The 122,655-nt window shown below is 42.1% G+C and overlaps 8 protein-coding genes across 13 annotated transcripts; 5 read left to right on the plus strand and 3 right to left on the minus strand.

The window, feature by feature from the left end:
- Positions 1–366: 366 nt before the first annotated feature.
- On the plus strand, positions 367–14,937 carry LOC115133601 (activated CDC42 kinase 1-like). The gene is given in 16 exon segments (XM_029667012.2): positions 367–674; positions 5,847–6,031; positions 6,404–6,474; positions 6,575–6,760; positions 7,011–7,163; positions 7,439–7,569; positions 8,312–8,458; positions 8,635–8,761; positions 9,000–9,146; positions 9,379–9,473; positions 9,884–10,123; positions 12,776–12,849; positions 13,043–13,202; positions 13,204–13,555; positions 13,650–13,745; positions 13,942–14,937. Coding segments are annotated over 15 exon segments (2,346 nt in total). The 5' UTR covers positions 367–674; positions 5,847–5,868; the 3' UTR covers positions 14,146–14,937.
- Positions 14,938–17,031: 2,094 nt separating this feature from the next.
- LOC115133609 (phospholipid scramblase 2-like) lies at positions 17,032–31,469 on the minus strand. Its single transcript, XM_029667027.2, has 8 exons — positions 31,316–31,469; positions 26,145–26,221; positions 23,701–24,059; positions 23,510–23,552; positions 23,164–23,384; positions 20,754–20,915; positions 20,385–20,546; positions 17,032–20,228 (listed from the first exon to the last, which is right to left on the minus strand). The coding sequence occupies exons 2-8, from the start codon at positions 26,155–26,157 to the stop codon at positions 20,169–20,171; spliced, it is 1,020 nt and encodes a 339-aa protein (XP_029522887.1). The 5' UTR covers positions 26,158–26,221; positions 31,316–31,469; the 3' UTR covers positions 17,032–20,168.
- Positions 31,470–51,783: 20,314 nt separating this feature from the next.
- Positions 51,784–57,153, minus strand: LOC115133612 (PHD finger protein 23B-like). 2 transcript variants are annotated; one of them, XM_029667034.1, is made up of 5 exons: positions 56,588–57,153; positions 55,406–55,437; positions 55,182–55,274; positions 54,371–55,004; positions 51,784–53,770 (listed from the first exon to the last, which is right to left on the minus strand). In XM_029667034.1, the coding sequence occupies exons 1-5, from the start codon at positions 56,613–56,615 to the stop codon at positions 53,577–53,579; spliced, it is 981 nt and encodes a 326-aa protein (XP_029522894.1). In that variant the 5' UTR covers positions 56,616–57,153; the 3' UTR covers positions 51,784–53,576. The 2 variants fall into 2 exon arrangements, with proteins under 2 accessions (XP_029522894.1, XP_029522895.1); XM_029667035.2 differs by lacking the exons at positions 55,406–55,437; positions 56,588–57,153 and having other exon boundaries at positions 55,134–55,218.
- Positions 57,154–57,792: 639 nt separating this feature from the next.
- elp5 (elongator acetyltransferase complex subunit 5) lies at positions 57,793–60,070 on the plus strand. The gene is made up of 8 exons (XM_029667036.2): positions 57,793–58,139; positions 58,237–58,297; positions 58,397–58,477; positions 58,587–58,798; positions 58,988–59,163; positions 59,263–59,358; positions 59,450–59,550; positions 59,646–60,070. Exons 1-8 carry the CDS (start codon positions 58,085–58,087, stop codon positions 59,752–59,754), a joined length of 891 nt encoding a protein of 296 aa, XP_029522896.1. The 5' UTR covers positions 57,793–58,084; the 3' UTR covers positions 59,755–60,070.
- An 8,124-nt stretch (positions 60,071–68,194) lies between these two features.
- LOC115133614 (CTD nuclear envelope phosphatase 1A) lies at positions 68,195–85,063 on the plus strand. Its single transcript, XM_029667037.2, has 8 exons — positions 68,195–68,922; positions 72,525–72,591; positions 74,470–74,588; positions 74,721–74,792; positions 78,408–78,524; positions 78,668–78,779; positions 83,604–83,688; positions 83,805–85,063. The coding sequence occupies exons 1-8, from the start codon at positions 68,818–68,820 to the stop codon at positions 83,863–83,865; spliced, it is 738 nt and encodes a 245-aa protein (XP_029522897.1). The 5' UTR covers positions 68,195–68,817; the 3' UTR covers positions 83,866–85,063.
- Positions 85,064–86,206: 1,143 nt separating this feature from the next.
- LOC115133616 (gamma-aminobutyric acid receptor-associated protein) lies at positions 86,207–94,122 on the plus strand. Its single transcript, XM_065021924.1, has 4 exons — positions 86,207–86,457; positions 92,442–92,520; positions 92,620–92,738; positions 93,295–94,122. The coding sequence occupies exons 1-4, from the start codon at positions 86,368–86,370 to the stop codon at positions 93,373–93,375; spliced, it is 369 nt and encodes a 122-aa protein (XP_064877996.1). The 5' UTR covers positions 86,207–86,367; the 3' UTR covers positions 93,376–94,122.
- A 6,851-nt stretch (positions 94,123–100,973) lies between these two features.
- On the plus strand, positions 100,974–108,090 carry LOC115133608 (G protein pathway suppressor 2-like). 4 transcript variants are annotated; one of them, XM_029667023.1, is made up of 10 exons: positions 100,977–101,172; positions 101,453–101,570; positions 101,804–101,913; positions 102,013–102,125; positions 102,346–102,425; positions 102,665–102,744; positions 104,638–104,842; positions 104,988–105,145; positions 106,946–107,041; positions 107,380–108,090. In XM_029667023.1, the coding sequence occupies exons 2-10, from the start codon at positions 101,477–101,479 to the stop codon at positions 107,470–107,472; spliced, it is 1,029 nt and encodes a 342-aa protein (XP_029522883.1). In that variant the 5' UTR covers positions 100,977–101,172; positions 101,453–101,476; the 3' UTR covers positions 107,473–108,090. The 4 variants fall into 4 exon arrangements, with proteins under 4 accessions (XP_029522886.1, XP_029522883.1, XP_029522884.1 ...); XM_029667024.1 differs by having other exon boundaries at positions 100,979–101,172; positions 104,668–104,842; XM_029667026.2 differs by lacking the exon at positions 107,380–108,090 and having other exon boundaries at positions 100,974–101,172; positions 104,638–104,849; positions 106,946–107,034.
- Positions 108,091–109,839: 1,749 nt separating this feature from the next.
- Positions 109,840–118,585, minus strand: LOC115133615 (eukaryotic translation initiation factor 5A-1). Of its 2 annotated transcripts, none has more exons than XM_029667039.2 (6): positions 118,400–118,585; positions 116,079–116,248; positions 115,680–115,784; positions 114,735–114,866; positions 111,478–111,550; positions 109,840–110,010 (listed from the first exon to the last, which is right to left on the minus strand). In XM_029667039.2, exons 2-5 carry the CDS (start codon positions 116,244–116,246, stop codon positions 111,488–111,490), a joined length of 468 nt encoding a protein of 155 aa, XP_029522899.1. In that variant the 5' UTR covers positions 116,247–116,248; positions 118,400–118,585; the 3' UTR covers positions 109,840–110,010; positions 111,478–111,487. The 2 variants fall into 2 exon arrangements, with proteins under 2 accessions (XP_029522899.1, XP_029522898.1); XM_029667038.2 differs by having other exon boundaries at positions 118,219–118,583.
- Between the last annotated feature and the right edge of the window lie 4,070 nt (positions 118,586–122,655).

Raw genomic sequence — 122,655 nt, forward strand, 5'->3', positions numbered from 1 at the left:
GTCACCTGCTTTTCAACTTTATCTTTAGAATTGACAATGTCCACATTCAGGGCCCTTTGTCCACACATGAAAATATAAATAAAAGGGAGGTTGAATCACTAACGTTTTAGGCAAAGGAGGACACAGGATACAACATACAGGATATAACATATTTATCTTAATTTATAATTGATGCATAATGCGCATTCAAGTTGTTCAAAAGAGCCATGAGAATATATGATAATTACGCAAATGCCTATATAATTGTAGTAGTTTTGGTGTGATTGCGCAACATTATTATGTGTAATATATTATTGTAAAAGAAAAAAAGTGATGTGTAGGCGGATGGCTGGGCAAGTGTAGCACAGGTGGACGTTGAAAAGGGGTGGAGTGAAAATATGAGGAAGAGGCAGAGAGAGCACTGTGGACAGGTAGAGCGAAACACACCAGTTTAAGTGAGGATTCTCAGATATTTTGCGATGAAATAAAACAACCGACAACACTAAGAAAATAAAAATAATGATTATTTGTTGACGAAATGAAGAAAAACAGTATGGCATGTGATGTGGATTATCTCTAGGTATACTGATCATATTTGGAATCAGTTAATTTGTTGTTGTCGCGCATAACCGAAAGCTGGGTTCATAAATAAGCAAGATCGTGGCACCAGTAGACTTTCGGTCATTTTGTTGACGGTAAGTATTTAGCACTCATCTTTGTTGAACTAGCCTTTGGCATCAATTTACCCCACCAGTCAATACAGTATATTGACAGTATTTCTTCTGAAAGGCTAAACAATGGCGTCCCACAACTAACGTTACAGTTAGTGGCGTTCAGTAATTCATAGGCCTACACCTTGATTTACTATCAACTCCAGGGTAACAAATGTTGCAGAGTTACTTTTAACTCTGTTGAGAAAAATGGCAATGACATTTTAATAGGCAAGAATGAATCAAGCATGTGATTTAGAGAAACGCATTTGTCTGTAAAATCCAATGCATGCCTTATAACGAACCAGATAAATCAAAGCATATTTTCACATTTTTGTTCTAAACTATTTTTTCGAAAGTCCTCATGGATGATAATTTTAATGCTGACCATACACCAGCAAACTCAACTGAGGATTAACACAGTTTGACAATGGCTGCGTTTCCCAAACCAAAGGGTGCATGTTTTGGTTTTTGCCCTAGACCTACAGAGCTGGTTGAAATAGTCAACTCAGCATTAAGATTTGATTAATTGAATCCGCTGTATAATGCTAGGGCAAAAACTAAAACTTGCACCCTTTGGGGTCCCCAGGACTGAGTTTGGAAAATACTTATTTAACAAGGGTCATAGGCAAATAGTTATGTCACTGCTAAGAGAGGTTAGTGTGTATCCGGGATTGTGTATATATATCTATATATATTTCTTTCTCTCTGAAATAATTACTCAACTTCCAGGCTACTTCATTGGGATTGCATGAAGGCACTCCCAGAGATTGCTTGAAGGCACTCCCTTTGTTGACTGATGTAGATTGGGGACAGTTCTGGTTGTTATGAATCAGACCGAGTCAGTCAGGCCATGCATTCTGTTAAAAGAGCCCTTCTCTATGAGGAGATGTTATCGGGAAGCTTTGTCAAACTCTCTCTTTGTTAGAATCCCAGCTCATCAGGGATCATGTGTCCAGTAGGTTTTTCAGACTCCAGTTATCAAATCAAAGTTTATTGGTAGCGTACACAGATTTGCAGGTTTTATGGCAGGTGCAGCGAAATGCTTATGTTACTGGTTACCCCATTAGTTTGTCTTTAATTGATCGAGTGCACTCACCCAATCAGCACCAAAAGACGTAGCCTCAATTGTAAACAAAGCCTCCCAAATGCTTCATGGACAGAGCAAATAGGCCCAAACAACCCTATAGCTACCTCCCTCTTATAACATTCATTATCCATCTGAATAACCTCAAAGCAATGGCATGCATGAGAAATGACCCGTGATTGGTTGCTCGCATGTTTTTACTGCAGACTTGGCACAGGATTGTGACTTTCATTAAATAGTTGGGTGTGGGTTTGGGAGTTGTCCTTGGGAATCTCTTTTGACAGGAATAGTGCTTGTCCGGGCTAGCCCCTTCTTGCGTCTGTCTGCATCAATGTGTTTCTGTCGGTCTTTCTGTGGAAATACAAAATGGATATGGCCATCATCTGTTAACCAAGCTACAGTCTGCACCCACATCAGGTACCCATCATCAGCTATGACATAGACATACACACATGTTATATCTGATATGTCAGACAGTTGATGTGAGAACTGGTTTGGGTTTCCCAGAATAGTTGACACAAGAATGTAGGCCTCTGATTCACACCCTTCTCTGTGATTGTTTTATAGCGGCAATTCCCTGACGCGGAAGTCCACACGCAGACAAGGACATGAAATGACGTGTGTAGTTAGACAGACGTTAAGTAGTTGTTGGAAATTACAGCTTGGCGTCACAGGTTGCGCCTCTTTGTGAATTGCAAAATTTGAGTTCAAGACAGAGAGAAGAACATGCACCTCCAGTAGTCTCTGAGCAACAGACGTGTGGGCTTGCTTGCTTTGAGATTGCAAAAAAAATACTATTTCAAAGTTGATGTAGGAGCTGGACAAAAATACGTCACTTGATTTAAGAACCGAAGGATGGGCACCAATGTTGCGGTATGATTAGCTTTATATGTGGTAGCAGTAAACAGTGAGCAAATGTATTTTGAAACTAAGTGAATAACACCCACTGGCGTATTCTATTAGCACCCAATTGCTTATTCTTATTCTAACACACTTTCATCTCTTTGTTTCCTGTCCCACCCTCTCTTCCCATCCTCCATTGGTTAATTCTTCTCCTCAATTGTCGCCTTTCCCCTCTGTTTCTGTAACTGGTTCTTTGTCCATGTGAACAGGGGTGATAGGATTTCCCCCAACAAATGTGATATAAAAAACTTGATTCAGCTGACACTGACTTTGGTGCCAGGTAAAAAAAAATGTTGCTCATTAGGGTTGTTTTATGGTGTTGATTTGATACAAAACAAAAGTCTGTTAAATGTTTAGCTGGTACTGAAAGCTGTCACACTCGGCTCCCTCTTGTGTTAGACAGCACATTAACTCAGGACTTTTATTGATGAATTCTTGTTATGGGTGTCCATAGCGACCAGAAGAGGCCGGTATGTGAACTTTGAACATAATTACGGTAAAACAGGCTGGCTCGTTATTGAATTGAGTCTCAGAAAAGGTTACAGCTCTTTGACTTTCTCTGATGTTCCTACACTGAACAAAATCTGTGAATTCCCAATTCAATTATGCATAATATTCCAATGGTGAAGCTGCTGGGAATTAGCAACAAGGCAGTGTTTACGCTGTATCTTGGAATTGGCTTGAAATGCATCCTCCCTTAACTCCCTTCAGGTGATCACTGACTGGACTGGGGAAAGCTATACCCTTGCGTACTTACCTACCCATTCTAGTTAGATCAGAAACGACTTTGACAAAGGAAGGATATATTGTTCTACTAATGGAACCGGACCATTCTGATACATTATTTGGAACTCCATTAGCTTTTTCAGAAGCAGCAGCTACTCTTCCTGGTGTCTGCACAAAACACAAGTAACAAAACACTGATGCACCCTTAAGGGCAAGGTGTGCTGCTCTGTTTTGAGCCAGCTGCAGTTTTGCTAGGTCTTACTTTGCTGCACTTCACCATATTGCCGGACATGTAGAGTGTGGAATCATCCACATACATAGTCATTCTAGCTTTGTCTAAGACCAGTAGCAAATCATTTGTACAAACAGATAAGAGTAACGGCCCAAGGCAACTGCCCTAAGGGACACCGCAATGTACATATCTGATGTTAGAGAAGCTTCCATTGAAGAACAGATAAGGTCTCTCTGGGTTCTATTGGATAAATGACTCTCCAACCATGTGATGGCAGGTGATGTAAAGCCATAGCAAGTGACAATGTATGATCAATAACATCAAAGACTGCACTAAAATATAACAATACAGCTCAACTATCATCTTATTATTAGTGATGCATCGATATTACATTTTGGCCGATAACGATATTTTCCTTGCTAAAATAAATATAATGATAACCGATATTGAAAATATTTGCGGCCTTTTAAGCATTCTAGTACCTTCCAATAGTTAGACCACTGCGTCCATGTGTGTGTTAAGGCATTGCATCTCAGTGCAAGAGGTTCGAATCCAGGCTGTATCACACCCGGCCGTGATTGGGAGTCCCATAGGGCAGCGCACAATTGGCCCAGCCTCGTCCGGGCTGTCATTGTAAATTAGAATTTGTACTTAACTGACTTGCCTAGTTAAATAAAGGTTACACACACCACACTGACCAAAAAGTTATTTTGTTCAAAATAAAAGTCTGGCATAATTCTATTTGTATTCATTTGCATCACTGTCAATGACATACTTTTAATTTGAAGGCAACCCGCAAATTCCACTATTGTGCCTAATCCTTATTGTCTAGTTCACAACACATAACCCGGCCCATTCGAGCCTCACTAAATCAAATCAAAGTTTATTTGTCACGTGCGCAGAATACAACAGGAATACAACCTTACAGTGAAATGCTTACTTACAGGCTCTAACCAATAGTGCAAAATGATGAAGATGGCTGGCTGCTTATAACGTTAGCTTTGGACCACAGGGTTAAGTAGCTGGCTAGCTATTTATTTGAATGAACTGAAGTTCAATAGGTGAACAACAAGTGGCAACCTATCTAATACTTACTCACAAGGATTCCTAAATCATTGCTAAGAATATTCTACAATGTAGGAAAAATAAAGAAATAAAGAAAAACCCTTGGATGAGTGGGTGTTATAAAACTTTTGATAGTGTATGTACATGAGATATCATCAGTAAATTAGCTAAAATTCTGAACATGTTTTCACTTCGTCAATATGTGGTATTGTGTGTAGATGGGTGAGAATCTAAAATTAATTGAATGTGGAATAAGTCAAGGGGTATGAATACTTTCTGAAGGCACTCTAATATGGTAAAATGTAATAAATACATTGTTTATCAGGTCTGTGGGATGTTAGGCTGAAGCTACTGACCCTGAAGCTTGGCTCTCTCATTCCTCCCAGACTTTAGGGAGGGAGGGTGGACAATGAGCTTGTGTCCCCACGCTCTCTGGTAGCTTTCATAGCTAGGATGAGTTATTTCCACCTCTGGCGCACAGCTCTAGGGAAGTCCTCGTTGAGGAAGATGTCGGTTCCTCTCAATTTCTTAGCTCTCTCCAGAACAGCCGTCTTGTTCTTGAACCTTAGGAACTTGACGACTTTCCGCCTGGGTCTGTCACCTGGGCTGGTTACAGGTGTTCCAGACCTGTGGGTGCGGCTCCACCTCCATCCTCCTATGATCCATCTGCAGTTTTTCGTGATCATTCTCCTCAGAATCCATCCATGTCTCATGATTAACACACAGAGCTGATGTCATCTCGAGAGGACTTCGTTTTTTTCCATCTTGCGGAATGTCTCTTTCAGGACACTCGCCTCTCCCTGGGAGAACTGCAAACTGTTCTGAAGGTCCTGGACCTCTGGTCAGATCGTCCATTCTTTTGTTAGTTGAGTTAACTAGTATTTGGAAAAAGTTATTGAAGCTAGTTTCTTGTTGCTGTAACAATTGCTTGTAGATATATTTTTGTTGATTTGAAAGGTCTCGCACCTGTGATCGCGAAATACTGTCCACTCCATTACTCCAACCTTTAACTTTGGGTAGCATGATGGTAGCAATATAGGCTAATTCCGGTACTCCACGGAATTCCAGCCAGCACCACTGACAAGGCCGAAGGAAACAGCACCTTTACATGACTCTTCCTCTCCATCCTCTTTGACCCCACTAGTGCTGTGGTGCCCTGTAGGGTCATGCTGATGGACCAGGACACTCAGTGGCTGTACCACCTCCTGGCCGAGGTCCAGTTGGAGAGGTTCTACCTGCGTGTCCGGGACGGCCTCAACATCACCCGCATAGAGCACTTCAACTATGTCAAGGAGTCTGACCTCGAGCAGATCGGCATTAGCAAACCAGGTCAGTGCTCGACGCAGTTGCCTCCAAATTATTTGTATCAGAGTTTTGCTGTTTTGACCAGATGGTATACAGTTACGGATTAAAGTTACTTTTCGTAGCAATTTAGGCAGCAGGTTAGGATAATTAACGCAGCAGGTTAGGGGAATTGGGTTAAGGTTAGGAAAAGGGTTAGTATTAGCTAAAATACAAAAATTCTAAGTAACATGAACTTTATTATTATAATTTTTTACCATAGCAGTATACCATCTAGCCACAAGCAAACTATCCTCCATGTTGGCACTACCAGTAGATTAGTGGGTTACGGTAGAATTGAGTTGTAAGTGCTGTTGATCTAGTTTGTTTTATGATCTATGGTTATTTGTTGACATGTAGGACAGAGAAGATTATGGGATGCTGTGAAACGGTACAAGATCACCATGAGACCAAAGTCATGGATCACCAAGGTAAGACATGTACACCACCTCCCACAATGTATTTCTTTGATGATCGTTAATTGTAAAACATTTTATAATTTTTTTAATATATTTTTTTTCTTTCTCCCAGGTCTTCAGTGGCCGTGGTCCGGAGGGCGGTGACCAATGGGGCAGTATGGGGCAGGGCCAGGAGACAGGAGGGCGGGCACTCACCTGTCTGATTCAGGACCGTGAACTATCTCTAGGGGAGAAGCTGGGCATGGGCTCCTTCGGTGTGGTGAAGAGGGGAGAGTGGCAGACCCCCACTGGGAGAGTGGTGAGTGTTTCTAGTGGGACACTATTTCCCTTATTTTACTCACCAAGTCCAATGTTATGAATGTAGATATGCAGCAGTACTAGTGAAAAGCCAGAGCTAGGTTGCCTGTTTGGAAGACACACAGGGCAAGATATCTTAAAGATCAATAGAAATTGCATTACAGTATATTCCCGATCAATAGAAATTGCATTATAATCTATTCCAAATGTTACTAACTCATCCATCCTTCTCCTTTCTGTTGCCGTGACAGCTGCCAGTTGCGGTGAAGACTCTGAGGAGTAGCCTGTCCAGACAGACGGACACGCTGACAGACTTCCTCCAGGAGGTGACCACCATGCAGTCTCTAGACCACCCCAACATCATCCGCCTCTACGGAGTAGTGCTCACACAGCCCCTGAAGATGGTGAGACTGCCATATTCTTTCCAACCTCTGAAAGATGGAGTATAAAACATATTTATTATTTCTCATATTTCTACATTGAAATCCTGTTGCCTTTAATTCCTGGGCCCAATAGGCTAATATTCTAATCGGAAGATTGGTTATTCAAATACAGCCATTCAAATTCAAAGAAACTTTCAGTGGTCATTCAGATGTTATGTTTTTCAAAGAATTCACTTAGGGAATTTGATGGGGGAAAGTAAAATCCTCAGAGCAAAACCGTATTATCTTTCCCCCAGGTGACAGAGGTGGCATGTCTGGGATCCCTGTATGACACGCTGCGCTCTCGTCAGTACGAGTACCCCCTGGCACGCCTCTGGCTCTTCGCCACCCAGATAGCAGCAGGAATGGAGTACCTGGAGGGTCGCAGGTGAGACACAAAACAGTCCCACTCTACAGACTACAACCACAGATAGACCAATGAGACCGATATTTCACTGGATCTATAAATGTGAAGCATTCGCTTGGTGTTTCCACTCACTACCAAATATGGTAGTGAGAGGAAGCCTAGTGGCGGGCAGTGGAAGAAGATGGAACGAGAGATTTTGGCCGACATTCTGTTAATACATTTGATCCCAATACCGTTTTCTGTTCCCAAAACTAGAATCGGTTACAAACAGTGTGGACTAAGTTTTGTAGACTTTACCCTTTGTCAAAGTTGTAAAAAATAGCGTTGTTTTATAAGGAATGCAAAGGCAAATTGAGTTATTGCACACGCACACTTCAGAGTAGGCATTCCCTAATGGAAATATGCAAATGTTTGCTAGAATTCTGCAATAGGATCTCGCTAGCTTGCGCTTGGCTCTGCCCAACTCCTTACTTGTTCTGCCCACTATGACTCGTTTGTTCCCATTTGGAATGACGGGCTGTGGTCTATCTTGGTTTAGTTATAAAAATCTTTGCTACAACCACATATGCCATTTTAACCACTAACTTTACTGTAACTCTCACCGTAACCCTAAATGTAAACAATTCCTCTGACCAACGTAATACATTTCCTGAAAGCCAATCAAATTTGACCAGAGGCGGATGAAGACACTTCTTACCAATGAAAACCCAGTATCATTTGTGGTTTTGGCTGGTAAAGTGTGCCTGTCTTATATCTCCTCCAGGTTCATTCACAGGGATCTGGCTGCCCGGAACGTTCTCCTGGCATCCAGGGAGATGGTGAAGATCGGGGACTTTGGGCTGATGAGGGTCCTGAGTCAGGAGAAGGACCACTACATGATGACAGCCCACAGACGCATCCCCTTTGCCTGGTGAGCTGAGGAGGAAACATCAAGGAGTGTGTGGGGGGAAATGTTATTTGCAAGTCATTGATTGTTTAGCAGTGTAACCTAATGGAAGCCGATGTGGAGATATCACTACTGTGGAATTTTCTTTGCTGGATGATTGTCAGTTTGTAGTAATTCCATCTCTCTCTTGCGCCCTCCAGGTGTGCCCCAGAGAGTCTGCGTTTGGGCTCCTTCACCCATTCCTCTGATGTGTGGATGTTTGGGGTCCTCCTCTGGGAGATGTTCACCTATTGTGACGAGCCTTGGCTGGGGTTATCTGGCAGACAGGTATGTGTAGAAAAAGTTTTGAAATTGAGTATGGAGACCGTTTTGTGCACTTTTAAGATAAACCATGACTCACAACGACTCAAGGCTCCAAGCATCTATACGACTTCTGAAATATTATTTTCATTATTTTAGCAAAAAAAAAAGTTCAGTATTGTGTGTGTGACCACAAAAATTGCAATATAGAGATATTGAATATGTCTTTGTCATTAAACGTTCCTCTCTTCTTTTCTCTCCTCAGATCCTGTGGAGGGTGGAGAGGGAGGGAGAGCGTATGGAGAGACCCCCTGACTGTCCTCAGGAACTCTACTCTGTGATGAGAAAGTGTTGGGCCTGCACCCCATCCGACCGACCCACCTTCTCCCAGCTCACCACTCTGGTGGCAGAGGTAACAGACTATACATTTCTATGTACATTTGTTATGCACTGTATACAGTTACATTATACTCACCAAAACGTGCACCCGGGGGGGCAGGACTGAGTTTGGTGATCTCTGCTCTAATCCAGTTGTTCCTTAACATGTTTACTTTTTTAAGCATGTCAGCAGTGACAAGAATACAGGCCATTTTCACTTTGAGACGTGCTTAAATCGTTTTCCCTTCCTCCCTCTATCTATCTAGGCTCAGCCTATAGAGGTGCGTGCTGTGAGGGACTTTGCGGAACCTAGGAAACTCACTCTGCTATCCAACGACCTAGTGACCGTCATAGACCATGGGTGAGTGAGGGATAGGAAGAAAGAGAACATTTATGGACACGAAAGATGTAATAATTTGTTAAACCTGCTCCTTCAAAGAACTCCATTCATGAACCGCATTCCAACCCTGATTTGATGGTTAACCCTAATCCTCACATTCTTGCCCCCTTGTGGTAATTCTTGAGAGGGGGGGTATTATCAAATTCTTTATCACGAAAATCTTACAATTACTCCACGCTCTGTCTGCTTTTCTTAACTTGGCTAACACTACATTATGCAGAGTCTTATGTAAAAGTGTCAAGAGGGTTGTTAAGGACTTATAAGCAGTTTATATTTTTAGTTAAGTCTATAAGTCAGTATAAACGGTTATAAATCACTGGTTGAAATTGTACAATGGTCACTGGTTTCTTAATGTGATTCTTCCCCTGTAGTCTGGAGCTGTGTGAGTGGAAGGGTCAGAACCAGAGGACCCTGACGGTGGGCTGGTTCCCCCCGAGCCTGGCTGCCCCCAGCAGCACTCCTGCTCCTCCCGCTGCCCCTGGTCCTCCCGCTGCCCCTGGTCCTCCTGCCTCCAGCCTCATCTCTCCCCCTCTGAAGGGCAGTCTGCAGCACACAGGGCATGGAGACACCCACCCCGACCGTAGCTGGGGCACCCCGGAGCGCCTCGATGAGTCAGTCAAGTTTTAATTAGGTTTCCATAAGGCTTGGATAATGTTTTGCTGCTGGGACTTAATCATGCTGTATGCTAACCTTGGTTCCTGCATTCAACAGCGCTGTTTTCTTGCAATATTTGACAATGATGAGTTGGTTAAGTTAGAAACTGCCTGCAGGAGGGTCTTAGCTGGAGGAATTAACCACCTTCCACTTAGTATTCAGCACTTTTCTTTTGTAAACATTCCACCATGAGGTAGTGTAACAACCTACTCAACCCATGGCTATATGATAAATGTAGTATGACTTTGAACCTTTGAGTATACATCCCATGACCAATGTTCCCTTTAAATGTTTTCATCACTGAAGAAATTTCAGGTCTGCTGAGCGCAAACTGTCGGCCTAACAGAGACTTTTGGGGAAAAAAGCATGCAGGGCTTGACATTAACCTTTCTAGGGCAAGCATTCCGCTAGCGGAACCCCTCCACAACATTCCGCTGAAAAGGCAGTGCGCGAAATTCCAAAATATTTTATTGAAACATGTAACTTTCACACATTAACAAGTCCAATACAGCAAATGAAAGATAAACATCTTGTTAATCTACCCATCGTGTCCGATTTAAAAAATGCTTTACAGCGAAAGCACAACATATGATTATGTTAGGTCATAGCCAAGTCAAAAAAACACAGCAATTTTTCCAGCCAAAGAGTGGAGTCACAAAAAGTTGAAATATAGATCAAATGAATTACTAACCTTTGATCTTCATCAGATGACACTCATAGGACATCATGTTACACAATACATGTATGTTTTGTTCCAAAAATCTCAGTTTACATTGGCGCGTTACGTGCAGTAATGTTTTGATTCCAAAACATCCGGTGATTTTGCAGAAATACTCATAATAAACATTGATAAAAGATACAAGTGTTATTCACAGAATTAAAGATAGACTTCTCCTTAATGCAACCGCTGTGTCAGATTTCAATAAAACTTTACAGAAAAAGCATAATCTGAGAACAGCGCTCAGAACCCAAAACAGCCAGGGGAATATCCGCCATTTTGGAGTCAACAGAAGTTAGAAATTATACCATAAATATTCACTTACCTTTGATGATCTTCATCAGAAGGCACTCCCAAGAATCCCAGTTCGACAATAAATGACTGATTTGACTGTTCCATAAAGTCCATCATTTATGTCTAAATAGCCATTTGTTGTTAGCGTGTTCAGCCCAGTAATCCATCTTTATGAGGCGCAGACAAAAACTCGAAAAGTTCCGTTACAGTCCTTTAGAAACATGTCAAACGATGTATGGAATCAATCTTTAGGATGTTTTTAACATAAAACATCAATGTTCCACCCGGAAAATTCCTTTGTCTGAAGAAAAGTACTGGAACGAGAGGTAACTCTGTCGGGAGCGCGCGTCATGAGACCAAGGCACTCTGCCAGACCACTGACTCAAAGAGGTCTCATGAGCCCCTCCTTTATAGTAGAATCCTCATTCAAGTTTCTAAAGATGGATGACATCTAGTGGAAGCCCTAGGAAGTGCAACTTTATCCATATCTCAATATGTATTCGGTAGGCCAACCTTTGAAAAACTACAAACCTCAGATGTCTCACTTCCTGGTTGGATTTTTCTCAGGTTTTCGCCTGCCATATGAGTTCTGTTATACTCACAGACATCATTCAAACAGTTTTAGAAACTTCAGAGTGTTTTCTATCCAATACCAATAATAATATGCATATATTAGCATCTGGGACAGAGTAGGAGGCAGTTCACTCTGGGCACGCTATTCATTCAAAAGTGAAAATGCTGCCCCCTATCCCAAAAGAGTTAACCTGTTTATCCACTTGTCCTTCAGACAAAGAGGTGACTGAAAATGTTGTTTGATGCAAGAATCCACTTTAAAATTGCATCATTATTCCCATACAATTATGCTACCCCCTGCATATTGGCAACTTATTCAAGCCAGTCTCAAAATACAACACTGCCGCTTTAAGACAAAAAAAGCTCTTTACTTGACTCACTTTTCAAAGTTTTGTGCTCTTGTAGGAAGCAATCACTCCCCTATTGCTGACTACACATCATCTATAACTGGGCTAATAACTCACTAACTAGCAAAGGATATTAACAAAATGTACACACGTGGCTTCATGCAGCTCACGCTTTGATCTCAAAACAAGCGCATCTACTCACGACCGCTCATGCGCTAAACACAATCCAGTTCAAAGTGAATGGCACAGATCCATATATGGCAATTGTCTATTTGCATATAGGCCTACTGCAGCTCTGATTCGTTATGGCGCGCCGGTCTGTAGAATGTGGGCCTGAGTCGTGCATGTCAATGCAATATAATCCTACTCAGATGCGTTCTGCCGACAACAACATCTATTGCATAGTTAGTTTTGCATAGTTTGTTTTGGTATGTTGCATTGAAAGTGGCTAATATTGCATTGATTCGATCACAATTGCCACAGTAAAGGGAAATGTTGATAGTGTTAACTAATGGGGAAACTCTAGAAAGTTGAATCTCATGCTTCTCTGTGCGGGCTGATATTTCTTCTGCACAGCAGTCCCGGGGGAGCTGCGGCCCGCACTCAGCTTAGAGGCTGTGACCAGTGTGTGTTTGGAGAGTGTGTTTACCTGTGTTTTGTTATCTGACGTTTTTCAGGAGCGTAAACTGGAGGAGCGGCCCAGCAAACAGAGATCGCGAGGAAGAGGGCTCCAACTTACAGAAAATGTCAGGTAACGATGTCAAGCAGAGCTCTTTGATCAACATATGGCTGATACGAACATGTTATCCATGTTCTACTAGCATTGAGAGCAACGGGTCGGAAGTTCGATACCAACTAGGGATAACCACCCCCCAACATGCTGTATACTGTACATCTTTGGTACACAATAAATATGTTTAATATAACTATCCTTTTGTCCCCAGGTATGACCAGGAGTCTGGAGTCTGTCCTGAGCGATCCCCAGAGCTGGACTCAGACAGTAGTAGGGGTCAGGGTGGACCCCCGTCGTGGACCCGTTCCCGCCATGGGGGCCCACAGCGTGGGGATGCAGCAGGACATCCGTAGGTTCAGCGAGGCCAGCATCAACCCCGGCTCGCCCACCCCCACCCAACCCCAAAAACTTCAAGATCCCCCAGGTGGTGATCCGAGATCAGAGGTCTACTGCAAATCCAGCCCCAGGCACCTCATGGCCTCCACAGCCTCCAACACATCCACAGCAGCAGATGCTACAGCCAGCCCAGCCTCAGCCCCAACCACTGCAGATCATGGGAGGAAGCAATCTGGGCAAGATGGCCCACATGGCACGGTCAACACCAACACTGGATAACTATGGGGACAAGGAGAGAGATCAAGAAAAGGAGAGGGTGGTGAGGGAACGAGAGAGGGAGAGGTACCCGCCTCAAGTGCAACACACCAGGGAAGCCGTCATAGCACAGGTATGGAATTGATGTAGGGTCTTTAGTTCTTGAGGTGTTAGACAGTTCAGGCTCTTTAATTAGTCTAACTTACTATGGTATTCTGATTGGTCAGGTCATGGAGGCGGTGCATGGAGTAACCAATGAGGAGGTTCGTAATGCACTTCGCCGCAATGAATGGAACCCTGTTAGGGCCCAGCAACAACTCAAGGTAAGACAGAATTTCTCTTATAATTCTTATGTAATAATTCCAAAATAATGCATATTTTATTAACATATACATAAAATGTATTCTCCATTGACCAACATAGTTAACTAAGAATACTACAATTAAGTATTTGGATCAGTGTTTATCTAATTAATACTAAATATGATGCCCCAACCTCACTTCTCTCCTTCTCTCTCAGATGGAGCAGCTGTACTCTCTGAGCCTGTGTTCTCGTGACGACTGCGTCATGATCCTGTCCCGCTACCAGTGGAATCTACAGCTGGCCAGTCGCTACCTGATCAGAATGGTACGGGAGGACAGGACTGGAGGAGGAGAGAGGAAGAGGAAGGATGGAGAGAGAGGGACACCCCCTGTTGCCATGGCGAGACGAGGAGGAGTATGAGAGGTGGAGGGATACTGGAAACAACAGACAATAAAGCTTTACAACATTTAAGAGGAACTGACAAGGAATTTTAGGAATTAAATGGATGGGAGGAGGATAAAAAAGGAATTGAATATATATGGAGAGAACCATAAAGACGTTACAGTCCTTAAATACTATTTTATCCTTTTTTTTACAGTTCTGTTAAACATTTTTTTGTGACGAACTGCCACATCCTCTCTGTTCTCAAAAATAGTTGTATCATGATGAATTTGTATATATTGTATTAGCATTGATTATATTTGTTGAATAAATTGTTGATACAAAATGTGTATGAGCTAGTGGTGTACATGTGGCTCATGCCCCTCAATTTTACAAATCATTAGAGCTGGGATGTTGTAGAATCAAGAGAATATACAGTGTGATGTAATTTCCTTTCACAGGAAGTGTTGGGCATTTCTCACTGCCTTGACTTCCTAATTGACCTCTGGTTGCGAGCTTCCCATTATGCTGTCTATAAAACTAGAGCAGGAGGAGGTTACATGGGGCTGGAGAATCCAGCACTACTATGGAGGGAGATGGCCTTATGTTAAACTGTACTTCAGCATGCTTCCAGCAAGGGGGGGGGGGGAGTAATGAGAACACCTCCCTTATGTTGTGAACCTGCCTTACTCCTTTCAGGCCCCCCTGGCACTTTGCCACTATTTTGTGTTTGAGGTTTGAACCGTCAACCTGGTGACCAGGATCTCTTTAAAATCAAGCACGACTCTGTGTAAATTGAGATTGACAATCACAATAAACGAATTGATCATGCTTTGAAACCACAAGACAATTTCCCATTGAGCCGAAATATGCAGCATTTAACCGTGAACGCAGGAACATAAATAAAATACCCTTTTTTTTTCTCAGCCTAAAATATAGACAACTGCACATGTATGAACCGTTGTATTTAATATTAGAACTTGGGGTGTCACGTTCACAAAGATGAATGCCTACACAAAGTGTTTGAACCCAGGTCTGTTTGTGATCGGGGCATCTGTCTCATGTATTCCTAGTGTCATTTATTTGTTCATGGGGTGAGTATGAAGTTGGCTCTATGCCAGGGTTAGGCAACCCTGGTCCTGGAGTGCTGCAGCAGTTCATGTTTTTGTTTTAACTGACATGGAAGACCAGGTGTGTTGAATTTAGGCAATCACTGAACTGATCAATTAGCTCAGTGTGGTGCCTACTGTACATGTAATTATGACAATTCTGCTGTACCTGCAGCACTCCAGGAACAAGGTTTCCTACCCTGCTTGGTATACAATTTGGGGAAAGTTTTTTTGTATTAGGTCAAACAATTATTCTTTGTGGTAAATAGAGCAGTTTGGGATCTTTCGTTCAGTGTGACCTGTAGTTTTACACTAGTGCCGAGATTCAATATGTTAAGTTCTGTGCATTGCAGCTTTTATGGTGGATTGAGATGCAGCCCATACAACAACAAAAACATCTCTAGCTTTAAAGGCAATTGCCGACTGAGCCAACATATGCAGTGTTTACCGGTAATCGGATTATCCTTTCAAAACCGCAATGTCTATAACCTACGATTGGATTGAATCCCGGCCTAGGTTTTGTGAGTGCCAGAGAGAGCTAGGCCACTGAGGGTGGGGTGGAGAGCAGTGTTTATGAAGCCCTGTTAAATAAATGACATGTGTTACTAATTGGAAAAATGTATACTGCCTTACAGGCTTTTCTTCTCTCTTTCACCAGTCTCCACCCAACATTTTTTAAAGTCATGGGTCCAATTCCATTATTCCCCTAGTCTCCTTCCCTAGCTCCTACCCTTTCCTTAAAAAAAGGTTATGGGTTTAAACCTTGCCGTTGCTTTATTCTACGTTGCTATCTAATTATTTTTGATGTTTTTGCACAATTTTTACATCTGTGTTTGGTGCAGTATTTCGGAAGTAAAATATGCAACGTGTTGTCTTAAAGTCGGAGCTGCTGGGCAGGTCTGTCTCGCTGTCTATGCTACTGGATAGAGAGCAATCACCACAGCTGTTCACCCCGTGTTAGTGGGAAATTAACATCATCAAATCAAATTCCAACCCATTTACCTGTTGTGATGCACAGATGTTCCAAACTCAGTTTTAGACGAGACTGACTTTATGACCAAAATAATTATATTTACACTTTGTAGTCAATTTTGGCACTAGAATAACCTGATTCATATGGATGCTGTTTTCAAAGGTATTCCTTGCTTCTTAAAGGCAGTCACTCTTTAAAGTAATCCATTTAGTTCTATGTGTCAATTTTAAAGCTACAACCAATGTGCAACTTGTATGAAGAAGGCACTGGCTGGCTCATGGCTTGTCTCCCTGCCTTTCCCTGCCTTTCCTGGGGTTTCCCCCATGCAATTCCAAAACAGTAATGAGCAGTGGTTATTGGGGAACCCCATTAGTCTTCCAACCCCCGCAAAGTCAACACAACCACACTCAAGTGCCGAGCCTGGGATCTAACCCACATCAGGATTCAGAGGCAAGCTCCTTATACCTGTGCCACTTATTCCTTCACACATTTCTTCCTGGTCAGAAGCAGAACACACAACTTCCTTGATGAAAGGTCAAACACCAGAGCCAGGCTTTTGTTGACAAATACTGTCTAAGCGCTGTCAACAATGCTGAGATGGCATTCAAGGTTTAATGCTGTAGATGTCGACTCTGGAAACTACCTCTAAATGTCAAGTGAGCTCCTACCCGGTTGGGATTGAATCCCACCCCAACTTTGAAATTAACTGAGGTTGGACAAATATTGCATGTCCTTTCCTCCTGTTCTCTAAAAAACAACACGAGAATCAGAGGCTTCAAGGAGAGCAAAATATTTCCTGCTCATGGTTCCAGAAGGTGAGGACAGGACAACAAAAAAACAAGGAAAGGCTGAGGTGTAGGTTTAATTAGTTGCAGTATAGTGTAAATCCTCCGGGTGGAGATTGGTAACCTATCTCCCAATCACATTAGTTTCTGCCTCAGCACAAGATTGGTTTTCTTTAAAAAAAAACATAACATTTGGAAAAGTTTCCCAGGAAAATGTTCAGAAACAAAAATGGTACAAAACATCTCCACTTGCCCCAAAGTATTTAAATGTTTGACATATTTGCCTAATGCACTATCCACAAACAATGCAGCCTCTAGACATCCGGGTTGCCTCCAACGATTTTCAAATGTTCACCTCAACACGTCTGTACGTAAAACGCCAATTTGACATAGAACTACATCACTTCATATTTCACTACCCTATCCACTTGAATAAAATACAAAATAATAGCTAGCAAGTTGGAGATCAGAGGTTATTTTTAATGATTGCATTTTACAATCATTACAACGTAGAAAATGCATTGGAAACACATCCATTGGCTATTTCCTTGATAGGGGTCATGCTTACACACAAACAGAACATTAAGCTATCGCATACAGAGCACAGTAATGGCAATAATACAATCTCACATTTGATAAAGTATAGCCTATATTAAATTGAAACACAGCAATATGACACTATTTCAATGCTTCCTGATAGTGGCTTTGGAGAAGTCATCGACAGATACTTTGTCTGTCCAAAATGGCTCCCTACTAGTGAAGACAGTTGGGATGTGAAAAGGCACTTTTGTGAACCACAGCCACACCCCATTGAGGGACGATATATCCATTTAGACCATAGAGACTGATAGAGGACTCTTCTTTGTATCTGTCCCATTCTGGCATCTGTGAGCGCATGGGCATCTCCATTAAAGAGCTACTGAACACATCGATTAGCACGTTTTTTTTCTGTTGCTCATTAGAAAAATGTGATTTCAGTCTTGGAGGTGTGTTTCCTGACCAAAAGTATTCAGTATTTCGCAAGTAAAATATGTGACGTGTCGTCTTACTTTAAGTCAGAGCTGCTGGACAGGTCTGTCTCGCTGTCTATGCTTATTGGATACAGAGCAATCAATGAAGCGGTTCACCCCATGTTAGTGGGCAAATGGACATCATCAAATCCCAACATTAATTTACCCGTTGTTCCAAACTCAGTTTTAGACGAGACTGACTTTATGACCAAAATAATCCTATTTACACTTTGTAGTCAATTTTGGCACTAGAATAACTTACTCATATGGATGCTGTTTTCAAAGGTATTCCTTGCTTCTTAAAAGGCAGTCACTCTTTAAAGCAGTCAAATGTCTCTGTCTACTCGTTCTATGAGTTGGTAAACAAACTGAAAGGGTACTGCAACCTGGAATGTGTTTAAACAGGCATAAAGCAAATATTTGCAATTTACTGTCACCTGCAGCTGTGGAATGTTTTCTCACGAGTATAATTAACTGGCTGATCCCTCCTGATGACCCAGATGGAATTATGTGATCCTTCCTTAACCCATAGGAAGTCCCACCCCGTTAACTACTTCAACTGGTGAAAGTCAATGGCACTGCACATGCTAAAACAGGCTTTGGGGCACAAGAGTCCTCTATCCATCTCTATGGTAACTTGAGACACACCAAGAAGTGAAATAAAGGTTAAAGACTTAACGCTTTGTTCCAATGCTTTGTTCCAAGGACGACTGCTCTTCGCAACATTTGCGCCATAGTTCCACTGATCTATACTCCTCACAATCACATGGTAACGTGCCAATGTCCATACTAGCATGCTACTTATAATGAGTTAATGTATTGGCCATGCATTCTAAGTAGTATGCAAGTGGACATTGAAACAGACATTCAAATCTGTTAAACAACCATTAAGGATCTATGCCGCGTGAGTACAGTATACTTCCCAACACAATTGGTAAGGCATCATCTCACTAATATAATAGCATGGTTACACAAGAGAGTAAAGTGTTTCCCTGACTCTTATTTTCCAGGCTGTCAAGAGGCTAACCGCCTGACCTCAATGTTCAGTAATGTTCTCTCCCACCCACTATTTCCTTCTAACTACCCACAGCTCTTTTTCCGGTTTCCCCCTCTCACCACGCCCTCTTCCTTTCAGTTTCTACTGGCACAGATTTCATCTCTAGAGACGAAAAAGGAGTGACAGTCTCCATAGCAACAGAAAAGACCATGCACACTGCAAACAATGCACAAATTCAGGGAGACAAGCCAAGAGAAAAGAGGCAGGGAAAGAGTAGCCTCGTTGACCCCTACTGCATGTGCTATAGCCAACTCTTCTGTGTGGCATGACAACATAGTTACACATACTGTACGAGACAAGGCTAGAGAAAGAGCACTTTAGAATACATGAACATATCTGCAACCATCTCATTTTCCTACACATTTAGCACAAACATTCCTAGTCAAAATGAGCCTTCTCCCACTACTGGTAGTGTCCCAGTTTTCACCATAGCGCATAAGTATACTTTGTATGGTTATGTGCATGATCGTCTTACAAAATATGATACAGGAGCTAATAACACCATAGCTGGTATAGTTACTATAGTATTGTACAAATTCTACAATCTGTTTAGAAGTACTAGACTAAATCATGAAATTACCTAGATCACTACACTATGGCTGGTTCAAGTTTAGAAAGATGGACATGTATTAACATATACATTTGGTTTATGAATGACATGTTGTATGCTAAATATATCAATGCAAAACAGAAATCGCAAAATGTAGAGTCTAATATTTCTACTTAAACATTATGGTATTCAGGTGGTTGCCGTGGTTATCACCAAAAAAATATGGAATGTAGATTTAAGCATGTCAATTTAGATTGATATAAAACGGGTACTTTTCCATCTATACTGTACTGAAACCCACACATACAGATAAGAAAGAAAAAAAACTTCCTGATTCTTATATTTGGACGGAGAGAAACAGTCCAGAAAGGCAATTTTGGCGCAAAGGAAAGCTTATCGTCAGATAAGGTCTCATGCTGTTTCACACAAAGAGTTCTGGGACTGGCATGGAATGGCAGCTTCCTTTAAGCTTTGGAGTAAGGAAGGAGTTTCATCCGGAATCTGAAAAAAAGTAGGTTTCGAACAGGAACTGAAAAACTGAGTGCATTGAATCAAGCGCTCGGTCTTTCCCTCCTTTTTCACGAGAAGACTGTGTTGCGCTGGTTCATGTCGCCAACCTTCTCGAAGAACATGAAATCCTATGAAGCGAAATAGAGGAAAGAAAATGTCAACAAAATTTCCTCCAACAACTGCACATCTTATTAGCTCAGTGATAGGCCTAACTCATCAAGTTCTGTGATTAGAAAAATCTACATTTGAATCAAATAGATCTTTATTTAAACAGGTGGACTCACAATGAGGAAGCAGGCGCCCATGAGCACGGCCTTCATCTTGACGTCCATGTCCAGGGGGAACTGGATGCCAAAGTTGTCTGTGTCAGTGAAGACCTCCTTTAGCAGGCCACTCCACTGCTTACTGATGCGGCCGATGGGCTTGCCTCCATCTTTCCCCGTCAGCTAAAGGATTAGATGGGTGTAGACTTTAATACAATACTCATTTTTCCACCTTGCCTGATAAGCAACAATCTTTTCTGGTCTACAAGAGATGTCCAGGTGGATTTATAGTTGGTGGAGAAAAATAGTCAACCCGATGGAAGCTTAACTCCCAAGTGCCTCCATTGGATGACATGAAGTGGTTTAACCCCCGGGTTTATGACCCCTCACCTCAAAGTTGACATCCCCGCAGCAGTTGCAGGCGAAGCAGGGTCCCTCCAGCTTCATCACGGTCTCCTTGTTGGCACCCTTGATGGAGAACTTGGGCACACAGGGGTTCCAGTCCTGGGACACATAGCCTATGGTAGTGCCAGGCGGGGCTTGGACCTCGAGCTGAGGGACACACGCATCGAAAACTAAAGATATTTGAACGTGCTTAAAAATATTTTATAAAAAACAAAAATCAGGCTTCGGTCCTTACATTGTGGCTTGAAATAGCAGGTGCTTTGGTTACTGTAAAGCTTGCGTCGACATGAAATATGGCACTGATTTGAGAAGTGCATTGGTGTATTCTATTGGCTTAGCAACCATTGCAAAGACAAAGGTACCATGCTTCACATGGTAACAGGCTATGTCTCCATAGATGCTGAATTATAGTGTGAAATTGCAGTCAGAAGGGACGTTGACATCTCATGGGAATGTACTGTAGTTAGCGTGGCAGCAATGGGATTCAACAGAGAGCTTAAAAGATGAAGTGATGGCACCAGATCAAGACAGTCAGAGGGTTTGGACTGACAAAGGACCATTCAGTGTCATTCGTGAGTCTTTACAAAGCACAGGGACTGGGGAGACGTTAGGACAATCCAAAATGGCTTCCAGTCCAATAGTTTGCATGCTTTTATTACCACTTTTTTTTTAGCAAAGTTGTATGTACAATGCTAACCTGAAGGTAAATAAACCAATATATTAAGAATCAGCAAGGGATCAAATACTTTTTTCCCCTCACTGTGTGTGTGTATATATATATATATATATATAGTGAGGGAAAAAAGTATTTGATCCCTTGCTGATTTAGTACGTTTGCCCACTGACAAAGAAATGATCAGTCTATAATTTTAATGGTAGGTTTATTTGAAAAGTGAGAGATAGAATAACAGCAAAAAAAAATAATAATAATGTCAAAAATGTTATAAATTGATTTGGATTTTAATGAGGGAAATAAGTATTTGACCCCGGCTCAATCAGAAAGATTTCTGGCTCCCAGGTGTCTTTTGTACAGGTAACGAGCTGAGATTAGGAGCACACTCTTAAAGGGAGTGCTCCTAATCTCAGTTTGTTACCTGTATAATAGACACCTGTCCAGAGAAGCAATCAAATCAGATTCCAAACTCTCCACCATGGCCAAGACCAAAGAGCTCTCCAAGGATATCAGGGACAAGATTGTAGACCTACACAAGGCTGGAATGGGCTACAAGACCATCGCCAAGCAGCTTGGTGAGAAGGTGATAACCGTTGGTGAGATTATTCGCAAATGGAAGAAACACAAAAGAACTGTCAATCTCCCTCAGCCTGGGGCTCCATGCAAGATCTCACCTCGTGGAGTTGCAATGATCATGAGAACGGTGAGGAATCAGCCCAGAACTACACAGGAGGATCTTGTCAATGATCTCAAGGCAGCTGGGACCATAGTCACCAAGAAAACAATTGGTAACACGCTACCCCGTGAAGGACTGAAATCCTGCAGCGCCCGCAAGGTCCCCCGGCTCAAGAAAGCACATACACATGCCCGTCTGAAGTTCACCAATGAACATCTGAATGATTCAGAGGACAACTGGGGAAAGTGTTGTGGTCAAATCAGACAAATGGAGCTCTTTGGCATCAACTCACCGTGTTTGGAGGAGGAGGAATGCTGCTTATGACCAAGAACACCATCAAACATGGAGGTGGAAACATTATGCTTTGGGGGTGTTTTTCTGCTAAGGGAACAGGACATCTTCACCGTATCAAAGGGACGATGGGCAGGGCCATGTACCGTCAAATCTTGGGTGAGAACCTTCCCTCAGCCAAGGCATAAAAGGAGTGGCTCAAGAAGAAGCACATTAAGGTCCTGGAGTGGCCTAGCCAGTCTCCAGACCTTAATCCCGTAAATCTATGGAGGGAGATGAAGGTTAGAGTTGCCAAACGTCAGCCTCGAAACCTTAATGACTTGGAGAAGATCTGCAAAAAGGAGTGGGACAAAATCCCTCCTGCGATGTGTGCAAACCTGGTGGCCAACTACAAGAAAAGTCTGATCTCTGAATGCCAACAAGGGTTTTGCCACCAAGTACTAAGTCATGTTTTGCAGAGGGGTCAAATACTTATTTCCCTAATTAAAATGCAAATCAATTTATAACATTTTTGACATGTGTTTTTCTGGATTATTTTGTTGTTATTCTGTCTCACATTGTTCAAATAAACCTACCATTAAAATTACAGACGTATTATTTCTTTGTCAGTGGGCAAACGTACAAAATCAGCAAGGGATCAAATACTTTTTCCCCTCACTGTGTGTGTGTATATAGAATTTATCTCCCTCATGGTTGGGGTCCTGTTAATATAGTCAAAGTAATGAAATGTGTCAGTGTTCAGCACGCCAACATACCTCCTGCAGGCAGCAGGGGCACCAGCAAGAGGCACAGCGGAAGGGTCGTATGAGGCGGATGACCTCACGGTCCATGTTGTCCTTGATCTTCATGTCGAAGCTGCGCAGGGCACCGCAGCAGTTGCGCGTGCAGCAGTCGTTCTTCTCTTTGGCCTTGTAGATCTTCTGACCCAGGCTGTTCTTGATCTCGTACTGGTTGTTGGTCTCAAAGCCGATGAACGCTGAGGAGAGGAAAACAGAGAGAGAAGAGGGGAGGGGGATGGTGAGAGAGGCAAGTTTAAAATGACCACAGTTTATCACCTTTCGTCCTGATCTCTCTATACTAAGAGAAGACTAGCAAGCTCACCTTCCAGCAACTCCACTTTTTGGTGTATAAGGATCTGGTCAATCTGAAACATGGAAAACACAGAGCGATAGATATGGAAAGAGAGAATGGAAGAAAACAAACCCCAGCATGTACACTGTGACAACAGATGATGTTGGTGAAATCAGTGGATTTGACAACCTGTTATGTCACTCCTCCCCAGCCTAACCTACCTGTGTTAGGTATTCCAGACCAGGTGGAACGCCGACTGGCACAACTCCTGCAGGGGCTGGGGAGATGGCTGCATGAGGCCCTGAGTTAGGAGCACCGTATTCGGGCCCGGGACCACCATAGCCTGGGCTAGGACTCATCTGAGGTGCACCATATTCAGGCATGGGCATAGGACCTGGGCCCTGGCCTACTGGTCCAGGCTGGTACATAACTGGGTGGCCTGGCTGGGGTTGTTGGTGGTTGTAGCCCATATGGAAGCCAACCGGTGGTGGAGCTTGGTTAGGGTCACCATACCCCACCTGAGGAACAGGGTAAGGGGCCATGGAGTAACTTCCAGGACCTTGGTTAGGGGATGGGTAACCTATAGGAGGAAATACAAATATTTTCATGTTGACAATATATTCATGTAAATAAAAAGCTAAACATGAATGTGGAGTTATAGACGCAAGTATGTGGGGTGTGAGAACTGGTGGCTCATGAAGTGTATTGGAGATTCTACATAAAATAAATTACTCTTTTGCTTAACAAAAGTGGGCCGTATTGTTAGACACAAAATGAATTCCCAACACCACACCCGTTTCAATGGAAACTGCAAGGAACAAAAGTATTGTATCCAGCAAACTCAGTCGCCACATGATTATCCCAATAATCGTCACACACAGTTCACATCAACATAGTCAGCCTTTTATACGCCAAGCTCTGGTTTCAAATTCTTATCTCGAATACTTTGAAATAACATTATACAAATCCTGGGGGGGGGGGGGGGGGTATTGCACTATGGTGCAACAGGAAAATTAGGGATTTGTTGCCAAGAATCAGTAGTAGGCCTGCTCTCCTCCTGCTCAGAATCTAATTCCAGTAAAAGCATCTCTAGCACTGCTTACTATTCTCATCAGGTAGTGGCTGGACTGCTATACAGACAAGACATTCAGTATGGCTACAGGAAAATAACACATTCAAATCTGTCTGACTGCAATGGTGGGAAGTAAAACTGTAATCATAAATATAACCCATGCAAAAAGAGTGTTAAAAACACCATCAAAAACAGTCCTGTCGGAGCAAGCTTTCAGCCACCATGTCGGTCAGATAAAACCGGTTTCTGGTTTGTAAAGTTAAGAAAAACAGTTGCTTGTTAAGGTGTATAACTAATGTACTAAAGTAGTTTGTTTATAATATCTAGAAGACATGTTTGACAGTTACGAGAACACTTCCAGCCCATCAGTGGTTTCATAAATAAATACACACCACGTCTGTGTTGACACCTCAGTGAACCAAAATCCATGTGTCTATGGGTTGGTGTGAACTGCTGCCCACACCCACCCAGACACACAGTGGAAGGAGGTGTATTTGTTTTTATATTCCTCTCTCAACACAACTTTTGTATTACCTCAAGGTTCATATACACTATACTGTCATTAGAGCATTAGATGTAAAAATCGAATTGAAATCTGACTGGGCATGTTTAAAGCAGACAAGCTTATTTCCTTATTTACGATCAAACTCAACACACATAAGTTAACCTCAGTTCCCAGGCCAAAAATGTATGTCTGTTAGCAGGCCAGTACCCTGACTCAACAGTGGTTAAACAAGTTATTGAGGGATGGTCAGGGTAGAGACAAACAAAGGCTCCTAACATGAGTCCCTAATGTATTTTGCTAGTCATTTGACTGGTAAATGGCAGAACGCAGCCAGTCAGACAGTAATGGAGTGTCTTGTTTCCTGGCTGCAACCTGGTAGGAGAAGCCCTCTTAAAAAGTAGTGCCTGTGACAAACATCTCCTTTTATAGGAAGACATTTGGGGGTTGTATGAATCACAGTGCAGGTGTCATTTTACATTGAATTGGCCTTTTTTAATGCGATGTGAGCAGAGCAACCCACTGAATAGTATACCAATCACTACCTCCAAGGAAGGAAAACAGACCAAGTTAACTAGCTTTTTACTGAGAAATTTCCCCCAGATTACAGACACACCTACAACAAGAATGGGAAGGTCCAAGGCATAGATGTTAGCACGTTTTCCTTTTGTAAACAACCCAATGGAAAAATACAAAATGGGAATATTTTTGGGGCATGCAAAGAACATTAGTCATTACGTATTTAAAATGTATCAACATTTTAATTTATTAGAGACATGTGTGTGTGTGTGTGTGTGTGTGGGGGGGGATTATTTGAAAGTGTGACCCATTTCAAACATCCTCGCTATTTGAACACTTTTGGGGAGGATAAGGTTTCAGTGGCGGGCTCGAGGAATGTGGAGTAGGTGAAGTTATCCATTTATTCAGGAGACAACCAAACAAAAGTCACTCACGAGTTAGTGGTGGCGAACAGAATCACATTAACATTATGAACACATGCAAAAAGATATGCAAAGACGCAATTTATGAGGACATCGCAACAACCCAGTATAATATCGAAAGCAACAGAGACGTAGAGAAGAAAACATTACCTGGGGCTGACATGATGACTTAGTTACTGGACGCAAAGGGGAAAGCAGGCAGACTTTGTTGTCCACTACCGGGATCGCTATGAGACAAAGAGAAAATGAGGGGGGTGAATGACAGTAAACATGTCCACCGTTCTAGACAATCTATTCACAACAAGGCCGCTATTAAAAAAAGGGAACTTTCTCCTCTAATATTCTCGAACATAAAATCCTAAAACATACACAAGTGAATTTGCCACTCTATGTTCAAAAAGCAAGTGGTTGGGCAACATGGTTGATGATACACAGTACACACACACTAAGTCTTTCTTTGAGGCTTCAAGGTGTATAGGGGATATCAGCAGAGGCTGGTGGGAGGAGCAATAAGAGGACGGACTCATTGTAATGGCTGGAATGATATCAAACATGGAAACCACATTTGACTATGTTCCATTTATTCCATTCCAGCCATTGGAATGAGCCTGTCCTCCTATTGCTCCTCCCATCAAGCCTCCACTGGAGGATAGGTGTGATGAGTCAGAGATCAACCATTTTCTACTGTGCATTTTTCGATCGGGTTCAAGTCTGGGCCACTCAAGGACACAGAGCTTTGTCCCGAAGCCACTCCTGCGTTCTCTTGGCTGTGTGCTTAGGGTTGTTGTCCTGTTTGAAGGTGAACTGTCTGGAACAGGTTTTCATTAAGGATCTGTACTTCACTCCATTCATCTTTCCCCTCGATCCTGACTATACTCCCAGTCCCTGCCGCTGAAAAAACATCCCCACAGCATGATGCTGCCATCACCATGCTTCACCGTAGGTATGGTGCCAGGTTTCCTCATGATGTGACACTTGGCATTCAGGCCAGAGTTCAATCTTGATTTCATCAGACCAGAGAATCTTGTTTCTCAGGTCAGTGTCCTTTAGGTGCTATTTGGCAAACTCCAAGCGGGCTGTCATGTATATTTTACCGAGGAGTGGCTCCCGTGGGCAACTATCATAAAGGCTTGATTGGTGGAGTGCTGCAGAGATGGTTGTCCTTCTGGAAGGTTCTCAAATCTCCCCAGAGAAACTCTAAAGCTGTGGCAGAGTGCCCATCGGGTTCTTGGTCACCTCCCTGACAAAGGCCCTTCTCCCCTGATTGCTCAGTTCGGCCAGCTGTGGGAAGTGAGTCTTGGTGGTTCCAAACTTCTTCCATTTAAGAATGGAGGCCACTGTTCTTGGGTAGCCTTCCCCAAATCTGTGCCTCGACCTAATCCTGTCTCAGAGCTCTACGGACAATTCCGTCGACCTCATGGCTTGATTTTAGCTCTGACATGCACTGTCAACTGTGGGACCTTATATAGAGAGGTGTGTGCCTTTCCAAATCATGTCCAATCAATTAAATTTACCACTGGTGGACTCCAATCAAGTTGTAGAAACTTCAAGGATGATCAATGGAAACAGGACGCACCGGAGCTCAATTGAGTCTCATAGCAAAGGGTCTGAATACTGTTTTCACTTTCTCATTATGGGGTATTGTTTGTAGATTGAGGGGAAAAAATGTAATTTAATCAATTTTAGAGTAAGGCTTTAACATAAAATGTGAAAAAAACGAAGGGGTCTGGATACTTTCTGAATGCAAAAACGTGGTAGATTTGGAAAGGCGACATGTGGGAGATGAGGAAATGATCAGAAGATAGGATATACGATTCAGAACACACAAGCTCAAGCACACACTAACATTTACTTTCTATTTTGAAAGTCATCTTTCATTGACAAGCTATAAGTGAATTATTGATGACTAGCGCTGGAAACGCATCAGATGGCTTCCACAACATGTGAACAGTATCAGGAAAAAAATGGGATTGATAGACCTAACAACTAGAAATGGGCAGATGTTTTAGTAAGTGGTGTCAGGTGAGGTCACGGGACATTTCCAAGTCTCCCAAAACCTCTCCAAAGTGGCATATGTCTGTAAATTAGACAATCCCAGTGCTATTACATATTTGCAATCCCTGGTTTAAATAATGCAAAAACAAAGTGTTGGAGAAAAAAGTAAAAGTGCAATATGTGCCATGTAATAAAGCTAACGCTTAAGTTCCTTGCTCAGAACATGAGAACATATGAAAGCTGGTGGTTCCTTTTAACATGAGTCTTCAATATTCCCAGGTAAGAAGTTTTAAGTTGTAGTTATTATAGGACTATTTCTCTCTATACCATTTGTATTTCATATACCTTTGACTATTGGATGTTCTAATAGGTACTTTAGTATTGCCAGCCTAATCTCGGGAGTTGATAGTGCTGTTTGAATGAATGCTTACGAGCCTGCTGCTGCCTACCACGGCTCAGTCAGACTACTCTATCAAATCATAGACTTAATTATAATAACACATAAATACGAGCCTTAGGTCATTAATATGGTCAAATCCGGAAACTATCATTTCAAAAACAAAACATTAATTCATTCAGTGAAATACGGAACCGTATTTTATCTAACGGGTGGCATCCATAAGTCTAAATATTGCACAACCTTCAATGTTATGTCATAATTCTGGCAAATTAGTTCGCAACAAGCCAGGCGGCCCAAACTGCTGCATATACCCTGGCTCTACTTGCACATAACTCAAGAGAAGTGACACAATTTCCCTAGTTAAAAGACATTCATGTTAGCATTTACTAAATATGCAGGTTTAAAAATATATACTTGTGCATTGATTTTAAGAAAGGCATTGATGTTTATGGTTAGGTACACATTAGTGCAACGACAGTGCTTTTTTCGCGAATGCGCTTGTTAAATCACCTTATTGGCGAAGTAGGCTGTGATTCAATGATAAATGAACAGGCACCGCATTGATTATATGCAACGCAGGACAAGCTAGTTAACCTAGTAATATCATCAACCATGTGTTGTTAGTGATTGTTAAAATGGATAGTTTTTTTATAAGATACGTTTAATGCTAGCTAGCACCTTACCTTGGCTCCTTGCTGCACTCGCATAACAGGTAGACAACCTGCCACGCAGTCTCCTCGTGGAGTGCAGTGTAATCGGTGTCCAAAAATGCCGATTACCGATTGTTATGAAAACTTGAAATGGCCCTAATTAAAATCGGTCACCCTCTATTACATAGGTATTCCTCTTGTCCAGATGGGCAGACAGGTGATATAGAGCGTAAGCAGGCAACATCATATTTTTGATGCACAAAGACAATCTATGCTGCCATTAAGTCATGCATCAGATATCATTGGCAATAGGCTAGACTTGTTCATATGTAACTCCCCCATGTAGCTATAGCGCAAAGACCGACCGGATCTAAGCTTACCTTGTAAAATGTTAGCTGAAAACGTTGTGTAAAATAAACATTTTGACTCCGGGGGCTGATTATCAATAATGGTCGGTCACAGGCAGACAAATAAGATATACTCATGATCGGTGGAGTCCCGACTTTCAGTGTATATCAACATATTCCGTGTTTATTTTGTTTGTGCGTCACAACGGTAAACAGAATGTAGGTAGCAGCAATCTTGAAATGAGGTCATCGGCTTGGCCTGGCCTTATAAAGTCGTTTGCCCATATATGGTAGTAAGTCATACCAAAGATTTGAAGGCACAAATCAATAGCCAACCATGCTTTTGCAGATGGGGGCTACCGTTCTCAGCCCAGACTGAATTGAATGAACATAAATCATTTAAAAAACATGGGGACTTGACATTTAAGAGGTTTAAATTACCACGTTTGCTGTGCTAAACTATATAGATATGAATATTGGCCTGTTGGAAACTACAACTAGATTGCACAGTTCCGGCTTGGTCTGAGGTGTGTTCAGTTCACTAGAACGTTTGCTACGTTGCGGAAAAGTTTGTACTGACCGACACGTTGTTTCCCCAAAACGGTTCTTGAACAGACTTGAGGTATATTTGCTCCCGTTCGGTGGAAGTGGCAAGGTGTGGATTGAAGCAATGAGTGACGAGCATAAAAGCAAAGTGGCCATGCTGACAACGTTCCCCCAGGGGGCTGTATCTCTTTTAAATTCCTCTGTGATGGAAGTGGCATAGATTTACATTAAAATATATTCATTGGCAATATTAACATCAAAGAAATGTAATAATAAACAGATTAGGAATATTGTTTGTGATACAATTCGCTCAGCAAGATTATTTTGGTCAAATATCTTGGTGATATACAATGCGGGAAAGCATGGAAAATTGCTAACAAATATTGTATCAGTAACAAAGTAAAGGAAGTTTAATTTAATGTTACATATAATTTATCATGTGAAACATGTTTTGGAAAGATTCAAGCTGAATAACTGATTTCTGTGGAATGGAGGAGGAGACCACTTTGCCTTTATTTATAGTAGAATGTTTTGGATTGACATAGAGAATTGTTACAAAAAAATAGAACCGGTTGTACTACAATGGTTTTGATGATTTATTTCAGAAATTAACATAGCATATTTAATTCAACTGCTAATAATACTAGGTCAATTTCATATTCACAAATGCAAATGGTCTAATTCAAAACCTAACTTTTCACTTTATAAATGAAATGAGTAAACAATGGCACCACTAACTAAAAAGAAAAACAAAGGCAATTAAAACTTGTATAAGTAATGAATATGATTTGTTTGTTTAGGATTCCTGGCAATGTAAATAGTTTGTATGCATGTGACTATACCTCTTTTGCTTTTAGATATTTAGTTTATATATAAAAAAATATAAAATTTTTAAAAGAGCGTTCCCCAATCCCTCCCCGTTGTTCAACTGGTTATTCAGTACAGCATCGTTTCCTTGAACATTCCACAATGTAAAAACGTACTGAATCCACCCCTGATTTTTCGCTAGACAAACTGCGCAATGTGCGTATTGAGCTCACAGAAAAAAAGTATTAAATGGGATTCAAGTAGTTGAACAGACGTTGGTCAATAAGTTGTTTTTAAAACTGAAATATTAACCGACATTTTGATAAATCGCTCAGCACTACTTTCGATGGAACTTTGTGCTATTGTTGCTGCAAATGTTGATTGTTAGTATTGCTAATATGAACACTGTACAATGGGCTATATTTTCCATTGTTCAATACCTCCAGAAACACTGAAGAAAAGGTTGTAGCCTAATGTTTTCAATCATGTTGAACACCAAACACATTTTCTAACCTTTGTGGTCCGTTGTCTTTACATTAGTGAAAGTAAGGGAGGGAGATGGCAGGAATGTCTTACCTTTCAGATGACCAAAAAGTCGATGTTTGGTGGTTCTTGGCCCGAAAAACTGAGGACAATTAGAATAGTAGGAAAATTCCTACTTGCTTGCCAGTCTTGTTTGCTATCAGCTACATTCGTCTTCTTTTCGATACCCCGCCCCTTTAGGTGCTGCCACAAGACCCATAATTGAAAGGAGGCAACGTTTTGTGGTATTTCTTTCTGCAACGTTCGAGAACATTTTCGTACTAAACTTTTGTATTATTACTATTATTGCAATTCCATATTTTTTTTAATGAAAAATGCAAATATTTAATTAAAATGTAGACATCCTTCTTAAAAAAAATGTAACAAAACATCATAAACAGATAAACACATACAGGATTTTTACGTTCAAAGAAATTTGAAAAGCTTAAGAGTATCAATTGATTTCAATACCTTCTTATTCTTAGAGTATTCAATGTGGCAAATAAATTATTTAAGTATAATTTAGCATAGCCCTGGTTTGCGGAAAAGGGGGAGGAAAACATAGGCTAATGCTGCGTTCATAACCAAGTGGGAAGGTAATTAAGCTTTTTACCACATATGACTGAGAAAAATCCACTTCAATGTCCCTCAACTGGTAATTATAATATTGGGAAACGTGTCTATCATAACTGAGCTCCAACCTCTTGCTTCCCTAGCATCCACATGCTGCCCTTTGACGCACCTACTAATGAAATGACCTCGATAGCAGCATTTTCTGCAGTTAAATGCAACAAAACATTGTTTTTTTTAAAGCTATCTATTTATATGATTTTTGAGAGCTAATTTGTTTACAAACATGATATCTTTACTTTTAGTTCATTATTGACGTAGCTCGTGGGTCATTAGCCAATCAGCATTTCTCAACAAGTTCAAAACGCTGAATGCATCCAATTGGTTTTGCGACTTCACAACTGGTAATTACCACCTTCCCACTTGGTTATGAACGCAGCATAATACTTGTTAGAAACGACCCTGTAAACGGCCCGACAATTTTCAGTAGACAAGAACATTTGTAAGGCGCACATACATCTAGGTAACGAGCACTGTAAAGTGAAACATTGCAGCGACGCTCTTCGATTGCGGCTACAATGTAGTGTAGTGAGGCGGTATCTGCTGAAGAGAATATACAGTATTTTCTCGTGCCTTATCATAATAATAATAAGAGGTTACTTTTTACAATTAACACTGATTCCTTCAGAATCCTCTCAAAGTTAGGTCGACGTGTAGGGGGTTACATTTCGACAGGTTTTCAAGTTTTTCATCAACTGACTACGTCATTAACATTTTCTCAACTTTGACAAAAAAGCAACATCCACAAGAGGGCGATGTCGACTCAATTATGGGATAATAAATATTCTACTGATCAGTTGAATAGAATTAGCCTGTAGGTCTATTTGTCCCCCCAAGTTTTCTGTAGAATTTTCATTGTTGGACATAAAAAAAAACTGTAAAACCACCAGGAAATCAACTCCAAGTGATTTTAATTGAGGAAATCTGGGCGGCAGGTAGCCTAGTGATTAAGAGTGCTGGACCAGTAACCACTGGGCCAGTAACTGAACGCTTGCTGGTTTGAATCTCTGAGCCGACTAGGTGAAAAATCAGTCTGTGCTCTTGAGTAAGGCACTTAACCCTAATTGTTCATGTAAGTTGCTCTGGATAAGAACATCTGCTGAGTGACTAAAATGTATTTTCACGCATAATAGAGAGACACGTGATCATATGAAAATGTGGGCAAGGTCAATTTTCAGTCTACAAATGATTTGAAATGATGTTCTGGCCCTCGACCATCCGCTCAAGAAGAAATGGTCCCGCGGCTGAATCTAGTTGATGATCCCTGCTATAGGCTATTATCCTTGTGGATAGAACATGTTATCAAATCAAATACATGTTTATTTTGTCACACACTCCAAATACAACAGGTGTAGTAGACCTTACCGTGAAATACTTACTTACAAGCCCTTAACCAACAATGCTGTTTTAAGAAAATAGAATTAAGAAAAGATTTACTAAATGAACAAAAGTACTAACTAAAGTAACACAATAAAATAACAATAATGAGGCTATATACAGGGGGTACCGATACTGAGTCAATGTGCAGGGGTACAGGTTAGTTGAGGTCATTTGTACATGTAGATAGGGGTAAAGTTACTATCCATAGATAATCAAACAGCTGGAGGCAGGGCTTTCTCCTATTGAGCTCCATTTTTATGGAATGGTCTGCCTGTCCATGTGAGAGACGCAGACTCAGTCTCGACCTTTAAGTCTTTATTGGAGACTCATCTCTTCAGTTGTTCCCATGATTGAGTGTAGTCTGGCCCAGGGGTGTGAAGGTGAACGAAAAGGCACTGGAGCAACGAACCACCCTTGCTGTCTCCCCTCTCTTTACCGGGATTCTTTGCCTCTAACCCGTTTACGGGGGCTGAGTCACTGGCTTACTGGTGCTCTTCCATGCCGTCTCTAGGAGGGGTGCGTCACTTGAGTGGGTTGAGTCAATGACGTGATCTTTCTGTCCGGGTTTGGTGCAACCCTCGGGTTTGTGCCGTGGGGGAGATCTTTGTGGGCTATACTTGTCTCAGGGTAGTAAGTTGGTGGTTTGAAGATATCCATCTAGTGCTGTGGGGGCTGTGCTCTGGCAAAGTGGGTGGGGTTATATCCTGCCTGGTTGACCCTGTCTGGGGGTATCGTCGGACGGGGCCACAATGTCTCCCGACCCCTCCTGTCTCAGCCTCCAGTATTTATGCTGCAATAGTTTATGTGTTGGGGGGCTAGGATCAGTCTGTTATGTCTGGAGTATTTCTCCTGTGTTATCTGGTGTCCTGTGTGAATTTAAGTATACTCCATCTAATTCTCTCCCTCTCCCTCTCCCTCTCCCTCTCCCTCTCCCTCCCCTCCCAGAGGACCTGAGCCCTGATACCATGCCTCAGGACTACCTGGCCTAATGACTACTTGCTGTCCCCAGTCCACCTGGTGGTGCTGCTGCTCCACTTTCACTGTTCTGCCTGCGGCTATGGAACCCTGACCTGTTCATCCGACGTGCTACCTTGTCCCAGACCTGCTGTTTTCGACTCTCTCTCTCTACCGCACCTGCTGTCTCTAACTCTGAATGCTCGGCTATGAAAAGCTAACTGTCATTTACTCTTGAGGTGCTGACCTGTTGCACCCTCTACAACCACAGTTATTATCTGACCCTAGTGGTCATCTATGAACGTTTGAACATCTTGGCCATGTACTGTTATAATCTCAACTCGCACAGCCAGAAGAGGACTGGCAACCCCTCAGAGCCTGGTTCCTCTCTAGGTTTCTTCCTAGGTTCCTGCCTTTCTAGGAAGTTTTTCCTAGCTACCATGCTTCTACATCTGCATTGCTTGCTGTTTTGAGGATTTAGGCTGGGTTTCTGCATAGCACTTCGTGACATCGGCTGATGTAAAAAGGGCTTTATAAATACATTTGATTGATTGATAATAAACAGTGAGTAGCAACAGTGTAAGAGGGGACAAAGGGGTGGGGTGGCATGTTAATGCAAATAGTCCGGGTAGCCATTTGATTAATTGTTCAGCAGTTTTATGGTTTGGGGTAGAAGCTATTAAGGAGCCTTTTGGACATAGACTTGGTGCTCCGGTACTGCTTGCTGTGGGGTAGCAGAGAGAACAGTCTATGACGTGGGTGACTGGAGTCTTTGACAATTTTTTGGGCCTTCCTCTGACACCGCCTAGTATATAGGTCCTGGAAGTCAGGAAGCTTGGCACCAGTGATGTACTGGGCTGTACACACTACCTTCTGTAGCGCCTTACGGTCGGATGCCGAGCAGTTGCCATACCGGACAGTCATTGACCATTTTTAGGGTCTTCTTCTGACACCGCCTGGTATGGAGGTCCTGGATGGCAGGAAGTCTTGTTCATCCTTGGGAGCAATTTCCAAAAGCCTGAAGGTACCACGTTCATCTGTACAAACAATAGTGCGCAAGTATAAACACCATGCGACCACGCAGCCGTCATACCGCTCAGGAAGGAGACGCGTTCTGTCTCCTAGAGATGAAAGTACTTTGGTGCGAAAAGTGCAAATCAATCCCAGAACAACAGCAAAGGACCTTGTGAAGATTCTGGAGGAAACAGGTACAAAAGTATCTATATCCACAGTAAAACGAGTCCTATATCGACATAGCCTGAAAGGCCGCTCAGCAAGGAAGAAGCCACTGCTCCAAACTAGCCATAAAAAAATCCAGACTATGGTTTGCAACTGCACATGGAGACAAAGATTGTGTACTTTTTGGAGAAAAGTCCTATGGTCTGATGAAACAAAAATAGAACTGTTTGGCCATAATGACCATCGTTATGTTCAGGGGAAAAAGGGGAATGCTTGCAAGCCGAAGAACACCATCCCAAACGTAAAGCAAGGGGGTGGCAGCAGCATGTTGTGGGGGTGTTTTGCAGCAAGAGGGACGGGTGCCCTTATGTGGATATATTGAAGCAACATCTCAAGACATCAGTCAGGAAAGTTAAAGCTTGGACGCAAATAGGTCTTCCAAATGGACAATGACCCCAAGCATACTTCCAAAGTTGTGCCAAAATGGCTTAAGGACAAGTCACGGTATTAGAGTGGCCATCCCAAAGCCCTGACCTCAATCCCATAGAAAATTTGTGGGCAGAACTGAAAAAGCGAGTGTGAGCAAGGAGGCCTACAAACCTGACTCAGTTACACCAGCTCTGTCAGGAAGAATGGGCCAAAATTCACCCAACTTATTATGGGAATCTTGTGGAAGGCTACCCAAAACATTTGACCCAAGTTAAACCATTTAAAGGCAATGCTACCACATTAGAATTGAGTGTATGTAAACTTCTGACCCACTGGGAATGTGATGAAAGAAATAAAAGCTGAAATAAGTCATTCTCTCTACTATTATTCTGACATTTCACATTCTTAAAATAAAGTGGTGATCCTAACTGACCTAAGACAGGGAATTTTTACTTTGATTAAATGTCAGGAATTGTGAAAAACTGAGTTTAAATGTATTTGGCTAAGATGTATGTAAACTTCCGACGTCAACTGTATTTAATCATCAGCCCCAATGGTGCATTATGTCATTCCACAAAGGCTGATTTTACACAAAGCAACCTGCACGCAATTTTTTAAAGTTAACTGAATTTTGAGGGGAAACGGTCAACAGGTTACAAATGACAGTGAGAGATTAAAAAACATGTAAAAACATTCACACCACATGGCATGTATGCAGCCTGATACTGTAGTTGACCTATGACCTATAGTAATATTGGTATCCTGTCAACTGTTCATCAATTTCTTAATCAGTGCTATTGAGATCAGAGACATACACACTCTGTGATTCATAGGCACAATTGCCATGGGGGATGGGGGGACATGTCCACCTTAATATTCAGAACATTCACACCCCTTGACTTTTTCCAAATTTTGTTTTGTCACAGCCTGAATTTAAAATGTATTAAATTGAGATGTTGTGTCACTGGCCTACGCACAATACCCCATCATATAAAGTGAAATTAGTTTTTTTGCAATTTTTTACATATTAATTCAAACTGAAATGTCTTGAGTCAATAAGTAGTCAATGCCTTTGTTACGGCAAGCCTAAATACGTTCAAGAGTACATCTTTGCTTAACAAGTCACATAATGAGTTGCATGGACTCACCGGGTGTGCAATAACATTGGTTAACAGGATTTTTTTAATGACTACCTCATCTCTGTACCCACACAACAGTTATCTGTAAGGTCCCATAGCTGAGCATTGAATTTCAAACACAGATTCCACTAAAAAGACCAGGGAGGTGCCGGTACAGCGTCAATGTGCTGGGGCACCTGTTAGTCAAGGTAATTGAGGTAATATGTACATGTAGGTAGAGTTAAAGTGACTATGCATAGATAATACACAGAGAGTAGATCATTAACAGAGAGTAGCAGCAGTGTAAAAAAGGGGTCTGGGTAGTCCTTTGATTAGCTGTTGAGTAGTCTTATGGCTTGGAGATAGAAGCTATTAAGAAGCCATTTGGGGGGGACAAAATGGCGCCATAGAGAGAACACTCTGTTTCAGCGAGCTCCCGTGGCATTCGTAAATGTATATTCTTACATTAATCTCCTAGCTTGAAAAAGTGGTAGAATTGGCTAAATAAGATATCCTACAATGAGTCTTGACAGCTATTTCTCAAAAATCTCTGACAACATGCCCAACAGAACTACTAAGAACTCGACCAAAACCACCACCCCTGGAGATGTGCAGGAGGAGCTCGCTAACGTTAGCGAAGCTAACACCATTGCAGATCCAGGGACAATGGACCTGGTGATTCAAAAGATGACTGATAACATTACTAAAGTGATCAATGTTAAGATAAGAACGGTCTTGAAAGCAATAGCAGGCCATTCAGCTGAACTGCAGAGAGTTGTCAAATGTGTTGATGAGGCAGAAGGAAGAATTGCTACAGTGGAAACTTCAACTACATCTATGGACACCAAGATAAAAGCACTTGAGAAACAGGTGCACGAAATGGCGGAGCACATTGACGACTTGGATAATCGAGGACGCAGATGCAATATTCGTGTTGTGGGACTCCCGGTAAATTCTGAAGGGACACGTTCAGTAAAAAAATTTGAGGAATGGATCCCTGGCTACCTACAAATGGACACTAAGGCTGGTCGTGTGAAGCTGGACAGAGCCCATCGCTCTGAAGCACCGATACCCGGTCCCAACCAGCGCCCACAGCCAGTGGTTATAAAGTTCCACAACTTCACCAACAAGCAGCGCGTCATGGACGCGGCTAGAAACATCGGCTCTGACGGTAGTCAATGTAAAGGTCCAAAGGTCTCATTCTTCAATGACTATTCCACAGCGGTTGTACGAAGACGCAAAGCGTTTGATGAGGCGAAGGCTCGACTCAAGAGAATGAAGACGGACTACGCACTGCTGTACCCTGCCACATTGAAGATTATGGTCAACGGATCGACTAAAAAACTCTACACACTTGAAGAGGGTGGTGCGTTTATTGACTCTCTCAGGTAAATAACTTTAAGCTGCACCTCCGCAGCATTGGATAACCTTTTTATTTTTAGTTGAATCTGATCATGAAACAGTGGTGTGAGTTCTCACGTGCCCCTGTTCAGTAATATTCGTATCTTTATTATTTTTCTTGCTAAAGTAACTGCCACTATAGCCCAGGCTGAGATTTGTGTGAATCTATATTGATGCCCAGGCTTGGTTTTAGGTAGAAGAGCCTCAATCTCCTTCTATTGATTTTCATTTCCATATATATAAAGGATGAGGCTATTGAGTGGCAATGCGGACTTAAGAGTCTACATTGGAAAGTTGAAATCCCCTGCATGTTAGCTAGTGGGAAAAAACCCTTTTGGATCTTTACATGTTTAATTTTTGGGTTTAGTATAGTTCGAGTTCAGGGTTCATATCGTTTGTTTATGCTCAGTGAGATAGAAGAGAGTTAGAAGAGAGTACCAGTCTGGATATTGAATGGTCAAGGCACAATGGCAGGTAACAGACTGCGTGTATGTACATGGAACATTAGAGGGAGCCATAACCCCATTAAAAGGAAGAAGGTACTGTCTTTTTTGAAAAAAGACAATATAGATATCGCCCTGTTGCAAGAAACTCGTTTGGATGATAAGGAGCATCTGAAATTACAACAAGGGGGGTTTGGTCAAGTGTTTTTCTCATCATTTACATCCAGAGGTAGAGGTGTAGCAATTCTTGTGAAAAATAACTTACCACTTAAGGTCTTGAATTGTGTGAAAGATACATTTGGTCGCTTTGTTATAATTCATGGTACTTTACAAGGGCAGAACATTTCCATAATGAATATTTACTTCCCCCCTGATCACCCCCCTGATTTCCTCACTAAGGTATTTCTAGACTTTTCAGAATTAAACTCAGACACTGCAGTGGTTGGAGGAGATTTTAATTGTTTGTTGAACCCCCTTATTGATAAGTTTCCCAGCAGTATAGCTTCACTCTCTCCTCAAGCTAAGTCACTTAAAGCTATTTGTGATGATCTGGGGGTATGCTGATGTTTGGAGAACTTTTCATCCCTCCAACAGAGAGTTCACTTTTTTCTCTGCACCTCATGGATGTCAGACTAGAATAGATTCATTTTTATGCTCAGGATTTCTTTGCAGTCTGTTTTATCCGCTAGGATGGGAAGCATAGTCATATCTGATCATGCGGAGGTGATCCTGGACATAAAACTCAACAGGGCATTCAATCGGTCAAGATGTTGGAGGTTGAATTCAACCATTCTTAAAGACCATACATTCACATCATATTTTATTACAGAGTTTAAAGCATTTTAATCTATTGACTCTCAATCAACAGATAACCCCTCGCTCCTTTGGGAGACCTGTAAAGCGTATGCCAGGGGTCTGATTATGTCATACACAGCCACTAAGAGACGGAAAAAGCGTGAAAAGCAAAAAATGTTAGAGGGTGAATTAGGAACTAAAGAGAAGGACTACGTTAAAACTCCCACTCCTGCCCTACTAAAGGAAATATCAGTCCTTAGATCAATGTTGGACTCTCTCCTAACACAGGACGCTGAAAAGAAAATGAGATTTGTCAAGCAAAAGCTATATGAACATGGCGATAAGCCAGGAAAGTACTTGGCATACCTAGCTAAAAAAGAGAAATGACTCTCAGTCAATTGCCACTATTACTGATTCTGATGGCAATCAATTATATGAAAATAAATGTATAAATGACTCATTTAAGAAATTTTATGCAAACCTTTATGCCTCAGAACTGCCAAATGATTCACCCAAATTAATGGAGAACTTATTTTCTAAGATTGAGCTCCCTACTATCTCCGAAGAACAGAGGTCTCTCCTTAATGCCCCTATTACCGAGGAAGAGATAATGTTCGCAATTAAGAATTTGCAAAATGGTAAGGCCCCAGGACCAGACGGGTTTTGTAGTGAGTTCTATAAAGAGTTCCATGGCCTGATCCTTGAGCCATTGCGTGATATGTTTAACCACTCATCTTCAAATGACCAGCTCCCTCAAACGCTGAGAGAAGCCAACATTCACTTATTCTCAAAAAGGGGAAATGTCCAGTGTCTTGTTCCTCCTACAGACAAATTTCCCTTCGGAATGTGTATAGAAAATGGCTTTCTAAAATTTTTGCCACAAGATTAGAGGACTCACTGCCACTAATTGTGAAAGGAGACCAAACTGGCTTCATTAAGGGCCGTAAGTCATGCAACAATGTCAGGCGGCTTCTTAATGTAATTCAAGCCTACCAACAAAGTGCTACGGATGGTCTTGTGCTCTCCCTAGATGCTGAGAAAGCATTTGATCGTGTGGAGTGGTCTTACCTATTCTTTGCTCTAAATCAATTTGGTCTGGGGACAACTTTATAAAATGGGTGAAATTTGTATATGATGATCCTCAGGCTGCTGTTCTTACTAATGGGCTAAGGTCAAAAAGCTTCTCTATATACAGAGGTATCAGACAGGGATGTCCTTTGTCCCCTCTCCTCTTTGCACTCGTTATGGAACCACTGGCCGAGGCCATCAGGGTAACGCCTGCTATACAGGGGCTGCTCATTGGTGATGTTCACCACAAAATAAGCTTGTATGCTGATAATGTCCTGATATTCATCTCTAGTCCCGAGACTTCAATTACATCTCTTATTAATATTATTGAATTATTCAGCGAATTCTCAGGATTAACTTAACTAAATCAAAGGCTATGCCACTTGGTAACCTTCACTCTGTACCTAATAACTCTCCCCCCTTCCCTTTTAAATGGTCTCCCTCAGGTTTTATGTATCTGGGTATATTTGTAACTCCTAAATTCCAGCAAATGTACAAAGCCAATTTTGTTCCCTTGTTTGATACAATAAGACAGGCTCTGGAGCGCTGGAACTCTCTCCCGATTTCTTGGTTGGGTAGAATATCCCTCTTGAAAATGAACATTTTACCTAGACTACTTTACCCAATCCAGATAATCCCAGTATTACTCTCCAATAAGGTAATAAAGGATGTAAATGGATGGCTAAGTTCCTTTATGTGGAGTAAACGCAAGCCAAGGCTTAAGATGGCAATATTGCAGCTACCAAGTTCTATGGGTGGCTTGGATCTGCCCAATATCAGGTTCTATCAGTGGTGTGCCCACCTATGTTATATTTCTGACTGGATCACAAACGATGACTCCTCTGTTTGGTTAGACATTGAGACTTCTTTTTCATAATACCCCTTACAGAATATTTTATTTTTCAGAAGTTTCAAGTCTTTAGAAGATCACTGCAATAATCCCATTACACTTAACACACTCAAAGTATGGAGGTCAGTTCAACGCTTCCTGGGAAGGTCCAAACTAACCTCTTACCCCAATTCTTAACAACCCAGATTTTGGTCCAGGATTGCTGGATGCTGGCTTTCATTTTTGGCTTAATAAGGGCATACGCAGACTAAATGTCTTATTTGCTGATAAGATTTTATTGTCATTTGAGCAGATGGTCGACTCCCAAAGCAGGACTTTTTCCGCTTCCTACAAGTAACACATTATATTCTGAAGAGCACCACCTTAATTGGTAACCCTGATATGCCTGTCATTGAAAGAATGCTTTTTTCCCCCACAAAGGAAAATGTCTGTAAGTCTGTTTTATGATTCTTTAAGGTCCTTTTCTGCTGTCAACACACAGAGGGTGAAACAAGTGTGGGAGAAAGAATTGTCTGTTACTATTGACAAAGAGATGTGGGAGGACATTTGGAAATATGCAAAAACAATATCTATCTGTAATCGTACGAGAGCAATCCAATTACAGTTTTTTTCGATTGCTAAACGACAGTGGACACAACTGGAGTCACATGTGCAAAACTCTAACTACAGTCTGCACAGCAGCAGTTCATGTGGATCAAACTCTAGTTCGTTTTTCATTGCTTGAACACAGTTTTCAAAACTCTACACACCATGACTTTAACCACAACCTGCACAACACTGTGGATTTACAGCACTTTGTTCAAATGCTAACACACTGCTGTCAAAACTGTGAACAACATTCAAAACGGAATAGATTTCAGCCTTGTGTCTTTCAAACACTGCTGATTGCAATTTCAGCTGAAAGGCTAAGCAGGTGTCTTGTTTTAGACTTGTTAGTGAACACACACACATATTACAGTATATATAGGTAGAGCTCAGAAAGACTCATTTTGGAAATGGAACAAGGAAGATGGGTTCGTGGAGGGAGAAGGGTGGCAGGGAGAGGGCGGATGCGTGGAGGAAGACAAAGAAGACAAAGAGCTGTTATTTCAGATGAAATAAGGGCTACACTTATAGACCATGTCGTGAACCATGGTCTCTCATTGAGAGAGGCAGGGTTGAGGGTGCAACCCAATCTGCAAAGATCCACAGTGGCATCTGTAATGCGAATAAATCATGTGAAAGAATGTCACTCTTTTCTTTGAAGAAAATATTACTTTGTATGAAGTCACTGAAATTGTTCAAACTGTAAAGATGAAAAGTTAGTATTTTCTGTATTGGTGTTTGATGCTAGTGTTTTTACTCTCAGTGTGTTCTGAGTGACAGTGTGTGTTAACTCAGTGAGGGTTGTGCATAGTGTTTGGCTGCACTGAGCGTGTTTTGAGCCATGTGTTAAGAGTTGTGTTGCTTGGAATGAGTTTTGCAGGTGATGTGAACTGTTTAGCTCAGGTGACTGTTGGTAGTGCAGACTGTAGTTAGAGTTTTGCACATGTGACTCCAGTTGTGCCCACTGTCGTTTAGCAATCGAAAAAAACTGTAAGAATAACACACAGATTGCATATATCCCCAAATCGCAGACATGCTTTTAGCCCCACTTCCTCTTCTCCTCAGTGTCTTAGATGCAAAACTGATACAGGCACCCTAACACATTGTTTATGGTCATGTACCAAAATACAAAGATACTGGTCTGGTGTTCTGCAAGAAATTGAAAATATCAGAGGAAAAACATCCTTTTACAGTGGATTAGTGATAAGGTTCCTTCTATTAAAGATTGGCATAAGATACTATTTGAATGGGTGCCTCTGGAATATCTGACATGTACATTGCATTCTAAAACAGATCAGTTCTACAAAGTATGGGAACCTTATCTAAATTACCTATAACCTGAGGTATCAGCTATTATGCTGCAAGGATTCTCTTAGAATGGTGGTGATCTATGTATTTCAGAATTACACTGTACGTTCCATGTGTGGAACCTAACTTCTCGGTTTAAACTGAGCTTTTTTGTTTAATTTCTGTTTGTAAATTTGTTGAAAATGTATGTATTGAGAGACGCAATGGTGGGTATGGGGTGAGAGAAGTGCCGAGCGGGAAGAGGAAAATGGTGTATGTGTATGTGTATGTGTGTGTGTGTGTGTGTGTGTGTGTGTGTGTGTGTGTGTGTGTGTGTGTGTGTGTGTGTGTGTGTGTGTGTGTGTATGTATGTATGTATATACACTGCTCAAAAAAATAAAGGCAACACTAAAATAACACATCCTAGATCTGAATGAATTAAATATTCTTATTAAATACTTTTTTCTTTACATAGTTGAATGTACTGCAAACAAAATCACACAAAAATTATCAATGGAAATCTAATTTATCAACCCATGGAGGTCTGGATTTGGAGTCACACTCAAAATTAAAGTGGAAAACCACACTACAGGCTGATTCAACTTTGATGTAAGTCAAAATGAGGCCCAGTAGTGTGTGTGGCCTCCACATGCCTGTATGACCTCCCTACAACGCCTGGGCATGCTCCTGATGAGGTGGCGGATGGTCTCCTGAGGGATCTCCTCCCAGACCTGGACTAAAGCATCTGCCAACTCCTGGACATTCTGTGGTGCAACGTGGCGTTGGTGGATGGAGCGAGACATGATGTCCCAGATGTGCTCAATTGGATTCAGGTCTGAGGAACGTGCGGGCCAGTCCATAGTATCAATGCCTTCCTCTTGCAGGAACTGCTGACACACTCCAGCCACATGAGGTCAAGCATTGTCTTATATTAGGAGGAACCCAGGGCCAACCGCACCAGCATATGGTCTCACAAGGGGTCTGAGGATCTCATCTCGGTACCTAATGGCAGTCAGGCTACCTCTGGCGAGCACATGGAGGGCTGTGCGGCCCCCCAAAGAAATGCCACCCCACACCATGACTGACCCACCGCCAAACCGGTCATGCTGGAGGATGTTGCAGGCAGCAGAATGTTCTCCACGGCATCTCCAGACTCTGTTACGTCTGTCACATGTGCTCAGTGTGAACCTGCTTTCATCTGTGAAGAGCACAAGGCGCCAGTGGCGAATTTGCCAATCTTGGTATTCTCTGGCAAATGCCAAACGTCCTGCACGGTGTTGGGCTGTAAGCACAAACCCCACCAGTAGACGTCGGGCCCTCATACCTACCACCCTCATGGAGTCTGTTTCTGACCGTTTGAGCAGACACATGCACATTTGTGGCCTGCTGGAGGTCATTTTGCAGGGCTCTGGCAGTGCTCCTCCTTGCACAAAGGCGGAGGTAGCGGTCCTGCTGCTGGGTTGTTGCCCTCCTACGGCCTCCTCCACGTCTCCTGATGTACTGGCCTGTCTCCTGGTAGTGCCTCCATGCTCTGGACACTACGCTGACAGACACAGCAAACCTTCTTGCCACAGCTCGCATTGATGTGCCATCCTGGATGAGCTGCACTACCTGAGGCACTTTGTGTGGGTTGTAGACTCCATCTCATGCTACCACTAGAGTGAAAGCACCGCCAGCATTCAAAAGTGACCAAAACATCAGCCAGGAAGCATAGGAACTGAGAAGGGGTCTGTGGTCACCACCTGCAGAACCACTCCTTTATTGGGGGTGTCTTGCTAATTGCCTATAATTTCCACCTGTTGTCTATTCCATTTGCACAACAGCATGTGAAATTTATTGTCAATCAGTGTTGCTTCCTAAGTGGACAGTTTGATTTCACAGAAGTGTGATTGACTTGGAGTTACATTGTGTTGTTTAAGTGTTCCCTTTATTTTTTTGAGCAGTGTATATACGCAGGTATGTGTAAGTGAGTGCTGTTTTTTGTTGTTGCTTTGTCTCTGTTGTTGTATCTCTTAATATGGGTGAAAATTGTGAAATTCCAATAAAAATACTGTTACAAAAATAAGCCATTTGGACATAGACTTGGCGCTCCGGTACCGCTTGCCGTGCGGAGAGAACCGTCTATTACTAGGGTGGCTGGAGTCTTTGACTATTTTTAGGGCCTTCTTCTGATACTGCCTGGTATAGAGGTCCTGGGTGGCAGGAAGCTTGGCCCCAGTGATGTACTGGACCGTACACACTACCCTCTGTAGTGCCTTGCGATCGGAGGCCGAGCAGTTGCCATTCCAGGCTTTGATGTAACCAGTCAGGATGCTCTCGATGGTGCAGCTGTAGAACCTTTTGAGAATCTGAGGACCCATGACAAATCTTTTCAGTCTCCTGAGGCTTTGTCGTGCCCTCTTCACGACTGTCCAAGTTACACTTTGGATGATGTATCAATACACCCAGTCACTACAAAGATACAGACGTCCTTCATAACTCAGTTGCCGGAAAGAAAGGAAACCGCTCAGGGATTTCACCATGAGGCCAATGTTGACTTTAAAACAGTTACAGAGTTTAATGGCTGTGATAGGAGAAAGCTAAGGATGAATCAAGAACATTGTAGTTACTCCACAATATTAGCCAAAATGACAGAGTGAAAAGAAAGAAGAAAGTAAAGAAGAAAAATATTCCAAAACATGCATCCTGTTTGCAATAAGGCACTAAAGTAAAACTGAAATAAATGTGGCAAATAAATTAACTTCATGTCCTGAATACAAAGCATTACGTTTGGAGAAAATCCAACACAACACATCACTGAGTACCACTCATATTTTCAAGCATGGTGGTGGCTGCATCATGTTATGGTATGCTTGTCATCTGCAACGACTAGGGAGTTTTTTAGGATAAAAAGAAACAGAATAGAGCTAAGCACAGGCAAAGTCCTAGAGGAAGATTCAGTTTGCATTCCAACAGACACTGGGAGACAAATTACCTTTCAGCAGGACAATAACCTAAAACACAAGGGCAAATATACACTGGAGTTGCTTACCAAGACGACATTGAACGTTCCTGATGAGTGGCCTAGTTACAGTTTTGATTTAAATAGGCTTGAAAATCTTAGAAATAAAAATAATAATGTGCAAATATTGTACAATCCAGGTATGCAAAGCTCTTAGAGACTTACCCAGAAGAGACTTACCCTTCAAGTTCCTTGGTGTCCACATTATCAACAAACTATCATGGTCCAAACACATCAAGACAGTTGTGAAGAGGGCACGACAATGCCCATTTCCCCTCAGGAGACTGAAAAGATTTGCCATTGGTCCTCAGATCATCAAAAGTTCTACAGCTGCACCATCGAGAGCATCCTGACTGGCTGCGTCAGCGCCTGGTATGGCAACTGCATTGTTGGTTAAGTGCTTGTAAGTAAGCATTTCACAGTAAGGTCTACACCTTTTGTATTCGGCGCATGTGACAAATATGATTTGATTTGATTGATTTGAAAGACTCACAGCTGTAATCGCTGCCAAAGGTGATTCTAACATGTATTGACACATGTAAATGAGATGTTTCTATATTTCGTTTTCAATAAATTTGCAAAAATGGCTACATTTTCACTTTGTCATTATGGGGTATTGTGTGTAGATTGGTAAAATGTTTTTATATTTAATCAATTTAATCAACAACAAAATGTTGAATAAGTGAAGGGGTATGAATACTTAAGGCACTGTAGAAATATATATATATACACATATATATATTTATTTTGGGGGGGTTGGGGTCCCCGTGGATGTTGGGGTGTCACTCACTGATCTGTTTCACCTGTCCTTGTGATTGTCTCCACCCCCTCCAGGTGTCGCTCATTTCCCCCGGTGTATTTATCCCTGTGTTTCCTGTCTCTCTGTGCCAGTTCGTCTTGTATGTTCAAGTCAACCAGCGTGTTTTTCCGTGTTCCTGCTTTTTCTATTCTATTTTTGCTAGTCCTCCCAGTTTTGACCCTTGCCTGTTTCTGGACTCTGTACCTGCCTGCCTGACCATTCTGCCTGCCTTGACCTCGAGCCTGCCCGCCACTCTGTACCTCCTGGACTCTGAACTGGTTTTGACCTTTTGCCTGTCCATGACCATTCTGTTGCCTACCCCTTTTGGTTAATAATAAATATCAAAGACTCAAACCATCTGCCTACCGTGTCCACATCTGGGTCTCGCCTTGTGCCCTTATACAGGGGCCCCCAGATAGTTTATGAACACGTCATAAGCAATGTCAAAATGCATGAAATTAGCTTCAATGGTTGACATTGGGCATGAAAAACAGTCCATCACCTCCTCTTTCTCAATTTTCAAATAGAAATGGGGTGTGCCTTTGGTGATTCATTGATGTGTCATTCCGGTCATGGTGTAGCTAGTTTGTTAGCTAAGCTAAGCTGAATGTGGCTAGCCAGTAACTCCTCCAGTATGTGTTGACTCATATCATATTCATCCATTTGTTTTGTTTTAAGCATGAAATGACTTGGTATGATCGTGTATTGATCAATTATACAGTTTAAACCGTCAACCTTTAAAGTAACTGTGCAATGTTTCCAGATATCTATGAAATACTACCTATAATTAATTACAATATATATGAAATAGTTTTCTTTACAAATGTGTTTATTAAGCATGTTAAAAAGCAGCTTTTCTGTGTTGGAAGGGTGTGGGTGTACCCCAACAACAGAATGGTGTGGCCTTATACCAGTCATTAAAACTATTCATGTGAGTAGACCGCTGATTAGCCAGCTCATCCTCCTCAGGAGGATTACATCATCCTCTATTTGGAAATAGCAATGATTTTTGTTTAGGATGAATCAACAACATTATTAACAGAATATTCACTTTTAAAAGTGAGACTTTCACTGGACAATTACTTTCAAACTCTCAGCTTCATGTCGAAATGTGAAGGGTAGCAGGAAAATTAATGTAAACTGCAACATTTTCTCTTATCCTCATTGAAAATGTTGAAAAAATAGTATGAGATGAGCTATAAAACAGAAACAAAAAAATCTGTGACCCATGGCAAAATGTGTAGAAAATAGAAATGCATGAAATTAGCTTTAAAGCGGCAACATTTTCTCTGACTCATGACAAAATGTGTGGAATAGCATTACAAAACTGCATTTTTTTCTCTCTGCCCTAAGGCAAAATGTCTTGAAATGCAGGAAGTTAACTGTTATCACAAAAATAAATCTGTTTGGAGGGTGGCCTTCCACTTATTCTTCCACTTATACTGTTTTCAAAATACCCATTCAGATACTCCTCAAAATACCTGTCCATATACCCCTCAAAATACTCCTCAAGAGAGGCATAATAAGTAATGTCAAACTGAGTAGAATTGCAGGAAATACATTATTAAAAGTTTTTTTAAATTCAGGGGGAAGACTCCTAAACCACAATTTCACATTGTGATTTATCAGCTCTTGTTCTAAATTTTGCACACACCATCATCCCGGATACTTATAGGGCAGCCGGGTGTGGGGAAGCAGGGGGGCGTCATGCTGGCCACACACACACATACTTACAGTTAAACACACACACAATCACACACATTTGGGTGGAGGAGTCTAGAATGAGTCGACCGCACACGCACACACAAACACACACTGGTAATGACCAGCGGTACCACGAGTTGTGTCTCCATAGCTCTGTGATAATTAAGGTAATCAGTGCTGCCTATCTAGTCTCTGCCCCTGTTGACAGACTCCCGGGCGGGCCTAGCAGGGCCACATTCAGCCCCGTCAGTTGATTTTTTTGCATGGAGATCTATCAGCATGGCTCTACGTTAGGTTATTTGTAGTGGTCCCGAAATAGAAATAATTAAGACATGGGCGGGAAAAGAGGAAAAGTGAAAACGTGTCAGACCACGCATACACTCCATGCAAGGCCCTTAGACCCCCTCCTCCATCTCCTTCTGTCCTTCCCTCCCTCCTTCACTGTCTTCCCTTTGTTTCATACTCCTCTGTGTGTATGGACAGAGTGTGTGGGTGGTTGGAGGTCGCAATCCAATGCTGAAATTAGGCGAGACGAGGTAGTCAGGTTTTCCAGTTGGCCACACACACAGCATAGACATCCATCTGATCTGATGCTATCACTCACTGTGCCTGTCTGTCTGTCTGTCCGTCTGTCTTCTCAAAGTACTGACCAGGTGATGGCTTATGTGTAAGTCTAAGATGGAGAAATCTACAAGTGATTGATAGTTCTCGATGATTCATGTCCCTCAGAACACTATTATCATATAGTATCCTATAGTAAAGATAACACAGGAAAACCCAATAGCCTACAGCTGTTCAGAGTACTGTATTATGTCAAGATGAAGATGTCCTTTCTAATGTCTTCCCTATGTGAAATATAAGATATGCAGATAAGGATATAAAGAAAACATGACATCTTTACCAATCTTATCTCGATAAGCACAAACAGATGAAAACCAGTCTGAACCAGTTGGAACTAGTGTAAACAATGAACTGTAGCATCCCATCCCCAATGATGGCCTAATCATTACCTCATCTTTCTTCCTTAGTCCAGAGGAAGGTGGAGGGTGGAAGTGGTGGAGTGGTGTGTGTGCGTGCGTGTGTATGAGTGTGTGCATGCGTGTGTGTACATATGCGTGCATGTTGGTGCGCGTATGTGCAATTATCTAAAGTCCTGAACCGCCTAAAAGCTTTGACCCCAAGTTCAGCCATGGCGAGGCCGGGCATGAGATATATGAGATATAATTGTCACGTCTGAAGTCCCATAGTCTCCCACACACCCCCCTTCATCCTACTCCAATATAAACCCACCCCAACCACATGCCTACAAATACCCTTAACACCAGCAGTCTGCAGAGAAGTCAGAAGCCAACAATCCAGAGGAACTAAATCATTTGCACCAACTAACTTCACAGAACAGATAAGTCTTAAGGTGAGTACATCTTTGATTGCACTCTTTCGTTGACATTGTGGAAAATCTTTACATGCGTTTTTTTCACGAGAACGTTTTTGTGTGGTATCAGAATTTGAGCTACTTCAGTATATTTGTATTGTGTTACCTATTTCGCAACACATCAAGTCAACAAAAGAATGATGATCATCATCTAATAAACTGATGAATGTCTAAAATATAATATTTTCTGTCTGCCATACAGATGCTTTACTCAAGGTGTGTGTTAGCTGTCCTGGGACTTTACCTGATGTTGGGAGACTTGTCTGCCTTCCTGCTGCCTGATATGCTGAGACAGAAACGGGTAAGGAAGTTACACATGCTCAGTGGATTTTCTTAAACAGTTTAAACATGGATAGTGGCAAAAATATCCTTCATCTTGGAAACACCATGATGCCATTCTTGTATTGCTTTCATAGATAGATGCTCTTTTGTGTGACTGGTGCATCTACTTCAATGAAAATAACAAGGTTTCAAATAAATACAGATTGGTCATTTTATACAAACTGCATTGTCATATGCTGCTTGTCTGAAAATAACCCCCCCCCCCCCATGTCCACAGGACGTCAATTGGCTGGACCAAGAGTTCTTCCCACACCTGTCTGAGGTCTCTAACCTCGCCAACCTTTCGCCACCCGGAGACGCTGGTGAGATGACCCGGGATTGGGAAGAAAGTAGTTTCCAGTCTGCCACCTTCCTCGCCCCTCTGGAACGCATATCCACCTCCGGGGAACGCATCTCTGTCCATCATCACAACCACCACCGTCGCAAACCCAAGGACAAGAGGTGAGAGACTGGAGCAGTGGGCGATGATGTAACAACGTTGAGACAAGGAGTATCCGCTGATGTAATATAGTAACGTTGTAGCGCTATATTAGTGCTGTGTACTTGCATCACTTTAGCTCCCAAAGAAACAAGTCCAGTCTGAGTTATGTAAGATCTTTCTCTTCCTGTCACTCCAGGAGGAAGGCAACAGTTCCTCTGGATTCTATTGGAAGCGGCCTTATGTCCAACCAGCGTAGCAGAAAGGTGAGAGCACAGAACAAGGAGGGATAGCCTGACCATCTGTTTATTAGGATGTTTGTCCAGAATGTGAACCAGCTAATGTGTATCTGTTTGTCTTGCAGGATGAACCAGAAGGCTGAATGAAGGAGCAACAATAACAGCTTCCAACCCCTTCAGTCTCATCCAATATTAACTTTACTGTCTTACAGTCAATCCAAATCCAATTAGTTGATTGTTTTGTAAAGATGCACTCCCACAAATATGTTATAACTATTTATTTATATTTAAGATGCTGTACTAGTGTACTAACCTGCTTAGATGTTTGGGACTCATCCCCCTCTAGTGGTTCTGTAAGTATGTACAATGACAAACACATCATGTGTGCCTAACTTCAATAAAATGCATTCCTTACAATATATTAATCTACTTTGCATATATTGGAAAGATAAGATACAACACAGGTGCTCCCCCAAAAAAGAAACATTTTTATTTTTCAAGCTACAGTTAAAGAAAAACAATATCAGATGCCGAAAATATAGCATTTGCTTGGCTCTTTTCCCCTCTCTTTTCACTTTCACATATGTACAGTCATCGAAGAACAGGGTATATACAGAAAATCGAAGGGAAAGATGGTGGTGAGAGTGCATTTGCTTTTTGGGGACTAAACATGACTCTCCCACCAACAAAAACAGGTAAAACCTACCAACATAAACTGCCACGAGTCCACGACTCCGATATCAACTGATTTTTCTGTACACTACAAACAGTCAACTTTGTTTTTCGAATGAGAAGATCATGAGTGGAAGAGATTTGTATGCTATTCTGATTAGGGAGCAATGTCAACCAGCATTTTCTGAAAAGTTAACCAAAAAACAATAACATGAAAAAAACAAAAAAACGTTTTACAACCATTCATGCAAAAAGATGTTAGAGCCACTTCGACAAGGTAAACTTTCCCACCACGACAGTTCACAACAATGACATATTTCCAAACCAGAAGTATCTTGATGAAAAACAACATACACACAAAATGTAAATAAAAACAAAACAAGCATTATAGATTGAATTTGAAGGCTGTAGCCATGTCAAACCGTAACCAAAAGGGCAGTCATAGGACGCCATTGTCATGCTGAGGGAACTCAAAGTTATGAAGCTGTGCTATAGCAGATGTCTGTTGACAAAAAACAGAAAGGGCAAATAAATCAATAAATACTTCTGGATATGGGCTGCATCAAAAACACTTTACAGCACAGCCCTCAGTTTGAGTTACAGTCTCTTCGCAGTTGCTGAAACTAAAGAAATTAACTTTCCAATGAAAAATAACACCTCAAAGGGGTGTTTGGTTTGGGCTCGCCTTTTAAAACGTGCACTCTCGTCGCACCAACTGTCTTTGCATATGTCAATGGAATAGATTCAACATTTCAGATTTCATCTGGTATTTGTTAGACTCTGAAAACATCCAATGAGAGACATCTCATAGGGGCTTAACACTCAGTGATAAGGTACTGAGTGTTATATTAGACAAAGAAATTCATAAACAATCGCAAATCGAAAGCTTACACGAGAAAAAAGTAGCTACAAAAACAATCAAATAAAACGAGAGCTGCCCTTCTAACACTAAAAAGAGAAACTTAAGGACAAAAATAATCAGGAGTATCAGTTTTCTTTTCAGAGAAAGAAGGGGGTTGTGCCTGTGTCATGGTGTAGCAGTCGCATTGCATTGATTACTGGTTGCAGAGGGTCTCACAATAGTTAATGTACCATTATAAAATACTAGCTTTTTTCCTTGAACGTTGACAGACAGAAAAGTTGTCCATCAATGTCCTAAATAAATAATTCTCTATAACTTGTCATGCACCTTATGCTATGACCTTAACATGAAAACCAGGAGATGGATATCTGTTTGGGAGTCTAACATTCCAATGAAAAAATCTCAATTTAGTAAGAATACTGAGCAAGAGAAGCATATCTATTTGTATGTTACAGATAATAAAGAGATCTCCCCCCAATGTCTTCCTGTTTTAGCCCAGTTTTCACAAAGGCAGAAAGTGACAAAGAACCTACATGAATAAGTGAGGATAGTGATTGTCAAAAAATAACACCAAGAAAACTAACGATACAGTTGCTGTCCAGGTGAGGATTAACAATCAGCTGCAGGCATCGCAGAAAAGAACATGGATGTTGTAGTGGAACACAGAAAATAGGGTAGATTGAAAAGGGATATAGGAGGGATATAGTCCCTCCCACCCCCTCTCTCTTTAGGGATCTTTCTTTTGCCCCGACCGTCGAGTGTCCCTGCACTTGTGGCAGTAAAAGATGTCAGGGACGTTGGACTTCTTGATCTTGGCGCACGACAGATGGACCCACACGCCGCACTGGTTGCACTCGATCATGGGTCGACCTGCAAACGGCTTGCCGCAGTAACAGGTGATTAAGTCCCAAGAGTCGTCACCTGTGTGAGGAAGGAGGGAGAGAAAAAAAAGAGGTAAGAGGGGGCATATCATAGTGGGACAAGTAGCATTGGGTTCAGTGGGCACCTAACAGGGGCAAATGTTTTCAAAGAGAAGAGGAACTTCAACTGTTGTTTTTGTTGAGGTTTTATTTTATGGGCTCCGAATTACTTATTTACTTAGAAACTACATGAACAGAGTAATTACATAGTTATTATCCATTCATTATTTATTGGTTACATGATGACTCAAGCTCCAGAAAGTACCAATCGTTACCAAGTTGTTTCTCATTAAATACAATGTTTCCCCTGACGTGATTCCTTATTCTACATGACAGAGGCATGCTTGTTCAACATTACATTTTTTTTTTTTATCTGAAGCACAAAACATTGTGTCCTGCTGAACACACCCCAGGTATGAGCCTCTGGTTTAGAACTCACGGAACAGACTAGTGCATTAACATTGATTAATTACATGCCAAGCATATTACCAGCCATCACTGCAGCCATAGACTGACACTGAAGTGATGCATCTTGTGTGAGGAGATTACTGCACTCGCGTTTACAACTTGTCAACGGCGTGGTCAGTATGAAATGACTTACCCGACTCCACCATGATGTCCTCATCAGCGATCCAGGTCTCGCCTTCACTCGAGCTCATTTCTGCCTCCCGGTTGGACTCCTCCACCTGAATCTTAGCCAGCCCCTGCATTCCTGGTGAGGAGACCCCGTGCCCTGTCAGGTCATCTCGGACCAGGCGCTCCCCGGGATGGGCATGGCCCGTCTCAGAGTCTGTCTCACTTTGGGTGGCCGAGCTCTTAAGCTTTTTGAGGGCTTTGGCCTGTTTAGGGTTTTTGCTGCGCTTGATACGGGCCCTCTTCTCCCCGCCGCTACTCCCGCTTTCACCCCCGCCGCCAATGGCAGAACCCATCGACAACTTTTTTAGCTTTTTGTCCTTCTTGCGCTCTGCCTTGCTGCCTGCCTGGCTGTCGTACAGGGAGTCTTTCAGGCGCATCTTGTCCAGCAGGGAGCTGTCGGAGTGCATCCGGCGCATACTCTTGCCCTTGTTGGCGCGGGCCTTGCGGACAAACGTGTGGATGGTGTGCAGATCGTTGCCGCCGTCTCCCCAGCTGGCCCCCAAGGAGCTAGCGCCGCCTCCTTCACCACCACCCCCGCTTTCCCCTGACGCCCCTGAGCTGTGCGGGGAGCTGGAGGACGCTGGCGACCATGGACCTTCCTACACAGCCACAGGTGTAGCAGAAGAAAAATAAAGAAAACAGTACAGGACCAACAATAATTGATGCATAGGGTCATAAATGTTTAAAAATGTGGTAAGTTCTCAAACCCTATTAAAAGACACACACACCATCAATAATGGGGTAACTTGATGTCCTGGTGTGCCTAGTTATCCTACCTCTTTAGGATTGGGGATATAGCCTGCATATGCCAAGACAAAGTTGCAGAACTTGTTAAAGTCTTCTACGGTCCTCTTTCTCCTCTCTGGAGGCTAAAGAGATCAAAACAATGGCATTCACACAAATTAGCGAAGCTAATTAGTCATGCATACAACACCCAAAAAATTGTGAACAGGATCAGAAGGGGGGATTAAAGTAAACGTCACATCAGAAGTCCATTTACCAGAGTATCCGTTTTGCACTTCAATAACGAATCTGTGGGAGAAAACAATATTACTATACTATAATCTGTTCAACTTGTAAACAAAGTCATTACGTATAAAAACAAATACTTCATTATCTCCACTAATCCATCGGCAGTCAAGTATTGTTAGCTGCTAGCTTGCTGTTTGTCTATTTTTGTTCGGCCTTGCGATGTATCTATTCTAGAGAATATAACGATAACTAGCTAACATTAGCAATGAAGCATGCAATGAAACAACAACCAGGCAATGATTCAAAACGCCAAGTCTGCAACCTAACGTAGCAGAGGGGCATTTCTATTCTAAAAGTAGCAAACTAGCTAAGTTGATGTCTAGCCTCGTGCTGCAACGTCAGTCAACAAGGATAACGTATTGCCTTTTTAGCTAGCCTAGCGTTTAGTTGTCTAAAAATGTGAATACCTTCTCTGCTCACAAACTAGCCAACTACCGCCAACAACGTTGTCGTGGTAGTTTCTACCAACGGGTGACGCAAAGTGAATACGGTTTATGTTATCCACGGTTGGCTATGTTGGCTAACAGTAGCTCGTTAACAAACGTGAAACATGCATTGTGAGCCAACATTAGCTCACGGCTGCGATGGCGTGGAAGCCTCCCGAATTTTGAACATGGCTAGGTAGCTAACAGCATTTGGCTAACTAGTTACAGTAGCTTGTTAACCAACGAGCACTGTTTGCTAGCTAACGTTAGCTATTCAAGACATGTTAACGTTAGCTTGCTGGCAAAGCAACAGACATTATGGCTCCATTTGCTTAGCACAAACTTCTAGTTAGCTAGCCAGCGGTTAACATACCATTAGCTACCAATGGCATGGTTAGTTAACAAACATGTGCTAACTAGGTACAGTAGTATATATATATATATAGTTATCGTTACTGCATAAAAAAGATAACTATGTGTATATAACTATGCAAGCTAATTGACGTTCTCGACTGTTAGTAGAGATGTAACAAACTTCGCTAACTAGTAAACTGCCAGGTAATGTTAACGTTGGATAGCGTTAGTTCGCTAGCCAACTAGCATGGCGATTGAACAACCAACAGTTGCTTCACTGAAGGAGGATTTTTAACAAAACCGAGAATGTCTGCCAACTAGCAATGAACTCAATATCAATGTACTATGTGAACTGACACTTTTAAACGTACCTTGGTGTTCAGACATTATTTCAAGCATTGTCGCCTCAGCAACAAGGCCCGTGATGGTAGCTACCAGGTAGCTAACAGCGTCTGTGCTTTTCTCCTGACTTGACTACTGACTGTGCGGGAGAAGCCCTAGCCAAGAACGGAGTAGTCAACACCACTCTTCGAAGACAAGCGAATTTATTTGAGTTTTTTGGCTGGTTTTCTGGATAGCTTAGCCGGCAATGTACCGGGCTAACCAACAAAAAAATGCAACAATAATTCCGATTAGCCCGATTAACAAGATAGCTAGCTAGCTAATTGCTAATTTCTTCGTCACAGCAGCTATTGCATACATAATCCTGGCAATAAAACTACTTTAGTTAACTAACGAGCTAAGTCACCGGAGAAAAACTGCAGCAGGTGCATCCATTGTATAGGACAAAAGCATTCAGGTAACATATTTTTTAGATGAAGTTGACGTTGTTCCATAACACGAGCAACAATCGACAAGAGTTTAACTAAATATACGTCTACTCCGTCTAGCCCCTTGCGCGCCTCCTCGAGCCATCAGCGATGTCAACTGATTGCAGAAGCCCCTTGTGGTTGCCACAACGCAGTGACAGCTCTGCGCTTTGCTGGGTAGTGTAGTTTAATGTGTGTATATTCTTCTTAATGAGGACGGACGATAAATCCCTAAAACTACTCTACCCATGTGCCATTGCACCTACCTGAGGTTTATTTGTATCTAACTCAGTGGTCTGTAAAGCAAACATGTAAAAATGGTTTATTGCACCAAATACAACCACCACACTATCCAATGTCAGTAAGACCACAGTGTCGTTTCACTAAGATTGTAATGCCTGTTCTCCGAGCATTATCTGCAAGAAAATGTGGTCAAATAGAATTCTAAACTTTTGACAGTTAACAATGACCCTTACTGAATCAATTTCAATGTCAGAAAACATGCGCAAAGAAAAACAAATTGTCTGCATCTACCATAAGAACCTTCATTAGGCCCCTGCAGGGACCATCAGAGGGGTATATATAAAGTAGTATCAACGAGTTAACTTAGATACGTATTTTTGGTTGTTGAGTCAGTTAGACTATGCGCATTTCAAGGTTATCTTTCAGGCAGGCTTGTATAAATCATGTAAGAATCAAGTTTAATTTACTACATTAATGATGTCATGACCAAAATATAGACAAGAACGGCATCATGCTCAGGCGCAAGCGCGAAGGGGGATACAAACCGGATGCTTATGGAGCATTGAATTTTCCCTGGCACGAGCTGCGTGACTTGTACATGGAATACAATCGTACAACTTCATTATTCTCCTAAACGCAAATTTCGGTGCTCCATCTATGTCCAACTGACAAACGCTTGTCATGAGAATTGTCGTCAGATTTGTAGGGCAGCATCAATATTTGAAGGCGGATGAAGAGGAATCACACGTAATAACCGACACTCTTGCTACAACGTTAGCTAACTACCTGGGCAGCTAGGAAGCCTGTAACGTTAATATGTTGTTGGAAGTTTTGCAAGGAACAGAAGCGGGAGGATTCATTTTGATACAAGGTAAATATACTTGCTGATGGTAAACTCGTCATTGTTTTCAGGAACACAGACATTATCTAACTGACTTACTTTTTTTGCCTTTGCGTTACTTTGACAGATTCTGTGAATTACTGTGGTCGACACCTCCTGAAAAGCTGCATCAATACAGCACTTAAACGGTAAATAACTTCGCCGTGACATGAACGTTTCCGCTGTTATCTAGTTCGTATTCATTTAGTTTGTGTGCGCTAATGTCATACCAATATATTGTGTTTCAGGGAAGAAGTGGTCCATGTATTGGGGTTTGAAGTTAGTCAAGAGGAACTCAATGATGGACTGGACAAAACATCTGCACAGAGGTGACTATAAACAAATAAGAAACTCCCTTTAGATGGGAGTCAACACAACAAGCAGATTTCTTGAGATCAAGCGTTAACTTGCTCATGTTTTCCCCGACTTTGAATATAGGCTGCACTTTCACAATGCCTACTCTGACCCTCTCGGCTGGACCGGTAATTCACCGTTTACGGTCCACCAGTTTACCCTAGAGGACATCGGCACTCTTCTCAAACAAACACCTCAGGCCAAAGCAGTGACACTTGTCATTGACTCTCTGTCATGGATTTTGAGGCATCACGACCCTGCTGCTATCTGCCAGAAACTTCAGGCTCTCAAAAAAGGTTTGTCATGGTATTTATAAACACTGTCTTTCTGACTTGACCAGCTCTGTTTTTATTTCAGCGCTGCAGAAAGAGGTTAGCTAAGTTTCTCCAATTGCATCTATATTTGATGCCATGTTGTACATTGAAGTCAGTGAAATTGTTAGGCTCCGGTTCAGTTCAGGCTCCACTTTATTCACTCGTCTTTAGGTGGAGTTGTGAGAGCTGTAATTGGTCTGCTGCACTCAGACCTGCATCAGCGAGGCACTGTGGGAAGCATATGCCACTTGGCTACCTCAGTCATCACTGTGGCCCCAGGGACCAGAGGACTAGGGGCCTTCGCCAAAATAACAAGACGCACCAAGTCGGGCAAGCTTATGCAAGATGTAAGAGCAGTGGAGCATGGAGTGCTGCTGGTTTGAATTGAAGAATTTAACTGTCTTAGCCATTTTCTGCTGATTGAAGTGCTGTGTGTCTGTTAACAGGAGGAGATATTCAGCATCAATGAGGACCTGACAGTTACAATACAGAGCAAACGCAGTCATCCTGGAAGCACACCGATGAATACAGACGAATCTGAGGTAGCACACCTGTATTGATTCCTGACATGCACAATGTGAGAATGATAAGGAAAAAGTCAATGGTATTGTATTATTCTCTTGTTTTCCCCAGGTGGATCCGACAGCCAACCTGACCTTTAACCTGCGCCTGTCTGATACACAGAGAGAGGCCAAAGAAAAACTGCCGCTTCCCTTCGTCTTCAGTAAAGAGAAGTGAGATTTTGTTTTCTGCCATGCCTTTTCTATCCATGCTGTCTTGCTACTGTCTGATGTGTTTTATCGAACTCTCCCCATTTGTCTTCTTCCAGGAAGTCAGCACTTCTGCACCCGGGCACCGGTTCAGGACGGATCCTTTACGAGCCTGATGCCAATGATGATTATGACCAGGAGGATCCTGATGACGACCTTGATGTCTAGAGGACAGGCTACTAGCCATGTAGGGCACAGCTCCTTGCAGTTAATGCCACTTTTGGACAATAATAGCCTGGGTTCCTGCCTGAGATATTTATTTTACTTTCCCAGGGGAGATTTAAATGAAAGTTTAACAAAATACCAGGCTTACCGAATGCCAGTTTTTGCAGTGGAGGAAGTTTATTAGGGTGGAGTCTGTAAGTATAGGAGATATATTGCTTGTTACAACAATCAATTCAGGAAAATTTCAGCGGAGGACAGAATGACGCTGAGATCAGATGCCTACAGCAGGTCTCTGTTTAAATAAAGGCTACTGTTTGCAGTTTGTCTGTATATTTTCTAACAATTTAGTTATTCTTTTGTAATGAAAATCCCTATACTATCACATTTGTATTGTCTCAAATTGACACCTTTTTTTACAGAATGCTTACAGTTTCTACTGCAAACCACTGGTGTGTGAGCTTGAGTCTGTGGCCCTATTGTTTGGTTTTACGCATGTCTAGTCAGACCCAACACATTAGCCACATGAACTCACATAGACTTATGAATAATGATGAAATAGTTCCTGTAGTTTGTTGCTACTTTTAGGCCTTTAAAGGAGCAACTGAGTACTTGTGATGGCCCTCAACGATGCAAGTGTATACCAACTTAATAATGGTCAATAAAAGCTTGGCCCTAGTCTACTCTAAAAACAATCAACAACATCACTGGCATGGAATAGTCAGCAATGAATATACATGAATACAACTTGAATAGCTTGGCTGGACTTCTACGTCATCATCAGAGTTCAGTGTGTCAAATCGGAGGACATGCTGTCCGGTCCTCTGGCAGTCTCTATGGGGGTGCCACTGGGTTTAATTCTCGGGCCGACTCTTCTCTGTATATATCAATGATGTTGCTCTTGCTGCGGGTGATTCCCTGATCCACCTCTACGCAGACGACACCATTCTGTATACTTCCGGCCCGTCCTTGGACACTGCTATCTAACCTCCAAACGAGCTTCAATGCCATACAACACTCCTTCTGTGGCCTCCAACTGCTCTTAAATGCAAGTAAAACCAAATGCATACTTTTCAACCGTTCGCTGCCTGCACCCGCACTCCCGACTAGTATCACCACCCTGGATGGTTCCGACCTAGAATATGTGGACATCTATAAGTATCTAGGTGTCTGGCTAGACTGTAAACTCTCCTTCCAGACTCATATTAAACATCTCCAATCTAGAATCGCTTTCAACAAAGCCTCTTTCACTCATGCCGCCAAACCCTAGTAAAACTGACTATCCTACCGATTGGCGACTTCATCTACAAAATAGCTTCCAATACTCTACTCAGCAAACTGGATGCAGTTTATCATAGTGCCATCCGTTTTGTTACTAAAGCACCTTATACCACCCACCACTGCGACCTGTATGTTCTAGTCGGCTGGCCCTCGCTACATATTCGTCGCCAGACCCACTGGCTCCAGGTCATCTACAAGTCCATGCTAGGTAAAGCTCCGCCTTATCTCAGTTCACTGGTCACGATGGCAACACCCACCCGTAGCACACGCTCCAGCAGGTTTATCTCACTGATCATCCCTAAAGCCAACACCTCATTTGGCTGCCTTTCGTTCCAGTTCTCTGCTGCCTGTGACTGGAACGAATTGCAAAAATCGCTGAAGTTGGAGACTTTTATCTCCCTCACCAACTTCAAACATCTGCTATCTGAGCAGCTAACCGATCGCTGCAGCTGTACATAGTCTATCGGTAAATAGCCCACCCAATTTTACCTACCTCATCCCCATACTGTTTATATTTATTTACTTTTCTGCTCTTTTGCACCTATATCTATACCTGTACATGACCATCTGATCATTTATCACTCCAGTGTTAATCGGCTAAATTGTAATTATTCGCCTACCTCCTCATGCCTTTTGCACACAATGTATATAGACTCTCTTTTTTTTCTACTGTGTTATTGACTTGTTAATTGTTTACTCCATGTGTAACTCTGTGTTGTCTGTTCACACTGCTATGCTTTATCTTGGCCAGGTCGCAGTTGCAAATGAGAACGTGTTCTCAACTAGCCTACCTGGTTAAATAAAGGTGAAATAAAAAATGCTGACAATATTAAACAACACAATGCTTATTGGAGTGGCAGGTAGCCTAGTGGTTAGAGCGTTGGGCCAGTAATGCAAAGGTTGCTGGATTGAATCCCCGAGCTGCCAAAGTAAACATTTATCGTTCTGCCCCTGAACAAGGCAGTTAACCCAGTAGGGTGTCATTGTAAATAAGAATTTGTTCTAAACTGACTTGCCAAGTCAAATAAAGGTAAAATAAAAAAAGATTATCTGTGTATTTCACCATGTTTATTCAGGGTAATAATTGCAGGTGAATAGTGGGGAACTGCCACTGAGAATAAGGCAGGACAAACTTGCATTAGTGTACTGGGTGAGGTTGAAAGGGAGTTCAGAAGGACATGCAGTGGTCACTGCAACTGGGGAATGCTGGGAGCAAGGTATGGGTAAGCAGAGGGTGTACAGGTGGACAATCGGCCAGAAGGTGGTAGAATTATGGACTGGGAGAGAGATAGGGTGACAATTGTGTTGGGGAACATTCCTCTGTGGCTGCTTCCAAAACCAAGTGTAGATGTGGTTATGAATGGGGTGAGGATGTGAGACGGTGTGTGGAGAGATATATAGATAATCGGTTTTAAAAAGTTTTACGGATATTTATTGCTTCAAAGGATCCAGTCAGTGGGAGGGTGGGGGGCAGGGGTGTATGTCCCAGATTTCAATGTTAGTGTATGTAAGCGGTTAACTGATTATGTGTCAGTGTATGCGGCCGAGTTTATGGCCTTGACTTTAGGTTTGAGATGGGTGGAGGAGGTGAAACCACTTAAGACAGGCAGGTTGGATATGGGAGACTTGTTTGCTTAGCATTTGATATGTTAGTGGAGATGATGTTGCTGTTAATGGGATTGGAGAGGATGGGAGTGGTGGTAAGCTTTTGCTGGGTTCCCGCCCATGTGGGTGTGAAGGGTAATGAGAAGACCGATGTGGTGCCTAAGAGTGTTGCGAGGAGAGGGGGTAGATATTCAGGTCCCACTGGGCCGCCGGGAAGTCCTTAATCCAGGCAAAAAGGCTTGATCTTTGGTAAAGGGAGTGGGATGTTAGTAGTAAAGGAAGAAGTGGGGAGTATTGGATACAGGACAGAGGAAGTTGTGTAGAGTAGACTACGGTTTGGGCAACCAGGTTTGAATGCCACGTTGTGGATAATAGGGAGACATGAAACCAATCTGTGTGATGACTGTTTAGTGGAGGAAACGGTGGAGCATGTGTTGATATTTTGTGAACTGTATGACGTAGACAGGGAGAGATTGTGTGAAAGGGTTAGAGAGGCTGGACGGGTTGGGGTTTGCATGGTGTAGTGGGGGGAGGGAAGTGGTGTCTAAGGTTCTATTTCACTTTCCTAAGTGGAACAGGACTAATGAGGAAAATTTAATGTAGGTAGGCTGTAACACGCCACATACTCCAGTACAGTAGGTGGCGGTGTTTGCACCTTAAAAGTTGTGATCCACCAACTCAACCCAATCACACATAACCAAAACACATTTTTAGAATCCAGAGAGACACATAAAGTATATTACGCTATAGACAAGTTACATTTTGAAAAATACTGGACACACTTTTTTGATAATTTGGTCTTTATATATTTTGGGATGTTATATAATATTGTAAATCAATTTTAAAAATATTGAAACTTTTTTTATCCCATGAACTTGTTTTATGAATGAATTTTTTTCCCAATAAAATCAAGAAATTCAAAATCCAATCAAATTGTATTGGTCACATACCAATATTTAGCAGATGTCATTGCGGGTGTAACGAAATGCTTGTGTTCCTAGCTCCAACAGTGCAGTAGTATCTAACAATTCATAACAATACACACAAATCTAAAATAATGTATTTAAGAAATAAAGAAATATTAGATTGCGCAATGTTGGCGTGACATTGACTAAAATACAGTAGAATAGAATACAGTATATACAGTTGAAGTCAGAAGTCATTTAAAACTCGTTTTTCAACCATCCACAAATTTATTGTTAACAAACTATAGTTTTGGCAAGTTGGTTAGGACATCCATTTTGTGCATGACACAAGTCATTTTTCCAACAATTGTTTACAGACAGATTATTTCACTTATAATTTACTGTCTCGCTATTCCATTGGATCAGAAGCTAACATACACTAAGTTGACTGTGCCTTTAAACAGCTTGGAAAATTCCAGAAAATGATGTCATGGCTTTAGAAGCTTCTGATAGACTAATTGACATGATTTGAGTCAATTGGAGGTGTACCTGTGGATGTATTTCAAGGCCTACCTTCAAACTCAGTGCCTCTTTGCTTGACATCATGGGAAAATCAAAAGAAATCAAAATATTGTACACCTCGACACATCTGGTTCATTCTTGGGAGCAATTTCCAAATGCCTGAAGGTACCACGTTCATCTGTACAAACAATAGTACGCAAGTATAAACACCATGCGACCACGCAGCCGTCATACCGCTCAAGAAGGAAATGCGTTCTGTCTCCTAGAGATGAACGTACTTTGGTGCGAAAAGTGCAAATCAATCCCAGAACAACAGCAAAGGATCTTGTGACGATGCTGGAGGAAACAGGTACAAAAGTATCTATTTCCACAGTAAAACGAGTCCTACATCGACAAACCTGAAAGACCGCTCAGCAAGGAAGAAGCCACTGCTCCAAAACCGCCATAGAAAAGCCAGACTACGATTTGCAACTGCACATGGGTACAAAGATCATACTTTTTGGAGAAATGTCCTCTGATCTGATGAAACAAAAATAGAACTGTTTGGCCATAATGACCATCGTTATGTTTGGAGGAAAAAGAGAGAGGCTTGCAAGCCGAAGAACACCATCCCAACCATGAAGCACGGGAGTGGCAGCATCATGTTGTGGGGGTGCTTTTCTGCAGGAGGGACTGGTGCACTTCACAAAATAGACAGCATCATGAGGATGGAAAATCAGTCAGGAAGTTAAACCTTGGTCGCAAATGGGTCTTCCAAATGGACAATGACCCCAAGCATACTTCCAAAGTTGTAGCAAAATGTCTTAAGGGCAACAAAGTCAAGGTATTAGAGTGGCCATCACAAAGCCCTGACCTCAATCCCATAGAACATTTGTGGGCAGAACTGAAAAAGCTTATGCGAGCAAGGAGGCCTACACACCTGACTCAGTTACACCAGCCCTGTCAGGAGGAATAGGCCAAAATTCACCCAACTTATTGTGGGAAGCTTGTGGAAGGCTATCCAAAACGTTTGATCCAAGTTAAACAATTTAAAGGCAACGCTACCAAATACTAATTGAGTGTATGTAAACTTCTGACCCACTGGGAATGTGATGAAAGAAATAAAAGCTGAAATAAATCTCTCTACTATTATTCTGACATTTCACATTCTTAAAATCAATACAATTTCAATCAAATATATTTATAAAGCCCTTACATCAGCTGATCTCACAAAGTGCTGTACAGAAACCCAGCCTAAAACTCCAAACAGCAAGCAATGCAGGTGTAGAAGCACGGTGGCTAGGAAAAACTCCCTAGAAAGGCCAGAACCTATTAAGAAACCTAGAGAGGAACCAGGCTATGAGGGGTGGCCAGTCCTCTTCTGGCTGTGCCGGGTGGTGATTGTAACAGGGCATGGCCAAGATGTTCAAATGTTCATAGATGACCAGCAGGGTCAGATAAAAATAACCACAGTGGTTTTCGAGGGTGCAACAGGTCAGCACCTCAGGAGTAAATGTCAGTTGGCTTTTCATAGCAGATCATTCATCTCTACCACTGCTGTCTCTAGAGAGTTGAAAACAGCAGGTCTGGGACAGGTAGCACGTCCGGTGAACAGGTCAGGGTTCCATAGCTGCAGGCAGAACAGTGGAAACTGGAGCAGCAGGACGGCCAGGTGGACTGAGGACAGCAAAGAGTCATCAGGCCAGGTAGTCCTGAGGCGCGGTCCTAGGGCTCACGTCCTCCGAAAGAAAGAAAGAAAGAGAGAGAGAGAATTAGATGGAGCATACTTAAATTCACACAGGACACCGGATAAGACAGGAGAAATACTCCAGATATAACAGACTGACCCTTGCCCCCCGACAAATAAACTACTGCAGCATAAATACTGGAGGCTGAGACAGGAGGGGTCGGGAGACACTGTGGCCCCATCCGACGATACCCCCGGACAGGGCCAAATAGGCAGGACATAACCCCACCCACTTTGCCAAAGCACAGCCCCCACACCACTAGAGGGATATCTTCAACCACCAATTTACCATCCTGAGACAAGGCCGAGTATAGCCCACAAAGATCTCCGCCACGGCACAACCCAAGGGGGGGTGATCCTAACTGACCTAAGACAGAGAATTTTTACTTGGATTAAATGTCAGGAATTGTGAAAAACTGAGTTTAAATGTATTTGGCTAAGGTGTATGTAAACTTCAACTGTATATACAGTACCAGTCAAACGTTTGGACACACCTACTCATTCATTTACATTACATTTAAGTCATTTAGCAGACGCTCTTATCCAGAGCGACTTACAAATTGGTGCTTTCACCTTATGACATCCAGTGGAACAGCCACTTTACAATAGTGCATCTAGGTCTTTTAAGGGGGAGAAGGATTACTTTATCCTATCCTAGGTATACACATTCTGTACATTGCAGAATAATAGTGAAGACATCAAAACTATGAAATGGCGCATATGGAATCATGTAGTAACCAAAAAAGGGTTAAACAAATCAAAATATATTTTAGATTTTAGATTCTTCATAGCAGCCACCCTTTGCCATGATAACAGCCTTGCACACTCTTGGCATTCTCACAATCAGCTTCACCTGCAATGCTTTTCCAACAGCCTTGAAGTAGTTCCCACATATGCTGAGCACTCGTCGGCTGCTTTTCCTTCACTCTGCAGTCCAACTCATCCCAAACCATCTCAATTGGGTTGAGGTCAGGTAATTGTGTAGGCCAGGTCATCTGATGCAGCACCATCACTCTCCTTCTTGGTCAAATAGCCCTTACACAGCCTGTAAGAGCTTTATATGTCCATACTTGTACAAAACATTTCACTATGTAAACAATCACAATATAAATGCTCTAGAATTACATTTTCCAATTCACAAAAGCTACATTAATTACATATTTAGAAATACTATTACAAGGTTAATATCGGTGAAGGATCATGTAAGTCAGCGAAGTCTCTTGATAATTTAGCAAAAATGTGTGTGGATTAGTTCTCCCACACTGCCATTTCATATCAAATGAAGATGCCCACCGAAAATTTGCAGCAGCGGTAAACTTGCTGTTAATAATTTCTCGGACTAAATCGTCGTTACATTTCTTATTTAATATATTGATGCCATTCATTTATACACTATCACTGTAATTTAGTGCATGTAATGAAAAGCTTGATCGATCTATCAGTTAAGTAACGATTCAATTGGGAATAGCTTTCATTAAGATGTCATATTCCTTACACAACATAACAAAGTTAGATTTGGCTAAACATTCATTGTAAGTATAAAGATTACCTTTGTAATGTATAAGCTGATTAACCACGAAGATGTTATTGGAAAACCAATTGTGAATTTTTTATTTTATTTTTATATTTAATATCACTATTATTGTAAATAAAACATTTGTGTGGAGAGAAGTTGTGCTTGTATAACAAGGACCAGCACATTACAGGTTGTTTATGAAATTTGACTAATTTAACAGGAAGTTTACCCACAGAATTAGGGCATTGGAGTAAAAAATGAAGCCCCACAATATTCTGGAAAATAAAATGTGGTATTATATTCAAAAGACTAAGGTTTTTGAGATACCTTTTAACCCAGTTCACTTTTGTAGTCTGGTTAAACAGCGTAAAATCTAAAACATTAAGACCACCGTCACATATCTTGTTGGAAATTACATCCTTCCTGATCTTGTCTGGCTTATTTTTCCCAATATTATTGAATATTAATTGGTCGAGAGTGGTACACATAGATTTACGAATCTCTTAATTAAGATGTAAAAATATAAAAAGCTCGAGATAAACCCTCCGCCTTTGACAACAGAACTCTAACCTGAAGAGAAATCTCTCGTCAACTATGATATTTTTTTATTTTTTATATATATATATATTCAATTAAGCGATGTACATTAATTTCTTTCATTTCGTTAGTATTTCGTGTAATTTTGACACCTAAGTAGGTTACTACATCTTTGACAGCAATTTCACAAATTTCACATTTTACAATATTCAATACCAAATCTTACACTTGAGATTATTGCTCTACTGTATGTATAGCTACTGGAACCTGATTTTAATTACTTAAAAATGTACTGCTCGTTCACTTTTTGTTTGTCTGCTTTCCACGGGGACGTGCTGCGCGCAACCGTCAGTTTCGAATCGGTTTGAGAATACTTTTCTCCCCGCGGAAGTGACGGCAAGGCGGCTCGCAGTTCGATTCCGGATTTGCTATAGACTGCAAGCAGTTTTCATGTTGACGTTTGTTTGTTTTCCATCATTATTTTTCTTTAGATACCACGGAGCAAATACGCGCACGAATTACTGCTTTCAAATTGCAATGGCCTAAAGTTTTTAGTTATTTTAGTCAAGGGTTCAATCAAGGTGGTGGTCAGCCTACCGAGCGAGCTAGCTACTAGCTTGTCAGCGAGACGAGCTGCGTGGTATATTCTGACCGTAGCTAGCCAGATTGGCATTGGATACCAGTCATCGTGCTAGAGTAACTAGCTACTTCTGTTTTAGCTATTGTTTTTATAACACAATTATTCTGCTACACAATGCCAATGCATTCCAATCGATGAGAGTTGTGCAGCAAGCGTGCAGAGGCTCTCACACGTTTGCTTGGTCTAGTTTGGTTGATTTGGTTCGTTTTGGAGAGGTTGTAGCGAAAGTATACCGATTCGACTCTTCGAAGCCTAGGCCGAACCAAATTGGTCAACTTTGTTGAGAGGGCTGGCTTGTATAGTCCCTTCAATATCTTGTTCCTGTGTGGTCGCCGACATGCTGAAGACCCGACAGTGTCTATTTGGCATCCGCACTTTCCTAGGTGTAACGTCCAGAATATGGGGCTTCTTCTTGTACATTCTCAGGAAGCACCTACGCACGGTAAGCATTACCACAGATAGAACAAGGGTTAGGTATAAAACATCTTTGACATTATTATTGTCGAGTTGTTAAACCAACTCACTCCTCGATTCTCACGTTATTTTTGCTATGTCTGGAGAGTGTGTCCAATGATTTATACACTGAACAAAAATAAACCCAACATGTAACAATTTCAAAGATTTTACTGTTCATACGGAAATCGGTCAATTTAAACAAATGCATTAGGTCATAATCTATGGATTTCACGACTGGGAATACATTTGAGTCTTGGTCACATACCTTTTAAAAAAGTTAGGGGAGTGGATCAGAAAACCAGTCTGTTTCTGGTGTGACCACCATATGCATCATGACATCTCCTTTGGATAGAGTTCATCAGGCTGTTGATTGTGGAATGTTGTCCCACTCCTCTTTAATGGTTGTGCGAAGTTGCTGGATATTGGCCGGTGCTGGAACACTGTCATACAACTCGATCCAGAGCATCCCAAATATGCTCAATGAGTGACATTTTGGTGAGTATGCAGGCTATGGAAGAACTGGGACATTTTCAACTTCCAGGAATGATGTACAAGCATGGGGCTTGGCATTATGCTGAAACATGAGGTGATGGCAAAGGATGAATGGCTTGACAATGGGCCTCAGAATCTGGTCACGGTATCTCTATGCATTAAAATTACAATAAATTGCTAAAATGCAGTTGTATTCGTGGTACATAGCTTGTGCCTGCCCATACCATAACCCCACTGCCACCATGGGGCACTCTGTTCACAACGTTGACGGTAGCAAACCGCTCGCCCACACAGCACCACACACGCTGTCTGCCATCTGACCGGTACAGTTGAAACGGGGATTAGTCCGTGAAGTGCACACTTCTCCAACTAGTGGCCATCCAAGGTGAGCATTTGCCCACTGAAGTCGATTACAACCCCAAACTGCATTCAGATCAAGACCCTGGTGAGGATGACGAGCATACAGATGAGCTTCCCTGAGATGGTTTCTGACAGTTTGTGCAAAATTTCTTAGGCTTTATAAGCCCACCGTTTCATCAGCTGTTTGGGTGGTTGTTCTCAGACGATCCCGCAGGTGAAGAAGCTGGATGTGGAGGTCCTGGGCTGGCGTGGTTACACGTTGTCTGCGGTTGTGAGGCCAGTTGGACGTATTGCCAAATTCTCTAAAACAATGTTGGAGGCTGCTTATGGTAGTGAAATTAACCTTATATTCTCTGGCAACAGCTCTGGTGGACATTCCTGCAGTCAGCATGCTCCCTTAAAACTTGAGACATCTGTGGCGTTGTGTGACAAAACTGCACATTTTAGTGGCCTTTTATTGTCCCCAGCACAAGGTGTGCCTGTGTAATGATCATGCTGTTTAATCAGCTTCTTGATATGCCACACCTGTCAGTTGGATGGATTGTCTTGGCAAAGGAGAAATGTACACTAACAGGGATGTAAACAAATTTGTGCACAACATTTTAGAGAAGCTTTTTGTGCATGTGAAACATTTCTGGGATCTTTGATTTCAGCTCATGAAACATGGGACCAACCCATTACATGTTGCGTTTTATATTTATATCATGCGTCATTGGATGCGTGTCTGTCTCAGACTCACACAACTTGCATATTCAAATGTCTTGGTTATAGCTGTCATAACCCTGTCACAAACCCAAAGCACAATCAATCTAAAATTAGAACCAATCATCTCACCAAGAGCACAAGCCTTATCAGAGCCATAGTCAGAATAGAATTTGCTGGAAATGTGCTTCCGGTGGGGCTGTAGGAACCATTGATATAAACAGACAGAACCTATGCTATGGACTCACACTAACCCATCTGATTCTGACATTTGTTAATTGAATGCAGCTGCTCATATGTTTGTGGGTAAACTTTTTGTAGCCCACTACTGTAGTGTGATGTGAGTGTTAAGGTGACAAAGAAAGGAACTTGTTCGACAGAAGTCTTTGATATATGGACTTGACCCAGAAGACTCTGGTCACCTACTGGTTCACTGATGCTCCTAATATAAACTTGACATTTTTGAGGTGTTCAAGGCTCCACCTGTTCAAGTAATGCACAGTCGGGTCGGGTGATGCATATTGTTTGTTTATTATATACTGTCTCTAGGCTGTAAACTGAATGCCGCGGTATCAAATTATTTAGTTTCCGACTTAGTTTTGCAGCGAGGGAGGGGGAGGTGTTACGTCTAAGCATGGTGTAATATTAGTTCCAGTTTATTTAGCTTTTGGGTTAACAGAGGGTAGTCCACATTAGGGCCAAAGGGTGAGGGATTACTGAGCCACAAAGACTACCCTGCTACTGTTCACTCTCTCACACACACACACACACACGGTTTAGTCAAGCTCCAGTGTTTACGGCTTGTACTGTATTACCTAAAGGTGATACATTGTCACTGACCAGAAAGCCTCAGGGCCTAGTCGGTGGGTTGCAGACGCAGTGTTTGGATCGAGATACTCTATGATGTGTGGGGTTGATGTAACACATCATGTAACACATAGTGGGAAATAATTTATTCCACAATGTAGCAACCTGTTACTCCCCTGAACGAGTGGTTTAATGTTAATTCTCTGGAGTATGATATTACAGGTACGACGGTGGTTTTCCCACTCCCAATGACCAAGGTGACGACGGGCCTAGGTGTCTGGCTGAAGCAGGTTGCACATTCATACAATAGAGAGCCTGGTATGCTGTAGCCATGTAGGTCTAGACCAGGGCTCTCCGACCCTGTTCCTGGAGAGATACCCTTCCGTAGGTTTTTGCTCCAGGTTGGAGGGCTGGAGAATGTTTCCTGGGTTAAGTGGGTGGCATACAGACAACACCCCAGGGGGTACAGAAAGTGGGGCTGTGGGTTCCCCCCATGGCTTCCACCAGCTGCTCATGAACAGGCTATCCCTAGGCCTGGTCAGCCGTGCCATGCCCCACAGGGCATGAAACGGGCCTGGCAGGGAAGTGCTGTCGAATGGTTTCGGACAGAACAAGTTTTTTTCCGGCCCCAGTCAGTCACCCTGCGGGTCTCCCTTTTCCACTTGGTCCCCTATTCTAGTGACAGCCGAGGACAGCTGGGGGAGCTAAATATAGCCCTTATGGAAAACAGGGCCCTGGGGCCACTGAGTCTGAAAACTGTCAAAGAAGCAAGGAGGGAACCATGAATGAATGGAGTGAAGAAAATGGGTGTGAATAATCTGATATTGCTCCCTCTCGTCACATCCTTTCCAACAGGTGTCTCATCTGCACTGACGGGTGTAAGCAGATTCCCAGTAGGCCTCAATACTACATAGTGCTGACAAGTAAATGCAGCAGGTGGAACCACAACTTTTCAAATGCACACAAGGATAGCAGCATAGGAAGCAGTCAATGGAATGACGAGGGCTTTTACTGTAAAGTGGAGTTTGATGCGTTACATCCTCTTGTAATAGTTATCTATAGCTTGGATTGTTTTGACATTTTTAGTCCTGTAACATGGCCAATACCACAGTAACCAAACGTCCTCTTCTGTTCTGTTTTCAATTCTTGAATTTTATGCTCACAGATGGACTCTGTCATTGGCTGAGTTTACTATGTTTAATCTCTTTCGGTCTGTCTTTCTTTCAGGTTATCCAGTACCAGACAGTGCGGTATGACACTTTACCCCTGTCCCCTATCTCCAGAAACAGACTCAGTGAGTATATAGTCCACTTGTCTAAATTTAGTTAAGTCATTGTTCAGTAATGCCTGTAAACCGATCTGCAAAGAAAGAGCTGTAACTTTTTCAGCTATTTTTGTATAAAAAAAATATTGACAAACAAGCAAAGTGAGAAAATATTATCACAAATACAGAACACACACATAAACAAAAATGAAAAATCAACTGGTACAATCTGTACAAGGAAGCTAGTACAACAAAGTGATGGGCATCTAATGGTATACATATTCAAAGACAACCTACTGTATGTGCATGAAACACGGGTGCTCTCTGGGCACTAGGAGGTCCAAATACTACTGTTTTAAGAGCTTGTCTCAATAAAGGAAAACGGGGGACTGTGCCTTCACAAATGTGGGTTCGTGGTCCTGTAAATCCATTGTTAATTTCAGTTCTTAGGCTGAAGAGTATGAACGCACCCCAGTCTTTTCAAATGGCTTTTCCGTAGGACAGCCCTGCTCAACTGTCTTATCCTGTGGTGCCTGGAGAAGTGGGTTTACTCAAATTTTGCTAAAGGAAAATCCGAAGTGGGGCTGCCGGGGGGGAAAAGCCGTTGACAAGCTCTGCTTTCCCATAGTTTATACAATTGGATGTTCTATGTTCACAACAATGCTTAACTCTCATCCAGAGACCATTTTTTTAGGTCCAGGGAAAAACATTTCAAATATAATTTTGGGAGGGTGTAGTTGCCCTTTCATTTAATTGCTCACCTAGCAAGAGACCGTTTTGCTAGCGGTGTTTCTGTACAATGTAGCTAGCCCTACAATTTAGGCTACAGGTGATGGCAGAGTTTGCAAAACAAATGCCCTCCCGATTGATACAAAGACCTACTTTGCAGTCAACATTTAATTGGGAAGGTTTTTTGGGAAATCCTTTTGAATTGAAATTTGAACTGCCATGATGACCGAATTACACATCGCAAAGATTCAACTAAGATTTAGGACCAAACTTATTGAATAACTGGTTTGCATACCCATTGTTGCCTACATTAGCATTTACTGGTAGATAAAATAGATTGAAACGTCTTTCCTAGCCTTCCGGCTACCGATGTCGTTAAATTCTGTGAGCTGCTCAATGAGAACCAGTTGAGAGCTACATGCTCTTGCTGCCTGATATTCTGCTGAAACTAGATGTGTGCTGCGGACATGTGGATATATTTCACGTGCTTTGCGATTGTGTAGGATACTTTGTGCATGATTTCTCTTTTGCGCTATATAATTGATACGGCGTATATACTTGCACTATACTATTGTGATACACATCAGTGGGGAGTAATGTGTGTGTGTGTGTGTGTATACGCAATGCCCACTGAAAAATATATATATATACCTATACCTGCATATATAGCCTCCCAATACACCACTGAACTTATCACATATATCGGATACCTTCTGTTGAAGCGTGTGTTCACAAAACAAATATGTGAGCGCATTGGCGCAAACAAACCATTTTGTCACTTGTGTAAGATGGTAAAATCATCGCTATTACTGTTATGTTATTTTATGGTCTTATAGATTAGACCTAGCATGGTGTGTGTATTAACTAAGCCATGTTCAAGCTAGAGCGGCCCATAGTGCACACAAGCCTCTCTGCTGTTTCCGTAGTGCCAGGCAGCTTGATGTACAGTACGCCCCCCCGGACAGGACACTAGTCTCTCACAGGGACTTGCCCCCCAATCTGCTTTATGCTGAGTGCCAAGCAGAGTGGCATCGGGGTCCTATTTGTTTTTTTGTCTTTGGTATGATTCGACCAGGGAGTGAACCCTCAATCTCGGGGAGGACAATCTAACCACAAGGCTAAGTTGGTGAGGTATATATTATTGAACAGGTAATAAGCAAGTGTGTGTTTGGTATTCAGATGCAGTAAAGAGGAAGATTCTGGTGCTGGATCTAGATGAGACGCTGATCCACTCTCACCACGATGGGGTCCTCAGACCCACAGTGAGACCCGGCACACCACCAGACTTCATCCTCAAGGTAAACGCATGCGTGTAGAGAATTGGGGGGGTAGCCAAACCTGGACCCTCTGGTCCAGAGGCAAGCATGCTGCGCGTACACCCATCTGATCCAAGATGATATTACTCCTAGTCTGTTTCCTCTCTCTTGCAGGTAGTCATTGACAAGCACCCTGTCAGATTCTTTGTACATAAAAGGCCGCACGTCGACTTCTTTTTAGAAGTGGTGAGTAAAAGTTAGCAGTTTTTGTCCTTCGTCAACTATGAGTTCTATTTTGTACGTCAGTAGCTAGGTTCCCATCCAATTGGCGACTGATTTTCATGTGAAGAGTCTAAAATCCTCAAAGAAATTATGCACGTTTTCCCACCAGTAGTGTTTCCACCAAATTGACTTGTAGCTGATAAAAAAAATATATATATATATATTCGGTACCTGAAAACTTAATGTTCAATGTGTTTACATCGCATTTTCAACTTGAGTGATAGTTTTGTCACAAACTGTTGCATTAAATAGCAAATGTGCCTACTCTGATGTTGACACGTGGCCAACAGCTGGCCGATACAGTGAGGGTAGACTAGTGATGAGGTTATGGCTAAATCAGTCATACATCGATCACCATGTCACCTGAATCAGACCCTCAATATTTTATTGAAAAGGAGCATCAAGATCACCATGCACTTTCACCGCCCTGTGAAGTTTATCTTAATTTATTTTATATATAGCCTAATAAACTGCATGGTTTCCAGAGTCGTAGTGGGAGGACCACACATGTCATCGCGTGACTTGATATGATAGTTTTATAGTAATACTAATTATTTGTGTGTCCCTTACTGGAAATGTCTCAACAAACAGCACAGCATCACCAATTGGTGCATAAATGTGGATACAGTTTGTAAATTCTCCGGGGGAGGGGCATCGAGCAGTTATTTATTCAGTTGATTTATACTGGTGGGAATGAATTATTTCTGGGCTCTGTTGGTTTTGTAAAGATGGACTCCGTGTCGGCGGCCTGATGGTAGGAGCTGGTACTCCTGGTTGAGTGGGTGTGTCAGGTTGGTGGCGTCTTGCCCTCACCACTCCAAGAACAGCGCTTTCATTTTCTTGAGATGAATTTAATTTACAGCTTTACTACTATTTTGTGTAGTGGGTTTTTATTTGCGATATACCAGGCTTTGAAACCGAGAGTGATGTCTGAGCAAAGGATTTGTAGAATATGGTTTGTTATTCTTTTGACCTAATTTATTTAGGGTGCGTTTGTAAATTCACCTTGGCTATCAACTCCGATTTCAGAACACTCATTTGAGTAATGCAGAGCGCAGAATAACTGATGAATTTACGAACACGTAATATGAATATGACCGGAGTCAGTGAACGTCGGCAAAAAAATATATATATTGTTGTCATTGGCACAGTTAGTCGCCAACGCTCTAGATAACATGAATACAGCCTAACCAGCTCTGCTAGCGTGAGTAAAATGGTCAGTTGAGGGGTTCTATTAATTGTGTCTGGAAGTAGCTAGCTAACTTTAGCCAGTTAGCTTGGGTTCTGACTGTGAGGTCAGAACGCTCAGATCAACCCTACTCCTCGGCCAGAGCGTCCAGTATGCGCTCTGAATGGTCCGAGAGCGAAACGCTCTGAATTTACAAATGGCCTGAACGCACTCTGGCACTCAAGTACATTTCCAAACACCCTTATTTTCCTCATGAAATAGTGTGTTGGCATTCCAGGAGAGTTTTGAGTCAATTATAGTTCAAAGATATTTGTATTGCTCAACTGACACTATTTGTTCTGAGTCAATGTGGATGGGCCCGCAGTCATCTTTTATAGTTCTAAAGTCATTTCCTTGGGGGGTTTCACATTAAGAATGTTTTCCTTGCACCATTGGGTGGAGTGTGCTATTTCTGTTCTGTAGTCATCCTCGGACCCCTTAATTAGACCAACGATTGCTGTATCTTCTGCGTACTTTACTGTTGCACATTCTGATGTTATTAGGGTGCGATCATTGGTGTAGAGCAGGGGTGGGGAATTTGGGCCACAAATAAACGGTGGGGGGGGCACAGTGGCTCGTGGGTCTGAGAATTTAAAAAAATATATATATTGTCTGCGTCCCTAAAAAGGGGGGCATACAGGCCACCAGTTGCCCATCGCTGGTGTAGAGGGTGAACAGAACCGGTGAAAGGACACTGCCCTGGGGTACCCATATATTGGTGGTTAGTGGGTCTGATGTATTCACATTGAACTTCACTGTTATGACACAACTGGTGAAAATACCGGATCCAGTTGATTAGGGGCAAGTATTAAATTTTTTTTTTTTTAACCAGTATATCAAGGTGTAATAAGTAGAAGGCAGATGAAAAATCGACAGTTCTGGCATTTATCTGGGTGCATGTAGATTTTATGGAGAAGGAAGAGCAGTGCATCCTTATCTCTGGCCTGGTTTACATGCAAACTGGAATGGGTCCAGTAGGCTCTCCGTGTGCTGGAGAATGTGTCCCAGGACAATGCTCTCCAAGCATTTGATTATCACCAAGGTCAAGGAGATGAGACTATAGTCATTCAGGGATTTGGGATTATTCATTTTAGGTTGGTTGCCGTTTTCCAGAAAAAAGGATTCTGTGTATGTCACTTGCCATTTACACTCCCTGATAATCCGCACGCTTAGACCATCAAAGCCTGTTGTTTTCCGAAGATTGAGTTTAGAGGGGACGTCATTTTCAGCGACGATTATGGGACTGTCATTCGGGAGGGTTAAGTCATTTACAGGAAGCCTGTCTGTTGTTTAAAATCTAGGTTCATTGGCTAGGTTGTTGTCATTTGTTTAAGATATTTCCATGCCTCCCTTGCTTTGTTATTTTCAAGCGTGTTTTCCATTTTGAGTTTGTAATCCAACTTATTATTTTTTATATATTTGAATGTCTCTCTGTATGGATTTCATCAGTTGTCCTTCGCACACATTGCTTTTCACTTTTGGTCAATTAACTGTTTTAGTTACTTAGTTATCCAGGGTTTTGCATTTTGGATAAATGTTTAGTGGTCTTTACTAGAATTACAGAGTTAATGCAACAATGTAGCTATGTAGTCAGTAATAGTTCAGTCCTTTAATGTTTTTGTTCGTGTCACAGAATTTCTTCCAAATGGTAGTCAAAGCAGCCTTTCAACATGTCCATATTTGTTTCGGACCAATCCTTCACATACCTTTTTATACAAGGTTCCTCAGATTACATGTTCTGTTTGTAGCTAGGTGAGAGCAAAATGGAATTGCGATCTGAGTCCCCAAGTGGTGCTGTATGCTTTTATAGCCATGCTTTGTACTTAAATAACAGATCTCGTGTTTTTCGATTGCGTGTGGCAGGTTACATATTGTTAATAATTTGGGAGGGTTTTGTTTAAGGTACAGCCGTTTTAATATCATTGCAGATGAGTTGTTTGGGTGCCTCTGGTGCTACGTTCTCAATCTCCTGATGAGATCATGGATTATGTCAGCAGCCTTGTCGTAGTTGGCTTTGGTGTGTGTGTGTACATTTTTGAACAGTAAGGCATTTCCAGCGCCATTTCTCGTACAATTCATTTTACCAACACAAAGATCCCACCATGTAGAAGGAAGAAATGATCTGTCTGCATTTAAAAATTGTACCAAAACTTCCTTTTTCCATCACAGCTGTTGTGATGATAAAAATACGTTTTTAGTTATACAAGATGACTAACTTGCATAACTGTGGATGGAAATGTGGTTATTGTCAATGATGTTTACCTCTGTTCTGCTTGGCCAGTTCTTTGACTGTAAATGATGGCGTGAGCCTTACATGTATCCCTGGATGTGTGTGTCACCCCTGTCTCCAGGTCAGCCAGTGGTATGAGTTGGTAGTGTTCACAGCCAGTATGGAGATCTACGGCTCGGCAGTGGCAGACAAGCTGGACAACAACCGGAACATCCTGAAACGCAGATACTACAGACAGGTATCACTCTCCCCTTTTCATATGAACACAACTGATTTATGTCCATCCATAGTGACCTAATGTACTCTCTATGGAGATAGAATCGATCAATCGTGTATTTGCAATCTGCTTACATCCTGTGTGTATTTTCCCTGTGTCTGCAGCATTGTACGTTGGATCTAGGTAGCTATATTAAAGACCTGTCAGTAGTACACGACGACCTGTCTAGTATCGTCATCCTGGACAACTCGCCTGGAGCTTACCGGAGCCATCCAGGTGAGATGACACACACACTCATATGGCGGTCCTGTATGGCTCAGTTTGTAGAGCATGGCGTTTGCAACACCAGGATTGTGTGTTTGATTCCCAGGGCCACCCATAGATAAAATGTATGGATGCATGACTAAGTCTCTTTTAGATAAAATCAAATCCAAGTTTATTTGTCACGTGCGCCGAATACAACAGGTGTTTCACCTTACAGTGAAATGCTTACTTACAGGCTCTAACCAATGGTGTGAAAAAAAAAAGGTGTTTGTGTGTGTGTAGGTAAGTAAAGAAATAAAACAATAGTAAAAAGAAATTTGAAAAAAGAGTAGCAAGGCTATATACAGACACCTGTTAGTCAAGCTTATTGAGGTAGTATGTACATGTAGGTATCGTTAAAGTGACTATGCATATATGATGAACAGAGAGTAGCTGAAGCGTAAAAAGAGGGGTTGGCGGGTGGTGGGACACAATGCAGATAGCCCGGTTAGCCAATGTGCGGGAGCACTGGTTGGTCAGGCCAAATGAGGTAGTATGTACATGAATGTGTAGTTAAAGTGACCATGCATATAAGATAAACGGAGAGTAGCAGTCCGGGTAACCATTTGGTTACCTGTTCAGGAGTCCTATGGCTTGGGGGTAAATACTATTGAGATGATGCAACCGGTCAGGATGCTCTCGATGTTGCAGCTGTCGAACCTTTTGAGGATCTCGGAACCCATGCCAAATCTTTTAAGTTTCCTGAGGGGGAATAGGCTTTGTCGTGCCCTCTTCACGACTGTCTTGGTGTGTTTGGACCAATCTAGTTTGTTGTTGTGGACACCAAGGAATTTGAAGCTCTTAACCTGCTCCACTACAGCTCCGTCGATGAGGATGGGGACGTGCTCGGTGCTCCTTTTCCTGTAGTCCACAATCATCTCCTTAGTCTTGGTTATGTTGAGGGATAGGTTGTTATTCTGGCACCACCCGGCCAGGTCTCTGACCTCCTCCCTAATAGGCTGTCTCATCGTTGTCGGTGATCAGGCCTACCACTGTTGTGTCGTCAGCAAACTTAATGATGGTGTTGGAGTCGTGCCTGACCATGCAGTCGTGCGTGAACAGGGAGTACAGGAGGGGACTGAGCATGCATCCCTGGGGAGTTCCAGTGTTGCGGATCAGCGTGGCAGATGTGTTCTTCCTACCCTCACCACCTGGGGGCAGCCTGTCAGGAAGTCCAGGATCCAGTTGCAGAGGGAGGTGTTTAGTCCCAGGTTCCTTAGCTTGGTGATGAGCTTTGAGGGTACTATGGTGTTGAACGCTGAGCTGTAGTCAATGAACAGCATTCTCACATAGGTGTTCCTTTTGTCCAGGTGGGAAAGGGCAGTGTGGAGTGCAATAGAGATTGCATCATCTGTGGATCTGTTTGGGCGGTATGAAAATTGGAGTGGGTCTAGGGTTTCTGGGATAATGGTGTTGATGTGAGTCATTACCAGCCTTTCAAAGCACTTCATGGCTACGGACGTGAGTGCTATGGGTCTGTAGTCATTTAGGCAGGTTGCCTTTGTGTTCTTGGGTACAGGGACTATGGTGGTCTGCTTGAAGCATGTTGGTATTACAGACTCAATCAGGGACATGTTGAAAATGTCAGTGAAGACACCTGCCAGTTGGTCAGCAAATGCACGGAGCACACGTCCTGGTAATCCGTCTGGCCCCGCAGCCGTGTGTATGTTGACCTGTTTAAAGGTCTTACTCACGTCGGATACGGAGAGCGTGGTCACACAGTCGTCCGGAACAGCTGACGCTCTCATGCATGCCTCAGTGTTGCTTGCCTCAAAGCGAGCATAGAAGTGATTTAGCTCGTCTGGTAGGCTCGTGTCACTGGGCAGCTCGCGGCTGTGCTTCCCTTTGTAGTCTAATAGTTTGCAAGCCCTGTCACATCCGACGAGCGTTGGAGCCATTGTAGTATGATTCAGTCTTAGCTCTGTATCGACGCTTTGCCTGTTTGATGGTTCGTCGCAGAGCATATCGGAATTTCTTGTAAGCTTCCGGGTTAGAGTCCCGCACCTTGAAAGCGGCAGCTCTACCCTTTAGCTCAGTGCGAATGTTGCCTGTAATCCATGGCTTCTGGTTGGGGTATGTACGTACAGTCACTGGGGACGACGTCCTCAATTCACTTATTGATAAAGCCAGTGACTGATGTGATTTATTCCTCAATGTCATTGGAAGAATCTCAGAACATGTTCCAGTCTGTGTTAGCAAAGCAGTCCTGTAGTTTAGCATCTGCTTCATCTGACCACTTTTTTATAGACCGGGTCATTGGTGCGTCCTGCTTTAATTTTTGCTTGTACGCAGGAATCGGGAGGATAAAGTTGTGGTCGGATTTACCAAATGGAGGGCGAGGGAGAGCTTTGTACGCATCTCTGTGTGTGGAGTACAGGTGATCTAGATTTTTTCCCCTTCCGGTTGCCCATTTAACATGTTGATAGAGATTTGGTAGAACTGATTTAAGTTTCCCTGCATTAAAGTCTCCGGCCACTAGGAGCGCCGCCTCTGGGTGAGTGGTTTCCTGTTTGCTTATTTCCTTATACAGTTGACTGAGTGCGGTCTTAGTGCCAGCATCTGTCTGTGGTGGTAAATAAACAGCCACAAAAAGTATAGCTGAGAACTCTTTAGGCAAGAGTAGTGGCCTGCAGTTTATCACAATATACTCTACTTCAGGCGAGCAAAATCTAGAGACTTCCTTAGATTTCGTGCACCAGCTGTTTACAAATATGCACAGACCTCCCCTCGTCTTACCGAAGTGTGCTGTTCTATCCTGCCGGTGCAGCGTGTATCCCGCTAGCTGAATATCCATGTCGTCATTCAGCCACGATTCCGTGAAGCATAGGATATTACAGTTTTTGATGTCCCGTTGGTAGGATATTTGTGATCGTACCTTGTCTAGTTTATCCAATGATTGCACGTTGGCGAGTAATATTGACGGTAATGGCAGCTTACCTAGTCTTCTGCGGGTCCGGACGAGGCATCCGGCTCTTTTCTTCCGTAAGATACGGCTGCAGAAACATTATGTGCAAAAAACGCATAATAGCACAATTGGTTAGGAGACCGTAAAACAGCGGCCTTCTCCTCCGGCGTCATTCCTAAAAAGAGCCTGCTAAATGGCATATACTGTATTCTATGCATTTGTATGCTACTGTTCAAAAGTTTGGGGTCACTTAGAAATGTCCTTTTGAAAGAAAAGCACTTTAAGTCCATTTTAATATAACATCAAATTAATCAAAGTACAGTGTAGACATTGTTAATGTTGTAAATTACTATTGTAGCTGGAAATGGCAGATGTTTTATGGAATATCTACATAGGCCCATTATCAGCAACCATCACTCCTGTGTTCCAATGGCATGTTGTGTTAGCTAATCCAAGTTTATCATTTTAAGACTAATTGATCATTAGAAAATTGCAAAAGGGTTATGTTAGCACAGCTGAAAACCGTTGTCCTGATTTAAAGAATCAATAAAACTTCTTTAGACTAGTTGAGTATCTGGAGCATCAGCATTTGTGGGTTCGATTACAGGCTCAAAATGACCAGAAACAAACAACTTGCTTCTGGAACTCGTCAGTCTATTCTTGTTCTGATAAATGCAGGCTATTCCATGCGAGAAATTGCCAAGAAACTGAAGATCTCGTACAACGCCGTGTACCACTCCCTTCACAGAATAGTTGTCTCTAACCAGAATAGAAAGGAGTGGGAGACTTCGGTGCACAAGTGAGCAAGAGGACAAGTACATAAGTGTCTAGTTTGAGAAACAGACACCAAGTCCTCAACTGGCAGCTTCATTAAATAGTACCCGCAAAACACCAGTCTCAACGTCAACAGTGAAGAAGCGACTCCGGGATGTTGGCCTTCTAGGCAGAGAAAAAGCCATATCTCCGACTGGCCAATAAAATATTAAAATGGGCAAAAGAGCACAGACAGTGGAAGATTGGGGAAAAAAAGTTATGGACAGACGAATCTAAGTTTAAGGTGTTCGGATCACATTTGTGAGACGCAGAAAAAATTAGAAGGTGGTGGAGGAGTGCTTGACTCCATCTGTCAAGCATGGTGGAGGCAATGTGATGGTCTGGGGGTGCTTTGGTGTTGGTAAAGTGTGAGATTTGTACAGGGTCACTCCATTTTGCAACGCCATACCCTGTGGACGGCACTTAATTGAAGCCAATTTCCTCCTACAACAGGACAGTGACCCAAACAATGCAATAACGATTTAGGGAAGAAGTAGTCAGCTGGTATTCTGTATTTTCATGGAGTGAAATAAAAAATAAATTAAAAATCATTATTTATAACCTTGTCATCATATTGACTTTTCTATTCATTTTGCAGCTCATTTCATGTATGTTTTCATGGAAAACGAGGACATTTCAAAAGTGACCCCAAACTTTTGAACGGTGGTGCATTTGTATATCATTCTAGGTCATATCCTTGGAGGTGAGCTTAGATAATTGTTTTTAAACTAAAAAGGTTTTGAAATCAGTTGCATTCAGCTTGCTGTGTGTGGGTGGAAGTTTGCCAAGCAGCTCTTGCACGTTTTATGCAAACAAACCACGCACACCAATTCAAATGTTTCCTATAGAAAGTGTGATTAGTCTTGTGACAGGCTTGTGAGAATCAGGGTAAGTTGGCATCTATGAAGGGACAACACTGCGCACCTTAGTAATACAAGGAAGGTTTTGTTGATTTTCTATCCGCAGATAGTTTTGTCCTATTTTGTTTTACCTATCAAATGTTATGTTTCATAACTCTCCTACTTTTGTCACTCAGAAGTACTCTCCTTTGTTTCCAAATCTCTGTATTTGCCTTTTAGACAATGCAATACCTATCAAGTCCTGGTTCAGTGACCCTAGTGACACAGCACTCCTTAACCTGCTGCCTATGCTAGATGCACTTAGGTGAGTATTTCATGTATTCAGACTGATGGATGAGCATCCTGCACTGTAGCAGTGTTTTTTCCATTTACCTGGTTGCATGAGAAATGTATTACCCTGACAACTGTCTTCTCTCCTAGGTTCACCGCTGACGTCCGGTCCGTCCTCAGTCGTAACCTCCACCAGCACCGGCTCTGGTGATTGGCTTATTCTGCAGGGAGGGTTTGGCTGACTAGCCCTCTTTTTAAACCCCTTCCCCTTGCCGGCTCCCATCGCTCCTCCGTTTCCACGCAGTGGACCTCTCCCCTCACCCCTCTCAGAAGGGGACAGAGGAGAGGTGAGTCGCAGCATAACATGAAACAAGGGATGAACAGAGCGAGATCTGGAAGGCCAGGAAACGACTGGGAGGAAGCCAGCTTTTCTTTTTCTAGTTTTCGCTTCTTTATTTGTATGTTTTTAAAAAAACAAAATGGAGTCTCAGCCTTACAGTTCCTGATACTGACTCTGTATGTACGCATGGGGCTGCGTTTGTGTACGTTTAGTTGGGCGAATGCTCACATTTGTACGTCTTGCTAAACTTTTGACGTTACAAAAAGAGAAGGAACAGCAAGGCAACGAACGAGACAAGTTTCCACCTTTTTGCTTCTTACCCTGGTCTCTGCACAACAAAAACAGGCAATGGCCTGTAATTTTACACACTCTCCTTGGTACTGGACTTTACTTCACTTAAGACAGCCAAGAGCAACCAGACAGGAGAAAATGGATGATGATTCGTTTTGAATGGGGGGTTTTGGGGGAATATAGGCCCTATCAATCAAGGTCATTGGTGTGTCAGGGTTTACCGATGATTGAGTTAAGACGTTCTACATAACAGATCTCTGGATGAATTATAAATCAGTCTAATTTGTTTTATCAAATGACTGACATGATCATGTCTATCTTGGATGTGTTCCCCCAAAAAGGCTTGTAGGATACATCAAGATGGAAGGATGGACTAAAGAAGTTATGAAAGAAAAGAATGGTTAAAAAAAAAAGACTTATTTGGATGGTGGAACCTCACTCTTTAAATTTCTCATCTTTCAGTTACCGTGATGTGTATCGTATGACCTGGACATCTCCGTTATTGAAAATCTTATGCCTGATACCATTTCAATTTATGAGATTTGCACTTAATTTCTGGATTTTTTTTTTTCAATTTTTCTGCTGCTGATTTGAAGCAGAATGAGCAGCCACCTGAATGTTTGACCTGCTCCCTTGACCGTATTGGTACCATTGTCCGCCACCTCTGTCTTTTCAATGCCATTTGAACAATTTCAATCTTGTCAAGGCTCCAGTCATGACTGCTTCTTTTTGGTTCAGTCCCCAGGTCTGTGTTACTAATAAAACACTTGTCAGTGTCGACCGCTTTTACCTGGTGCTCCTTTTTAATTCACTCTCCCTGGAAAATACTTGAAAGTAAAGTCTGGATTATACTTTTGTGTTAGCTTGTATCTTGACAATAGTATGCCTTTTGTGTGAATATACATAACTACCTACGTTGTAAATAGCTCGTATTGCAGTTTTATTCCAGATCAGTAATCGTGAAATTCTGCTCAATGAGTTCCACAAATATTACAAGTCTTCTGACACTTGACTGCTCTCATGTGGTAAGATTAATAACTGCATCGCTTGCTCTCGTTCCCCTTAGTCGTGGCCTCCGCTTGACTTGAAGGCTACCTGTTGAAGTAGCAAGGCACGTCTATTCCTATCCAGGCTGGCCGCTGGAGGGAAAACACACTGCTGGTCTATGCTTTCCTTCTATTCAGGGACTGTCCTAAGAAAACAGTGCGTAACTCTAGCTGATCATTTGCTAATCAACTGCTAGCAGAAAACAGAACCAGCAGGGGCGTATTAAGTTCAGTTAACTAAAAACAAGTACAAAATATAAGAAATTGCTCAAATTGGAATATGAAACTGGTATATATACCCCCCCGGGATATACCTTACGTTTCAATCTTATGATCAGACTACGGGTATTGTGACCGCTACCATTTTATAGCAGCAGCTACATCAGCTGACATGACTGAAGCATATAATGACTTCACTTGTGTAACTGCCCACGCAAACTGCTACATGACACCCACCTTGAAGCTTAAGTGTGAATACAAACTATGGGAACATTGCGAGGAATTATTACAACCCCACAATAACTTACTTCCAGCGATGTCAAAATTAATAATTTATTTCAGACATTAATTTGGCAGTCTTGAATTCGCTTGCTGCCAATGACTGTTCGCCACGGAAACTGCAGTGGATGGGTCATATGACTAGGGCAACTGCCTCATCACAGCCGGTTGGACAAAATAAAGTAGTACTATTGAAAAAAATGTTTTGGGCAACAACTATGAAACAAAACCACTGCTAATTTGTTAATCATTACATTTCGATTAATTGATGAATATGACTAAACAATATCAACCTAACCACAAACAGTGTGGTTCTTTGCGGTCAACGTTCATATTTCCACAATCCATTTTAGCTGTGCGGCGTACAGACCTCCCTTTCGCGTCGTATGTTATGGTATCCCTCCGCCGCAGTCGCACTAGGAAAGAACCCGAACAAAACAGTAGCCCAACTAGCTAGCTTTTTCGACGAATTACTATTTGAGAAATCCCAGTCGGATATCTCAGATACACCTACCGACAGCCTGTCATTCGTTTGACAATGAAGTTTCAATACAAAGAGGAGCACCCATTTGAGAAGAGACGGTCTGAGGGCGAGAAAATAAGGAAGAAGTACCCGGACAGGGTACCCGTAAGTAGATGCCTTCTTTGCTAGAAGCTAGCCTACTAGCTACAGTACCTGTCTGGTTTACTTCTCAATATGGGTTACTTTGTAGAAAAAGTGTTGATGTTAGTGAGCCCAATTACGACATAACTGACGTTCTATAATATACCCATGTCATGTTTGGTTAGGTAGGTGAATGTTCACAACGACGCCAAAGAACAAGCTTACTAACGTTGGCTAGTTGGGCAACAACAAATTGCTTCTAAAATGGGCCTAGCAAGCCACCCTACTTGACGGTCAAGTTGACGCAGTTTGGTTGAAAGACTTGAGGCATAGTTTCTACACTGAATGGGAATTTGTTTTACTAGCTATAGCAAGCTGTCAACTTATGTCATTTCATTACACACAGCTAACAATAACAATTTAATTGTAGCTATGTTTGTTTGAAGGTCCATTGCAGGCGAATTTTTTTTTTTTTAACCCTAACAAATTTCTGGGTAACAATTGAGTACCTACTGTGATTGTTTTCAATTAAAATGGTCAAATAACTTCTAAGCAAAGAACAATTTTGCTAGGACTGTCTGGTAGGGGAAAGCGTATCTGTTATCAACAATAATAGTGACGTGTGGTTGCGACCTGCAATTAGGGGCGTTCCAGCATGTGGACATTTCTGCGTCTTCAGTTAGCTTCACATTCCAACTCCGGCATCATCTGTACTACGACTGTGGAAATGGCTTGTAACGCTTCGATCACACCGACAGTATTTTGCGAAAAAATAGTATGCAACAAGCCGTCAAATCATACAGTTTGACGCAGACGTTCGATAAATCCCACTGGAAGGCAAACGCAGCGTTTTATTGGAAATGTAATGTAATTCTGGTTTACCAAAATGCAATAACTGTCGGTGTGATCAAAGCATAACGCTTGGAACACACCGACAGCCTCATTGTGCAAAATAGTATGCGCCATCATCTGGATATGTATGCAACTGAAGTTCAACATTCACGTTCTGTTACCATTTCTGTCAAGCCGTCTACGCATACAGTTTGAGGCGTACTTTCGATAAATGCAACTGCCTCCTCAACGCAATGCTGCAAGGCAAACGCAGAGTTTAATTGGAAATGAATGTAATTCTGGTGTACCACAATGCAATGACGCTGTCGGTGTTCGAAGTGTAACACCTGCCGTCGTGAACAGAACTGTGGGAAAACAGTGCCAGACAGGCGGGGGGCAAACGACACTTTCTACCGGTGTCCTAGCTGTCAATAGCTAGCTACCTATCCTGCCTGCTGTGTACTTGGAGTCCTACCTAGCTAGCATCAAGTGTCTTGGCCTGCCAAACACCCGCCCTCACTGTCGTTAACAGAACTGCGGGAAAATCGTTCCCGGCAGGCAAGGGCGAAGTACACTGTCTACCACTGCTAGCTAGTCACAGGTGTTGTCGCCCAGCCTCTTCTGTGGGGTTCAGGGCATAAAATTCATGATGATCAATTTGCAGGGCTCTACAGTGTAAGCATTATTCGCGAATAAAAAGTCAAAAGGCAAGTATGAGCACGTTAGTCTGGCACTGTTTTCAAAGTATTTATGTTTTGTTTCATAGCTGCTAATTGCTCAAATAAATACAAATCCTATGTCCCACCTTGCACAGCAACCCTTAGGGGAGCTGTGTAAGATGACTGAAGTGCTGATTCATTTTTGGAGACGCTGCGCACCGGCATAAAAGTTGGTCTAATTTACAAAGTGAGACCCTGTCGTTGTTTTTCTTGGCAATATACATTGTTTTGTTCACAAGCTCTGTTTTTCCATAGTTAGTTTGAGTCTGCTGTTTCAACTGCGCATTTACTCCCTAGTCAGATCACAGATGTGTGACAGGGCTCGAGTGGCCCCGTTACCACGGTAACCTCCCGCCCTTAAAGGGGCAGCTGAACATTTTGATTAAGACCCGGGTCATTTTTTATTTTTTTGCAGTATATCACATTACTTATTACTAATACATGTATTGTATTACAAAGCATGCTCATTTGTCTATTGGTGTAATTATGGCAGCAACAAAATATTGGCTAGTAAGAAATCTGAGTGGCTGGTAGATATTTTATCTACCTGTCACAGTGGCTGGTAGACAAAAAAGTAAAATTTAGACCCTGGTGGGGTTTATCGGCTGATTGTGTCCAATATTGACGCATTACCGCCACCTATTATACTAGTGTTCCCGCCTATGTACTGGAGTCCTAGCTTAAAAATGTATGAATAGGGGTTTCTGCAGATGAAGGAACGGCCTGAATTGCAGTCCTTTACGCTGTTATTGATCGAGTTTGGAACTCTTTTTATTATTGGTCAAACTAATTCACCGCCTGGTGACGTCACCAGGCAGGCCAAAACTCCATCCCACCAAAACATACAAATTTCAGGTGGTCTTTTCAAACAGCTCTTACACTAAAAGGACATTATCATTATTTTCACAATTTCAGTATTATTCCAACCTCCTAGTGTGGAAATGTATATAAAACAGGGAAATCATGTTTTTCCACTGCACAGTGCCTTTAAAACAATAACTAGCTACCAAGCTTGGGACTGTTTTCAAAAAGCAAGACCTCATGACTTACAAATAGTCATTTACTTCCAAAGTAATACTTTGACAGGTTAATAGGTAGCTGTAAGAGTTAAGGTGTGTGTGTTTTTTAAAGATGTTTTATTTAACTAGGCCAGTCGGTTAAGAACAAATGTGTATTTACAATGACGGCCGAGGAACAGTGGGTTTAACTGCCTTGTTCAGGGACAGAAGGACATATTTTTACCTTGTCAGCTCGGGGATTCGATCTAGCAACCTTTTGGTTACTGGCCCCAACACTATAACCACTTAGGCTACCTGCCGCCCCGATATGTAATGTTAGCTACCCCAAATAGCCTAGAGCGGGTGTCAGTAAGCAGTTCAGTTGTTTATTTCACATTTAGGCCATCTATAGATGTATTGTTTTCAGTCTACACTGTGTCCCTTTAGTTATAAAACCACCCTTTTGTAAGAATGTCTTAGGCAGAAATGATAATAGGTCCCTAACCTTAATTTTCAGGGTTTGCTTAAAGCTGTAACAGTCTACTTTTTGGTCGACTGAATCAGTGGAATGTTATCAAACGCATGGTTTCCATTAGAGGTCGACTGATTAATCGGAATGGCCAATTTTAATTAGAGCGGATTTCAAGTTTTCATAACAATTGGAAATCTGTATTTTTGGACACACATTTGGCCGGTAAAAAAATAATAACTTTAAAAAAAATATATATATATATATTTACACATCTATTTAATCTTTATTTAACTAGGCAAGTCAGTTAAGAACACACTCTTATTTTCAATGACGGCCTAGGAACGGTGGGTTAACTGCCTTGTTCAGGGGCAGAACGACGTATTTTCTCCTTGTCAGCTCGGGGGATCCAGTCTTGCAACCTTACAGTTAACTAGTCCAACTTGCACTCCATGAGGAGACTGCCTGTTACGTGAATGCAGTAAGCCAAGGTAAGTTGCTAGCTAGCATTAAATCAATCATAATCACTAGTTAACTACACATGGTTGATGATATTACTAGTTTGTTTATCTAGCGTGTCCTGCGTTGCATATAATCGATGCGATGCGTATCGTTGCTCCAATGTGTACCTAACCATGAACATCAATGCCTTTCTTAAAATCAATACATATAAGTATAGATTTTTAAACCTGCATATTTTGCTATAAGAAATCCAGGTCTGCGTTCAATGCACGCAGAGTCAGTGTATATGCAACAGTTTGGGCCGCCTAATTTGCCAGAATTTTACGTAATTACGACAACATTGAAGGTTGTGCAATGTAACAGGAATATTTAGGCTAATGGATGCCACCCCTTAGATAAAATACGTAACGGTTCCGTATTTCACTGAAAGAATAAACGTCTTGTTTTCGAGATGATAGTTTCCGGATTTGACCATAGTAATGACCTAAGGCTCGTATTTCTGTGTGTTATTATATTATAACTAAGTCTATGATTTGATAGAGCAGTCTGACTGAGCGGTGGTAGGCAGCAGCAGGCTCGTACGCATTCATTCAAACAGCACTTTCGTGCGTTTTGCCAGCAGCTCTTCGTTGTGCATCAAGCATTGCGCTGTTTGACTTCAAGCCTATCAACTCCCGAGATTAAGCTCGTGTAAACGATGTGAAAAGGCTAGCTAGTTAGCGGAGTGTGCGCTATTAGCGTTTCAAATGTCACTCGCTCTGAGACTTGGAGTGGTTGTTCCCCTTGCTCTGCATGGGTAACACTGCTTCGAGGGTGGCTGTTGTCGTTGTGTTCCTGGTTCGAGCCCAGGGAGGAGCGAGGAGAGGGACGGAAGCGATACTGTTACACTGGCAATACTAAAGTGCCTATAAGAACATCCAATAGTCAAAAGTTAATGAAATAGTCCTATAATTCCTAACTACAACCTAAAACTTCTTGCCTGGGAATATTGAAGACCCATGTTAAAAGGAACCACCAGCTTTCATATGTTCTGAGCAAGGAACTGAAACTTTAGCTTTCTTACATATTGCACTTTTACTTCTCCAACACTTTGTTTTTGCATTATTTAAACCAAATTGAACGTTATTTATTTGAGGTTAAATTGATTTTATTGATGTATTATATTAAGTTAAAATCAGTGTTCATTCAGTGTTGTTGTAATTGTCATTATTACAAATAAATTGTAAAAAATGTGCCGTTTTTAAATTTTTAAAAAATCGGTATCGGCTTTTTTTGGTCCTCCAATAATCGGTATCAGCGTTGGAAACTAGAGGTCGACCGATTATGATTTTTCATGTGTTAATGCCATTCCATTAGCGCTGTTGCGGCCTTTAATATGAGCCGTCTTCCCCTCAGCAGCCTCCACTGATCTCTGGGCTATCCAAACCTGTGTCTGGAGAGTGACAGTCCTGTGCGTTTTCACTCCAACCCTAATCTAGCACACCTGATTCTAATAATGAACTGAATCGGGTTAGTTATAACTGTGGTTGTAGTGAAAACCAAGAGGGTGTAGCTCTCCAGGAACAGGGTTGGAAAACCCTGGTGTAAACAATCTGCAGAAAGACTCAGTGTAGGTTTTATGCACTGAATACAGGCCTTGTTGTTTTTCTGGGAGATTTGGGTCTTCATTCAATCCGCATCGCTGAACTTCACATTTCAATCATGCTGTAAAAATGAAGGCAATGTTCTTGCTTTAGCGGAGACTGCGTTCCCGGTAAACACTGCATGTGTCGGCTCAATCTGAAATTACTTTTACATTTCTATCGGTGACTCTAACGCTTCAGTTTTGCAGATTGAATAGATCCCGTGGTTGTATTTCAGGCCCCCCAACTAAATAATCCTGTGTTGTGGGTATTTGCTACGAGGGCTGTGTGGAAAACCAACTTGTCCGCTAAACATCAGCAAAATAGACATCTGCACTGTGTGTGACGCAACCACAGGTTAAGATGGCATAACTGGCCTTTTTGACCACGTCTTTTTGTTTATCGAGCTTGACCAGAGGAAGAAGCAACGCGAGCTGTTTCCCTCTGCCCATAATCTGTCCAATGTGTTCCTATTGGCTTATTTTGGACCTCACCTTGTCGTTTGCCTTACTGCCTTTGGTACAACAACTCCTGTTGTTAGTGCGGCGACATGCATATCTCGTCATTATATACAGATCTCTGGCTTGACACCGCAGTAGAATCCAAATGCAGAATCATTTAATAATCCCACGTCAGTGTGCCATAATGGTTTCTGAAAATCACCTCGCACGATGGAGTTTCAGGGGGTCTGAGACTTATTTTATCAGATCCCCTTTCCTCGAAATGTGAAGAAAACAAGCTTGAATAGTGCAATCGTATGTGACCAAGTTAATTTACCAGTAAGTGGAAATGTATGTAAGAGATATGAATGTAACAAAGTCTAGGTTATTATTTTTGAACTTTACATTTTTGGACACAGCCACACAATATTAATATTAATATTATTTTTTTTGCCTTCTAATTGTAGGTAATTGTGGAAAAAGCCCCCAAAGCAAGGATAGGAGATCTGGACAAGAAGAAATACCTTGTGCCCTCTGACCTCACAGGTAGGTAACCAGTTATTATGGTTATGTGCCATCCATGTACCACCTCTATACCACTCTCTTCAGAACTTTAATAGTTAAATTAATTTCTCTCTACTACAGTGGGCCAGTTCTACTTCCTCATCCGAAAACGAATCCACCTGCGGGCCGAGGACGCCCTGTTCTTCTTTGTAAACAACGTCATTCCTCCCACCTCAGCCACCATGGGCCTTCTATACCAGGTATGATTCCTCCCACCTCAGCCACCATGGGCCTTCTATACCAGGTATGATTCCTCCCACCTCAGCCACCATGGGCCTTCTATACCAGGTATGATTCCTCCCACCTCAGCCACCATGGGCCTTCTATACCAGGTATGATTCCTCCCACCTCAGCCACCATGGGCCTTCTATACCAGGTATGATTCCTCCCACCTCAGCCACCATGGGCCTTCTATACCAGGTATGATTCCTCCCACCTCAGCCACCATGGGCCTTCTATACCAGGTATGATTCCTCCCCGCTCCCTTCAAACGCTTTTCTGCTGCTTTTCCTGCGCACACTGACTCAGTACCTGTACCCCCTCCCCTGTATATAGCCTCGTTATTATTTTATTGTGTTACTTTAGTTTATTTAGTAAATATTTTCTAAACTCTTCTTGAACTGCACTGTTGGTTAAGTAAGCACTTCACGTTAAGGTCTACACTTATTGTATTTGGTGCTTGTGACAACGTTTGGATTGGGGATGCCTCTGTTTTGTCAACTCATACCAACACCTCTTTATTGCTCTCTCTTTCAGGAGCACCATGAAGAGGACTTTTTCCTCTACATTGCCTACAGTGATGAGAGTGTCTATGGAGACAGCCAAACGGAAGTCTAAACCCCTCCCCCCTTCATCACCCAAGTCTTCTCCCCCAAACCTCCCTTATATCCATTGAAATGCTATATCCAGCTCAGCAGCCTAGTTCCCCGAGCAAAGACGTCAGATGCACTTCCCCCCCCCCCCTCATCCATCCATTTTTACCTCTTTAATACTCTTCGCACAGTCTGAATTTTATTTGCCTCCGGGTCTCCGAGATGGGGATTTCGGTTGAATGGTCCCGTGGCCAGTTTTCATAGTGCTTTAATCATGCTGAAACGGATATGGGAGAGATGCCATTTTGAAATGAGTGTTAGAATTAGACCATATTACCAGTCATTATAAAGATACGTGGAAAATAAAATGTAAACTTTGGATGTAGCGTGATAGGTTAAATTCTGCTCCATTTGGCAATGATAAAATGTCATGTCAATGTTTACTAATGTATTAGCGCTGGTAAGATACTCTGACGACGTAGTGTATTTGACGTCTGACTGAGTAGAATAGAATTCCGACTAAACCATATTCCGCCTGTCTCCGCTTTCAGTGGTTAAAAAAAATATATATTTGGATTGATTACTATTATGATTCTTTATTATTGTACTTGTAATTTTAGATGGCTTAATTTCTGAAAAGTATTGTGAAGCTCAGTGGAATTTTACTTTTTAAAAGTTTTGTTCTACTTTAAAAAAGTTAGAACTCGGTATAGCTGTTACTGGCACTCTCCACTCGTGATAAAATGTGCTGAAAAGCCAACTTTGTTTCCTGTCTTTTCGTTACTGTCTTTTTTTTGCTTGACTTGTCCTGCCTATCTCTACTGTATGTGAACATATGGAAAGTTTCCGCAACCATAATCTTGAAAGTGGAGAACACACATTTCTCTCTTCATTTAGGCTATTCTCCTGTTTACACCTGAGCTTTCAAAATGGAATCCGTTTGATCATAACACCAGACTCCACTCACTGTGGAGACATCCAATCCCATCATCACATAGTGTAGGGAAGGCGAGACAGAAAGTAGTATTAATCTTGCTATTAACCCAAGATTGAGTAGTGCTGAGGTAGTTTCCTCACCTTCACTGTCAGATGGGTTTAGTTTGGTATCAGTTTAGGTTGAAGATGGAAAAAGGTTAAGACAACAGAATTCTAATACCCCATAACGCTTTGCAACAATGGGACCAGCTATGCTAGTTAGCAGCAGCCAATGAACTTGTTTATTTTGTAATGCTGCCGCATTGAATTATTACGTTGTCCAAACCTGCATATTTTCGATATATATTATACAGTACCAGTCAAAAGTTTGGACACCTACTCATTCAAGGGTTTTTCTTTATTCTTACTATTTTCTACATTGTAGAATAATAGTGAAGACAAACTATGAAATAACACATATGGAATCATATAACCAAAAAAGTGTTAAACAAACCAACATATATTTTAGATTCAAAGTTGCCTCCCTTTGCCTTGCTGACCACTTTGCATACTCTTGACATTCTCTCAACCAGCTTCACCTGCAATGCTTTTCCAACAGTCTTGAAGGAGTTCCCACATGCTGAGCACTTGTTGGCTGCTTTTCCTTCACTCTGCGGTCCAACTCATCCCAACCATCTCAATTGGGTTGAGGCCAGGTCATCTGAAGAAGCACTTCATCCTTCTCATTCTTGGTCAAATAAGCCCTCACACAGCCTGGAGGTGTGTTGGGTCATTGTCCTGTTGGAAAACAAATGACAGTCCCACTAAGCGCAAACCAGATGGGATGGTGTATCGCTGCAGAAGGCTGTGGTAGCCATGCTGGTTAAGTGTTGCTTGAATTCTAAATAAATCACCAGCAAAGCACCCCCACATCATTATACCACCTCCCCAATGCTTCAAGGTGGGAACCACACATGCAGAGAACATTCGTTCACCTATTCTGTGTTTCACAAAGACAGCAGTTGGAACCAAAATTCTCAAATTTGGACTCATCAGACCAAAGGACAGATTTCCACCAGTCTAATGTGTATTGCTTGTGTTTCTTGGCCCAAGCAAGTATTCTTATTGGTGTCCTTTAGTAGTGGTTTCTTTGCATCAATTTGACCACATGAAGGCCTGATTCACGCAGTCTCTGAACAGTTGATGATGAGATGTGTCTGTTACTTGAACACTGAAGCATTTATTTGGGGATAAATTCTGTGTCTGGTAACTCTAATGAACTTAGCCTCTGCAGCAGAGGTAGCTCTGGGTCTTCCTTTCCTGTGGCAGTCCTCATGAGAGAGTTTCATCATAGAGCTTGATAGTTTTTGCGACTGCACTTGAAACGTTGAAAGTTCTTGAAATTTTCCGGATGGACTGACCTTCATGTCTTAGTTATGGACTGTCATTTCTCTTTGCTTATTCGAGCTGTTCTTGCCATAATATGGACTTGGTCTTTTACCAAATAGGGTTATCTTCAGTATACCACCCCTACCTTGTCACAACACAACTGATTGGCTCAAATGGAATAAGAAGGAAAGAAATTCCATAAATGAACTGTTAAGACACCTGTTAATTGAAATGCATTCCAGGTGACTACCACATGAAGCTTGTTGAGAGAATGCCAAGCGTGTGCAAAGCTGTCATCAAGGTGGTTACTTTGAAGAATCTCAAATATAAAATATGTGATTTAACACTTTTGGTTACTACATTTTTTATTTTAACCTTTTATTTAACTAGGCAAGTTAGTTAAGAACACATTCTTATTTACAATGACGGCCTACCGAGGAACAGTGGATTAACTGCCTTGTTCAGGGGCAGAATGACAGATTTTTACCTCGTCAGCTCTGGGATTTGATCCAGCAACCTTTCGGTTACTGGCCCAACACTATAACCAATAGGCTACCTGCCACCCCTACATGATTCCATATGTGTTATTTCATTGTAGTTTTGATGTCTTAACTTATTTTTCTACGATGTCGAAAATAAACTCAGCAACAAAAGAGATGTCCCTTTTTCAGGACCCTGTCTTTAAAAGATAATTTGTAAAAATCCAAATAACTTCACTGATATTCATTGTAAAGGGTTTAAAAACACTGTTTTCCATGCTTGTTCAACAAACCATAAACAATTAATGAACATGCACCTGTGGAACGGTCATTAAGACGCTAACAGCTTACAGACGGTAGGCAATTAAGGTCACAGTTATGAAAACTTAGGACACTAAGTAGGCCTTTCTACTGACTCTGAAAAACACCAAAAGAAAGATGTCCAGGGTCCCTGCTTGTCTGCATGAATGTGCATTAGGCATGAGGGCTACAGATGTTGCCAGGGCAATAAATTGCAATGTCCGTACTGTGAGACACCTAAGACAGAGCTACAGGGAGACAGGATGGACAGCTGATCGTCCTCGCAGTGGCAGACCACGTGTAACAACACCTGCACAGGATCGGTACTTCTGAACATCACACCTGCGGGACAGGTACAGGATGGCAACAACTGCCAGAGTTACACCAGGAACGCACAATCTCTCCATCAGTGCTCAGACTGTCCGCAATAGGCTGAGAGAGGCTGGACAGAGGACTTGTAGGCCTGTTGTAAGGCAGGTCCTCACCAGACATCACCGGCAACAACGCTGCACAAACCGTCACTGGACCAGACACGACTAGCAAAAAGTGCTCTTCTCTGACGAGTCAAGTTTTAGTCTCACCAGGGATGATGGTCGGAATGCATTTCAAAGTGTTGTTTTTTTTTTTTTTTTTTTTTTGATCTAGCAAGGAATGAGTGTTACACCGAGGCCTGTACTCTGGAACAGGATCGATTTGGAGGTGGAGGGTCCGTCATGGTCTGGGGCAGTGTGTCACAGTATCATCGGACTGAGCTTGTCATTGCAGGCAATCTCAACGCTGTGCCTTACAGAGAAGTCATCCTTCTCCTCATGTGGTACCCTTCCTGACATGACCTTCCAGCATGACAATGCCACCAGCCATACTGCTCATTCTGTGTGTGATTTCCTACAAGACAGAAATGTCAGTGTTCTGCCAAGGCCAGCGAAGAGCCCGGACCTCAATCCCATTGAGCACGCCTGGGACCTGTTTGATCGGAGGGTGAGGGCTGGGGCCATTCCCCCCAGAAATGTCCGGGAACTTGCAGGTGCCTTGGTGGAAGAGTGGGGTAACATCTCACAGCAAGAACTGGCAAATCTGGTGCAGTCCATGAGGAAGAGATGCACCGCAGTACTTAATGCAGCTGGTGGCCACACCAGATACTGGCTGTTACTTTTTTGACCCCCCTTTGTTCAGGGACACATTATTCCATATCTGTTAGTCACATGTCTGTGGAACTTGTTCAGTTGTTGAATCTTCTGTTCATACAAATATTTGCACGTTAAGTTTGCTGAAAATAAAGTCAGTTGACAGTGAGAGGACTTTCTTCTTTTGCTGAGTTTAGTAAAAATAAAGAAAAACTCTTGAATGAGTTGGTGTGTCCAAAATTTGGCTGGTACTGTATATACAAAAGTAGTTGGACATCCCATCAAATTAGTGGGTTTGGCTATTTCAGCCACACCCGTTGCTGACAGGTGTATAAAATCAAGCACACCGCCATGCAATCTCCATAGGGAAACATTGGCAGTAGAATGGTCCGTACTGAAGAGCTCAATGACTTTCATTGCGGCACTGTCATAGGACGCCACCTTTCTGTAGCACATAACAATCGTCTGTTCTCGGTTGTAACACTCATTTCCGTGTTCCATACTGCTTCTGGAAGCAATGTCAGCACAATACCTGTTTGTCAGGATTTTTGTGGAATTGGGTTTCCATGGCCAAGCAGCCGCGCACAAGCCTAAGTTTACCATGCGCAATTCCAAGTGTCGGCTGGAGCGGTGTAAAGCTCGCCGCCATTGGTGCTCCCGAGTGGCGCAGAGGTCTAAGGCATGGCATCTCAGTGCTAGAGACGTCAATACAGACGCCCTGGTTCGAATCCAGGCTGTATCACACCCGGCCGTGAATGGGAGTCCCATAGGGCGGCGCACAATTGGCCCAGCGTCGTCTGGGTTTAGCCAGTGTAGGAAGTAATTGTAAAAAATAATTTGATCTTAACTGACTTGCCTAGTTAAATAAAGGTTAAATAGAAATATATATATATTAAGTTGGACTCTAGAGCAGTGGAAACGCGTTCTCTGGAGTGATAAATCACGCATCACCATCTGGCAGTCCGACAGACAAATCTGGGTTTGGTGGATGCTAGGAAAACGCTATCTGTCCCAATGATTAATGCCAACTGTAAGGGAATAATGGTCTGGGGCTGTTTTTCATGGTTCGTACTAGGCCCCTTAGTTCCAGTAAAGAGAAATCTTAATGCTACAGCATACAATGACATTCTGGACGATTCTGTGCTTCCAACTTTGTGGCAACAGTTTGGGGAAGGTCCTTTGCTGTTTCAGCATGACATTGCACCTGTGCACAAAGCGAGGTCCATACAGAAATGGTTTGTCTAGGTCAGTGTGGAAGAACTTGCCTGTGAGGAATGAACACTGGAGAGTCCCTTGAAGGAATGGAAATGACTACTATGAACAACCTGTATATACATTATTAAAATAAATGACTTTAAAGGGTTATTCACCATTAGAGTCTAAATCATCTATACCAGGGATCATCAACTTGATTCAGCCGTGGGATAATGCTTTTTCTTGAGTGGATGGTAAAGGAAGCCAGAGCATAATTATAAATCATTTGTTGACTGCAAATTTACCCAAACAGATATATTTAACTTAAACATAATTTCAAACCTTGCGTACCATCACATACAGTGGGGCAAAAAAGTATTTAGTCAGCCACCAATTGTGCAAGTTCTCCCACTTAAAAAGATTAGAGAGGCCTTTAATTTTCATCATAGGTACACTTCAACTATGACAGACAAAATGAGGGAAAAAAAATCCAGAAAATCACATTGTAGGATTTTTTATGAATTTATTTGCAAATTATGGTGGAAAATAAGTATTTGGTCACCTACAAACAAGCAAGATTTCTGGCTCTCACAGACCTGTAACTTCTTCTTTAAGAGGCTCCTCTGTCCTCCACTCATTACCTGTATTAATGGTACCTGTTTGAACTTGTTATCAGTATAAAAGACACCTGTCCACAACCTCAAACAGTCACACTCCAAACTCCACTATGGCCAAGACCAAAGAGCTGTCAAAGGACATCAGAAACAAAATTGTAGACCTGCACCAGGCTGGGAAGACTGAATCTGCAATAGGTAAGCAGCTTGGTTTGAAGAAATCAACTGTGGGAGCAATTATTAGGAAATGGAAAACATACAAGACCACTGATAATCTCCCTCGATCTGGGGCTCCACGCAAGATCTCACCCCGTGGGGTCAAAATGATCACAAGAACGGTGAGCAAAAATCCCAGAACCACACAGGGGGACCTAGTGAATGACCTGCAGAGAGCTGGGACCAAAGTAACAAAGCCTACCATCAGTAACACACTACGCCGCCAGGGACTCAAATCCTGCAGTGCCATACGTGTCCCCATGCTTAAGCCAGTACATGTCCAGGCCCGTCTGAAGTTTGCTAGAGAGAATTGGGATGATCCAGAAGAAGATTGGGAGAATGTCATATGGTCAGATGAAACCAAAATATAACTTTTTGATAAAAACTCAACTGGTCGTGTTTGGAGGACAATGAATGCTGAGTTGCATCCAAAGAACACCATACCTACTGTGAAGCATGGGGGTGGAAACATCATGCTTTGGGGCTGTTTTTCTGCAAAGGGACCAGGACGACTGATCCGTATAAAGGAAGGAATGAATGGGGCCATGTATTGTGAGATTTTGAGAAAACCTCCTTCCATCAGCAAGGGCATTGAAGATGAAACGTGGCTGGGTCTTTCAACATGACAATGATCCCAAACACAAGACAGGACAGCTTAGCAAGACAGGAAACTGGTTCAATTAAGTAATCAAATCAAATGTTATTTGTCACATACACATGGTTAGCAGATGTTAATGCGAGTGTAGCGAAATGCTTGTGCTTCTAGTTCCGACAATGCAGTAATAACCAATGCGTAATCTAACCTAACAATTCCAAAACTACTACCTTATACACACAAGTGTAAAGGGATAAAGAAGATGTACATAAAGATATGAATGAGTGATGGTACAGAACGGCATAGGCAAGATGCAGTAGATGATATCGAGTACAGATACATATGAGGTGAGTAATGTAGGGTATGTAAACAAAGTGGAATAGTTTAAAGTGGCTAGTGATACATGTATTACATAAAGATGCAGTAGATGATATAGAGTACAGTATATACATATACATATGAGATGAGTAATGTAGGGTATGTAAACATTATATTAAGTAGCCTTATTTAAAGTGGCTAGTGATATATTTTTACATCAATTTCCATCCATTTCCATTATTAAAGTGGCTGGAGTTGAGTCAGTGTGTTGGCAGCAGCCACTCAATGTAAGTATACTGTATTTTACTTTTGATACTTAAGTATATTTAAAACCAAATACTTTTACTCAAGTAGTATTTTACTGGCTGACTCACTTTTACTTGAGTCATTTTCTGTTAAGGTATCTTTACTTTTACTCTCAAGGTCCCCTGGGAAGTACTGAATAGAAACCCCAACTCCCAGGGCTTCACTGACGTCAAAACAGTAAGCGTCCTTTCACACCGGAAGTGTATCAGTTCGGGGGAAAAAACTCATTTATGAACACGAAATTCATAATATAGAAACAAAGTTCCAGTTTTTCATAGCATAACAAATGTTCCGCTTTATAATCCACACCAAAAAACACACACCAAGCGAAGACAAAAGTTTTCATCTTGGAATACTCGCAAAGCAACGAAAGTAAGTTCTCTGTTTACAACTTCGCGCCTGCTGGCCCTTCATCGATCTAACATTAACAATGTAACGTTAGCTAGCTGCTAGCATAGCCAGATCAGATGCAATGCAACGTTAGCTAGGTGGGGGTGAATGCATGCAATTTATTATTTCTATTAAAAACAAAGTAAATAAAAAAATAAAAGAACAAGTGTCAGTTTCTAGCAAATAATTGTCACCTTTTGCTGTTGTTGCCTGTAACTATATTTACTTCCCATATTTTCTCAATTGATTCTGCTGCATTCAGCTGGCCCCTCCACTTCCTGTCACCATGCCTGCTCTGCAGGACAGACCGAAGCTGTCCAACGCCATGGCCAGAGCCCTCCACAAGCACATTATGAGAGAAAGAGATCGCAAAAGACAGGGTGAGATATCACAAGGCTGGCTTGGCTTGACTACTGCATTTCTTCCCAAACATAATCAAAAAGCCAGATTTTTCCCACAATTATGTCATTGTAATTGGTGTCTCTTTTCTTCCAAATCTTAGAGGGGGAAGAGGTGGACAAGATGATGGAGCAGAAGATGAAAGAGGAAGAAGAGAGAACAAATTCCACAATTAAGTTGTTGTAATTGGTGTCTCTTTTCTTCCAAATCTTAGAGGAGGAAGAGGTGGACAAGATGATGGAGCAGAAGATGAAAGAGGAGGAAGAGCGAAAGAGAACAAAAGAGATAGAGGAGAGGATGTCACTGGAGGAGACGAAAGAACAGGTCAGAGAACGTCATAACAAACAGATGGGAGATAACTAATTTCAGAGGATGGGCTATCTCACCTTAACCCTCTCTTACATTTCCTTTTCCTCCTCACAGGCGATGAAGATGGGGGAGAAGCTGCAGGGACTGCAGGAGGAGAAGCATCAGCTCTTCCTCCAGCTGAAGAAGGTCCTGCACGAGGAGGAGAAGAGGCGCAGGAAGGAGCAGAGGTGAGAGGAAGGGAGCCTCTGACTCCTCAGGTGCATCTCAATAGTCAAGCTTCCTTAATGTTAGTGAACCTTGAAGGTCAATAAGCCACATTAGATTATTGAAATGCAACCCTCCCAGTTTGGAGTAGGACTGAGATTTTAATAAGGCCATTTATAAAGGATTTGCTGATTGTTAGAAATGTCCTGTCAGATATCTCATCTGTTTTTACGTCTCCTGCAGTGACATCACAACACTGACGTCAGCCAGCTACCAGTCCAGTCTAACCATGCACACAGGACAGCATCTCCTGAACATCCAAGGTAAGCTATACACGTGTTCATGACTGTCATCTCCGAAGCAATTACATTAAATGAACATCAAAATAACGTGGTCATTTTCCAGACGCATTTATCACAAGCTGTTTACTTTGAACACATGAATTCAATATATGTGGCACTGGCCCACAATTAGTCTATCCACAAATGACTTCTGAGGTTCCCGCCGGTCACTACACCATACTCCCTCATCACTTTTTTGTTCTCTCTAACACCTCTATCAGGCAGTCCAGTCAGTCACAACAGGCCCGGGGCTCTCATGTCGGAGCGCAGTAAGCAGTTGTTTCCAACACCTGTCATCCCGGTGAGTCGCAACTGGGTGGCCCTCTGTATGTGTAATGTCTCATCTAACCACTAGATGTCGCTATTGTAATGGACATCTTTTTATCAAGCAAACTTTTCAATTCTAGTTGAAGTCGGAAGTTTATATACACTTAGGTTGGAGTCATTAAAACTCGTTTTTCAACCACTCCACAAATGTCTTGTTAACAAACTATAGTTTTGGTAAGTCGGTTAGGACATCTACTTTGTGCATGACAAAAGTAATTTTTCCAACAATTGTTTACAGACCTATTATTTCACTTATCATCCACTGTATCACAATTCCAGTGGGTCAGAAGTGTACATACACTAAGTTGACTGTTGACAGCTTGGAAAATTCCAGAAAATTATGTCATGGCTTTAGAAGCTTCTGATAGGCTAATTGACATAATTTGTGTCAATTGGAGGTGTACCTGAGGATGTATTTCAAGGCCTACCTTCAAACTCCGGCCTCCTTGCTTGACATCATGGGAAAATCAAAAGAAATCAGCCAAGACCTCAGAAAAACAATTGTAGACCTCCACAAGTCTGGTTCATCCACGGGAGCAATTTCCAAACGCCTGAAAGGTACCACTTTCATCTGTACAAACAGTAGTATGCAAGTATAGACACCATGGGACCACGCAGCCGTCATATCGCTCAAGAAGGAGACGTGTTCTGTCTCCTAGAGATGAACGTACTTTGGTGTGAAAAGTGTAAATCAATCCCAGAACAACAGCAAAGGACCTTGTGAAGATGCTGGAGGAAACAAGTACAAAAGTATCTATATCCACAGTAAAACGGGTCCTCTATTGACATAACCTGAAAAGCCGCTCAGCAAGGAAGAAGCCACTGCTCTACAACCGCCATAAAAATGCCAGACTACGGTTTGCAACTGCACATGGGGACAAAGATTGTACTTTTTGGAGAAATGTCCTCTGGTCTGATGAAACAAAAATAGAACTGTTTGGCCATAATGACCATTGTTATGTTTGGAGGAAAAAGGGGGAGGCTTGCAAGCCAAAGAACACCGTCCCAACCGTGAAGCACGGGGGTGGCAGCATCATGTTGTGGGGGTGCTTTGCTGCAGGAGGGACTGGTGCACTACACAAAATAGATGGAAAATGATGTGGATATATTGAAGCAACATCTCAAGACATCCGTCAGGAAGTTAAAGCTTGGTCACAAATGTGTCTTCCAAATGGACAATGACCCCAAGCATGCTTCCAAAGTTGTGCCAAAATGGCTTAAGGAAAACAAAGTCAAGGTATTGAAGTGGCCATCACAAATTCCTGGTTCAAGCCTACAGAAAATGTGTGGGCAGAACTGAAAAAGCGTGTGCGAGCAAGGAGGCCTTACAAACCTGACTCAGTTAAACCAGCTCTGTCAGGAGGAATAGGCCAAAATTCACCCAACTTATTGTGGGAAGCTTGTGGAAGGCTACCCAAAATGTTTGACCCAAGTTAAACAATTTAAAGGCAATGCTACCAAATACTAATTGAGTGTATGTAAACTTCTGACCCACTTGAATGTGATGAAATAAATAAAAGCTGAAATAAATAATTCCCTCTACTATTATTCTGACATTTCACATTCTTAAAATAAAGTGGTGATCCTAACTGACCTAAGACAGGGAATTTTTACTAGGATTAAATGTCAGAAATTGTGAAAAACTGAGTTTAAATGTATTTGGCTAAGGTGTATGTAAACTTCCGACTTCAATTGTATATCTTGGCATCAATAGTGTCAATAAAGTGAGTTCCAGGCATCAGCATTCGGCCCAAGCTGGAATCAAATCCTTAACTCTGTAGTTAAAAAAACCACCCACTGAAACATAGTAACTGTCAGTGATGTCAACAACAGACACATAACCCATGCTCTGTGTGACCTCTTATAGAGTGACCGTTTCACTCTCCTCGCCCCACAGGGCCGCCACTACCAGAGCCAGTCTGGATTCAGTGCGGGCCTGGCAGAGCACGGCCAGTTCGGTGGCAGTCAGTCAGTCCACGAGAGCTACAGCGTGGCCCAGACACAGCACCCCTCCAGCTACGCCCCCAGCCCCTCTGTACCCGTCAGCTTCGCCAATAGCTCCCAGATCAGAGGTAGCATGTGTGTGCAAGCTGAATATTAATGCCTCCGACAGGAAATTCCATTGTGGACTATGTAGTAATAAAAATTGCTAATCATGACAGCATCCTGCAGTATTAGTTTCCAAAGTCTGACTCTTGCTGTCTGTCTCCTGTCCAGGTGTGTCTGCGTTCCAGGCCATGCAGTACCTTCCTCAACAGCCTGGCTACGCTGTTCACAGTCACTTCACCTCCCAGCAAGGATTCATCCCTGGTGCTGGAATACCCCTTCAGAAGCAGTTGGAACATGCCAACCAACAGTCTGGCTTCACTGACGGGGTAAGACCACTGGTCAGACAGATTGGGAGGAAGATGCTCTTTCAATACATGCACATTATAAGGTTTTCTATTCAACCACTAAACCTAGTTGTGAATCTGTTTTAATATAAGTTCATATTGTACAAATTCAAACCTGAGTTGTCCTTGATACTCCTTTATATAGTTGAATTCAGAACTTTACATACACTTAGGTTGGAGTCATTTAAACTCGTTTTTCAACCACTTCACAAATGTCTTGTTAACAAACTATAGTTTTGGCAAGTCAGTTGTGTCATGCACAAATTAGATGTCGTAAGTAATTTTTCTAACAGTTGTTTACAGATTATTTCACTTATAATTCACTGTATCACAATTCCAGTGGGTCAGAAGTTTACATACACTAAGTTGACTGTGCCTTTAAACGGCTTGGAAAATTCCAGAAAATTATGTCATGACTTTAGAAGCTTCTGTTAGGCTAATTGACCTCATTTTAGTCAATTGGAGGTATACCTGTGCATGTATTTTAAGGCCTACCTTCAAACTCAGTGCCTCTTTGCTTGACATTATGGGAAAATCAAAAGAAATCAGCCTAGACCTCAGAAAAACAATTGTAGACCTCCACAAGTCTGGTTCATCCTTGGGAGCAATTTCCAAACACCTGAAGGTACCACGTTCATCTGTACAAACAATAGTACGCAAGTATAAACACCATGGGATCACACAGCTGTCATACCGCTCAGGAAAGACACGCGTTCTGTCTCCTAGAGATGAACGTACTTTGGTGCGAAAAGTGCAAATCAATCCCAGAACAACGGCAAAGGACCTTGTGAATATGCTGGAGGAAACCGGTACAAAAGTATCTATATCCACAGTAAAACGAGTCCTATATCGACATAACCTGAAAAGCCGCTCAGCAAGGAAGAAGCTACTACTCCAAAACCGCCATTAAAAAGCCAGTCTACGGTTTGCAACTGCACATGGGGACAAAGATTGTACTTTTTGGAGAAATATGAAATACAAATAAAAATAGAACTGTTTGGCCATAATGACCATCGTTATGTTTGGTGGAAAAGGGGGAGGCTTGCAAGCCAAAGAACACCGTCCCAACTGTGAAACACAGGAGTGGCAGCATCATGTTGTGGGGGTGCTTTGCTGCAGGAGGGATTGGTGCACTTCACAAAATAGATCATCATGAGGGAGGAAATTTACGTGGATATATTGAAGCAACATCTCAAGGCATCAGGAAGTTAAAACTTGGTCGCAAATGGGTCTTCCAAATGGACAATGACCCCAAGCATACTTCCAAAGTTGTGGCAAAATGGCTTAAGGACAACAAAGTCAAGGTTTTGGAATGGCCATCACGAAGCCCTGACCTCAATCCTATAGAAAATGTGTGGGCAGAACTGAAAAATTGTGTGCGAGCAAGGAGGCCTACAAACCTGACTCATTTACATCAGCTCTGTTAGGAGGAATGGGCCAAAATTCACCCAACTTATTGTGGGAAGCTTGTGGAAGGCTACCCAAAACAATTTAAAGGCAATGCTAGCAAATACTAATTGAGTGTATGTAAACTTCTGACCCACTGGGAATGTGATGAAAGAAATAAAAGCTGAAATAAATTATTCTCAACTATTATTCTGACATTTCACATTCTTAAAATAAAGTGGTGATCCTAACTGACCTAAGACAGGGAATTTTTACTAGGACTAAATGTCAGGAATTGTGAAAAACAGATTATTTGGCTAAGGTGTATGTAAACTTCCTACTTCAACTGTACCTCTTGTCCTTTCCTTGTGTTTCCCTAAACTCCTGTTGTTCCAGGGTGCTATGAGACCCATGCACCCCCAATCCCTCCATGCATCTGTTGCTGGCCTGCTGCCCACCCCTTCCTTGCCTGTCCAGATCCCCACTCCAAAGGTAACTCTTAGCCACCCCTCCCCACCTCTCACTGTTACCGCCCACTGTTGACCCACCACCCCATCAGAAATATGGGTGCACCTGAAAGTGGTTATTTCAATTTAAAAAAGTGGATTGCTTTGCTTATTGTTGCAGTATAGATTGAAAAGTGATTGTATTTTTGTTTTGTCCAAGCTCTCATAGTTAAAGCCATAGTCAAACCAGTGTGAATCTTGAATATGAATTCATCTTAATAGTGAACGCACACTTTTTTTAATGTATCACCTGAAATATGGATGGTTTGTCTTAAAGTTCTTAACTATTGCTTGGTAACATTTAATTGACGTTTCGTCCACCAGGCACCTTTCCAGAGCTCTCCCCAAATGGCTCCCCGCCATGCCTTCCTCCCCCATGCCCAGAGTTCACAGAGGTTCTATCACCACAGCAAGTAACCATGGTTACCTGCCTAAACTATCTCCCCTGGGAGTTCTTATCGTTCAGATTTCATTGGCTCACTCAAGATTTGAGAAGACTGGAATTATGTCATAGTAAACTTGGATTATGATGGTTGATTGTAGTAAAGCCCAAACCCACAGGCTTGACTTTAATATTTATTGTATCGTTCATTTTATTACTGCTGAATTACTTTAGTTTTAGTGGCCTAAATGTTCTAGGAAACTTCTCCTGAAACTGTATAGTGTTTTACTTTTTGATTTTATGTTTGGATCTTTTACCTCGGAAACTGTCCTCCAAAACAAAAACAAAAAAAATCACAATTTAACAATTTGTCTTTAATTTTGTTTGGGGTGGGAGACGTTCTGCACAGTTTGGACTTCTTTGTGAATACAATAAAGCAAAAAACATGCCATAACTTTCTCATGAGTTTGTACAAAGTAATAATGGGTCAACTACATGGTGCCTCTCCCTATAGGTGACCCAGTGTGTCTACTAGCTAGCTACCTGCTCTGTTGGCAGCCTCTAAGGGTCTTTGCCAAGTTCTTTGCTGAAAGGTCATGTACGTGGTCTCAATCAGATACTTGTGAAAGACTGAAATTAAACACTGGAATTGGCATGCGAGTTTCCTTTCTCCTAAATGCTTCTGTGTGACGCTTGTTCAACTCCTACTCTGAAAGTTCTGATCCTGGCATCTTTTAACAGACAAGTTTAGGTGATATACGATACACACAATATTGAATAGGACATATGGGGCTCATTCAGAAGGGCGGACCACTCTGAAAATCAGTAATGTATAGACCTGACAAGTCTCCATTGTTACATTGAAAATGGTGCCAGTTCTATATTTCTATTGCAACATGAGCACAGCGCTCCCGCCGAATGCACTCCTAAACAGAACAGCATCACTCATCATAAATCTAGAGTTGAAGAAGCCCTTGATCAATCAGGAGAGAATTTACAAAAAAGACATTTGAGACATTTCCACCAGCCCTCCCCTGACTGTAGGTGCAGTAGCTACCTACGCCCTCACAGGCAGCATGTTTGTGAGAGCACTTCTTTCTCCATTTCTTCTCTCTCCGTTAGTCTGTACTGGTGCTGACTTGTATGCTGTGTGTGTGTGTACTGGTGTTGACTTGTATGCTGTCTGTGTGTACTGGTGCTGACTTGTATGCTGTGTGTGTGTGTACTGATGCTGACTTGTATGCTGTCTGTGTGTACTGGTGTTGACTTGTATGCTGTGTACTAGTGCTGACTTGTATGCTGTCTGTGTGTACTGGTGCTGACTCGTATGCTGTGTGTGTGTGTACTGATGTTGACTTGTATGCTGTCTGTGTGTATGCTGTGTGTGTGTGTGTTCTGATGTGCTGACTGTGTGTGTGTGTTCTGGTGCTGACTGTATGTGTGTGTGTGTGTACTGGTGTTGACTGATGCTGTCTGTACTGGTATTGGTGTGTGTGTGTAGCTGACTTGTATGCTGTCTGTGTGTACTGCTGTGTGTGTGTGCTGACTGGTGCTGATTTGTATGCTGTGTGTGTGTGTACTGGTGCTGACTCGTATGCTGTGTGTGTGTACTGATGCTGACTCGTATGCTGTGTGTGTGTGTGTTCTGGTGCTGACTTGTATGCTGTGTATATGTGTGTGTGTGTGTGTACTGGTGCTGATGCTGTGTGTGTGTACTGTGCTGACTCGTATGGTGCTGACTTGTATGCTGTGTGTGTGTGTGTGTGTGTGTACTGGTGTTGACTGGTGCTGACTTGCTGTGTGTGTGTGTGTGTACTGGTGTTGACTGGTGCTGACTTGTATGCTGTGTGTGTGTACTGGTGCTGACTTTTGTATGCTGTGTGTGTGTGTACTGGTGCTGACTTGTATGCTACTGACTTGTGCTGTGTGTGTGTGTACTGGTGTATGCTGTGTGTGTGTACTGGTGCTGACTTGTATGCTGTGTGTGTGGTGCTGACTGGTGCTGACTTGCTGATGCTGTGTGTGTGTGTGTGTACTGGTGCTGACTTGTATGCTGTGTGTGTGTACTGGTGCTGACTTGTATGCTGTGTGTGTGTACTGGTGCTGACTGATAGTGTGTGTATGTACTGGTGCTGACTTGTATGCTGTGTGTGTGTACTGGTGCTGACTTGTATGCTGTGTGTGTGTGTGTGTACTGGTGCTGACTTGTATGCTGTGTGTGTGTGTGTACTGGTGCTGACTTGTGTGTGTGTGTGTACTGGTGCTTACGTGTGTGTGTGTACTGGTGCTGACTTGTATGCGGTGTGTGTGTGTACTGGTGCTGATTTGTATGCTGTGTGTGTGTGTACTAGTGCTGACTTGTATACTGTGTATATATATATATATAGAAAATGTTTTGACTGTTTGCAATTCCCAATTATTTATTGAAATTAGTTTCCAATTTTACCCAGAGAAGGGTGAGAAAGTACAGAGAGGGAGAGAGTTGACGAAAAAGAAAAAAAGAAAGAAAGAGAGAATAGCATTGACATGGCCGTATTCCCTCCTTTTTCAGATCCAGTGCATCTTGTTAACCCCTGAAAGAGAGTGGGGAGGACAAGGAAAGTACAGGGGTAGGATAGGTAGAAAACGAGAAAAAGGGAAAAAGAGCAAGAGGAAGTGAATGAGGAAGAAAGAAAAAAAGTGGACAGTGTAGTTGTGTGCATCAATACAAAACAGTTCACAAGTTCTTTGAGGTACAGTACACACTCCAAACACAAAGATCCGTTCACACATCAAAATACAGTAACCAACAGCACATTCAACAACCTTGACCTCACATTTCATATCCAGTGGTATTCAAAGTCTGAGTCGAGGCAGAAATTCAGGGGGGGTTGGTACTCTTGATTTTTCAAATTAAAGGGATATTCAGGATTTTTGCAATGAGGCCCTTTATCTACTTCGCCAGAGTCAGATGAACTTGTCGATACCATTTTTATGTCGGTGCACATTATGTAGGAAGTTAGAGGTAGTTTAGCAAGCTAATGCTAACTAGTATCAGCACAATTACTGGAAGTCTATGGGTATCTGAGTCTATGGGTACCTGCTAGCATGCTAGCAGATACCCATACACTTCGTCATTGCGCTAACGCTAGTTAGCAATTGCACGCATAGACATAAAACTGGTAAACACAGGTTCATCTGACTCTGGGAAAGTAGATAGAAGGCCTCATTGCCAAAATCCCGAAGTATCCCTTTAAGAGTACAGATTATTGCACGGGACAATATACAAACCTTTTGAGAAAGATAATTAGAAAAAAACATTTTATGGACTAAATGTATTTATTGGGTTCTTTTCATTTTGATAAGAGACGAATGCAATGAATTTAAGGTTATTTGTTGATGTAAAATAATTTAACTGATTTTGTCATTAGATTTGGGCCGGGGTTGAGAAATTCTTGGGGGGGGGGAAATTGTGTCACCACTGAAAAAGTTAGAAAACCACTGAAATACACCATTACACTCACACAAATACACCAAGCATGGGAATCTATATAAAAACAACTCTTTATACAAGATAGATATATATATATATATATACACATATACACACATTGTGCTTGTACATAAATACCGTAAATGAATAATAACAAGTAAGCAGTAAGTGCATAAAGGGTAGAAAAGTCCATTGATGTAACATATTGCTTCACAGGTACCCTTCAGAGATTTAATGTAATTAATATGTAAGACATCCTCAGTATACAGTCCAGTTACTTCCCCATGTTTTTCCCAAAACAGACATATGCTGTAGTCAGCATAAAGACTGCACAGCCTAGTAAATTAAATATTAATAAAGAAGCATGTGTAGCAGCCAAAGCGTTTCAGTATGTTGTTAGGCAAAGTAAAGAGTGTACCTAGCCTTGGCTGATAAATAAACATACAAATAAAGTGCATGACACACACATACCGCACATTTCCAGACACTTGTCACAGGCAGTGTGAGTATGAATGGGGTGAGGGGTGACAGGTAGGTCGGTTGGGATACAGAAAGCTTCTGTGTTTACCTGTAGTGTCTTATTTAGCCATGGCCTTGATGGCAACTGCAGCCTCCTCGTTCATTGCAGACAGAACAGTGATCTGGGAAACAAACAAAAAGGATTTTAAAATTATTATAATAAGAACAACTTTGCAGGTGTAGTGGAAGTGAACTAGGTGTGGCCATCTTAGGCTGTGACATCATCCCCTTCCCTGAGACTTGAAGTAACTGTAACCCCCAAACCATAACACTTCAACTTTTACAGCCAGTTGACTTGGGAATGCAGAGAGCTGCTGGGAGTATGGTACAGTCTTACTGATGAATTCCATGTATCTCTAGTGCTGCCAATATTCATTGTTTACCTGTGAAGTGAGGGCATTTGTTTGCTCTGCTAAGCCAGTGTGTGCTCTGATATTTTTAACAGTTTGTGACAGGGACATTCGATTCCCAGAAGTAAACGGGTTCAATGTGACAATAGCAGCTGTAATGGGTTACCAATAAAACATCACAATCAGTTGCAGAGCGTTTGATTTGTTTTCCGGGGGGCTTGGAAACCCGCAGCCTCTCTAAAACCATTGACAACCGAGTGCCGGTTTCAAGGGATTATTATAGAAATGTTAACTATTTGGTTGTAATGTCATCACCTCTTGAAGAGCATAGTCAGAACTACAAATGTCAGATTATTCCATTGCAAAACAATTGTGCACATTTCGCTCTATCGTCAGAATTATAAACAGAAAGTCGGCATAACTGCATGCTTTTCATGATCAGTAAACATCCATTCATCATGTAATTTCAGATACATGAGGGTAGAGCCTCACGATATGTCTCAATATTCGCCACCATTAAATGGATATTTGAGTGATATAAAAAAAGTGAACTATACCTGACAAGTACGAGTGGTTTAGGTTCATTCCCCATCCTTTGTGGGGTCTGCCTGTCAAGCAGCAGAAGGGAACATTTGCCGATGTCACGTTACTGATGGCTGATAATGTTTACTTTGCAAGCTACTGGTATAAACTTTTTACAGTTGGCTACACATAGTGGTTGGTTTGTAATAATGGTTTGTAATAATGTACTTTTTTCTCCAACCAACACAGGCCTACTTAGCCTACATTATCCCATTTTCAACATTGTTTTTAAATAGTGTTTAATCACGATTGTTGCTGACAGACATACTACATTGATTGATGGGCCACGTCAAATTGGCTAGCTCGCTAATAACTTACAGTTGAAGTCAGAAGTTTACATTGCCAAATACATTTAAACTCAGTTTCAGAATTCCTGACATTTAATCCTAGTAAAAATTCAGTCTTCGGTCAGTTAAGATCACCACATTATTTTAAGAATGTAAAATGACAGATTAATAGTAGAGAGAATTATTTATTTCCGCTTTTATTTCTTTCATCACATTCCCAGTCAATTAGTACTTGATAGCATTGTCTTTAAATTGTTTAACTTGGATCAAACGTTTTGGGTAGCCTTCCAAAAGCTTCCCACAATAAATTGGGTTAAATTTGGCCCATTCCTCCTGACAGAGCTGGTGTAACTGAGTCAGGTTTGTAGGCCTCCTTGCTCACACACGCTTTTTTGGTTCTGCCCACACATTTTCAATAGGATTGAGGTCAGGGCTTTATGATGGCCACTCCAATACCTTGACTTTGTTGTCCTTAAGCAATTTTGCCACAACTTTGGAAGTATGCTTGGGGTCATTGTCCATTTGGAAGACCCATTTGCGACCAAGCTTTAACTTCCTGACTGATGTCTCGAGATGTTGCTTCAATATATCCACATAGTTTTCCTCCCTCATGATGCCATCTATTTTGTGAACTGCACCAGTCCCTCCTGGGACCAGTCCCTCCAGGGATGGGATGGTGTTCTTCGGCTTGCAAGCCTGTGGATATAGATACTTCTGTACCCGTTTCCTCCAGCATCTTCACAAGGTCCTTTGCTGTTGTTCTGGGATTGATTTGCACTTTTCGCACCAAAGTATGTTCATCTCTAGGAGACAGAACGTGTCTCCTTCATGAGCGGTATGACGGCTGCATGGTCCCATGGTGTTTATACTTGCGTCCTATTGTGTGTACAGATGAACGTGGTACCTTCAGGTTTGGAAATTGATCCCAAGGATGAACCAGACTTGTGGAGGTCTACAATTTTTTTTTAGGTTTTGCCTGAGTTCTTTTGATTTTCCCATAATGTCAAGCAAAGAGGCATTGAGTTTGAAGGTAGGCCTTGAAATACATACACAGGTACACCTCCAATTGAATCAAATGATGTCAATTCGCGTATCAGAAGCTTCTAAAGCAATGACATAATTTTCTAGAATTTTCCAAGCTGTTTAAAGGCACAGTCAACTTAGTGCATGTAAACTTCTGACCCACTGGAATTCTGAGTGAGTTATAAGTTAAATAATCTGTCAGTAAACAGTTGTTGGAAAAATTACTTTTGTCATGCACAAAGTAGATGTCCTAACCGACTTGCCAAAACTATAGTTTGTTAACAAGAAATTTGTGTAGTGGTTGAAAAACAAGTTTTAATGACTCCAACCTAACCGTATGTAAACTTCCGACTGTATCAAGTCAATATGGCTAGTTAACAAGCAAACTTTCAGCAGATAAACTAGATGTCGTCCGACTGACAACTTTACCAGGATGAAGACAAGCTCTTTCCCGAAAGGCTACTCTCTAATGAAGCAAGCTAAATGGCACATGTTGTTTGCTTTAGCTAGCTAGCTACATGCCAAATGGATTTGGTTACCCTCACATATCTGAAAAAACATGTTGAATTGATCTTTACTGATTGCTGTATAACTCTGATGATAGAGCTAAATGTGAAATAATCGGAAATGTGTAGTTCTGACTGTGGTCAAGAGGTGATGATGAGCCGGAGGTCTCCTTGCCCCCCAGCAGACAAATCAAATACTATTGTGACGTTTTATTGATAACGACCTATAAGTAAGGAATTTCCACCAAGCACACACTGAGTACATGGATCAGAAGAAGAGAGGAAAACATGAATCAGATATGTCTATCTACACACCTGATTAGAGCTATGAAACACTGTCTTACAAAACCATAATGCTAAAAAGGGACATATGTCGTCCGGGTTTGGCCGGTTTAGGCCGTCATTGTAAATAAGAATTTGTTCTTAACTGTCTTGCCTCGTTAACAAAAGGTTCAATAAAAAAAACGATGTAATTTTCTCTCCAGGGAGAATCATAGAAGAACAAGAAAAACCAAGAACATGAACAACAAGAAGAGAGGAAACGGGAACACCACTGACCAGAATCTCCTCTCCAGCGTCATACTTGGTTTCGATCTCTTTGCCCATGTCTCCCTCTGGCATCTTCAGGTCCTCTCTCACCTCACCACTGTCCTGGAGCAGAGACAGGTAACCATCCGTGATCCCAATCAACTGCAGGGGGAAGTGAGGAGGGAGGGAAAGGATAAGAAGAGATGAGAATAAGGTTGTGTTATAATGACAGAAAAGATAGAGACCATGTATGAAATAGGCTCTTTGTTTTAGTTTCTGCACCTTTTGTGAATGCCAATGCACTGCCAGTCTACCAATTTGAGCTCTTTTGTGCCCTCCAATCAACTGACTGTCACCCCCACCCACAGTCTCCCAGCCCAAAGAGAATGAAAATGAGCACAGGAGAAAGAACAGCTACCTACTTGAGGTTCCCTATCCAGCTCTAAGGACCATGAAAAAGTTTGGAACATGTGCTGGTGTAGCTCAAAGGCATTCCATCCCAGTGTTTTACTAACTAATGACCTTCACCAAATGCTACGATGCGTTCCTCTACCCTCATAGACTTTCCCTCACCTTCCCACTGGATTGGTACAGGAATAATGCTGATGTCTCCACTTAGCCTGTAAATAGATTAGAGGGAGTTTCCACGATACTGTTGACACCTAATCAATCCCCTTAGATCTTCCAGTGTGCGTCAACAAGGGCACGTCGACACCTGTTATATTCGCCACGTGAGAAATGAAATTGGATTTGATTTGAGGCAGGGGCGTGAGTCAGACAATTAGAAATAGGGAATCAGAATACTCAAGGGACATCTATTATTTGATTAGATTTTCCCCAGTGACGTGACCATTCAGTTAGAGAGTGAGTTTTGGGTAACTGGCCATCTCACTCAAACTGGCAATACCTCTTTCTCTCTACTTCTCCCTCTCTCCCTCCGTCCTTTCTGTCCTCCTCACTACTTTGGCCCTTCACCTGGTAGTCCAGTCTCTTGATGTTGGGGACGTCCATGTTGTGGGTGGAGGGACAGATATCTTCATATTTCTTGCCGTTGAAGATGTCAATACCAACCATGTGGACCTGCCCATAAAGAAAACACAACTGTTTATGGAGCTGGCAGACACACAGCACATAGACACACAGCACATAGACACACAGCACATAGACAAGACATATAGTGTGAAGTTCAGGATAACGCTGCAAATGTGAGAACGTCTTCTTCTTTTGACTGGAGGAAAGTCTTAACGAAAGTCTTAACGTCCTACTCTTTCTCATTACTCTGATCAATGTAATTATGTCTGCATGGAACACAACATCTTTATTATCACTCATTAGCCAGAGATATAAAAATGGTTACAGTCAGACACCACTGACCTTAGCGTGGCCGTGTTTTCCGGTCTTGGAGGTGGACATCTCCACGATCTTGCAGGGTCGTCCTTTCAGCACCACGAAGCCGTTCTTGCGCAGCGCCGAGCACTGCTGGGGGAAGGTGGCGGATGCCCCGGCATCGCCTGTCTGGAAGTCGACGTCTGCGTCTGCCATACCTGATCCCGAGCCCATGATGTCAAAGCGGGGAGAGGGAAAGGGGGATATGGAGAGAGGTTAACGAGGACTAAGAACTGGTTAATGACACTGCTGGTAATGACATCACTGGTAATGGCATCACTCAAATACTGAGGAGTCCTGGGGTAGAAGTCATGGGGAGGGGGATGGGAGTTCAGGGGTTGGGGGAGGAGTCCTGGGGTTGGGGGCAGAGGAGTCCTGCCATAGGGGGAGGAGTCCTGTGGGAGGGCAGTTCAGGGCAGAGACCAATGACTCCAAGTGGTCTACATGCCTCTAACTCCATTCTAATACATATTGGTTATGGCTTATGCTTTGGAAATGAGCTATTTGTTGATAAGTCTAAAATAGACATTTAAAAGGCATTGCTAAAGAATAAATGTATACAAAGGAGTGTACTCCTGCAAACTTCCTATTATTAACAATAAACACATTAGTAATCAAAATAAAAATGATTACCTACAGTGTAATAAAGTGTGCAGTAGGTCTATACTGTCTCCCTCTGTGAATTTTCAATAATATAATTTTCAATTTGTCCAAATGACCAGCGACGTAATTAAATATTTTACTTAAGAACTTTAAGAAATGCAACATTATTAATTGAATACAAAATGTATGAAGAGCTGGTTCACTGCCTTAAGGAGAGAGAAAAAGAGCAGACTGAGCTAAATAAAGTAACAGAGATATGGCACCTGGACCAGTCAGCCATGGCATACTCACCATAAGCAAAAAATATATAACAGTTTACTCAATCATTTATAGGCCTTATCTTTGTTATTTTTGCGCCATTGACAGAAAAATAGGAAGATTTTCAAAATAATTAAATATGGAAACAAGCAGGTGTATTATTTGCTGAGTGTGTGTAACTGATTATGTGGCGGCAGAAGAGTGGACGCGATTCAAGAAAAGGCCCAGCGCACGGGTGCGTCTTGCATTTCGGTTAGAATGTCAAGAATATTACAAAGGTCAACTTGCTATTAGAATAATGGCAAAGATAAAGGTGGAAAGTAATGTCCATTCAAGAGAATACTCTACAAAAGTATGGCCGGCCCCATATTCCAAGTAATCTACTATGATTTAATTCGGTCTGCAGCCATAGCCTGGTAAACGACACTGATTATACTGGTAGCATCTTATCGACGGCGCTTGACACACACAATGCCACTTTGAGATTAAGAGACTCACGTAAACACACTTATTAATAATAAGGATATGTTAATTTAACATATTAGTGACAGAAAAACTGTCGCTGCCACCTTTTTATAGCACGCGTGTCTTGCTCCGCAGTGTTGGAGCCGAGTGCGGCCTAGTGCGCACAAAACGTTAACGGGCTGTCAGTGACGGCGTCGCTGCATGCAGGAACACTGCTCAGTAGCTGAGGCCCACTATAACTGGGGGCTCCGCTCCAGTCGAGAGCCAAGTACAACATTGTTGCATTAGCGCGTGGTCATTTCAGTGTGTTACATTGTTACATTAAGCACACAAGGAGATATCTTAATTGTGATACATTGAATAGGCGACGTTGCTAATCTGAATGTAGGCTACTAGAGTATAATTATTACGCTTATGCGTATGATAAGGCTACGGCGTGCATACCTGCAGGATGAGTTTCGGTCCAAGTTATTTGGGTCAATTTCTATGCGTAAAATCGTACCACCAGTTATTTGGATTAAATACATGTAGTGGGATGATACGTAGCGAAAACTTTATTAGTGAGCGAGGGCCAATTTAACAGCATATTGTTTATCAAGCTGGAAACAACGATTGGCTGGAGGGTATCCAACAATACAATGTTGTTTTATTACTAGGCTATCATCACACAATGCTCACAAGTGACCAGCTATGTAGCATGAAAATAACGTGACAGCTATGAGCAGCCATGTGCATATGCAATGTTATTCTCACGCAAGATTACGCCCTTTATATTCATGTTATGATAAGTAGGCTAACTTACCCGGTGTACTAAGGTTTCCACAATCTGGTTACTCTGTGCGCTTTACACAAATGTCAAACCGTCCCCCTTTTAATTTTTTCCTTTTCTCTCTCTCTCTGTCCGTAGCTAACGGTTGTCTGGCTGGTGTCTACCGCCGCGGTGCCTCTGCTTGTCGTTCCTTTACTCCTAAATCAGCTCTCACTTTATTATTCTCTCATTCCAGTCGCTTTCACTAGCCTCCGCACGGTCGAAATCGTTCTCGTCGGGGGGCGCACGCTCAGGTCAGCCGCCAGCCTAAAAAGAGTGTGAACCTTAAAGCCTAGCACTCTCCACCTTTCGCTCACTCACTCCCTCACCCAGCCTTTCCAAATACCCATGAAACGAACCTCGGCAGTATGGTGCTCAGTGCGCAGGCGTGGTCACCCTCAAGCCTCGGATTCTAGAACAGGGAGGGGGGCGAAATCACGGGAATATCGAGAGACTTGGAATGGAACCTCTTGTCCAAATGAGCTCAGAACCAGAAGAAACTACATACATTTACCTCAACTGCATCAAATAACAGAGATTCATATTTTCTTGCCAACAAGACCGAGTGCATGTACTAAGCATGGGGGCCCTCTCATTCATTCTAATGACTGTTATCTTCGGGAATAACAATATGGGCGCTGTTTTACACACCATGTAACTAGTATTTTAATATCTTATTAGGATCCCCATTAGCTACTGTTAAAGCAGCAGCTATTGTTCCTGGGGTCCACACAAAACATGAAACAGGACAAGACATTACATTAATAGACAACAGCTCGAGGACAGCATAGTACATGCTTTCATACACGTGTGCCTTAACATTTCATGCATCATACTCATATTCATCATCAATGTTAACAGCTATACTGCAGCCATTCATTGGTACATGCTCAACTCCTACAACTGATTTCTCTAAACAGGTGTTGTTCCGAAAATCTCCCCCCTGACAGAATCCCCCCCTTCGCGTGAACGCAATTTTTCATTGCTGTGACTTGCTTGCTAGTTTAGATTTCTGCTCTTCACTCAGTTGTCAGTTTAGCCTACATTTCACTGATCTTAGTAGCAGAAAGCATGTTTTATTTGTGCCCTTCAAGGCAGCTGTCAATGATCACATTAGGCTGCATTTCATTTGATTTTAATGGCGGTTTGATCTGCAGTTTGGCTATTTGTGTATTGGTCTATAAATAAACCTCTTTGCCAAAATTTGTCATCTCTCCCATGTCTTATTCGACTAGTAGTTGTTCTGAAATGTTTACTCTAGTTACAAAATTAAGGAAATTAGAAGGGGGTGGGGGGGGGGGGGTTCGGCAGGCAAGAAATGGTCTTGCTGAAATACTCCCCCCCTTCTAATTTCCTTAATTGTGTCACTAGAGTCGAATATTTCATGTGGCACACATTAGGGTCAAATACTTTCTATAGAACAAACTTCACGTAGGCAACCAAGATGAATAATTCATGTATATGTGTTATTTTAAACATAGAGGAGGGGGTAAATGTAGGCAAGCAATAAACATTTCAGAACAACTACTAGTCGAATAAGACATGGGAGAGATGACGAATTTTGGCAAAACTATTTATTTATAGACTAATACACTTGAAACAAATAGCCAAACCATAAACTGCAGACGTTAATAGTGCCTCCCACTCGATCAAACCGCCATTCAAATATAATGAAACGCAGCCTAACGTAATCATTGACAGCTGCCTTTAAGGATACAATAAAACATGCTTTCTGCTACTAAGATCAGTGAAATGTAGGCTAAACTGACAACGGAGTTAAAATCAGACATCTCAAGTAGCAAGCATGTCGCAGCAATGAAGAATTGAGTGTGTGCGCGTTCACGCGAATGGGGGGAGAATTCTGACAGGGGGGAGATTTTCGGCACAACACCGGCACTGATATCCTTATCTCACAGCTCCAGTGTTCTGTAAACACCAGGAAGTCACACACGATACAATAACACAAACGTTCCCTGTCCTTGGTCATTTTACCTTCAGCAGTCTGACGCCAATATTATCAACCGATATGAACGTTGAGTCTAACATTCGAGTCTATGAGCCCCAGTTTAACACAAACATACACTGGCAGAATCATGTGTTTACCATCCGCGTCCTTCCGTTTGACGTAAATACTATGCATAATACTACTATGCATATGCAATTGAACGTAAATGCGACACATAAAACAATAACGCACACTTGGATACTGACCGAAACCTCAATAGAGAATGAACCCTTACCCTTCACATTTTTTACGTTCAAGGCAATATTATACTATAGTAAAACGTTTTAGGGGGTTCTGGTTTTAATGCTGAATATATGTCGCTGATGTAGTCCAGGCCTAATAACAGCGTCTTATTATTGGTGAAAGACTTTGCACTTTGTGAGAGGCTACCTGTGGTGGTATTGCCCCCAATGGTGGCATTGACATGGTGGCAGTCACAGTCAGTGTCCAGTGGATGGCCCCAAAGAACTTGGCAGGTCCCTGCTGTGTTAAATTTATCCCAGTGAAACATGAATCCCATGTCCTACAGTACCAGTCAAAGGTTTTAGAACACCTACTCATTCAAGGGTTTTTCTTTATTTGGACCATTTTCTACATTGTAAAATAATAGTGAAGACATAAAAACTATGAAATAACACATATGGAATCATGTAGTAACAAAAAAAGTGTTAATCAAATCTGAATATATTTTATATTTGAGATTCTTCAAAGTAGCCACCCTTTGCCTTGATGACAGCTTTGCACACTCTTGGCATTCTCTCAACCAGCTTCATGAGGTAGTCACCTGGAATGCATTTCAATTAACAGGTGTGCCTTGTTAAAAGTACATTTGTGGAGTTTCTTTCGTTCTTGATGCGTTTAGAGCCAATTGTGACAAGGTAGGGGTGGTATACAGAAGATAGCCCTACTTGGTAAAAGACCAAGTCCAAATTATGGCAAGAACAGCTCAAACAAGCAAAGCGAAACGACAGTCCATCATTACTTCAAAACATGATGGTTAGTCAATTCGGAAGATGTCAAGAACTTTGAAAGTTTCTTCAAGTGCAGTCGCAAAAAACATTATGCACTATGATGAAACTGGCTCTCATGAGGACCATCACAGGAAAGGAAGACCCAGAGTTACCTCTGCTGCAGAGGATCAGTTCATTAGTTACCAACCTCATAAATTGCATCCCAAATAAATGTGTCACAGAGTTCAAGTATCAGACACATCTCAACATCAACTGTTCAGAGGAGACTTTGTGAATCAGGCCTTCATGGTCGAATTGCTGCAAGAAACCACTAATAAAGAACACTAATAAGAAGAAGTGACTTGCTTAGGCCTAGAAACACGAGCAATGACCGGTTGAAATCTGTCCAAATATGCCATTTTTGGTTCCAACCGCCGTGTCTTGGGAGACACAGAGTAGGTGAACAGATGATCTCAGCATGTGTGGTTCCCACTGTGAAGCATGGAGGAGGAGGTGTGATGGTGCTTTGCTGGTGACACTGTCAGTGATTTATTTTAATTAAAGGGACACTTAACCAGCATGGCTACCACAGCATTCTGCAGCAATACGCCATCCCATCTGGTTTGCGCTTAGTGGGACTATCATTTGTTTTTCAACAGGACAATGATCCAACACACCTCCAGTCTTTGTTAGGGCTATTTGACCAAGAAGGAGAGTGATGCAGTGTTCCATCAGATGACCTGGCCTCCACAATCACCAAACCTCAACCCAATTGAGATGGTTTGGAATAGTTGGACCCCAGAGTGAAGGAAACGCAGACAACAAGTGCTCAGCATATGTGGGAACTCCCTCAAGACTGTTGGAAAAGCATTCCAGGTGAAGCTGGTTGAGAGAATGACAATAGTGTGCAAAGCTGGCATCAAAGAAAAGGGTGGCTACTTTGAAGAATCTAAAATATATTTTGATTTGTTTCACACTTTTTTGGTTATTACATGATACCATGTATGTTATTTCATAGTTTTGATGTCTTCACTATTATTCTACAATGTAGAAAATAGTACAAATAAAGAAAAACCTTTGAATGAGTAGGTGTGTACAAACATTTGACTGGCACTGTATGTATGGAGGGCCAAAGGGCCAGGTGGAGGCTCTGAGGTCAAATGGAGGAATGGGGAGGATTGGGACTGGTGGATGAGTCAGGGCATGGGCCTGAGAAAAGATGAGGGGCTGGGGTCTTCTGATCACCATGTCTGCCTGGGGTGTTTGTGCTGACTGATTTGGCGCGGGACCAACTGTTTAATTTATATCTGACGGCAGCACGATGACCAAGCAAACTAAGCCTAAGTATGCCTTAGGCTAGAGCCTATTTTGTGCGTTATTGTTGTATTATTATTTGTAAATATATATAATGCGTTCATTGCTCATGCTATAGGAGAAGGGCACACCCAGAAGATCTAGATTATATCATATATGATA

The sequence above is a fragment of the Oncorhynchus nerka genome, linkage group LG8, assembly GCF_034236695.1.
Source record: "Oncorhynchus nerka isolate Pitt River linkage group LG8, Oner_Uvic_2.0, whole genome shotgun sequence".
Classification (NCBI taxonomy): Eukaryota; Metazoa; Chordata; class Actinopteri; order Salmoniformes; family Salmonidae; genus Oncorhynchus; species Oncorhynchus nerka.

Coding starts and splice junctions, on each gene's coding strand:
- LOC115133609 (XM_029667027.2), bottom strand. Junction 23,553..23,700: donor GTCTGGAATACCTAACACAG/GTAGGTTAGGCT, acceptor TCCATGTTTCAG/ATTGACCAGATCCTTATACA. Junction 20,229..20,384: donor TGGGCGCCTGCTTCCTCATT/GTGAGTCCACCT, acceptor TTCGCTTCATAG/GATTTCATGTTCTTCGAGAA.
- LOC115133614 (XM_029667037.2), top strand. CDS start 68,818: ATGCTGAAGACCCGACAGTGTCTATTTGGCATCCGCACTTTCCTAGGT. Junction 78,780..83,603: donor AGCTTACCGGAGCCATCCAG/GTGAGATGACAC, acceptor TTTGCCTTTTAG/ACAATGCAATACCTATCAAG. Junction 83,689..83,804: donor CCTATGCTAGATGCACTTAG/GTGAGTATTTCA, acceptor CTTCTCTCCTAG/GTTCACCGCTGACGTCCGGT.
- LOC115133608 (XM_029667023.1), top strand. CDS start 101,477: ATGCCTGCTCTGCAGGACAGACCGAAGCTGTCCAACGCCATGGCCAGA. Junction 101,571..101,803: donor AAGAGATCGCAAAAGACAGG/GTGAGATATCAC, acceptor TCCAAATCTTAG/AGGAGGAAGAGGTGGACAAG. Junction 101,914..102,012: donor TGGAGGAGACGAAAGAACAG/GTCAGAGAACGT, acceptor TCCTCCTCACAG/GCGATGAAGATGGGGGAGAA.
- elp5 (XM_029667036.2), top strand. CDS start 58,085: ATGTTGTTGGAAGTTTTGCAAGGAACAGAAGCGGGAGGATTCATTTTG. Junction 58,298..58,396: donor ATCAATACAGCACTTAAACG/GTAAATAACTTC, acceptor ATTGTGTTTCAG/GGAAGAAGTGGTCCATGTAT. Junction 59,359..59,449: donor TGAATACAGACGAATCTGAG/GTAGCACACCTG, acceptor TGTTTTCCCCAG/GTGGATCCGACAGCCAACCT.
- LOC115133615 (XM_029667039.2), bottom strand. CDS start 116,246: ATGGCAGACGCAGACGTCGACTTCCAGACAGGCGATGCCGGGGCATCC. Junction 115,785..116,078: donor GAAAACACGGCCACGCTAAG/GTCAGTGGTGTC, acceptor CTTTATGGGCAG/GTCCACATGGTTGGTATTGA. Junction 111,551..114,734: donor ACGCTGGAGAGGAGATTCTG/GTCAGTGGTGTT, acceptor TTTGTTTCCCAG/ATCACTGTTCTGTCTGCAAT.
- LOC115133616 (XM_065021924.1), top strand. CDS start 86,368: ATGAAGTTTCAATACAAAGAGGAGCACCCATTTGAGAAGAGACGGTCT. Junction 86,458..92,441: donor AGTACCCGGACAGGGTACCC/GTAAGTAGATGC, acceptor TTCTAATTGTAG/GTAATTGTGGAAAAAGCCCC. Junction 92,739..93,294: donor CCATGGGCCTTCTATACCAG/GTATGATTCCTC, acceptor TCTCTCTTTCAG/GAGCACCATGAAGAGGACTT.
- LOC115133612 (XM_029667034.1), bottom strand. CDS start 56,615: ATGCTTGAAATAATGTCTGAACACCAAG. Junction 55,275..55,405: donor AGTGCAAAACGGATACTCTG/GTAAATGGACTT, acceptor TGATCTCTTTAG/CCTCCAGAGAGGAGAAAGAG. Junction 53,771..54,370: donor GGACATCATGGTGGAGTCGG/GTAAGTCATTTC, acceptor TTCCTCACACAG/GTGACGACTCTTGGGACTTA.